This window comes from Sinohyriopsis cumingii, chromosome 9 (genome assembly GCF_028554795.1).
Source record: "Sinohyriopsis cumingii isolate HCF-2022 chromosome 9, ASM2855479v2, whole genome shotgun sequence".
NCBI classification, from domain to species: domain Eukaryota; kingdom Metazoa; phylum Mollusca; class Bivalvia; order Unionida; family Unionidae; genus Sinohyriopsis; species Sinohyriopsis cumingii.
In genome coordinates this window covers 74,458,584-74,602,762 of record NC_142969.1, presented here as the reverse complement: position 1 = coordinate 74,602,762, position 144,179 = coordinate 74,458,584, and the positions used below count along the sequence as shown (strand labels likewise).

The 144,179-nt window shown below is 35.1% G+C and overlaps 2 protein-coding genes across 5 annotated transcripts; both read right to left on the bottom strand.

Moving 5' to 3' along the window:
* Window positions 1–11,976: 11,976 nt before the first annotated feature.
* On the bottom strand, window positions 11,977–27,542 carry LOC149792037 (uncharacterized). The gene is made up of 3 exons (XM_089970530.1): window positions 27,386–27,542; window positions 24,384–24,493; window positions 11,977–13,579 (listed from the first exon to the last, which is right to left on the bottom strand). The coding sequence occupies exons 1-3, from the start codon at window positions 27,412–27,414 to the stop codon at window positions 12,813–12,815; spliced, it is 906 nt and encodes a 301-aa protein (XP_089826656.1). The 5' UTR covers window positions 27,415–27,542; the 3' UTR covers window positions 11,977–12,812.
* A 17,533-nt stretch (window positions 27,543–45,075) lies between these two features.
* LOC149792036 (deoxynucleoside triphosphate triphosphohydrolase SAMHD1-like) lies at window positions 45,076–107,742 on the bottom strand. Of its 4 annotated transcripts, none has more exons than XM_089970526.1 (16): window positions 107,556–107,742; window positions 102,490–102,624; window positions 101,072–101,232; window positions 93,392–93,516; window positions 92,426–92,508; window positions 90,533–90,658; window positions 77,211–77,267; window positions 75,327–75,494; window positions 74,687–74,778; window positions 70,812–70,868; window positions 58,327–58,528; window positions 57,513–57,551; window positions 52,181–52,255; window positions 50,628–50,732; window positions 50,117–50,234; window positions 45,076–45,916 (listed from the first exon to the last, which is right to left on the bottom strand). In XM_089970526.1, exons 2-16 carry the CDS (start codon window positions 102,511–102,513, stop codon window positions 45,879–45,881), a joined length of 1,470 nt encoding a protein of 489 aa, XP_089826652.1. In that variant the 5' UTR covers window positions 102,514–102,624; window positions 107,556–107,742; the 3' UTR covers window positions 45,076–45,878. The 4 variants fall into 4 exon arrangements, with proteins under 4 accessions (XP_089826652.1, XP_089826653.1, XP_089826654.1 ...); XM_089970527.1 differs by having other exon boundaries at window positions 52,187–52,255; XM_089970528.1 differs by lacking the exon at window positions 70,812–70,868.
* Window positions 107,743–144,179: the final 36,437 nt, after the last annotated feature.

Genomic DNA, 144,179 nt, shown 5'->3' with positions numbered 1-144,179 from the left:
GTTTTTTACACTCTCGATTGATTTCCTGAAAAAATCTAATAATATCACTCCGATCAAAAATCACATCATATCCCCCTTCCTCCGGATTTATAAAAGACCATGCCTCAATATCTTCGCGAAAGATAAACTTGTCAAGCATCGATTTACTTTTTAAAATAGGTATTTCCCCCCTGTATAATGGATTAATTTGATGATATGATTGTCTATCCGTGACATAATCAGACTTTTTCGGTTCTGGTGGTATCGGTGTTATCGGTGGTGATATTTCAGGCCATCCTAGCACGGATCTGATTGAAGATTGATAAATATCAACGGCATAATCAGGCGAGTTTATTTCAACCGTCGAGGACAACGTCGGCTCATGAACGTTTATTGATATTTTTGATTCTTTTCCTGTTATTGATTTTATTCTACGCGCAAATTCCTCACTGATTTGTTCGATCTCATAACTGCCAGTTGGTATTCCAACAACAACCCAGTCAGGTGTTTCATCGGGTTTGTTCTTGTTAGTAAATACGAGCGAATTATTTGCTGGTGTACCATTAAATGATTTTGATCTGATATTTGGCCAGCTGTAATATACTCGTAATTGTGCTAGTGCTATTTCTTTTACTGGAATTGCAGTAGGAAAATTAACACTAAGTTCAGGATTAGTTGAACTTACCGAGATCATCGTTATCTTTGGCGGAGTTGTGTTGGTCACGATCTGCTGGAGTAATTCTGTCATTATTGATACTTGTATCTTTAATACCTTCGTCGTATATTTTGGTTATCATTGAAAATTCGAAATCAGATATAATTCCATCACTGAGACTCGCTGATAACAACGAGGATAATTTCGAGTATGCTACCGTCGCTGTATGTAATTTTATTTTGTAATCGGATAATTTTTCATTCGTACAAGTACATATTTTTTTTGTGATGATACCAAGCACACCTGCAATAGTTGTTGCTGCTGAAATACAAATAGTTACAGCTACTGGTGCCATCGTTGTCAACGCTGATAATATTACACCGGTTCCAGCAACAACAGCGGATACTGAATAAACAATCACATCAACGATAACCAATCGTCGTCGATATTTTTTTACTTTTACTGTATATTGATCAACTTGATCTTTTAGCGCCGCCTGCCATTCACGCGCTTGATTGTATCTGTATTGTGCACCGTCCATATATTTTTATGCAGTAACCAATTGAGGTGTTTCAGCTACAAATTCCAAACACCACCAGAAGGATGTTGCGGTTAATTTCTTATCATCTGCTTCCAGAATAAATATTTCTTCGGTTCCGATATTTAATACAACAGATACAACCCCGGAAAACCTGTCGGTGGAATGACGCCATGGAAACGTTGTAAATATTTCAAATTTTGCAGCACTAAACACAGACAACCTGTACACGCCAGTGACTGTTGCGGTATATTTGATAGTATTATTTTGCTGCGACCATGTTGCAAATCCCGATGATACCGTGCATACGATGTTTGTGATATGCCCGGGAGTTATTGCAGCTGAAATTTTAATCAAATTTGTTTTGCTGACAATCTCAGGAATTCCCGCTACGACGTCTTGCTGTGTTTGTTTGATCGTGTCTAGGTTATTTTTGATATCAACGAGTTTCATGTCAATGGCGCGTGGAGTACCGAAGAATTTATCTATGGTATCATCGATTTTTTGAAAATTTCTTCGAAATCTTCCAAAAGCTCCTGCGTGAACGTCATACTCAGCCCGTAACGTGGATAATTTACCGTCTACGGTGCCATAGTTGACATCGACGTATTTTTTTGTTGCTGCGTCTTCGTCAGATGTTGGATCTTTTAAAACTACTATTTTGTTCCCGTTCATGCTAAGTTCACCTGTCATTGTGTCACCGGTGTTTCTCACGCGATTAGCAACACTTTTTGCAATTTCATCTCTGATGGTTTTAAGTGACGTACTTGAATCTCTGATTTTGCCACTCTCAGTAAACACGGGAATATTATCCGTAACTGCACCAAGTACTCGCCGGACTATATCATTCCATTTGATATTGCTGGTTTTTAGTTTACCATATCGATCTTGAAAAATAATAACCTCATCTGGATCAACTCCAGCAAGGTTCATAATATCAGCGAGGTCATCTTTAGTCGCATACTTTGACAGATCAACGTCGGATTTTATTTTCTTACTAGTAGAAGATCTTCCGTAAATATCAACCATTATAATAAGATCCGTTGTTTAAAATGCTTTACGCGCAACATATCGGTTGCTTGTATAATCGTGCACGACTTTATGTGGCGGCCTGGATGATTTTGATATAGCGTCGAGTACATTAATTACTTCACGGCCACATATTGGCGGATCTGTCATTGTTTGTGTGGGTAGCGTTGAATACCAAACTTTGGAACCTCTAGTTGTTGCGTGGAGTGGTGCGACATACTTGATAAATTCAACAGGTGGAGCTAACCCGTACGAATCAAAATAAACAATTCCACGCGGATCAACCGCGTATGATACCCAATGAGTACCAGGTCCGGAACGTTTGTCAAGATTAATAATACCTGTTTCAAGTTTGTTTGGTTGTTTCGGTAATTGATCTCGCATAAAAACACCTCTAAAGGCGAATATTTTTAATTTTTTAGCAGCATCAAGTAAATCAAAATTTGATGCTGGAACGTCTAACGAAATGATCCTGGAAGCCTTAGGCCTCTCCCCCAACGAGATCCCGGTAATCTTAGACCGCGTCCCTTTTTTTTGTATCCCTGCCCTGTTGCTTTCTTTAGTGCCATTCCAGCGGCTGTTCCAACAGCACCTAACGCGGCCGCTTTTGCTACGGCTGGAGCAGCTGCAGCTATTAATGCCGGAATGGCCGCGAGAAGTGGGAATATACCACCCGTTTTAACCATGTCTTTGATGGCGCTCGGGGAGAGATGGAATTGAACTCCAGTTTTTGATTCTAGGGCTTTATTGAAATGTTTAATCTGATTATTTGTCAGCGATAATTTGTTTGGACCACCACTAATATGATCTCGTTTTAGTGATATTTTAGTTCCGCATTTGTTGGCGGTTTTTGATTGAAGCTTTTTTACCTGACCCGGGGTCAGAGTAACATTAACATGACTATACGACATTTTTATATAAAATATGTTTTTCTAAATAGCACGATTAAAGATTTTCCACCGGTGCATCAACGACCCTCATTCGACCACTGCCACCTTCAAGTAACATGGCCTTGTCGCTAAGTATGACCGCGATCGCTTTGTAGGCGCCGCGAACAATTGGTGGACCAGCTATATCAGGAGGAGGGGCAGTAACACGAGCTCGAAAGTGTATATCAACAACAGATTGTTTGGATAAATCAAGATGTTCTAGTGAAAAATAATAAATCGGATATAGACCTGTAAAATCTAGTTGTGATATTTGCAAGCCGGTATCTATATTTTGATCACGTCCCATGAATGACATTAAACGATGATATGCGCGCGCTACATGATTTTGAACAAAATTTAGTTGTATATCCTCGGCTGGTTCTTGATGTCCATTTATCCGTAAGGATACTTCACTAACTCCAAGGTTATCAAATACCACATGTGATTGTTGTTGATTATTTATCCGGTTAATATTTTGTAGTGCAATAAAAATATGTCGTGGTGCAGAAACACCCTGTTGTGATGCTATATGCCATGTAAATAAACCATTAATATTGCTTTGAGCAGCATCTGTGGTTACTGTTAACCATGATAGCAATGATTTACCGCCTTGATCCATAAAAGATAGTAATTTTTGTTCCTCAGTAATAGATGGTGTCATTACTGGCATCCACAATGAAAGTTTTGATATATTTACTTTACCATCGGCAATACCAGCACCTCGCCAGATTGCATCATTATCATCACCTTTTCTTACGAGCACAATTGTGTGTTTAGCTCCAAAGATGACCTTTCTAACATTTCTGCAAAATCCAAAGATGTGAGATAATGGAATTGCACACGAAAAATTTCTATTATCTCCTGACAGCGCTGTTTGGCGTGTTGCAAATCCTAAGTTGAAAGTCGCGCTATCACCCTTTACAATATCAAAAGCAGCAGCTGGTCTGGTTGCGTGTTCAAAGTCAACTGGTTGTGGATCAACTGCAGTAGCTTGCGGTGTCCGTATTTTAGCATACCTGATATGATCAGCGTTGTCGGTGATATCCTTAGCAAACATCATTGTTGGACCAGCTGATCTTGTAAAGTCGTCAGAATATCTCGCCAGACCAATTATTGTTGTAGCAACGTCGACATCCTTCTGAATTGATTCAATATTTTTTCCATCAATCATGTATGTGGCGCTATCAAACAGTGCCATAATTCCGTTGTTGACAAAACCAACACGTAAATTGGCATCATATGCCGTATCAGCTGCAACATTCGTTACAAGTCTACCTTCTACTTCAATAAACGCCTCAGCGGGCAAGAAATATCTACTTGTATCAGGAACCTGTAATTCGATTCTCCCCCGCTGATTTGGTAGTCTTGCGTCATAAGAATAAAATTGATAATCACGTACTGACTCGTACTTAAGGACAGGTGCCTCCATATCAAATGCTGGGTCTGATTCGCGCCTGAACATTTTTATTATAGTTACCATTTTTCCAAATGATGATCATCGTCGACGAAGACCACTTCCTGCTATTAAATTTGATGTTATATTTTTTTCTGCTTCTTCAGATATCGCCGCTAGTTTTTGATTTGCAGCCTGATTTATTATTTTACTGACATCTGCGGGCATCACCTCAGTACTTGCCAGTTTCACCGGTGGTTGTTGTTTTCGTCGCAATAATCGTGCTAGTCTTTCTTTGATCGCCGAGAACGCCTTACCAGCAACATTGACAATTGCTCCAGGAGCTTTATCACGAACAATATCAATAGCCTTCATCGATAATTGTTTTGCAACAGGTGCTACTTTTGGAGCTATCCTCGTGAATAATCCCCGGATGACATCACCAAGTCCATTTCCGTAAATAACACTATAGATTGGTAATCGTGAGTTTACCGCTCTAACCTGTGTGGGTTTACGATGATTATCATGCACAATCATCTTATTTTATTTACCATTTATCTAACAACTAGTCATCAACGAGCTCATCAATAAGTTCTCGGTAAACACCAATATCCATGATACCACCTTGAAATAGTCGCCGACAAATATCAGCTGCTTCATTGGTTATTTCTGGTGAATTATTTCCAGCTCGTTTTCCTCCTATGAGAACTTCTAACCGTGATACGTCATTGATGATATTATCAGGACATAAACCAGATCCTGTTTTAGGTTCATCTTGAGGTGTTTTAAATACTGGTGGTTGCATTACCGGAGTAAGTACTTCAGTGGTGGCCGGGGGTGATCCAGGTGGTGAATCTGTCGGTGTAAATGTCATTTTCGGTGCAGAAATTTTACGTAAAGGTGAAGGAATTTTCTTCGAGGGGGTGATTTAAGTGACTCTTTAGCCTTTTTAATTTCCGACATCAACCTTTGCTGTGGCGAAGAAGATTGTTGTTGTTCTATTTGTTGCAGAGGTGGAGGAAGCTGATACTGGGAGGACTCTCCTTGTTCTAGTTGTTCCCGTCTCTCTCTATAAAGTCTTTTTACTTCTTCTTTAAGTCCTTCAAATTCTGGACCTCTAGCTTGTTTTTTGTTGTAATATACGCGATATATCCATTTAATGAAATTATCATCATTTGTTTTTTCATAACGGGGTTTTAAAATACTAGATTTATTAGATATACTATTTAATATTGCTTCAGGTAATCTCTCTCTTTCAGTTTTTCTAATTTCCTCAACAACTCCTTCGTTAAATTTTGCAATTAATTCTACGTTTTCTCCTGCTGGTTTGGATTTAGATGCAAGTTTTTTTCTCACATCGGCGACTTCAGTACGAAGTTCTTCAATACCTTCAAGTATTTCCTCATCAACAGGTGGAGGTTGAGCTGCGGCTATGCCAGTTGGAAGGCCTCGTAAAATCTCCATTGTCTGTTCAGTCAGCGCTGCAGTTTGTTTTGATACCGGAAGAAGATCTTCTTTGATGACAGTTCTAACTTTCTTAGTAGCTGCAGTGACGGGCTTAAACAGTTTTTTAGTGTCCTCTTCATACTCAACTTTTGCTTCTTGCTGCGCTTGTAGATTTTTTCTAAATGAGTCTTTGACAGGAAGAAATTTTTTAATTGCTTCTAATCGTTCTCGAGCTGTTCTTGCAGTATGAGATTCTGGATGTACCATTTTTATTATAACATGATAATTTAATTAATATCAGCAAAAGAGGAATACAGAAGTTTGATGATATATTATAAACACAGAAAAAACATAAATCCCAAAATAGAAAAACCACCATCAGAACTTGAATATTACTTGAAACATAGAACAAATTCCGAAGATTCAGATGAAGATGAAACAGATGAAGATTCCCATAATTCAGATGATGATTCCCAATATTGATAGCAGCAGAGAGGGCTCGTCTACAATTCTGTTTGGGACAAACAATAATCGTAGACGTGGTAATTGACCTCTATGAGTGGTCACTATTTTTTTTGGTAAAACACAAGGGTGACCATTCCCCTAAGTGGTCTGTTCACCCTCTCTGCTGCTTAAGTTCAAAATGTCTTTGAAACTCGCTCACCCCAATTTTTGTATTCCCATCATAGGATGGCAATTGACCTAGTTACAATATAAAATGTTGTTCTCTCTCTCTCTCTCCTGGGATTACATTTTTTTAAGTCGGCTTGTCCAGGTCAAGCTGACTGGAAAACTAAACTAGCCCATGGGAAATTTCACCTTGCCCCAAACATAATAACCCAGCATGAATAAATAAAATAAAATATGGGGTAAGTTAAGGAAATTGCATTATATTTAAATTTTGTTTTCTAGTTAAATTTGCTGGCAGATGAAAATCACCTGCATATACATACATACATACATACATCGGTACATACATAGATACATGCATACATACATACATACATGCAGAACATTATTTTTGTTATATGAAAAGAAATGTGCTGACACCATGGGTAGCCATTGCCTAAGATGTAAAGTATGAACTTGTCGATTAAACGCAATTGTGACAGTAGTCAATATGATCGTGTGATTCTGTACAGCTTATGTATTATGGGGCAATGTGAAGCAGCGAATGAAAGGAAAGTATGTGCTACTTAAATTGGAATTCATTGTTGATGGAATAAGTTGATTTGATGAAGAAAGGACTAAATTGGAATTATAAGGATTAAATGATCATGGTCGGATATTTATCAATGTGTAAATTTTACCTAATCACTCACAAAGTTAACAGTTGTGAGTGATTAGGTAAAATTTACACATCATTAAATACCCAACCATGATTATATAATCCTATACTGAGTGCAGTAAGGTGGATGTAATTGCACTTGGAATATAGTCGTGTGAGTGCAATATGTCAGAATCATTCAGTATTGTACAATATTGCACATCTTCCTATTGTACTAATGCGCTGGACACATGTGCCCAATAGTGTACTAGGAACTACTTTGTAAACAAATCATGTACTCTCGTGTTGCAGACGCTTTATCGTTTAGTTGATTAAATTTGTTTCTGAATAAACTAAAGCAGATGTTTCGTGGAATGTCACATACCAGCTGCTTTGGTACATTCTGTGTTAACATTTACGATACAATGTTTCGGTTTGTGGTGATAGATGCCAGATTTCATAAAATATCTTGGTACCTACAAATAACATGCAAGTTATATATGCATAAACTGTCTCCTTTAGCTGGTAATAAGAATGGCAAAAAATATACTTACAGTTTTACATTCTGAATTGGGGCCCCGAGTGGCCGAGTGGTCTAAAGCGCTCTTCGTTACGGATCACTGCCATCTCACCTATGTCTGCGGCGGTTCGAGTCTAAGATTCAGCCAATGTGGGCATGTGAGAAAGCTTGCCAGTAGCTTCTCGTGGGTCGGTGGTTCTTTCCGGGTTCTTCATCCACCATTAATACTGGCCGCCATGTATAGCCCTATCGTGCTGAAAAATGGCGTTAAACCCCACAACAACAACAACAACAACATTCTGAATTTCCTCAAAATGTACTTAGTCTGCAAATCTCATGAGTTCTCAAGCTTGATTACACTTTTCGAAATTGTACTTTAATTTTGACTATATTACAGACATGCATACTAATTATTAACTAGTTATTAAAATCTTGTCTCTATGGTAAAAATATTTTTAAAATAAAAATTTCTAAACGAAAAATTCCAGGCAGAGAAAATCTATTTACATGGAAAGACGCTGATTTAAAATAATGGTTTATATGCTTCCTTCAGAAGCCATAAAAGTACTGGAATTTGGCTTTTTAAATTCAAGGCCTTGACATTTTTGAAAGGTTTAGTCCTGAGGTTCTTTAAAGCCACTTTTGCTCGATCTAAATATGATTTTAGACCATCTTTTTGTCACAAGGTTCAAGGTGTATCGACATGATCAGACCATCCATCTTTATTGTGTTACAGATCTCTGGTGTTATATCATTCCATACATGACATTTTCACTTTTACTGTCCCTATTTAAGGTCTTTGATACTAATGAGGCACTGAAAAGTCCTGGGAAAATGTTTTTAAATTTTCACTTGTGTGGAAGCATATGAACAATTACATTCAAGGTTGAAACATACATGCCTGAATGGTAGCATTAAAATATACACTTAGGATACGACTTTACATGCATAAAAAATTTAAATTTACATCACACTAGAGTCTAGCGAGAGAGAGAGAGAGAGAGAAAGAGATTTAAAATAATGATAATGTTAAAAAATGGAGACCTGTGTTTAGAGTTTTAAATCTGTTGAAATGTCTCCTTCTTAATGTGCCAACTTTCTTTTGCTTTTGAAAGCCATCCAATAATAAAATGTACCTACAAAGTACATTTCACAATATACCTTTCGATCCATGGTCATTATTAAACATTCATCAGCTATAGACTAGTTTACAAATTTTTTAATTTCAGCAATCATAATCAGTCATGACTAATACAGTTATAGTGATATGTTTTGAGTTTATGCATGTTTTGTAATATTTCTCAAGATTTAAAGAATTCATTTTAACTGAAAAATGCAAAACACCAGATATACTCAAAGGTAAAAACTTTTGACATCATACACCTACATGGATGTCTATAGTAATGTGCAGTGTCCACTGAGCACTAAAAACCTGCATTCTCCTTACTTTTTGCTGTGGTCTAATTAGGTGACTTTTTGCTGTGGTCTAATTAGGTGACTTTTTGCTGTGGTCTAATTAGGTGACTTTTTCCTCTACTCTAATTAGGAGACTCTTTGATGTGGTCTAATTAGGTGACATTTTGCTGTGGTCTAATTAGGTGACCTTTTGCTGTGGTCTAATTAGGTGACTTTTTGTTGTGGTCTAACTAGGTGACTTTTTGCTGTGGTCTAATTAGGAGACTTTTTGCTGTGGTCTAATTAGGTGACTTTTTGCTGTGGTCTAATTAGGTGACTTTTTGCTGTGGTCTAATTAGGTGACTTTTTGCTGTGGTCTAATTAGGTGACTTACTTGTGCCTCAGTATCAATACTCTGTGTGGTTTATTATGTTATTTAATGCGCAGAAATTAAAAACCAAAAGCGAGAAACGTTTCTCCTCCTGGATCCATCAAAATCAGTTTGCAAGAAGATGTAATCAACTGAGCACAGTTGTAAAATACTATGTGTACTGTAGAGGATTGATCCGTCTCAGAAACTGAACTTGACCAGATGAACTAATCCTAGATGACATATGCTATATAGAAAGTAATGGAAATCCCTCCTGACTTGAAAGAGCACCCTTCTTAATGTTTTGTCGCAAGCAGTAGTGCTATAACTCTGTCGAAAAATCATTAAAGTTGCATGAAATAAAAATGAAATAAAACCTGTTCTTGGACGGCTGATTTTTTTTAAATTGAGCAAGGAAAGTGAATTTGCAGTTTCATTGAAATCAAGCAAATGGTGCAATTTCTGGTGATTAAGGTAAATATCCAACATCATGCATAGTTAGTCAATAATTGATTCTTAAATATTATATCGGTTGAACACTTTTACTGAAGTTTAAATACTCTGGCAGCTGAAACCATCCAATTTCCAACAAGGATGTTGCCCTGAATGAAAAAGAACCTGACACCCATTTTATGCAATACTGTACATGTACATTATTCCCTTTCCTACTAGAGGTTATATAATACATAAATCATATAATGTTTAGATAATATGTTTATACTGAAGGACTGCTGTTGTAATAAAGAGTCTAGGTTCCACTCTTAAATTTCATTCCTGCTGCTGGTGGAATCAACCGGTTTAACTGTCGAAAGTACAAGAAGCATTTTTTTTCTTCACTTTACTACAATGCATATCAGAAACAATTTTTCAAAAAGATTTCAGCCACCAAATGCCCAAGTCCTGCCCTAACATGAAGAAAACCAGAGAAAAGTAGGCCTATCTTTGTCACTTGTGTTCACAACAGTGCTGATAAAATTTACTTTTGTACTGCATTCTTACTGAGTAAAATATTCTTAATTCTGATTTTTATTAGATATATTTTTACTTCTTCAATTATAAATGCTATTGAAGCAGTTTTTTTTTAAAAGTCTGCCTCAAAAATGTTATTTGTATGAATGACACTTTAGTACAACATTGTTGTGGGAGAAAAGTTTACATTATATGGTTATAGTCTCATTTTCATATTTATATGAATTTGGCCAAAATTAATCTGAGTACATTTATAGTTGTGTTGTTCTGTCCCCAAGGCAACCTTTTTACGAAAAGGATACTCAGACAAACAAAGCCCATCCTCTTTACAATGTACAGCATATAAACCAGAGGATTCACTAAAGAAGCAAAACATCAGGATAACGCTGACAAACAATGTTTCACCCTATGGTACAGTTATTGCTTTACAATAAACAGTCTACCTTCTTTTATGTTAGTTATGTGTAAACACTCCATGGGGAAAGATCATTTCATGTCATTAGTGATGTGTAGACATTCTATGGATAAAGATCTTTTCTAGTTTATAATAGTGAAGTATATACTATCCTTGGAGAAAGATCATTTCCAAGTTCACACTAGTGAAGTGTAGACACCCTATGGGGAAATATCATTTTCCAGTTCATACTAGATATGTGTAGACACCCTATGGGAAAATATAATTTTCCAGTTCATACTAGTGATGTGTAGACACTCCCTTGGGAAAGATCATTTCCAGGTTTATACTAGTGATGTGTAGACACCCTATGGAGAAATATCATTTTCCAGTTCATACTAGTGATGTGTAGACACTCACTGGGGAAAGATCATTTCCAGGTTCATACTAGTGATGTGTAGACACCCTATGGAGAAATATCATTTACCAATTCATACTAGTGATGTGTAAACACTCCCTGGGGAAAGATCATTTCAAGTTCATACTAATTATGTGTAGACACTCTATGGAGAAAGACCATTTTCTAGTTTATACTAGTGAAGTGTAGACACTCACTAGGGAAATATCATTTCCAAGTTCATACTAGAGATGTGTAGACACCCTAAGGAGAAATATCATTTCCAAGTTCATACTAGAGATATGTAGCCACCCTATGGAGAAATATCATTTTGTAGTTCATACTAGAGATGCATAGATACCCTACGGCAATAAATCATTTTCTAGTTCATACTAGAGATGTGTAGACACCCTACGGAGATATATAATTTTCTAGTTCATACTAGAGATGTGTAGACACCCTACGGAGATAAATCATTTTCTAGTTCATACTAGAGATGTGTAGACACCCTATGGAGATATATCATTTTCTAGTTCATACTAGAGATGTGTAGACACCCTACAGAGATATATCATTTTCTAGTTCATACTAGAGATGTGTAGACACCCTACAGAGATATATCATTTTCTAGTTCATACTAATATACATGATCCATACATGTTCAGAACTAAGGAACATAACATAACTGTACAAAATTGTATTCAATACTTTAATTTGATCTTCATTTTAAATAAACAAATGTGAATATATCAACAAAAAACGGTTCAAAAACTATAACATTAAGAAAAATAAATTAAGTATATTAATTTATAATCTATGAACAATTCCAGCCATAAGCTATGAAATTACAATAACATATATGTATTTCTTAGCCCATAAAAATAAAATGTACATTTTGCGATTGCTAATACCTCTGGAATAATTGTTTCAATAAGTTGCTTTATTCTAAAAAGAAGAATCTTCATCAAAGTTTGTTATTGTACATGACAGCCAAAACTTCTACATACATACATCATCAGGAGGATCTTAACATTGATAATAATTCATGTATGGGTATTTTGATTCTACTTTAGAATTCTATATGAAAATGATTGTGTAAATGGTCAGCACTTCTATTTATAGCCAATTCTAATTCTGACCACTGATAAGTTAACAGTGTAGTCTATAAGATGTCCGATAACTGGTCTGCAATGTGTAAATTGCTGAACTTTTTAATTTAGGAAATAGGATCATAGAAAGGATTTGTTTGGACAAGTGTTGTATTTTCGGTTATGATTAGAAAGACTGTAAGAAACATTGCTGTCACATAATGATGATGGAATAAGTACATCAATAAGCGATCTGCTGAGAAATGGGAGAAGAGTCATGATTATTTATTAACCTTTGTGACACACAGTCTATAGTTAACATTACCTTTTCTGAATATTTTCCATTTATTTGCATTAATCTGGCACTGGTGGTACCAATTTCTAGTCAGAAGTCTACAAAATGACTAAATCTACACTCTTTTAAGATATTACACCAAATCATGTTAACTATTTACTTCATCTGGCAAAGGATTTTCAAAATAGTACATGCAGCATTGAAAAACAGTGCTGTCTCCCTTATCCATTTGTACTATGATTCTATTTTGTGTACTTTGTCTTGCCCACAAAAATATATGCAGGACGTCTCCTTCTGTGCTCTCACCTAAGTGGAGAATTTCAAGTTTTGAAATTCCATTGTTTAGCATATCCTTTATTTCATCAAATTCTCCTTGTTTGGAAATGAAATGGGCTGCATCGATGGCATAACGGATGTAGGAGGCATAATTTGTGTGGTTGTTGTTGTCTGTATCACTCCAGACAACACGGATCTGAAAAGAACTGGTCTTATCCGGTCTTACTTCTTTCTCAAATCTGACTGGCCTCTTGCCCTCAGCTGACTTGGAATATTTTGATTTCCACCAATCAGGAAGTGGCATTGGTCGACGGGTATCCTTGTCGATTAGGACTACTTGGTTGATATTACTGCAGAGAAATTTGTTATCTCTGGACAGCATGGTGGCAACAGAATTACAGGATGAATTTCCTATATGTCCGCCTTGTACTTTTATTATCAAGGGAGTCTTAGGGACATTATAATCATACAAATCAGGGGCAAATACCAGTTCTGACGCAACTAGAAATGTAAGCTGACCATCTGTAAGTTTTGCATAGTCCCTAAAAGTCCTTCCTGTATTGTCCAGCTGAACATGATGGGCAAAATACCTTGCTGCTCCTATTGCTTTCATAACCTTCCAAACACAAGGCCTTGTATCTGAAAATAAAAAATAACTTTGAAAATTGAAGTTTATTTTTAAACTAGCAACTGAGGTTAAGAAAAAAATAAAAGGGATAATATTAATTATTAGAAATATACTTTTGATTAAAAATAATATATGAAATATATGAGTCTAAATTACATAAATGCATTTTGGAACACAAAATTTAATTCCATCATTCAAGATTATTATAAAAGGGTCTGCATTTTACAAAGTGAAAGTGGGGAATCTGAAGAAGAAAGAAAAATCAATTTACAGTACCATGATAGCATGCAATGGAAAATGTCGCGCATTACTTTAAAGATATATGTTACTGTACTGTATGCTGACCATTTGGCTCATGTGTCACTCATCACTTTAAAGATGTATGTACCTGTACTGTATGCCAACCATTTGGTTATTGTGTCACACACTACATTGCAGATGTATGTACCTGTACTATTTGCTGACCATTTGGTTCTCATGTCACACATCACTTTCAAGATGTATGTACCTGTACTGTATGCCAACCATTTGGTTATTGTGTGACACACTACACTGCAGATGTATGTACCTGTACTGTTTGCTGACCATTTGGTTCTCATGTCACACATCACTTTCAAGATGTATGTACCTGTACTGTATGCCAACCATTTGGTTATTGTGTCACACACTACATTGCAGATGTATGTACCTGTACTGTTTACTGACCATTTGGTTCTCATGTCACACATCACTTTCAAGATGTATGTACCTGTACTGTATGCCGACCATTTGGTTCTTGTGTCACACACTACTTGTAAGATGTATGTACCTGTACTGTATGCTGACCATTAGGTTCTTGTGTCACAGTACTTTACAGATATATGTAACTGTACTGTACGCTGACCATTTGGTTCTTGTGTCACACACTACTTTAAAGATGTATGTACCTGTACTGTATACTGACCATTAGGTTCTTGTGTCACAGTACTTTACAGATATATGTAACTGTACTGTATGCTGACCATTTGGTTCTTGTGTCACACATCACTTTCAAGATGTATGTACCTGTACTGTATGCCAACCATTTGGTTCTCCTGTCACACATCACTTTACAAGATGTATGTAACTGTATTGTATGCTGACCATTTTGTTCTTGAATCAAGTGAAAGAAGAAAGTAATGAGTAAGCACCCTTCATTACGAACCAAAGTTAAAACTTCCACAAGGAAATCATTTTGCGGAGGATAAAATCTCAATGACTATTTCAAAATATATTTGATACCATCTGTCTTGAATTATAAATCATTTCTCTGTCACTACATGTACATCAATATTTGTCTTTGTATAAGGAGGTTCATTTTTCATCCTACTTACTATCCTGAATCTGTATGTGGCTATGCTTCAAAACTACTTGTTCATGTGGTTACTATTTATGTCTAAGAATTTTCGTTTTCATAATGGTTCTTGTGTCACATGTCACTTTAAAGATATATGTACCTGTACTGTATCTGGATAATCTGTATGTACACAGTGACACCTGGCTTTATTATACTTCACTGATAATCTATATGTAGACAGTGACACCTGGCTTTATTATACTTCACTGATAATCTATATGTACACAGTGACACCTGGCTTTATTATACTTCACTGATAATCTATATGTACACAGTGACACCTGGCTTTATTATACTTCACTGATAAACTGTATGTACACAGTGACACCTGGCTTTATTATTCTTCACTGATAATCTGTATGTGTACAGTGACACCTGGCTTTATTATACTTTACTGATAATCTGTATGTGTACAGTGACACCTGGCTTTATTATACTTCACTGATAATCTGTATGTGTACAGTGACACCTGGCTTTATTATACTTCATTGATAATCTATATGTACACAGTGACACCTGGCTTTTATTATACTTCACTGATAATCTGTATGTGTACAGTGACACCTGGCTTTATTATACTTCACTGATAATCTGTATGTACACAGTATCACCTGGCTTTATTATACTTCACTGATAATCTATATGTACACAGTGACACCTGGCTTTATTATACTTCACTGATAATCTATATGTACACAGTGACACCTGGCTTTATTATACTTCACTGATAATCTATATGTACACAGTGACACCTGGCTTTATTATACTTCACTGATAATCTGTATGTGTACAGTGACACCTGGCTTTATTACACTTCACTGATAATCTATATGTACTGAGTGACATCTGGTTTTTTATAATTCACTGATAATCTGTATGTATACAGTGACATCTGGCTTTATTACACTGCATTGACTGTCTATATGTACAGTGACATCTGGTCTTATTACACTTCATTGATTGTCTATATGTACACAGTGACATTTGGCTATATTACACTTCATTGATTGTCTATATGTCTACAGTGACATCTGGCTTCATTACACTTCATTGATTGTCTATATGTACACAGTGACATCTGGCTATATTACACTTCATTGATTGTCTATATGTCTACAGTGACATCTGGCTTTTATACACTTCATTATCTCTATGTATACAGTGACATCTGGCTTTTATACACTTCATTATCTCTATGTATACAGTGACATCTGGCTTTTATACACTTCATTATCTCTATGTACACAGTGACACCTGGCTTTCATACACTTCATTATCTCTGTATACAGTGACATCTGGCTTTTATACACTTCATTATCTCTATGTATACAGTGACATCTGGCTTTATTACAATTTGTTATATAAATCTAGATAAAACAGTCATGGCGTGGATCCCAAAATTTTACAATAATTGTGCCTATCTCTTGTTCAGTAAATGTATTAAACTTTTTGTGCCAAAACATACATGAGTTGGATTACATAATTTGGAAAGATGTTTTGCATTCCTGAAGAAAACAATCACATCAATGTTTCTTATTTATAGTGCTAGCTCTAAAAAACTGATATTTGCTAATCTAATTATTACTGAACAATCACTAATAATGCTACTATGTCTTATTGGTGTTCATCTTAAATGCCTCCTTTCTACTTTTCATTACTCTATCCAGGTCTTGGAGTTCATCTTCAGTGCATCCTTTCTACTAATCTTACTCTATCCAGGTCTTGGAGTTCATCTTCAGTGCATCCTTTCTATTAATCATTACTCTACCCAGGTCTTGGTGTTCATCTTCAGTGCATCCTTTCTACTAATCATTACTCTATCCAGGTCTTGGAGTTCATCTTTAATGCCACCTTTCTACTAATCATTACTCTATCCAGGTCTTGGAGTTCATCTTCAGTGCATCCTTTCTGCTAATCATTACTCTATCCAGGTCTTGGTGTTCATCTTCAATGCCTACTTTCTACTAACCATTACTCTATCCAGGACTTGGTGTTCATCTTCAGTGCATCCTTTCTACTAATCATTACTCTATCAAGGTCTTGGTGTTCATCTTCAGTGCATCCTTTCTACTAATCATTACTCTATCCAGGTCTTGGTGTTCATCTTCAATGCCTACTTTCTACTAACCATTACTCTATCCAGGACTTGGTGTTCATCTTCAGTGCATCCTTTCTACTAATCATTACTCTATCAAGGTCTTGGTGTTCATCTTCAGTGCATCCTTTCTACTAATCATTACTCTATCAAGGTCTTGGTGTTCATCTTCAGTGCATCCTTTCTACTAATCATTACTCTATCAAGGTCTTGGTGTTCATCTTCAGTGCATCCTTTCTACTAATCATTACTCTATCAAGGTCTTGGTGTTCATCTTCAGTGCATCCTTTCTACTAATCATCACTCTATCAAGGTCTTGGTGTTCATCTTCAGTGCATCCTTTCCATTAATCATTACTCTATCCAGGTCTTGGTGTTCATCTTCAATGCATCCTTTCTACTAATCTTACTCTATCCAGGTCTTGGAGTTCATCTTCAGTGCCTACTTTCTACTTATCATTACTCTATCCAGGTCTTGGAGTTCATCTTCAGTGCATCCTTTCTACTTATCATTACTCTACCCAGGTCTTGGTGTTCATCTTCAGTGCATCCTTTCTGCTAATCATTACTCTATCCAGGTCTTGGAGTTCATCTTTAATGCCACCTTTCTACTAATCATTACTCTATCAAGGTCTTGGAGTTCATCTTCAGTGCATCCTTTCTATTAATCATTACTCAACCCAGGTCTTGGTGTTCATCTTCAATGCCTACTTTCTACTAACCATTACTCTATCCAGGACTTGGTGTTCATCTTCAATGTCTACTTTCTACTAACCATTACTCTATCCAGGACTTGGTGTTCATCTTCATTGCATCCTTTCTACTAATCATTACTCTATCAAGGTCTTGGTGTTCATCTTCAGTGCATCCTTTCTACTAATCATTACTCTATCAAGGTCTTGGTGTTCATCTTCAGTGCATCCTTTCTACTAATCATTACTCTATCCAGGTCTTGGTGTTCATCTTTAATGCCACCTTTCTACTAATCATTACTCTATCAAGGTCTTGAAGTTCATCTTCAGTGCATCCTTTCTATTAATCATTACTCTATCCAGGTCTTGGTGTTCATCTTCAATGCCTACTTTCTACTAACCATTACTCTATCCAGGACTTGGTGTTCATCTTCAGTGCATCCTTTCTACTAATCATTACTCTATCAAGGTATTGGTGTTCATCTTCAGTGCATCCTTTCTACTAATCATTACTCTATCAAGGTCTTGGTGTTCATCTTCAGTGCATCCTTTCTGCTAATCATTACTCTATCCAGGTCTTGGAGTTCATCTTTAATGCCACCTTTCTACTAATCATTACTCTATCAAGGTCTTCGAGTTCATCTTCAGTGCATCCTTTCTACTAATCATTACTCTATCCAGGTCTTGGAGTTCATCTTTAATGCCACCTTTCTACTAATCATTACTCTATCCAGGTCTTGGAGTTCTTCTTCAGTGCATCCTTTCTGCTAATCATTACTCTATCCAGGTCTTGGAGTTCATCTTTAATGCCACCTTTCTACTAATCATTACTCTATCAAGGTCTTGGAGTTCATCTTCAGTGCATCCTTTCTATTAATCATTACTCTATCCAGGTCTTGGTGTTCATCTTCAATGCCTACTTTCTACTAACCATTACTCTATCCAGGACTTGGTGTTCATCTTCAGTTCATCCTTTCTACTAATCATTACTCTATCAAGGTATTGGTGTTCATCTTCAGTGCATCCTTTCTACTAATCATTACTCTATCAAGGTCTTGGTGTTCATCTTAAGTGCATCCTTTCTACTAATCATTACTCTATCCAGGTCTTGGTGTTCATCTTCAATGCATACTTTCTACTAACCATTACTCTATCCAGGACTTGGTGTTCATCTTCAGTGCATCCTTTCTACTAATCATTACTCTATCAAGGTCTTGGTGTTCATCTTCAATGCATACTTTCTACTAACCATTACTCTATCCAGGTCTTGGTGTTCATCTTCAATGCCTACTTTCTACTAACCATTACTCTATCCAGGACTTGGTGTTCATCTTCAGTGCATCCTTTCTACTAATCATTACTCTATCAAGGTATTGGTGTTCATCTTCAGTGCATCCTTTCTACTAATCATTACTCTATCAAGGTCTTGGTGTTCATCTTTAATGCCACCTTTCTACTAATCATTACTCTATCCAGGTCTTGGAGTTCTTCTTCAGTGCATCCTTTCTGCTAATCATTACTCTATCCAGGTCTTGGAGTTCATCTTTAATGCCACCTTTCTACTAATCATTACTCTATCCAGGTCTTGGAGTTCTTCTTCAGTGCATCCTTTCTGCTAATCATTACTCTATCCAGGTCTTGGAGTTCATCTTTAATGCAACCTTTCTACTAATCATTACTCTATCAAGGTCTTGGAGTTCATCTTCAGTGCATCCTTTCTATTAATCATTACTCTATCCAGGTCTTGGTGTTCATCTTCAATGCCTACTTTCTACTAACCATTACTCTATCCAGGACTTGGTGTTCATCTTCAGTGCATCCTTTCTACTAATCATTACTCTATCAAGGTATTGGTGTTCATCTTCAGTGCATCCTTTCTACTAATCATTACTCTATCAAGGTCTTGGTGTTCATCTTAAGTGCATCCTTTCTACTTATCATTACTCTATCCAGGTCTTGGTGTTCATCTTCAATGCATACTTTCTACTAACCATTACTCTATCCAGGACTTGGTGTTCATCTTCAGTGCATCCTTTCTACTAATCATTACTCTATCAAGGTCTTGGTGTTCATCTTCAATGCATACTTTCTACTAACCATTACTCTATCCAGGTCTTGGTGTTCATCTTCAATGCCTACTTTCTACTAACCATTACTCTATCCAGGACTTGGTGTTCATCTTCAGTGCATCCTTTCTACTAATCATTACTCTATCAAGGTATTGGTGTTCATCTTCAGTGCATCCTTTCTACTAATCATTACTCTATCAAGGTCTTGGTGTTCATCTTAAGTGCATCCTTTCTACTAATCATTACTCTATCCAGGTCTTGGTGTTCATCTTCAATGCATACTTTCTACTAACCATTACTCTATCCAGGACTTGGTGTTCATCTTCAGTGCATCCTTTCTACTAATCATTACTCTATCAAGGTCTTGGTGTTCATCTTCAGTGCATCCTTTCTACTAATCATTACTCTATCAAGGTCTTGGTGTTCATCTTCAGTGCATCCTTTCTACTAATCATTACTCTATCCAGGTCTTGGAGTTCATCTTTAATGCCACCTTTCTACTAATCATTACTCTATCCAGGTCTTGGAGTTCATCTTCAGTGCATCCTTTCTACTAATCTTACTCTATCCAGGTCTTGGAGTTCATCTTCAGTGCATCCTTTCTACTTATCATTACTCTACCCAGGTCTTGGAGTTCATCTTCAGTGCATCCTTTCTACTAAACATTACTCTATCCAGGTCTTGGTGTTCATCTTCAGTGCATCCTATCTACTTATCATTACTCTATACTGGTCTTGGTGTTCATCTTTAATGCATCCTTTCTACTAATCATTACTCTATCCAGGTCTTGGAGTTCATCTTTAATGCCACCTTTCTACTAATCATTACTCTATCCAGGTCTTGGAGTTCATCTTCAGTGCACCCTTTCTACTAATCATTACTCTATCAAGGTCTTGGTGTTCATCTTCAGTGCATCCTTTCTACTTATCATTACTCTACCCAGGTCTTGGAGTTCATCTTCAGTGCATCCTTTCTACTTATCATTACTCTATCCAGGTCCTGGTGCTCATCTTTAATGCCTACTTTCTACTTATCATTACTCTATCAAGGTCTTGGTGTTCATCTTCAGTGCATCCTTTCTACTAATCATTACTCTATCCAGGTCTTGGTGTTCATCTTCAGTGCCTCCTTTCTACTAATCATTACTCTATCTATACATGTAAACCTCCCCCTTCACAATGTCACATTCATGAAAACCTCCCCCATCACAATACCACATACATGAAAACCTCTCCTTCACATTGCCACATTCATGAAAACCTCCCCTTCACAATACCACATACATGTAAACCTCCCCCTTCGCAATGCCACATACACATAAAACTCCCCCTTCTCAATGCCACATGCATATAAACCTTCACATTCACAATGCCACATACACATAAAACTCCCCCTTCTCAATGCCACATGCATATAAACCTCCCCATTCACAATGCCACATACATATAAACCTGCCCCCTCACAAAGCCACATACACATAAACCTTGCCCTTCTTTAAATCATACCTCAGATAACTCCATTAATATAAATGCCATTTTATATCTTTCATGTAAGTTCTGATGTCATCATATTACCATACCCATACGCTTTTCTAAAATCTGTCATAATTTGTTTTATTCCCAGTAAGAAATGAAAACAGCTCATTCAGACACCTCAGATATACGCTTGTCATGGTCATGTTCAATTTACATACTCAGATGAACTGTTGTGGAACACTTACTGAAGCAGAAAGAAAGATTAGTTGTACAGTTGGAGAGGTCTGATGGTATAATAAAACAAAGCTTTCCCTTGGATAGGTTTGATGGTATAATAAAACACACTGCTCCACTGGAGAGGTCTGATGGTATAATAAAACACACCACTCCTTATTTTTTGGCTTTACATTAGAGCAAAGGATAAGTTTCAGTGACTATAGGAATTATTTTAGTTTTCTCTTTCAAATTATAAAACTGATAAAACAAAAATCAGATGATTTACTCCCAAAATGGGTTGAGCAGTGTTACACTTGCTGAATTGTTCATCTCAAAATTTTGTATGTGGTCAATACAAATTTCAGTTAAAATATTATTCATGCATTAAAGAGAATAATTTTGCATTTTATATTCCATCTATTTGGACATGGCCAGATTACAAGAATGTTCCAAAAATACAATCCTTCATAAATTAGTGTGTGCATACTCGCAAGGAATGAAGTATTTGACTTTGAATGGAACTTGCAGAAAAAGTCTGGAAATATTGTTCATACATATTTTTGATGGAATTACTATTATGGGTACAATTATATAAGTTTACAAGTACATAAGTTTTATTTACAGTATTAGGTTTTAAAAAAAAATACACGTCTTTCTGGCTGTCTGACCATCCTTATTTTTCATTGCATACCATAGCATTTTTTTCTTCAAAGTTAAAAAACAAATGAAAAAACAAAACAACAACAAAATTCCCAAAATTATATATAAATTCCTGAAATTGCTTTGATCTGCCGAAGTGACAAATAATTCTGAAACCAATAAGAGTGGGTAATGTATATGACATGTATAGTTGATAGTGAAGAGAGATTGTTACTGAAATGGTGGGAAAAAAATGCATTAAAACACCTATGACAATGAATTAATACTTGCCTTTCATACAGCCAAGTACTTTAAGTCATAATAGTAATATATATATTTTTTAAAAACACACGCTTACCTACCCTACTTTTAAAACCAGTGCAACAGGAAACACATATTTGTAGGGCCTTATCTGTTAATTTGTCCAGACATATATATCTACATGTATATGTATGTACCAAGGCAGGGTTCTCTGCCCCCCCCCCCCAACCAAACATTAAATATATATTTGGTCTTAAGTATTTCTCATTTAATATGCACTAACTTAAGTTGGGAACTAGGTTAATGAAGCATGTACTTTTGTGTCACCCCCACCCCAACTGTCCTGGATATAGGAGAATACACATGCAACATTTTTCTATGTTAACTGGTTTGTTCAGACATTGCAGGGGCCCCGAGTGGCCGAGTGGTCTAAAGCGCTCTCCATTACGGATCACTGCCATCTCACCTCTGTCTGCGTGGGTTTGAGTCTTGGATTCGGCTAATGTGGGTATGTGAGAAAGCTTGCCAGTAGCTTCTCGTGGGTCGGTGGTTCTTTCCCGGGTTCTTCCTCCACCATTAATACTGGCTGCCATGTATAGCCTATCATGTGCTGAAAATGGTGTTAAACCCTACCATAGCTGCCAACCTTCCTGGCTCACAATTAGTGAAAATAGGGATAAAAAGTCGTGAATTTGGACATGAATTCGTGAAAAATACCATGACAATAACTCCATCCACTCTGACCACTCCGACCGTCAATACTATACTATGTCAAGTTCACAAAATAAAAATAAAACACGACATATATGCAGAGATATTTATTTATCAAGACATGATACTGTGGCAGACTTGAACTTCCTCAACTGCTTGATCGTAAATTTGTTTTCTAAACAGTTCCGACTTCTTGCCTGCGGGTTGATCTTGGGGACTAAAATTGCTGACAAATTTTCTGCAGCTAAGGAGGCCCTAAAGTCTGTCTTATTTTTCCTCACTAAAGAAAATACTCTTTCGCTGTCACTGTTGCTGTGAGGAATGCACAGGAGCTGCAGCATTTTTTGTTCTTCCATGGGAAAATATGGAAATGATTTTCGAGTCTGGGAACGTTTGTCAGAACAAATGTTTAGCATGGTCTCCAGCTGATAAAGGTTGATTGTGTTTGACAAGAAAACTCACAAATAATGCTTCAGCATTGGTAGCCTGCAGGTCTTCCGCCAATGGTTTAAAATATTCCAGAGCTGAAATCTGCAAATTCCTAATTTTCCCAACTTCTATGTGTATTTTGCAACCGACATTCTTCCTCACATCGTCTCTGCGATGGCACACTCAGTGCAAAAAGCATGAAGGAATATCAATGTTTAATGACAGAATGCACAGCCAAGTTTTGATATATTCCAAATTAAACTTCACTTTTTAAGTAATACAATTCTTTTTCCTTGGTGGTGAAGACATTTTCAAGATCTTACATGCGATGCTGAACGGTAATTCAAATCAGTGTTTTGACACATGCGCGGAGCAAATTTCCGGTTAGGTCCCAGTTTCTCTCTGAAGTATTTGTAAAACTACTCTGATACATAATGATTAAAATAGGCTAAAATCCTTGCTACAGGGCCAAATGTACTAACAGGCTGTAGATCTACTAATATCATGACCAGCAGTACCAGACCATTTCGGCAACTGCGAATATCACGACTAGTGCTTAACGGGAAATCAGTTATTTTATTAAAGATTTAAAATAATTGACGATTGGAAAATTCGTGAATTTTTAGCTTACAGCGTGAATCCGTGAATCGCTGAAAAAGTCATGAAATTCACACCAAATTAGTGAGGGTTGGCAGCTATGCCCTACTACAACAACAACAAAAACAACAACAACAGACAGTGCACAACACATAGCACATAGGTACCTTACAGACCCCAACTATTTATCTAAATGGTAGACTATTTTAAACTTTCCCAAACTGTAACATCTCGAGATACATAACCCATGAACTTACTTCTCATATCAAAGTCATCAGCACTCAATCCAGGATGTGAAACTGTTGCTTCACATTTCTCTTCATCAACTGCTAACTGGTAATTGATCTGCCGGAAGTGACAAAAAATCCTGAAACCAGTAAGAGTGGGTAATGTACATGGTATGTATAGCTGCTGATAAAGAGAAATTGTTACTGAAATGGTGGAAAACAATGCATTATAACACCTGTCTATGACAATGAATTAATACTTGCCTTTCATACTGCTTTGCATTATTCTGCTTTCTTTACACTCCATCATTTTACAGGTACATATTTCCAATAAGACTGTTATGACTGTATGAGTTAGTTAATACCACTTGAAAAACTACTAAAATAACAACAAAAACTATAGCTCGTGTCTGTTAAAACACACCTCCTATTAGGGAGCTTGCTTTGTGTGGTTCCAAGGATTATTTTTAAAGTTTTTATGCTAATTGAAAATAAAGTACCCAATGAACTTTTCTGTGTGATATACTCATTGTTGCTGAGCACTTTCATGATTCTTGGAACACTAAGTGCAGATTCCTGGGCCATATTTCAGCTATAAGTATTCATTTACCCAGCGTTTCTAGAACTTCCTTAGTCTATTTTCATATGTACAACTCTGCTCTATCATCATCATCTAGTTTGTGCCATTCGAGTTCAGCTATGCACCTTGTAAATACTTCCACATTTCTACAACTATCACTGCACAATCCACTATTTATGAACAACAATACAAACAATTAAAATATATTGTTTATATAATTCTGGATTATTCACTGACTTGTCAAATTTTCAGATTGTTCAACAGTGGCTTGATACTCTATATCTTTTTGTTACCAGCAGTAATGAAATCAGTGTGTGGTGTCAGTACACGAGTCTACTGCCACATGTATTAACAATAACCACACTAATTTACTTGATGAATTGAGGAGTTGTTTAACCTGCACCACAAGCACTAACTTATTGTAATTTGTCAAGTGCAGGGCGGTTCTCAACTTACACATTGAGCAGATTAATTAATCAATAAACCAAATGCACACTAATGTTTTATTTGACTGAAAGGGTAGGATTTTTTTTTAATGAACAGAGACTTCAGTGCAAGCCTTTCATCTTGTATGTTAGTGTTCTAAATTTTGACCTACAAGATACAGTACATTGACAGTAGTGCTGACCATCCCAATTTCACGTACCATGTTTCACACGACCTCACTCATCTACCCACCCTTATTTCATGTACCATGTTTCACATGACCTCACTAATTTTGAGATCCTGGTATCAAATGGGTAACCTGCTAAACCAACAAACAAATTTTCACCTTTTTCTTCTTTTATTTTTTTGACATTACTGGTCCTAGTAATGTCAGCCAAAAAAAAAAAAAAGGCAGAGATCTATTTGCCGGTCTAGATAACCATCATTCATTGCATGTAAAAGCAAACGTCGATTCAGAAATACATGTGTATTCCACAAAATGAGATTTGAATATGTTCTACGGTTCAAAGAAAAGAAAATGTAATAAAAATGTAGAATTTAACTAATGCCAAATCTGCCTCAACGTCATCAAGTGGCTATTTTGTGAACCTTAGTTGCTAAACCTGAGTCTGTTGCTCGGTTTATTTATCTTCTTATTAATAATAAATCTTCCTCAAGAATTTTAAGATCACTATAAGGCAATCAAAACTAGTGGTTATTAACATGTACTTAAAAAATTTGTGAGAATAAAAATACAATGGAAAACAATACTGTATAAAATTTTTTACTGCAGTCGATCAAAAAACTATACTGTAGAAACTTCTTTACTGTAGTCGATTCAAAACCTATACTGTATAAAAAGTTCTTTATTGTAGTCAATTAAAAAACTATACTGTATAAAATTCTTTATGGTAGTCAATTAAAAACTATACTGTATAAAATTCTTTATTCTAGTCGATTAAAAAACTATACTGTATAAAATTCTTTATGGTAGTCGATTGAAAAACTATACTGCATAAAATTCTTTATTCTAGTCGATTAAAAAACTATACTGTATAAAATTCTTTATTCTATTCGATTAAAATACTATACTGTATAAAATCCTGAAAAAAAATAAGTTAAGCATATGTTTAAATCTGACATTTCTTTCCTAAATAAACTTTTTAATTAAATGCACCATCATTTTGTTTATTTTCACATTTTTATGATATCCTCATTATTTATAAATCTATTATTGCAGTCATTTTGAAATGAATAAAATGTATGGTACTGATGGAAATCATCATACAATTTAAACACTTTAGCCTTATTACGAAACGTAGCCTTTACATTAGCGGCACTAACTTCAGGAAATGAGCACATATCGCCACACCTGAAAAGAAGATAACTTGCAAATAATTTAAGAAGTTTATAAACGTTTTTCAATGATGAATACATTAGGCCTATGTAGATATGATTGAACAATTGATACAGGGATCTTCTATTTTCTCACAAGATTAAAATGTAGAAACTGCTGTTAAGGGTTTGAACCATCTCATATCACAGATGCTCGACGCAAGCTTGATGTTAAGAAAAAAAAACAATAATCTGATGGAAAAAACGTGCGATTTTCGAAGCCCGTAACTTCAGTTTGGTACAACGCAGAAAAGTCAATGATGGCTTGATGAGTAGAAAAAATATCTCAGGAGTAAAACAGGCCACATAGTATGGTCGTGTGCCTTTAAAGAAGGAAATAGCAGAAGGAAATCGAGGGTCATGGGTGGAAAGAAGTATTTGGAAGTTACGTACCTTCTCTCTTATGTAGTATGATAGGAGGGTCCTATGCCAGAATGGATCAAGGGGGTAATCTAAGGTAATTTTCACTCTGTATGATATTTTTCCCTTCAGATTATTGTCTTTTTCTCAACATCAAGCTCGCGTCGAGCACCTGTGTTTCATATCGACGATACAACAAATGGTTTCACATGTGTACCGAGTTGGCGTTTTGAATTTTAAACAAAACATAAAAAGCTGGGTAGATATTTACCTTTCACGTCGCTTGTCTTGTGTCGCCATAACCCGAAAGTATAAATTGTGATTTACAATCTGGTCGTGTGGTGTCTCTTATCCAATAGTTAACGTGCGTTCCAACTTTTACCCTTACCACATGGCGAATGGGACCATCGGATAATACAGGATGCATGTCATTGTCAAGGGAGAATACTTTGTTATACAATTAAAAATTATAGAAATAACCAACTTAAGTCAAACCTCTATCGCTCTTATTTTTCAAGCCGCTTGGATGTGGATATATTACACTTGTCAAAGCTTCGACGTTTCTTTATGAAACTGTAACAGCAAATTGCATCCATATTAATTCCACTTGGACACCTATATAGCAAAATTTAATTTCTAGTTTGCAGGCCAGAATATCCCTTTTATCTTTGAAGTAAGTTAATTTCTTTAAAAATGTTGTGTATAAATTGATTGCACTTGTGCTTTGTTTTGCACAGTAACAGTCCTAAAGTCGTTTTAGTCTGTGTTGCATCGCTTACAGTCGTAAATTCGTCCATTATTCATCATTGTCAGTATTTCTTTCATTCATTCATTCAGTCTGTCAGTCTGAGCGCGCACCTCTATAGACTTAGTTCAAGTAATCTAAACCTTGCAAAATTATGTTGCCGTCGTTCAAATCACTCGTGCATGTTTTACCTGCATGGCAGTTTGCCATTTACTGTCAAGATGGAAGTGCGATCTTCCTCTCTTATGTGCTTTGAAATGAAAATAAAATACATTATCAAATACTCCTTTTTTCTCCGTGCCTAAAAATAGTGTAGTGTTTTAGGAACTACTTTGTAAGCAAACGTATACACTCAAATAGTATACGTTTTAGGGTTTAGTTTATTAGATTTGTTTGTGGACGAACTAAAGCAGCTGTTTCGTCTATTTGAACGTATAGGTGATAAAGTTATGGAACTTTCAAACAACCAAACGAATGAACGTGATATTCGCAATATGAACAACAAACGTGAGAGACGCAGTAACTGAAAGTACCGTTCTGAACACTGAAAAGGAGAATATTCGTATCTGTTCGCAAATAGAATGGTTCAGACTAGGACCAGTGCTCTCTAGTGTCTATACAAATATAACATAAAAAAAGCATATTTAGGCCAAGTTCAATTGCATATTTATCAAAGACGTACCATTTTACAAGTCTGTCAAAATACTAGATTCGAGAAAAAAATGTAAATGAAGGATTTGGTAGGAAACTAAAAGAATCAGAGCCAGTAAGCCAAGACGACGAAATAGTTATTATTTCCGCTGGCTTAAATGGAATGTCACACAACATCTGTTTTGTAATTTTCCACGTGTAACTATTTTGTTACAATGTTAGGCTAGCGATAGAAGACGCACACTGTATGATACAGGTCATAGATGGGGGCCCTTCAACAGCGAGATGCAAGTGATAGGGCATAAATATTTTTTCTTTATCTGCTAATAAGAACGGTAATAAATATATTTACATTTATGCATCTTAAATTTCCTCGAAATGTACTTTCTTAGTTCTTCAGATCCGACCGATATGTTCTGTAAAACATGATACACACCGAAACTGTACTGGAATTTCGAGTACATTTCCAGCTGAAATACATTCTCCGTACTGCATTGAATTGACCCAATAATCCCGTTCATCATAATCAGAAAAGCGGAATTGAGTTGGATCAGCATTGAAACTAAATCCATGCATGCATATATTCATTCCCAACATGGCTCTAACTTTCAATTTTAAGTAGACCAAAACGACAATTCTTTTGAAACTGATGTCGAGCACGCGACAAAACTCAAAGGTCGATGGGCGGTGCTATGTATATCGGTATTGTATATTGATGAATCTACGATTTTGTATTTATTATGGAATACATCAATTAGTTTGTTCCTTGTATTTTTTAAAAAAAATTAAGCCTTAGCTAGAATATGAAAATGAGTATGTCATTAAAAGGCTACTGCATTTGTAAGTGAAAATATGAACTCGTTTTCTCGGAGGGATACTTCACTTCCATAGGTCGTGCAGTATCCATCCGGAAAAAAACACGTTTATATTTTCCCGAACAAATGCAGTAAATAATAATTGTTAAATTTTGTACAAATTGCAATATTATTGTGAGTAGTGGTGAAAGGCCGGGTTGGATAAGATGGTGGTGGGGACTCGTATTGATATTAGCTACATAAAGCTTCTGGTGACTAGCATTTTGCGAATAATAAAGCTTGAGAGACCTTAGTTAATTTAAGTCGCGGGGGCCCCGAGTGGCGGAGTGATCTAAAGCGCTCTCCGTTACGGATCACTGCCATCTCACCTCTGTCTGCGTGGGTTCGAGTCTTGGATTCGGCTAATGTGGGTATGTGAGAAAGCTTTCCAGTAGCTTCTCGTGGGTCGGTGGTTCTTTTCGGGGTTTTCCCGGGTATTAGCCTATCGTGTGCTGAAAAATGGCGTTAAACCCTACAACAACAACAACAACAACAAAAACTTATGTCGCGTATAACGTTTGACGATTAATATTAGTATTAGTCGCAAATATCGTTTGGTGACTAATATAGCAGAGAGTATAAAAAGGTGGGTAAGTGCTTGTCAAGCGTTAACACAAAATAACGTTTAGCGACTAGTCCTAGGACTAACCCTAGATAACGCTTAACAGCTAGTGATGCAGGAGGGGATGATAATCTTTCGTAGGGTATCTTTTGCCTACTACATAGGGGCCGGGCGATAGCGTTCGCAGGCGACACCCCTATCAAAGAAATGTTCGTGCTACGATAAACCCCAGTAAAAAGAGGGAGTAAAAGTAGTATGGTAATTGCAGTTTTGGAGTTTTGTTATTGATCTAGGACAAAGCTTCCTACTCTCTATGACTTAGTCCTCGCGTCAAATGCGATTGCACTAGAGCCCGTGCGCTAACCCACTAAGCAAGGTTAAAATGAGACGCGAGTAAAGACATGGGATGGAAGGATTTAACATAGATCAGCAATCAAACAAACCACTGTTATCATACACCTTACACTTCTCTTGAGCTGAGACATAATTATCGTTGATGTGACAAAGATACACAAATACAACATCAAGTACATAATAAATATATACAATGTTATATGCACAATTAGTATGATAATGATTTGCGTAACGCTTGCGTGGTGAACAAACCAACCACTAACGATATATCACACACACACACACACACACACACACGCACACACACGCATACACACAAGTGAAGTTTTCAGTCAGTCGAATATTATTTATTTTGACAATACCTCATATGTGGACAGGACTTTTCTGTGCGACTAAAATACTACAACAGGAATAGCATCTTTGGTCGCTACTATACTGTATTTAATACATTCTACTGATACTGTTTTCGTTGTGTAAGAATAATTTCTCCAATTTCAGTTTCTGTCCCATAGCATGGCATATCTGCAGCGAAATGAACACTACTAGACTTGACAAAATACAAGAGCATATTCTGTGATTTGTTTGACGATTTTACAAGCAGCTATAATAAACTTTTTCTTACGGCAAAAATGCCAATTCTAATGCTGCACAGACTTCGTGTTATGTATCTAGAGACTTGCAACATAACCAACAAGCGTACTGCGAAATGTTCGGACGATTTAATAAGTTATCAACATAATAAATATAATTTTGATTATTCAAATTGTTTAGATGTCCAAGAATAAAACCTCAACATTTGGCAAAATATATTTCAGATATGCAGCTGCCACTGTATGGAATGAGGTACAAAACCACTTTAGAGAGCAATCTAACTTAACTTCATTTAGAGCTTTAACTTTTATCCTGGAATGGTAAAAACTGTAAACGCAATATCTGTAAATACTACTCCCCCTCCCAGCCCAAGATGACAGCTAATGTTTGTGCTAGCGTTTGTTGTTTGTCTGTTCTTGTTGTATGTACTAATCAAGTGCCATACTGTTAGCTACTTTCTTTTAAGTTAAGGTGTAAGCTACCTCGCAGCATGCTTTTTAAGTCCTAGTTAGGTGCGTCTGTATTTATTTTAAATTTCAATTCTGACTAAAAAATAATTCTAAATTGTGTCTTTTTATTTGTCCTAATACTAAATTCACTTTTGCTCACCCACTTAAAAAAGAAATGTTTGCTAGCTCATGTCTTAAGGCCTGTGTTGTGTGTTTCGTAAACAGCTGTATTTATTTGCTATGATGTGTTTGGATATCTTGCCAATCATGTTGGATGTAATATCTTATTTGCTTGATGTAATGTTGATTTAAAAAAGCTCATTAGAGCTCATGTCGACCATACTGACGTTAAGTAGTCTTACTCAAGGATTTATCTTGACGAAGACAAGAGTTTTTCATTGAACTGGAAGCAAATAATTGATGTGTTGCTTGCTCGTTGGAGAGTAAAATTAATCTGGAGATGGAATTTACAATGTAAAAGAAACACGTAATTACTATCTATGTACATTAAATATATAATTCTGAATTAGCAGAGAAAATGCAAGACATTCAGCACGTTAAGTCAAAAATATTATTGCATTACACAAATCCATAGCAACATTAAACTCGAGCAAACTCTGTATGCTTATATACACCAAAGTTAAGTCCAGATATCATGATGTTCTCTCATATGATATGAAGGTGAAAGGAGATGAAGACAATGCAGTGGTGTATGTGTGTGTGTGTGTGTGTGATTTGGATTTTTAACGTAGCTTTAGCAATTTTTCAGTCATACTGCTACGATGTCTGCAGTGTGGCAGTTTATAGTGATGTCTAGCACTGGAGCATCATGCCGCAGACATGTAGCATGATGTCCCACCCAGTCACATTATCCTGACACCAGGCCGACCAGTCCTAAAACTAACCTCTTAATGCTGAACGCCAAGCGAGGCAGCTGTTAGTACCATTTTTGTAAGTCTTTGTTATGACTCGGCCGGGGATCGAACCCACGACCTCCCGCATCCAAGGCAGATGCTCTAACCACTAGGCCACCGGCGTCCAGTGGTAATAAATTAGTAGAATTATAATGAATAATAGCACCATATCCATTTGAAGAGATGCAATTAACAACTACAACATTTTCTTGACAAAACACAATTTAATACCAATTATTGATAGAGCAAACATGATTCTGCAAGGTATCTTGACTAATTCAGTTAAACAAACGTCAGATCAGGAGCTTATAATTATAATGCTGCGTACTTAGTGATGTACTGAATGAAGTTTAAAACACCATTCGACTTCCAAAACCTAAGGATCTTTGATTTGAGTCATAACAGATGAAAATTATGATTGCATCCTCAATATTTGCAGATTCCTCATAACGACAGAATTACACGTGAATCAGTCATGTAATCAGTAGAGGACAAATACATAAATGGTGTTGCTTTAATGTCTATAAAGGTTTGGCTTTTGTGAGTTTGATGACATTTTCAGCACTTGATACGCTACATGTGGTGGCCGCTATAACCGGTAGAGGAGGAACCTGGGAAAACACAGGGCAGAACCATCGACCCATAGGCAGCTACTGGCAAGATTTCTCACATACCGTGAGAAAGAGACTCAAACTCACGCTGACAGAAGTGCGAAGGCAGTGATTGGTAAAGGCAAGGGCCTAAGACCACTTGGATACCAGGTACCCACTGATTGCAGAATTGCAACTGATGCAACAATTTCGAAAAACCACTAAGTACTTCTTTCGTGAACAACAAAAGCACACTGAAACATTAAGTGTTAACAATTTATTTTGCTGTAATACACTGCATATTTTTTTTATTTGAGAAGTTCACACTATAACATATTACATGTTAATGGTCTTAAATTAGCCAACAAGTATCAAAATACTCTCAAATATCAAAGACCATATAATACGATTTTTTATGTTTAACAGTCCGGTAAAATATACAAAACAATTCAGTTCACTTAGTTGTGTATAAATGTAGTTGAAAACAAAACCCCAGTGCATAGTAGTTTGAACAGTGGCCAATTGTGGAAAACTGTTGGTACAAAAGCCTTTTTTAAATTAAATTATAGTCATCTGTAAAGGTTTAATTGCAAACGTTCTTGTGATATAAAGCGGTTTTTCAAATCAGAAAATGTGGTTTTTATTGATCCAAAAGATAAAACAGACAAGTACTTAGTGTCCTAAATTAACATGTACCAAGGCAGAAACACCTTATTTCTAACAGATGATTGTGTGAAGTTCTGATGTCAATAAAAAAAAAAAGAAAAAAAGAAAATAGCTACTCAAACCAAAACGATATTTTGGCTACAGACGTTTCGAAATAACACTATTGATTATTCTTCATAAGTACTACACTGAAATCAAACATTTATGATCAAAATCCTTTTTTGGGTAGTCTTATGCAGCAGGGATAAAAATGAAATGGAAACCAGCAAAAAATAATCTCATAAGAAATAATGTAAAAGAGAATATGTTGATACCCTAAAACAGAACCAATAAAACAAACAATTGAGTTTCCTTTTCAATACAAGACTCTGGTGTGTCCCTATCTCTTCATTATATGACCTCAGTAAAATTCATAATCATTTAGTTAAGTTTATCTGTGTTTGACGTCACGATTTGGAATATTGTGAAATTTAAAGTCTTTCTGATCACATTTTTCTAGATCTTTCAAAAATTAATTCCATTGATATCAGTCGTAAATTAATAAGGTTTCTCCTTTAACCATACTATTATATTTTTCATACAATGGCTAGCGGATCACCAAATACTTCCTGATTTGTACTTTGCCCCGTTATTTAATAAATCGGATCATTTAGTTTAGCTCTACATTTACTGAACCAAATTGTCTAAATGTTTCAAATGACAACTTCGTGCAATAAAGAGTCATTGCCACAGAAAAACATCATAAAGTTGTCATTGTCAGTTCTGAATTCAAATTTTTCTTAAGTTTCTTCAGCATGAAGTTGTTAAAGTTTGCTTATTCCTATGTCTTCTTTTCAAGTTTTCAAACCTATTTAAGGAGCTATCACTTTTGTTTTCACTTGCATTGGATTTGATGAATCAAGTAATAAAGATTTATTATTGATTTAGTTATACGGCAATATTTCGATAAAAAAATTCACCAGTATGCATATTATTGGAAACATTTCAAATTATGTTTGTTGTTCGTTAAAGTCACAATTATTTTTGCGGTCCAGTAAAGTCACAATCAAGCTAATGCCTAATTGTGGAGTCTCTACAATGTCGATATATGCTATTTCACTTCATCTTTTTTGTTTTGTTTTGATTAATGCATTTGAAAAATATTGTCATTTCCAGTTACTGAAGCTCCAGAATGAGCATCAAGATCGAACGGACCTATAACAGGTAGTGATGTCTAATCTGGGAATCATGAACTTAACATTGCATTAATTTATTATTGTTGAGTAAGCCTGGATGGCACTTACTATAATACTTTATTGTGTGAAAGAGTTTTGATTCTTGTCCATTTCAATCATAAATATCTGCTTCCACTGCTGTAAATTAGTAAATTTGATAATCTCTTCTACATTAAGACTCATTCTAACTTTCATCCTTTTTAAGCAAATGACCAAATATGGAGCTACTTATATCTTCTTAATATTTAATAGTTTGTCTCTCCTCAGGAAACATCTACAATGAAATACTTTTCATTTACCTCAAAATTAATTAGTATGAGAATGGCACGAATTTCTTGTTTGATATCCTGCTGTTTATAAAATCAATTTAGATGGGTGATGAGACAGAACAAGCAATTATTTTTTTTCCCACACGTTATATTTCCATGGAAAATGATGATAAAGTTTTCCAGGATAAGGAAACAATTGAATCTCAGTATCACTAGTAACAATGTTGTGATTAATAGCTGTACAATTCATATCAGTATCAATAATCTTCAAATTAGCTGAAATATTAGTAGTATTAATAGTAGGAGCACCAATAATAGCAAAAGCAGTAGCAGCAGCAAAAGTAGAAGCAGGAACGGCCTAAGCAAAGGCAGGGCTTGCTTTGAATCATTTTGGCGGGGTCCCTGGATTTACGCGTGGGGCTTCCTTTGAGCACTGCAGTTGCAAATAAACTTTTAAATAAGTTTTATATGATATTGAACTTAATATTTTCTTCCATCGCATTAAAATTACTTTTTCTCTTCATATATATTACTAACGCGTGGGGCCCCTGCGAGCTCTGGGCCATGTTGGGCCAAATCGGTCCAATCGGCCAAAGGCCGGCCCTGACTACTAGCAGTAACAGTAGAAGTAGTAGTCCACATAATAATAGTTAACAGTAGCGGTACTTGCAGCAATAGGTACATTAATGATGGTGATGTTTGTGCTGATAATAATAATAATAATAATATCGCTTTATTTACTCAAAATGGAAAATTTAAAACATTTTCCATTAATGTAATGTCAGAAACACGAGTTAAGAAAACTGCCCACAAAATGCACTAATAATAGACCTGCCAACCCTAACAAGACTTCAGTAAGACAGTCAATTTTTTCAATAAGTTGGACCAGTTTTCAGTAACGTAAAACAAAATATCGCATACTGCTATTGTCAAGGTGGAAAACATGCATTGAAAATTCCAGAAGTGTGATTCAAGACTGATGCAGCAACGGTGCTAAACGTTGTCTTCAACTCAACAGTTTTTAAAGTTTACTTGGATTTTAATTATCCAAAGAACAGTACACTTTCACAAGCTGCAGTGCCAAACCCTACAGAGCTCAATGGCGTCTAGATATCTCTCAACCTGATGTAATCCTTATAAAAAAAGAAAAAAAAAAAAAAAAAAGAAAAACCATTCCCGTCGGCCAAGCAATCATCTTACTCACAATGTGACATACTCAAACCAAACATGGTATCCACTACACGTAATGTTTGCCCTTTCTGACTTTTTACCCCAGGAATCTGAATATTCCCTTGTATTCTTGTGTACTATCAAAACTTTTTTAAAAGCGTATTTACCCTTTTGCCCTCACCTGTCTCATCACAAAATATGCAGTTTAACATGTCTGAGGTACTCCAGTAAAGTTGGTATGGTTTCCTAACAATTACACTTAATATAATATGAAACCCGGATCATAATTAAACACGGACAACCCAGTATCCAGATTTTACTGCAAACAATCATATTTCCGTAATGTGTGCTTTAATTTATTCCATAAGTCTGTATTGTAAGGGTAATTTTCGTAAGACTTATGGCAAAATAGTAAGGGTTGGTCAGTGTGTAATAAGTAAGAAAAGCGATAATCAAGAAAGGTTTATAGTAGAAATAAAATCAAGTTGAATTAGATGATCCGTAATCATTAAAAATGACGAATGATTAATAATCATTAAAAAAGCACATTACACTGATGATGAATTTAAAGATCGCGAGGTTAAACTGACATCCCTACGAAACCTGAAAGAAAATATGTTCATATTCTCTGCTTATTTACATAGTCACACAAATCTTTTTACAGTCAAACTTTCTTTTGTACAACCTTTTACCCTGAAAGTAGAAGTGAGTCTTTAGATCACTGGACCAGAATCTTTCATTATGTCATTACTTTTAGATATGTTAACAATTTCTTGCTAAAGCAGGGACATAGTGGATTTCAGATTAGTGAAGAGACAAAGATCGATGCATTATGTGCATTGTAATGAATTTGGCCCAACTTAATGTATGCATATCTGACACCACTTAACTAAACAATCTAATTTCCATCTAGTTCTCAATTTATATTATACAAGTACTCTATGCAAATAGTCCACATACGCAATAAATATCAGCCAAATACAATGCTGAATCAAAATGAAGTATTGTGAAATCTTCCAATACTTGTGCAGTTCACAAATTAGATTGTGTATATAATACATGTTGATTAAAAGACTTCGTAATGATGCAAAATTTTGTAGAATAATCAGTCCATAGTATAATGTCGAAGTGCTTTCTTTCATGGTCATTATGACACACAAACATTAAAATTGATGTATTGGCTAAGATCACTACAGTTTGGCAACTTTTAATAATCGTTATTTTTTTGGGACATGTACCAAGTTTTAATCAGAAGCCACTGATTAATGGTTAGAGCCAGAGAGATCGAGTATGACTTTAATTTGAGGTCATATTGGTAAAGTGTCTAAGTGACAATTGCACTAGGAGAGATTATTTCAGGAAATTGTGGTCCAATTAAAGCAGGTGTCATAAAGTGATATTTTCCAGACTAGTTATTAATAAAGGCAGACTGTGAAGAATTTTCTGACTTCTATGGGACTTAGAATTATGGTGGGTAAAGAAGTAATCCTGATTGGCAAAGCTAAAGGAGGGTGTGTGTTCCCAGATGGAATTCAGTGGGTTTAGAATAGCTCTCTCCACATAATTAAGAAGTCAATGTTTTTTGGCCGAAGGAGAAATCTTAACTGTCGGGTACAGAAAATGTCGAATGTAAACAGTCCACATGATATGGGGGTCTGGAAATTTGTGTCACCCATATCCAGAGAAAAATGAAGGGAATTCTCTGATGGCATCGGGCCAGAGCTCAGAAAGGCACAAAAGTATTGTCTCAACAATGCAATGTATGTTCTTTTATGTAAGCTTTTAATTATTTTTGAATTTATTTATTCTAAATTTTACTTCAAGTTTACCTCGAGTTAGAAATAATGGATGTTTATTATTCATGTTGCAAGAAAGTCTTATAATATTACGTTATAGGAAGGAGTTTAGATTCAGAGGTTTGGTATGTAATAGAAATCATAAAGTGTAAATTTTGTGCATTTCTTTTTTATGCAAATTGTGAGAATATGTAAATTATCTGTCTTAAATGATTTGTATAATTTATGCTGAGTATTAAGTATCCTATATCTGTCAGTGAATGTCAACCAATCACTATCTAAATGAGTAACTTGGTTAGGACAAGGAGAGAAGTCCATTAATTCATGTGTAATTAAGTTGTGAATTCTCTTCAACCAAGAATCGACTTAACGTGTTGCTAATTCAGCCAGTAAATTTGTAGCAATAGCAGGGTGTGATGGTTTATCTGAAGAGGGCTAAAATGTCACATCCTCTGCGGGGTCCCTGGATTTACGCGCAGAGCTTCCTTTCAGCACTGCATTTACAAATAAACTAGAATAGGCATAATTCACGATCAAGAGGGTTGTGTGTCAATAGCGGGTTGTTTGTTTATTAGTCAAATAAATTAACTAGCTGTGTTGATTTTCAGTAGACGATATTTGATGCAGGGAGAAACAGTGGGAATATTTGTCGATACCAGAACAAAATTCTAACATATATTTAGGTTGGATACAATATTTGTATTTGAAAAAAAAAAAAAAAATAGTTCCAAACCTGACTGTACATTGGGAAAGAGACCACAGTCTGCAACTAAGAGGGCAATGACTCAAAAAAAGGTTAGAAGTAGATGAGAGGGAGAAATATACAAAAAATGTCACCTGATCACCAGCAGTGTTTTGAAAAGGACTGGAAAACACCAGGTGATACTGTCATGCCAGTAATCTGTCACTCAATCATACGATGAAATTTGTTCTATCAGTAAAAGAATGGCTAAATGAATATCATATAATTTTGTAACTATTTTCCGAGAGAAAGTGGATAATTCATGTCATTTTATTAAATTGCTGTATTTTACATACAGGGGCTCATGGTATTCTATTCAATGTCTCTGTTCAGTTGTCTGGTATTCGATTCCTTAATTTCATATTTTATGTTATTAATTACTCCATCCAGGCAATAAAAACCATGGTCGTTCATCTCCTCAATAACGGTATCAAACATTCTTATGGAAATGTGAAGATCTTTCCCATCATCCACCACACAACCCACCACATTGTTAATATAACATATATGAAACTGTTTTGCTTATTTGATGAAATTCCAAGTCAATGTTCGACATACTGAAATTATAATACTATGATATTTGCATATCGAATAAACATATATTAAACTGTAATGTTCACAAAATATTAAACAAATATATGAGAATATATGATTCATCAACTGGTATAAAGTTGCAGTGTCATATCATTCATACATCAAGCACATTATGACAACACACTGTCCACCAATGGATACAGCATTGCCCTATTTCCCATCATAGCGCTACACAAGGAATCTTCCCATATCTAACATTCTTTGCTCTCAGCCAAAAAGGACCACCAGGAACCTTATTTCTACACAGATGCATGTTGCAGCCAGAACCCTTGACCCCTCAAATGTTGTGCCATGCCAGCAACAACAATTCCACCACAGGATTATGAAAATCAACTAATGAATACTCAACTGAACCATAAAATACATGAGCCACATGTTCCAGTGATTTACTATAAACACCACAATGCATTTTTAGTATGTGTACACAAGGCCTAGTTAAACAGTAAAACTGTGTTGTATTAAATGACTGTGGAGTTCAATGACAATCTAGTTTGTGCATGAATCTATCTACATTAATAATCACACTGAATTGTAAACACTTAGAACACTTCTCATTGTGTACTTTATAATACAACATATATAAATCAACTCAACTTCCAATAAAAATACTGTTGTAATATAAACAAACTATGCTAAATTTGATAGCATTGTCCTACATGAATTTGCAAGGCATAATACAACTCTAGGACAAATTCGGGAACATTTAAAGTAGCAAAGTACCCCATCAAAAATAGATAAATGGAGAACATTGACAGTTATTTCATATTTTTACAATAGAAAGAGCACTATCTTGAAGATGTAAATTTCATGACAAAGCCTCTGTGTGGTGGTGATGTTGTTTTGGGTTTAATGCCATTTTTCAGTGCAAGATAGGCTATACATGTCATGTATAACTGGTCGAAGAAGGACCAAGGACAATCCTGGTAGGAAACACCAACCCACAGGAAGCTATGCCACAGTAAGCAGATTTCCCATATGAGTAAAACTGTGTCACAATTGTTAGACAGACCTAAAGAATACACTATCAGTAATTATGTCCATGGCATGGAAACGTGCTTCATGAAAATATATAGCAACTTCTTGCAGTATTTCATTTACATGTGTGCAGTGTTAGACTTAGGCATCTGCTAAGTTCATGTCATTCCACTTTCCTCTTGTAGCAGACTTGGCCATAGTGAACAAAACTGATTCTGAGGACACTAAAATTTGTGCACTGTAGCTCTTTTTCTCCGAATGAAAGGATATATATTTTATACTTAATGAATTAATGTACCTGTCCTGTAATAAGTATTTCTGTATTGTGAACATCAACAGTGCCATCATACAATTTTTTAACAGACTTAAATGGATATGTATGCTTATGCTGATGTCCAATTCCCTAAACACTGATTAAGGATTGTCCATATATTTACAATAATTCTAAAAAAATCATTTCTCGGGACTAGGCACTTCCTAAATATTAAGAAATAAAATCATAGCTGCCTGTTTCCTACATTGCTGTTCCCTTTTATCAGTAATAATAATGCAAAGAACATAAAATCTCAGCCCCAATGAATTCAGATTAAATATTACAGTTAGGATCCAGTGATGTTTTTATTATTATATCTGAACACAGGTATCAGTAACTTAAAATCTAAACAGATCACAAACCTATTGCTGACATGAATAATAAATACAGAAGGTAACAAATAGGAAAATGAGGATTTATTCAATAATTCACAGAAAGAACATGATATAGCACTGCACATACACTGGCAGCAAAATTAATAATAAATTAAGATTCAATTTTTAACAGGCAATGTCACCTACCAAACTCATTTCAATTTTTGTGTGTTGCTTTCTTCAAATATTAGGACTAGTATCAAATTTGTACTTATTTTCTAAATTTCTGTCATTTCTCCCCCAAAACTAAGATTTTAAACAATAGGACTAGTATCAAATCTGTACTTATTTATTAAAACTTTTGTCATTATAGGATTACACAATTCATCTTTTATTAGATTTGGTTGTTGGCATCCATGTGTTTTTAGACTTTTATATTCTTTAAATTGAAGAGTACCTTCTTTGGTGGACTGTCTTTCTATTTACACAAAAAAATACAATGTAACAATTCAATATTGCATCCTGTCAGGCACCCAGTCAACTGAATTGCATAACTGACAAATACAGAAATAGCTCATCTCCCAGGGTGTGAAACAACCAGATTCCCTTCAACACTGTTGCTGAATGTTAGCTTCAGATTATTTCCATTGGGGCGTTTACATACTGCAGTAAAACTATACCCATCAATAGAAGTGGCGTAGGTAGATACTAGTTCTTCTGATGTGTTGGTAGAATAACAAATAACAAGAAACTGAGACCAACAGTTTTACTTCTCTTTAAATATGTACAAATGATTATAAATCATCATTAAAACTTTTCTGATATGTCTGACAGATGGTGAACCCAGATATTTACTTTAACAGACATTACATTCAGACAATATTGAATAATGCCCCTTTTGTACAATTACTGTACAATGTTACGACTGTACAATTTTATAACATCAAATCTTAAAATTGAGAATACTGAAATTATTTTAATAAATGAATAGTTTAAAAGAAGCAACATGGAAGGGATGGTACATTTTTAAATTGTAAAATACTTTGTTTATTGATATTTTTACATGATCTAATGAATCAGATGCAAAGAAGTTATTTGCTTGTATTGAGATAACAAATGAATTATTGTTCAGTGAGTAAGCGGAAATAATAAAGTTTATCACCAACAAAATAAATTATATCCATTATTCACACCCCATAAGATAATGTTCTTTTGTTTATGCTCAAACATATTGGACAAATTGAAGCACAGTATTTGCCAGCCTATAAGTTGATGCAGCATATAAGTCGAATTCACTAATTTTGTGAATTTTCCATCTTACATCCATATATAAGCCGATCTGGAGTATAATATGAGGCCAGGTCATTACCTTGGCTTCGTTTTTTACACTCTAGTAACTTCCGGTTTCATGAATATTAATTGCATTACTGTATTACTGGCAATAGTGAAACATGATTGTTCCAGTTTTGAGTGAGTGAGTGAGTGAGGGAGTGAAGGATGGAAGGACAATTATAATCTGTACAGTACAGTTATCTGACAGTTGTGATTTTACTCCAGTACAAGGCACTGCTATATTCCATAATCAACTGACACAGCTGAATAAACAGTCCATGCTTGTTTTAATTCTGATATCCATTGCAACAACAGCCACATGGCTGTGCATGCTATGTACATGTTATTTTAAGGTATAAAGCTTTAACCTGATCTTTCCAGTTGAAACCAGTGTTGAGTGCAAGATTCAACAGATGAGATACACTAAGTGAGGCTAACAATAGGGAAATGAGGCTATCCACAGGGAAATCAGAAATGTGAAGAAAATTAAGAGAAAGAAAACAGAAAAGTTACAAATGAAAAATAATAAAATACTTTTTACTATAGTTTAACACATCTATGAAATGCAGTATAAAATTTAGACAAATGAACAGTTTTATAGTACATGTTATTTAACATGTCAATTATAACTCACATTGATGGTGTAATTCATTATATTACCTGTGGTAGAACTGTTCCACGTTTTAATTAAGAAAATAACGTTTAAGAGTTTACATAACCATCTCCAATATCCGAAAATCACTCGAAGTCTTCATCTTCCATATTGGAATGGAAAATGGTGGTTATCTCAGGGCTCATGTCATTGGAAATGTTCTCATTATCTATCTCCATCTCATCATCCTCATCTGACTTCTCTATCCCACTGACAATTTCTGCTTTAGCAAATCCATTCACAACAGCTGATTCAGGAACCCTGTCCCATGCATCCGTAATCCAATGTGCAACTGGGAATATGTAGCATGCCACAAACATCCCGTGTTTGTGAAGCTGTGCTCGCCTGACATCATCCAATGTTCCCACTACTTCCGAAGCTCGGCTTTGAAACAGCAATTAACGGAAATGTCTAGTGGCTGTAATAACTTTGTCATACCACCTGGGATGATGTCTAACGATGTTTTCATGGTTTCACTCTTCACCTTCATCTCGGCACTGATGTGAGCACACATAGAATCCATAATGAGGAGAGACTTCTTAGTGAGGAAAAACAATATCTAACCACTTCCCCATCATGTTATTGTCCATCCATCCTGCTAGATTTACTTCAATCATTATTCCAATGGGAATTTCTCCTTCAGCATTGTTTTTCTTTTAAAAATCAACACTGGTGACAACTTTCCACCATCAGCAGAACACAAGAGAACTACAGTGAAGTTTGCCTTCTCATGACCTGTTGTCATAATAGTAACACTGTTGGATCCTTTAAGCTCAACTGTTCTGTTCATTAGAATGTCAAATGTTAATGGCAATTCGTCTATGTTTATCATATTAGTCATTTCCAAACTGTCAGTCTTAATCTTGTCTTGGACATACTCACAGAATTTTTCAATTTTTCCAGATCTACTAGTAGTGTCAGTGCCATTGTAGTGCATTTTCTTATATTACGGCCCCTTCTTTGCATGAACCTAAAACACCATGACATACTGCCACTGAAACTTTCAATTCCTAATTCAGTTGCAATTTCCTTTGCCTTGAGTCTGAGTTCAACAGAGTTCATTCCACGACACACAGCATGTTGCGTCAGGACATAGTCTTCTAATTTATCCTCAATATTAATCCATCTTGCCTTGCAGCCAAGATTTGCTTTCTTTGACTTTTTTGTAGCGCATAATGCAACCATAGCTTTACGTCAATCCTCGGTACATTTTTCACTTACAACATATCTCCTGTGAGCAACCATATTCCCACCTTTCTCTTCTGTGAACTTTTTACAACTTCCAGCTTAAAAGCTGCAGTGTAAGACTTGCGTGATTTGATGGGAGGCATTGTGAGATAAGTTTTGTATGAGGACATTTATATGACTGATTATGACTGAAAAATAATGCCCACGGCTAAATTCATTATTTTTTCATCAAGAGAAGGGAGTGGGTATCATTTCCTGTGGATTAACCGGTAGCGTAACTGATGCAGATTAATGAAAAAGTACAATGGGGAATCGGCAATATAGTAAGGAGTCAAAGCCAATATCAGGGTTTAAACAACTGCAGTAACTGGCTTTCATTGTTGTTGGAAACCAAAGACCAATTTATGAACTGCCGGAATAATCAAAGAGAGACACCAAAATGACAGCTGGTTAAGAATGAATATAGGTGATGTGTTGACATTATAGTTTGCTTTAAAGTGAAATGCAAAACGAAAAATGGACCTTTGATGAACTATGAGAAATCCATCGTAAGTTTAGTTAAACCATATTTATTTGAGAAACTTTGTCAAATGCAATTACAAACATATGATTTGGGGGATTCAGTAGAAAGCATAATCTACGGTATTTTATAAATAATCATAGAATGCTCAAGTTAACATGGATTGCATCCCTTTGTAGGATCAATTATATCAATAAAAAAAGCTATACCAGTATTCTCTCGTGGGTGTCAAACAGTATACTGGAAAAATCAAATATCTAAATGTGATCAGGAAGAGTGAGGTATGGTTGAAAAGGATGAATAGAACAAAATTAATTCCTATCTTTTTTAGGAACAAACAAAAATGAATTTATATATACTGTATAGACCATAAATGTGATATGTGGCCAGTATATTTTTCTTTAAATCGGTAATTGTTTCCTTTTATTCCATGTTTTAGAAATAAGAAAATACACACAAAATGCAAACTAAATAATGACAAAACTTAAAATTTAAAAGCAGTCATATAAGTTTATAATAATTTATTGGTATAGTAACTGAACAAGAATTGGTACTTCTATGTGACCTGTTTTCAATTATGTCGATTACAGAGCAATTTTAATTACATACTGGGTACCATAATCCATATATAAATCGATCTGGAGTATAAGATGAAGAACTGACTTTCAAGTCAAAAAGTATCAACTTATAGGCCGTAAAATACAGTAATTGATTTCTTACAATAATGTTAACATTGCTGTTTTTCTTGTATGTTCTGCTGTGTTTTGTGCAATATTTACATTGAAAATAATTAGTAACACATTTCTCTTTCCTAATTCCAAATAAAAAGCACATTAAAAATGATTGAAGAAGAAAAAACCTGTACAATATAGGATTCATACTCAGATCTCCTGCCTTATAATATGCTATCTGTACTGTAGACCAAGTGATTGATGCTACAATGTATAGGATTCTTTCATCACGGTTATAAAAGGCTATCAACTGGAGTGAAAATGTTCTATTGGCAATTCACTCCAGTGGATTATGAAAATTATTTCTCTTGGAAAGTCCACTAATTCAGACTTGCATAAATAAATATTTAATATTTACAGACTAGCATAAAATAAATATTAATTATTTACAGACTAGCATAAAATAAATATTTGATATTATTTTTCAACTGCAGTGCTGCATTTAATGTAATCAAAAGACAAACAAATAAATAAATAAAGAATACTGTAATAAAAAGGTTTCCATTTTAAAATACTGAAAGAGCTGGATTTAAATCCTATCTCACTTTCTTACAATGTAAATTTCTGGACGTATCATTTCACAGCTTCTTCAATGCTGACCTGCATATTGCTTCCTCTGAAAAATATAAGTGACACACTGAGATGACATACAGCAAAACACTAATACACTGTAATTATCTGAAAATTGTTCATTCCTTTATCGAAATCTATCTATCTATATGTATATAGACTGCTCCAGTGGACTAGTGGTTAGAGCATTCGCATCAAATGCTGGAGGTCGTGGGGTCGATCCACGGCCGAGTCATACCAAAGACATACAAAAATGGTACTAACAGCTGCCTCGCTTGGCGTTCAGCATTAAAAGGTTAGTGTTAGGACTGGTCTGACTGGTGTCAGGATAATGTGACTGGGTGTGACATCATACTACATGTCTGTGGCATGATGCCCCAGTGCTAGACATGACTATAAACTACCACAGTGCAGATATTGCAACAATGTGACTGAAAAATTATTAAAGCTACTTTAAAAAATCCTAATTACACATTATATATATATATATATATATATATATATATATATATATATATATATATATATATATATATATCACATTAATAGTTTCCATGAGTTTAACTTACACAATAAATCATAAAATCATTGCATTATCTGAAAGAGTTTGCAAACTGTTCAACAGCTGTATGGCTTTTTCTCATATTAGATAATATTTGGTAATGTGCCATATTCTTTGCTTAGAGGCAGCAACTAAATTTGCAGTCATCAGCTTGCAAAACATATGAAAAACATAATACTGTTTATTGCTCTGATTAATTGCTGAAAGCAAAAGGAGTACACATGTATTATTCCCACAAAAGGTCACAACTTATATCAAAAGATATATGTGAAAGCTAATGTTAGAGCAGGAAAACATTAAAACCAATAAAAACAAAATATTTCACTTCCTTGGGCTTGATACAAGGTTTTGTTTCAAAATAAATTTGTATTGCCAATACAGTCTCCTTGTTAACTTAATCATGTTGGAAAAAAACAACAACAGAAAAACATGACAGTATCGCTGAATGATTTACCAGCATGTTCTAAAATGAATCTGGTATATGAATTCCAATCTTATACTAACGATAGAAATCTCATCTCGTGAATGATAAAGTCTTTTTTCTCGCAGAAATTGTAAGGCATTATGGACATCTGCAAACATTGACATATTAAAACGTTACAATTTTTTTGCATCTGCAAAATTATGTGTTACAGCTGACAAAAGATGCAAAATAGAATGTAATGAAGCCAATTTTACAATCACTTACATATTTGTTTGTTCCTTTCTGTTGTTCTCAGTTTGTTTGTTTTTTGTTTTTTTGTTCTTTTATTATAAACTACGCAGACTTGAGAATATTGTTCTTCCAAAGGAAAACAAAAAAATGTCATTGAAAATATTTCATTGGAAATATGTTTGCCAATCGTTGCTTGTTTATTTTTATGAATTTCGGTACACACATTAAGGAGTGTTATAATCAGGGTACAGCATGAAACTGAGACAACAGTGACCTATATACAAGACATGGTTATAGAAACAATATTTTGTTTATAATCCGATGAGGCATGCACATCACGCTTTAAGTGCAGACATCTGTTTTAAAAAAAATTGCCAGCTTAGCTGTATTTGTCATGTAATCAGGACAACGATTATCATCTCAGAAAGGTTTTGTAAACTGAGCCAATAATACGCATGATCTTCCTCTAATCAAGCAAAGGAAAAACATTTATAAGGCTCCAACTTCACACCTGCCTTTTCTTCTTGCTTTAAAACTAGTAAGAGTTAGCAAAAATAGTTCCCAGTTTTATATATGTATCTAGCGCAACACACCACAGAACAGTCCCCAAGCACCTAAGACAGATAATTATTGCAAAATCTACTTGCCAATGCATGTAGGTGAGAATGTCCCATAAAATATTTATAGAACAAATTTGACCAAAGCCATTTACAAAACTACTACAAGCTCTGTGAATATGGACCAGTCTCATGCCTATAACTAAAAGGGTAATTATTCAGTTTTGAAAAATATCTTCAGAGACCAATACCCCATTATCTAATAAATAATCACTAAAATGTATCAAAACTATAAAAAAGAAATGTAATTACAAATGCTCTAATCTTTGATGATACATAATATATTATACAATGGAAATGATACATAATATATTATACAATGGAAATGATACATAATATATTATACAATGGAAATGATACATAACATATTATACAATGGAAATGATACATACTATATTATACAATGGAAATGATACATAATATTCAGGTTCCTACACAAGTTCCCTTCAATTGTAATTGATAAAATGAGCTGCAGGGAATAATTTCTATCCTTTGGAAGGCATGACAGCCAAATGTTTGACATTAATATATCCTAATATATCCAGTTCATAAATTAGTTTGGAAATGAGCACAGTTTTATGATCTTATAATAAAGGAAATGACTTTATTCGATAAAAGGAAATGACTTTATTCAACAAAAGGAAATGACTCTATTCAATAAAAGGAAATCACTTTATTCAATAAAAGAAAATGACTTTATTCAATAAAAGGAAATGAGTCTATTCAACAAAAGGAAATGACTTTATTCAATAAAAGGAAATGACTTTATTCGATAAAAGGAAATGACTTTATTCAATAAAAGGAATAGACTTTATTCAATAAAAAGAAATGACTTTATTCAATAAAATTGCAGAATACTGTAGTGAAATAACACTGAAATGAACTTTGATATTATGCTTTTTCATTTACATCAAGTAATAACATTATTTGTGACAAAATGATGTGTTATCACATAATATCGAAAAATTATAATATGGCTTTATCAGTCTAAATGATGTCAGTCTGTAATAACAATATTTAAGACTGAAAAAAATACCCCGACCATCTTTAACTCATCAAAAGGACAAAAATTTCCATATTTACGGCAAAATAATTACCCCTCTTCTACATTTAATTAACAATTCTCAATTCAACATGTCTATTAATGACAACTCTGAATGTTCTATATTTAGACAAAATGGGCACCATTATGCTGACCCTGGCCTATTCCGATTGGGCAAATGGGCACTGTTATGCTGACCTTGGCCTATTCTGATTGGACAAATGGGCACCATTATGCTGACCATGGCCTATTCTGATTGGACAAATGGGCATTGTTATGCTGACCCTGGCCTATCCTGACTGGGCAAATGGGCATGTTATGCTGACCCTGGCCTATTCTGATTGGACAAATGGGCATTGTTATGCTGACCCTGGCCTATTCTGACTGGGCAAATGGGCATTGTTATGCTGACCCTGGCCTATTCTCATTAGACAAATGGGCATTGTTATGCTGACCTTGGCCTATTCTGACTGGGCAAAATGGGCATTATTATGATAAGCCTGGCCTATTCTTAAATGTGTCTTTAGCTTCATGAATAAATGCATTAGTTCCAAATACTGTTTTTGGTAAACTGCAAGATTTCCTGCTGAAGTTGATGTAACAACTTGATTTTTATTGTACGCATGTAAGTCTAATTTTGCCTGTGTTTGCAAAAATGTTGATGATGCTAAACCATCATGATTTACATTAGGGCTGTTCCAGTAAAATATACTTGGGACATAGGGAAGGCACCTTTAATGTGTGGTAGTCACCAAAGATGCAATTTAGAACTTTGTATTATTTTCATATGAACTCTGAATAATCAGAGTACCCTTGCATACAATTTCTTAAAAATGCCTTCCCTAGGTACCATGTCAGTTTAAATAGTACAGACTTACTTTAGTAAAGCTAAAGACAAATTTTACTATGATTTTGCCAAATGGTTTGCTTTTCTTATGCCTTCAGTGCCCTGTTATTAAACAAAAGTATTGTTTAACTTAGATGCACTACTATGGTACATCAGAAAATATTCACAGCTTAATAATTAAATTAAACAACAATAAATGAGATATGCATATTTACATACATACATGTACATACATACACATGCACGTACATAAACAATGCTATATAGAGGGAATAAAAAAGACACAAACTAACAGAGGTGCATGTGTGAATAATTAATTAGCAGGTGCTATTAAGACATGGAAAGATGGACAGACAAAAATATTCCTATTTTGTTATCATACAATGAATACTTTAACTGTGGATACTTTAAACCTCTTACATTTTTTTTATATTGTCCATACCCTGAAACATATATGTTACTTACCTGAATGTATTGGAAAAATCTGACACAAACATTTGAAATGAACGTGAAACATCATTACCTGTTAACATTTTCTTTAATTCATCCAGCTTTGTAAGCTTTTCCTTGTCAGTGGACTTTAGTTTCTGATAAAGTCGAAGATGAAATTCTTGAAAAATACCGGGTAAGACAGGAGATACCTGGAAAAAGGAATCTCATTCTATATGTGAAATTCTTTAAATAAATCCAAATATTAAATACATACTTAAATATAATAAATCTATATCTATATATATATATATATATATATATATATATATATATATATATATATATATATAAACACACATACATGTACAGATATATATAGACCCTGAGAGCATCCACTAGCCTATGAAAAAAATCTTTTCTCTTCATATTTGGTACATTTCATTTACTAGTCAAGCCTTTTGATAGGTGAACAACATATTTCTATCAAATCTGGGTTTACTTTCTGACCATTTTAATTCATCTTTTGAAAAATACTTATTAATAGATATGATGTTGCTGATGACCTTCCATGGTAAATAAATGAAATAAGAAAAGATACTTACAGAATCTTTCTCCAGTATAACACCTGTGTCCTCCTGTCCTTTACGGTAAAAGTACAATTTCATTATGGGGTCTTCTGACATCTGACCATAGTCAAATCTGAGCTCCTGAAAGCATGTTTAATTTCATTATGTAAGTATAAAAATCAACCATATTATAATGTAAGGCATGAATTTTAGTATCTACAGCAAAAGGCCTTTGTGACTTGTCGACAAAAAAAGTACCTTGTAAAATAAAACATCCCATAAAACATTTAAAGCAGTACAGGAAGAAGTGTCAGACACATATATGGAAAGATGGACCAACTGGATAAACTTGTTTCTTAAGGTAGTGGTTAATCAAAATAAAATACTTATAACAGGTCTCTACTCAAACCTACAACAATGCAGATTCAGTGGGACTCGGACTAACAACAATGCCAATTTAGTGTTCAGAAGCAAATGCTCTAACTTCAAATGAATCAGACATATTACACATTTCAAAAAGAACAATTCCAGCAACAATGAACCTAGTTGATGATAATTTCTGAGGATGGACAAATGCATATTTGCAAATCAATAATGAGCAAAAATAAACAACTGCAGAAAATATACAGTTTAAACACTGTCTTCATGAAGGATATCCAAAGCATAAATGCCTACTGTAATGTTCTGGCTGCAAAGTACTTGATGTTTCAAATATTAATATTTGTTAAAAAAAGGAGAACATAGGTCTTTAATTCAAATTTTCTCCCCTGCGATTCCCTTTAAACATTGTTGTGTAATCAACCAGTGGTTACTCTAGTGTTAATACGCCAAAAGCAAAATTACAGAGCACTGAATAGCAATCCTCATTTTAAACTGTAATGATCATTTTATGCATTTGCTTACTGTTCATGGGGTGCTGGGTGACCAAGTGGTCTAAAATGCTTGCATTTACCAATCACTGCCATCTCACCTCTGACAGTGTGGGTTCACATCTCAGGTTTGGCCTATGTGGGTGTGTGAAAGAGTTTGCTAGTGGCTTCCCGAGGGTCAGTGGTTCTTACATGGGTTTGCCCAGGTTCTTCCTCCACCAATTACACTGGCCACAATGTATAGCCTATCTTGCTCTGAGAAATGGTATTAAACCCAAAGTAATATCAACAACTTACTCTTCATTACACGAATTTCTGCCAATGGACTATCTGTATTTTAAAAATGTGTATGCAGTATGTGTAAAGAAATATGCACCATTTGTATTTTGTATTCTTTGATATTTCTACAAAACCAACTGGCTAAAACTTGATGAAAGACTGGTAGTCTTTATGCCATTTTGAGTAAACTGTTTCAAAACATGTACATGAAAAAATGAGAAAATCATCAAAAATGGAGTTGAAACTGTAAACTGATATAAAAATGAACAGTGTCTACTTATAGATGGAGACGTTAATTTTTTGGTAATTTAAAAACTACTTAGATGCCACTGGTATATTTTGAACAGGCTGTAAAAATGAACATGAATGAGATCAGGATCTACTGTGTTGATAACTAACACTGTTCATAAAAACTGGATCAAATGATAAAATAAATAGTACCCAAACCTCTATTTCTACATCCTCTGGAATTTTTAGCTCCATCTCCTTCACTGTATTCTCTATGTGTACCCTGATCTGGAATAAAATTTGAGGAATGAAAAATACAACTTTAATTTTGACTGATATGTCGATATTTAAAATCACATGATGGTAATAAATATAATACCTAAATGCCAATAATGTCTGAGCACATCATCTAAGTTTAACAATTAAATCGACAATTTTTAAATAACTGTCTCTGAAATACCTGTGTACCTCACCTGTTATAAAGCTCAGTACCATTCATATTTTCATTTTATTATACGTTTCATAATAAGATGTGTGTGTGTGATTTGGATTTTTAACATAGCTTTAACAATTTTTCAGTCACATCGCTACAATGTCTGCTGTGTGGCATTTTATAGTGATATCTAGCACTGGGGCATCATGTTGCAGACATGTAGCATGATGTCCCAACCAGTCACATTATCCTGACACCAGGCCGACCAGTCCTAACACTAACCTCTTAATGCTGAGCACCTAGTGAGGCTGCTATCAGTACCATTTTTATAAATCTTTGGTATGACTTGTATGGGATTTGAACCCATGGCCTTCCACATCCGTGGCAGAAAAAAAGGTATATTGCCACCATCCATGGAAACATCTTTTTTATTGGCGATAACATTTTTGGAATCATTTTCTTTATTCCCTTACAAGTATATATGTTGTTATGTTGATTATTCAGAGTTCTTTCCATATTTAGGCCTATTTTATTTTTTTCTTCTTTATTCCTCTCTCTCTCTCCAACCTTTCTTCTCTCTCCCACTATCAGAATGAACAGAAATCTGAAGACTGTTGATCCAGCAATGTTCACTGTATCAATCCATGGTTGTAGATTGTAATGAGCCATTGTAAAACAGCATATTAAATACCGAATTTTATTTCATGCATTATATTTAAAAATAATAATCATTTGTAAGCTATAATTAGGTTGTTTGCTTGGGTTTGAGTTCTAGTCCAATCCCTATGATCTTAGAAGGTTCTAGTAATGAACCTGCTTACAGTTTGGGGTAACTTTCTCTTGGCATGATTGGGTTATTGTGACACTGAACAGATGGGGTTGTATTGCGACGTAATTCAAGTAGGGATGAATTGTGACATAGAATCAAAGAAAAGAAGTAAACAGGTATTCATTCCTATTCCTATTTTAATATCAGCCGTTTAGTTGTGTTCAGTTAAAATATGAGAAAATTTACATACATGGTTCCCATGCTTTTCTAAATAAAAATTTCCAGATCTTTTCTATGTTTTCTTCAGGATGAAATTAACTTTTTCAAGGTTAACATATGACCATTACTGAATGGAATGAAAGAACATTTTGGATTATAAAACATGCATTTTCCAAATCTGAAGATGTTTCTCTTTCAAGACTCTCCAAAACATGTATGTCAGAAAAGATAATCATGTACAAAACCACAAAATGAGTCACACGAAACAAATTTGACTATATTCCTCTAAATCGGCATTTAAAGCCATTTCAATGTATAGAACACAAATTCTAACATTATTTTGCTGACCTGCATTATGTTGCCAAGTGGTAAAAAAATAATGAACATAAATTAGTTTTGTTTCCTTTCAAACCTTTAAATCTAATGAATTATATAGCAATATATATATATATATATATATATATATATATATATATATATATATATATATATATATATATATATAAGTCTTATAAAAAGTAAACATTTCAAATTACAGTATATAAAAAACAACGCAAATAATTAAAGCCTTGACTTGTAATGAAGAGAGTTCAACCCTGTATTTATCTGTGCCAATAAAATCCCAAACAAGATTTGTCAAACAACCTAATCTCCTTAAGAGGATCAGGTTAGAAAATCCATAATTTAAAAAACATTTTAAAATGGATTGATTTACTAGTACAATAGTATCAATACAGTGGTTTTCTTCTTTTGGTATTAATCAATTCAGTAATTCATGAGAGAATTTTCCTTTTAAAGAATCATTTTTTTTCGGCAATGAATATAACTGATGCTTGTGCCAAAGCATGATATCTATGTGCAAGTCTGAAGAAGCTTGCTTATTCCCATTATCACAGCCAATGAGTCATTGCATAATGGTGTAGCTATTAATTAAACCTTGCTTACAATTAGTCCGAATTTCCTCTCACCTGCATTATGTTGTTATGTGGAAACAACATAATGGCCGTAACTTATTTTGTTTCTTTACAAACCTTTAATTCCAAAGAATTCTAGAGCAATATATGTCCATGTTATACAAAGTAAACATTTCCTATCAGAGTATGAAAAAAAACCCCCAACAAATGCAAAGTATTATAATCTTATCTTATAACAAAAAAAGTTTAACTCTGAATTTATGTGTGCCCAAAAAAAATATCAAGATTTTTCAACCAAGCTAAACTCCTTAAGATGATCTGATTAAAAGTTCCATCACTTAATGACATTTACAAAAGGATTCACACCAACACTTTAGCTTCCTGATGGGATTCACACCAACACTTATTCAAGTGGATTTAGCTTCCTGATGGGATTCACACCAACACTCTATTCAAGTGGATTTAGCTTCCTGATGGGATTCACACCAACACTCTATTCAAGTGGATTTAGCTTCCTGATGGGATTCACACCAACACTCTATTCAAGTGGATTTAGCTTCCTGATGGGATTCATACCAACACTCTATTCAAGTGGATTTAGCTTCCTGATGGGATTCACACCAACACTATTCAAGTGGATTTAGCTTCCTGATGGGATTCACAACAACACTATTCAAGTGGATTTAGCTTCCTGATGGGATTCACAACAACACTCTATTCAAGTGGATTTAGCTTCCTGATGGGATTCACACCAACACTCTATTCAAGTGGATTTAGCTTCCTGATGGGATTCACACCAACACTCTATTCAAGTGGATTTAGCTTCCTGATGGGATTCACACCAACACTCTATTCAAGTGGATTTAGCTTCCTGATGGGATTCATACCAACACTCTATTCAAGTGGATTTAGCTTCCTGATGGGATTCACACCAACACTATTCAAGTGGATTTAGCTTCCTGATGGGATTCACAACAAAACTATTCAAGTGGATTTAGCTTCCTGATGGGATTCACACCAACACTCTATTCAAGTGGATTTAGCTTCCTGATGGGATTCACACCAACACCCTATTCAAGTGGATTTAGCTTCCTGATGGGATTCACACCAACACTATTCAAGTGGATTTAGCTTCCTGATGGGATTCACAACAACACTATTCAAGTGGATTTAGCTTCCTGATGGGATTCACAACAACACTCTATTCAAGTGGATTTAGCTTCCTGATGGGATTCACAACAACACTATTCAAGTGGATTTAGCTTCCTGATGGGATTCACACCAACACTCTATTCAAGTGGATTTAGCTTCCTGATGCGATTCACACCAACACTCTATTCAAGTGGATTTAGCTTCCTGATGGGATTCACACCAACACTCTATTCAAGTGGATTTAGCTTCCTGATGGGATTCATATCAACACTCTATTCAAGTGGATTTAGCTTCCTGATGGGATTCACAACAACACTATTCAAGTGGATTTAGCTTCCTGATGGGATTCACAACAACACTCTATTCAAGTGGATTTAGCTTCCTGATGGGATTCACAACAACACTATTCAAGTGGATTTAGCTTCCTGATGGGATTCACACCAACACTCTATTCAAGTGGATTTAGCTTCCTGATGGGATTCACAACAACACTCTATTCAAGTGGATTTAGCTTCCTGATGGGATTCACACCAACACTATTCAAGTGGATTTAGCTTCCTGATGGGATTCACACCAACACTCTATTCAAGTGGATTTAGCTTCCTGATGCGATTCACACCAACACTCTATTCAAGTGGATTTAGCTTCCTGATGGGATTCACACCAACACTCTATTCAAGTGGATTTAGCTTCCTGATGGGATTCATATCAACACTCTATTCAAGTGGATTTAGCTTCCTGATGGGATTCACAACAACACTATTCAAGTGGATTTAGCTTCCTGATGGGATTCACAACAACACTCTATTCAAGTGGATTTAGCTTCCTGATGGGATTCACAACAACACTATTCAAGTGGATTTAGCTTCCTGATGGGATTCACACCAACACTCTATTCAAGTGGATTTAGCTTCCTGATGGGATTCACACCAACACTCTATTCAAGTGGATTTAGCTTCCTGATGCAATTCACACCAACACTCTGTTCAAGTGGATTTAGCTTCCTGATGAGATTCATGCCAACACTCTATTCAAGTGGATTTAGCTTCCTGATGGGATTCACACCAACACTCTATTCAAGACTGATGAATTGTAGCATGTTACCATTTCCATTTTTTGCCATTCATTTATAATTACTTACACTCCAAACCATCTACACCAGCTTTCCCCCATTTCCCATTTTAGTTTATCTGGACCAATTTGCATGATGAATATTTTACAAAAGATTGTACCCTTCCACTTTCCTAAACAATGTTAATAAACTAAACAATAACCCCAAGCTATACAAAGTTTATTCCATGTTGATATATTTTTGCAGGAGAAAATCACAAAGTCCTCAGCTGATGCTCATGACTACAGTTTGTCTATTACAAAGATTTGGGTGTTATTTACTGTACAAATCAGCAAATGACAGTTTATGTCTATTACCATGATAGACCCAGAAAAAAACGTTAAACTCTTAAACAAAAGATTATAGTAAAACTCAAACAGGTCATGAATACATTCGACACGGAATATTTCACTAATGGGTGTAATTTTTTAGAATTTGATTCTATATACCTTTACGTGGCAAGTATTCACTTCATTTGGAATCTTATACATTCATATTCCTTGTTAGGTCATTAATTATATGCTATGAGATGTGCATTGGACAAAATTACCCTAAAGGTGTGAACCAGTACAATCCGGATTGAATGTCGTGTGCTGTGAAAGCTACACATAATGATATGCAAATTTTATAGTATGCTATACTGTAACAATTTTACACTCAACATGCTCTTTCTCTGCTCTAATTTAGTACATGGCCACCTTTGTAAAAGAATATAGTGATCAATAATTTTCATCTGGAAGTTTCTTGCTGACAGAGAATTCAATAATCAGGACTGAATAGACTCTGGTTAAAGAAAACTAGTTTTAAATTTTAAACAAACAATTTAAAATGAGTAAATCTGCATACATGATCCATGTGACTTTTACTATGAATCAATTCAACATGTGTTTGCTTTGCTGACGAACAAAATTTCTTTTAATTGTCAAATGCAGAAATTATTACTATACCTCTGCCATCTTCTTCTCCAGGTCCTCACCTTTAACAACCTGAAAGATAAATGACTTGGACACGAGATTGGTTTCATGCAAGTATTATTCTCTATACTCTTTGAATGGTTATGTTGTAAACAGAGCAGAAATTAATACCAAGCTGGAAGAAACAATTTGCAGGACAAAGTGTCCAGTCAAGAAAAATATATAATATTCTTTGATGAAACAAACCTTAAATGCTTCTATGCAATCAAACTGGCTAACATGGTGGTATCTTCCATTAAAATATGCTTTCAAATGAAATAACAATTTCCTTTTCAAATGCATATGTCTTAAGACATTCTTTAACTGGTTAACCTTGATGATGAAAAGGTAAATTTGTTACATTTACACTTGGCATTAAAGTATAGTATTATCTGGAGGAAACTAATTTGGTTAATTTTAGATCATAAGCTATTTCTATTACACGAGGAAGGTCAGCTATGCTAGAATATTCAGTCTTATATTGAGACAGTAACCAGAAAATATTCAATCTTTATTTGAGCCAATACTGTGAGAATATTCAATTATATATAGACACAGTAACCTGAGAAAATTCTGTCTTATATTGCAACAGTAATCAGAGAATATTCAATTTTATATTAAAACAGTAATCTGAAATTAATCTGTCACGAAAACAAATTTAGTCAAGTTATCTAACTATGCAAAACTGACATCATCACGTAAATTATGGCAAGAAAATAATAAGTCAAAGTAAAGAAAAGATAAAAACTACGTAGTAAAATTATTGTTACACATTCTGACAAAAGAAAAGAACCCAGAGACATGATACCCCTACTGGAATATCCATGACTAATTTGTACAATTGTCTTTCATGGATCCTCTCTATCAAATCCTGAGCATCTCTGTATAACTCCTCAGAGCTATCTCGTATCTTAAACAACAAGTCATCAGTCATTTTTAGAAATCTGTTAAGTTTATCTTGGTCTTTTAGATCATCCTGCTTTCTGAGTGGAAATAAATCTATTCTTTCTCTGAAATAAAAAAGTCATATAATCAGTAAGTACAATACAGTGTGCTTTGCCAAATAAAATCAGTTCCAGTTTAAGAATAGTGGGAAGGGAGTTAACTGACTTTTCTTCACATGCATTTTTAAATGATAGCAGGACAGAAACTGACTTTTTCTTCACATGCATTTTTAAATGATAGCAGGACAGAAACCGACTTTTTCGTCACATGCATTTTAAAATTACAGCAGGACAGAAACTGACTTTTCCATCACATGCCAGAGAAGGACCTTGTTGTAAAGAGTTGCACTTCTGAACTGTCCTCAGACTTGGAGCTCTTATTGCTTCACAATAGTTAAAATGACATCACATTAACTTGATGACGTGGATTACTATTAGAAATACCGTATTTACCAAATATACTGGGACAAGATAAAATAACTTTTTTTCCTGTCCCAGAACTTATGCTGAAATTTTTTTCACCTAGGTCATGTGATCCAAGACTTAAGAAACGAAATAAATCTGAATTTCATTTGTGCTCCCCCAATGCTCATTGCAATAAAAAAAAAGATCATTTGATAACAAAAAGAAAGAAACTAACCTCGTATTGTTATCATTTATTCCCTTTCTTTCAACATAAGCATTATAGAATAAAATATATCCATGAAATCCATATACGTAGCGTAGACTTCCATGCTATAGCAGATATCGATTATGTCTGATAACACACACAACATTGTTCACTGACATGAACATTGAGAAACAAATTGCGTTTGGTTGTGCTGAAAGGTTTGAATATGTTATGTTACAAAAGTATCATTACTATTTACCCGCAGACATCAATGCTCCTTTGTGTTAATTATTACTACAGATGCCAAGCACAAAGAAGCCCAGGTGGTGAATAAACACAACTTGCAGTGAGCAGTAAACTCCTTCTTTGAACTTACCGACACGACATCAAAGACAAAGATTATTTTTATTACAAAGCAAGCTGACCTCAGAAGCTGACTTTGGTTACCTTCTTTTTTGTAAGGATATCAATACAAGGTTAATTTATTGCAAAGCAAGCTGACATCGGAGGCCGACTATGCATTCTTTTAAGTGTGCCATTTTTATTTTTAATATACAAAGATGTCTGAGATATGGAAACAAACTTTGGTTCCTTTTTCTGGTATTCATGGGAATTTTGAAAGTAAATTGAAACAATAGAGCAAATTTTAATGTGACACAGACATGCATGACCCAGCGTTGCCCAGGATATTTGGAGAAAATAAAATCATGTGTTGAATTTGTGCAGGCCAGAAGAGAAGCAGACAATTTCGCAAACAAGAGGGAAATAATCGACTGATATATTGAAGACAATTGCCACTCACGGATGATACAGTGTTAGGTGCAAAATAATCAACATTGAATTATATCCAGGTCTACTTTATGACAGTATCTTGCAAATAAAAATCATTTGAAAACACATTTACTTGAGTGCAGGTGACAATCTTTATGCCAGCATGGGTTACAAAAGTATCATTACTATTTACCCGCAGACAGCAATGCTCCTTTGTATTAATTATAACTATAAATGCCAAGCACATAGAAGCCCAGGTGCAGTAAACTCCTTCTTTGAACTTAATGACAAGACAACAAAGACAAAGGTTATTTTTATTACAAAGTGAGCCGACCTCGGAAGCTGACTTTGGATACTCTGAAGTGTTTTGCTTTAAAAAGGATATCAATACAAAGGTTATTTTATTGTAAAGCAAGCTGACCTCAGAAGCCAACAATAGATTCTTTTAATGTGCTGATTTTTTTTGTTGAATATATAAAGATGGCTGAAATATGGAAGTTAACACTGCTATTCATGGTAATTTGGTAAATAAATTGAAACAATGAAACAATTTGTAAAGCGACACAATATAGTGCTTCATGTAAAGACATCGATGGCCCAGTGTCGCCCAGAAGATTTGGAGAAAATAAAATCATGATGAGTTCGTGAAGGCCAGAAGAGAAGCAGATGATTTTGCCGACAATATGATCACTAACATGGATGAAATTCTAGTGTACTTTAATCGCATTCCTGGATGGACTGATAAGATGGGGGTCAAAAGTGTGAGAATTAGACTGGTGCAAATTTTAAAATATCTGACTTTAGTCCTTGCAGTTTCTGCTTCAGGTGATGTGTTGCCTCTAACAATTTTTCACAGTATGAGAAAGTTAAAAAAAATAATAATTCACCAAAACAATGGATCCTTCGTGTGCTGGAGAAGGGTTGTGTTGATGAGATGCTGATGCAATGGATTAAAGAGTTTTATCTCAAATACAGTTTTATATTTTTCAAAATAAAATTTCAGTAGGAGTGCATTTTCCAACATGTAATTTTTGAATGATTTAAAAGGTGTCCCACAACTTATGACTCAAAAAGAATTATGTGTTCCAGAACATAGAGTGCACAAAAAAAATTACTTTAAAAATGAATTTATGGTGTCCCAACATATACAGTAAATACAGTATGCTATTTAAACCAAATGATTCTTCATTTTCTTCTAATCTATTTAATGTAAATATTACAGAAAAAACATTAAAAATCACACGGAAAGTATTTCATTGCTTGTTGAAAGATAAGTTTAATATTATTTCCAACACCTATCATTTTACAAGTATCTATTCTTTACACATCTAGCCGTCACTTGTGGATGATATTATTGTGAAAAAATACAGCCACTGTATAATAGTGCATAACAGTGGCATTAGTAATATCCATAATATGGTTTTCACAATGTCCCAAAAAAAAGTACCAATAGCAACTTGAGATAAATTACTTAAGCAAATTTTAGGGATTTAAATCAAGAAATATAAATAAAATCTCTTTGTTTTAAACCTTTTCATGTTGCTTACATATATGATGACTGGTGAAGTTTACTGCATTTGCCAGCCTATAGGACAATACTTTTCGACCAAAATATCTAACTTCATCTTATACTCTGAATTGGCTAATATATGGATTATGTCATCTGAATTGCTTTATCGTATGTCAGGTAATTTTTTGTATGGAAAAAGATTCTCTGAAGTTATTCTTCCTCAAACTTGTCAATTCTAATGCACATATATGTAATCAAATTTAAACAACGTATATTACAAACAATGTGTATTACTAGAGCAGGCTTCATTTGCATAATCACATCTGATTTATGTGAATTTTTAATACTGACAATCATGTAATTGTTCAAAATCCTTCTCAGTGTGGGGTATTTTTTTCATACACAATCTCTTCCCTAAAATGAATATGTTTTACTTAAAGTATTATAAACAGTGTAAAACATATTCATTTTGGGGATGAGATTGTGTATGAAAAAAATACCCCACACTGAGAAGGATTTTAAACAATTACATGATTGTCAGTATTAAAAATTCACATAAATCAGAAGTGATTATGCAAATGAAGCCTGCACCAGTAATATACATTGTTTGTAATATACGTTGCTTGTAATATACATTGTTTGTAATACATGTTGTTTAAATTTGATTATATATATGTGCATTAGAATTGACAAGTTTGAGGATGAATAACATGACAAAGTCAAATATTCATCAAAATTATCTTCTTGCACCTCACGATCAAATAAAAATTATGCCACATAATGAGAGAGAGAGATGGCTTGACAATAGTAATCTGTACTGTTCACTTACCTGATTACAGTGATCTTACTCATGTACAAGTGCAGTACTATATTTCATTATCAATTAACAGGTAAGCAGTTCCTTCTAATTTTAGTCACCACTTCCACCGTCCAAGAATCACATGGCTTTGTAGTGCTATTTACATGTTAATTAAAATATGCTTCAACCGCAGTCAGGCTTTCCAAGCTAATACCTGTTTGAGGTCAAGATTTGGCTGACCAGATCAAATTAGTGTGGCTACCAATAGGGAAATAAGGCTAACATAGGTATTATAAATATGGTACTATATAATGAAAGGAAATGCCAGTTATTCATGTAAATTTCTCAAAGAGTGACATTTTTGAACTTGCTGATTGAACTGACAGTTTAAAGTAACATTTAGCAGGAGCAAAGACAAAAAACAATTGCCACTTAAGTATAGGAACAGTACATGCACTTTAAAAAAAAATTATATGTTGGGAAGCAGTGTATCCCCCAGGGGTGTAAAACTGAGGGTATAAAAAACCCCTAGGTGTCAAAACTGGGGGTCAAATAAAAAATGTGGGGTCAAAAATGTACTGACAAATTTTCATACAACTCATACTTTTTCAGCTTGAAATAAGATATTGCACAACATACTCTCACTCTCTCTCTTTCTCTAAACATACAAATACACCAACATGCACAATTAACAAACAAATGCATTGTCCATTCAAAGAATACTTTTATTAGTTCATTTTTCTTTTAAAGTCGTACTTTTAACAGTCTCCTCAACAATATTATAGCCCAACACATTACATATAAGCCAATACAAAAAGCCAAATAAATCTTTTTAACCAAATGGGAGTTAATTGACTGCCTTTCATCAAATGTATACTATCATAGGTTTCATTCTACTTCGTCCTAGAACACATTTATCCAAATATCAAGGAGGATACTGATTCATCTTCTTTCTAGTAAGTTACACTTGAACTTTAAGATCTTTCTTTTATTGCAGTAAAAGTTAAAAACCAACAAAATCTGCAATGACCCGCTGACTTTGTAATCCAAATAACGCATTTGTCTCTGCAAGTTTACTGATTTCTATGTTGTGAAATAATATCTTAGGTTATAATGTGTTCTCCAGATATCTTATGGCGAATGAGGGCCTATTTTTAAAAATTCTAAAATCCTGTCATGAAAGGATTATTCACTTTTGCAGTCTTTGCAATCACGCGATCAGAAGTCACACCGGTAATCATAATAAATATTCCAGTCAAGGGAATAATTTTCTCCATTTTTCATTAAAGTTAGATCCACAGTTGCTCTTTTGTGTTCTGCTTCTTTCACTTTCTTCGCTAATTTTTTAGTGCATGACATTTTAATCTGGCGATCACTTTCTAGTGCAAAGAGGCTTGATGTTAAATATCTAGAACAGCTTGCTGAGCTCGATGGAAATCGCAAGAAGCTCACGAGATTAGGGGAAGATACTCCGTCATAACATTGCCTATGCTAGTCTGGTTCATTGTTTTATATGTTCCCTGAGTTGCACTGTGCTATACGAATACAGAAGCGCAAGGCAAGGAGCAAACAAAGCGGGGAACCAGTCAAAGCCTATACACAAAGTATTTATGATGCCATCCATCGTCCAATGCATTGGGTATTAAATAAATCAAGATCATATTATGAAAATCCTTTGCGTCAAAAAAACGCATGGTAACAAAATGTGTGCATCAATTTTCTCCAGCGTGCATCCCTGATGCACAAATGTGCATAAAGGGAAACACTGGTTGGGAAGGAAGAGGTTATTATGCTTGCAAAGAAAATTAGACAGCATGTGAAATGGTCATTCTTGGATCTTAACTTAAATGGATATCACTACTGTGTGAATATTTAAATTCTGAAAGAGTATGGTATGTATTTTCATAGTTTACATTTACTATTTAATTTATTAATGTTTTTTTCTCTTTGACAAAAGCTTCAGCTAAACAGGGGCAATAAAGTATTAAAAGAAAACATGAAAGCTGAAATCCATCTCTCTCTCTCATACATATCAAGCCATATTTTATTTTGAGCATGAGGTACAAGAATGTGCATCTCTCTCTATACCTCTCTTTTATAAAAACTGTGGAAAATGCATTTTAGCATTAATGATGCAATTTTCTATTGCTGGTAATCTGATTTAGCAAACAATGATACTTTTAATATTTATGAAACCGAAAGTTGTTATAGTTTGATTCCTCACAGCATCACAAACTTGATACTATCTGTAAATTTTCAGGTCAATGTCACTATATGCAGCTAAAAGTATATAATACTTTTAAAATACTTTGTGTGAATCAAATTAGGTACTTTTAGTTACATTTTACAATCCTGACTGGAAAGGTTGCCAAGTTACAGATAGGTTAAAATTCACAATGCTGTGTGGAATGAAGTGAAAAAGATGAAGCTGAGGAATTGATCTGGGCTCATCTTATAATCAGCATAAAACTTATATATGGATGAAAGATGGAAAATTTACCAAATTTGCTCATTCAACTTATACTCCGCATTGACTTATTGGAAGGTAAATACGTTACTTGAACACTGAGACATTACTAACTGGACAATTCTTCTATTAACAAAAATACCAAAGAAAGCAGTTAACTCCTTTTATCAATGGCAAAGTATGAATATATAACAATGAAAACTCAACTACTTCAAAAAAAACAGATATAGGATGTCTATAAACTGGAACAAATAAAGAAGAAAAAAAAATTGATGACAAGATTCAGATATGAAGCCAAAAATTAAACTTCTTTCAAGCAATGTTTACTCAGAAGAAGATTTTTGGCAACAATAAACCCAGTCTGTTCAATAATGGTGTTTTTTCATAAAACTCATTTATTTCACAACATGCTGATCAGATTATTTCAGATAATGTCTTTCACAGCAGAGATCTTTTATGATTTATTCATAATTGTTGCTTAAGGTAAAATCCACCTATCTAACAATGTACATCATGGCATACAGGATTTCAAAGAGAACAATGTACATCACGGCATACTGGACATCAAAGAGATCAAATGTACATCATGGCATACAGGACATCAATGAGAACAATGTACATCATGGCATACAGGAAATCAAAGAGTTCAAATGTACATCATGGCATACAGGACATCAAACAGATCAAATGTACATCATGGCATACATGATATCAAAGAGATCAAATGTACATCATGGCATACAGGATACCAAACAGAAAAATGTACACCATGGCATACAGGACATCAAAGAGAACAAAGTACATCATGGCATAGAGGACATCAAAGAGAACAATGGACCTCATGGTATACAGGAGATCAAAGAGATCAAATGTACATCATGGCATACAGGATACCAAACAGAAAAATATACATCATGGCATACAGGACATCAAAGATAACCATGTACATCATGGCAGGGTTTCAAAGAGATCAACTGTACATCATGGCATACAGGATTTCAAAGAGAACAATGTACATAATGGCATACAGGATTTCAAAGAGAACAATGTACATGATGGCATACAAGATATCGAAGAGAACAATGTATATCATGGCATACAGGACATCAAAGAGAACAATGTACATCATGGCATACAGGATTTCAAAGAGATCAATGTACATCATGGCATACAGGATATCAAAGAGAACAATGTACATCATGGCATACTGAATTTCAAAGAGATCAAATGTACATCATGGCATACTGGATTTCAAAGAGGTCAAATGTATATCATGGCATACAGGATTTCAAAGAGAACATTATACATCATGGCATACAAGCTATCAAACAGAACAATGTACATCATAGCATCCTATAACTAAACGTGGCAGTCAACCACTAACTGGTCCGATAACCAAACCTGGCAGTCAGCCTCTGACTGGTCTTATAACCAAATTTTGCAGTCAGCCACCAACTGGTCCTAAATCCAAACTTGGCAGTTAATCCAATAACCAAACACATATTACTGTTTGAACTGGATAATTTTCAAAAACCAGACTCAGGAAGTCCAAATTCTTCTAATATACAAAAATGCATTGTCCAGTTAGTTTTTTCCAACTATACCAAAAATCTTTGAACAAGCTATTAATGCCAGATTTCTAATTACATTTACAATATCTCACACTCATATTTTTCTGTTCTGAGAAATGGTTTCAACTCTAAAACTACCCATATCAGACATTAGAAAACCTGTGCACAGTTCTAGACAAACAAATTGTATGCTGTAACTAAATGACTGATTTGTGATTACAATGTGACTGTTATCACCACAAACATATCCTTTGGAAATCTTCAGATCTGGTAATAAAGAGGGTAACCTCTCAAATGTAAGATACTGTATCAAAGTAAGAAACTCAACTAGCTCACTGGGAAGTATCTACAAAGAGGTATCTATGTAGTGAATTCACAAACCAATACTTTTTAAAAGTTTTAAGTAATAATATCTTTCTCATAAATGATTATATAATTATGCTGATTGATGAAAACAGACTAACTTATGCTGACCATGATACCAGTGTATAATTTACAATTTAAACACCGAATGCACTAAAAAGTTTATGCGATAGATTATGCGATTGTCAGAGAATGGCTCAACAGACAGATTCTCCAAATATACAGACATACATATATGCAGACATACGGGGTCAAACCTTTCAGTACAAACATATATAGACATACAAGGTGTAACCTTTCAGTACATATGTATATACAGACATACAAGGTGAAACCTTTCAGTACATACATATATACAAACATAAAGGGTGAAACCTTTCAGTACATACGTATATACAAACATAAAAGGTGAAACCTTTCAGTACATATGTATATTCAGACATACTAGGTGTAAACTTTCAGTACATATGTATATACAGACATACTAGGTGTAAACTTTCGGTACACATGTATATACAGACATACAGGGTGAAACCTTTCAGTACATACATATATACAGACATACAAGGTGAAACCTTTCAGTACATATGTATATACAGACATACTAGGTGTAAACTTTCAGTACATATGTATATACAGACATACAGGGTGAAACCTTTCAGTACATACATATATACAGACATAAAAGGTGAAACTTTTCAGTACATATGTATATACAGACATACAAGGTGAAAACTTTCACTACATACATATATACAGACATATTGGGTGAAATGTTTTAGGACATACGTATACATAGACATACAGGGTGAAACCTTTCAGTACATACATATATACAGACATACAAGGTGAAACCTTTCAGTACATACATATATACAGACATACAGGGTGAAACCTTTCAGTACATACATATATACATACATAAAAGGTGAAACCTTTCAGTACATATGTATATGCAGTCATACAAGGTGAAACCTTTCACTACATACATATATACAGACATATAGGGTGAAATGTTTTAGGACATACGTATATATAGACATACAGGGTGAAACCTTTCAGTACATACATATATACAGACATACAAGGTGAAACCTTTCACTTCATACATATATACAGACATATAGGGTGAAATGTTTTAGGACATACGTATACATAGACATACAGGGTGAAACCTTTCAGTACATATGTATATGCAGTCATACAAGGTGAAACCTTTCACTACATACATATATACAGACATATAGAGTGAAATGTTTTAGGACATATGTATATATAGACATACAGGGTGAAACCTTTCAGTACATACATATATACAGATATACAAGGTGAAACCTTTCACTACATACATATATACAGACATATAGGGTGAAATGTTTTAGGACATACGTATATATAGACATACAGGGTGAAACCTTTCACTACATACATATATACAGACATATAGGGTGAAATGTTTTAGGACATACGTATACACAGACATACAGGGTGAAACCTTTCAGTACATATGTATATGCAGTCATACAAGGTGAAACCTTTCACTACATACATATATACAGACATATAGGGTGAAATGTTTTAGGACATACGTATATATAGACATACAGGGTGAAACCTTTCAGTACATACATATATACAGACATATAGGATGAAATGTTTTAGGACATACGTATACATAGACATACAGGGTGAAACCTTTCAGTACATATGTATATGCAGTCATACAAGGTGAACCCTTTCACTACATACATATATACAGACATATAGGGTGAAATGTTTTAGGACATACGTATATATAGACATACAGGGTGAAACCTTTCAGTAAGTATCAGACCTGGCAACCCTGATGAGTCCGTCTCAGTAAGGCAGTTGATTTTTTTCCTTAAGTTTGACCAGTTTTCAGTAAGGTGTAACAAAATACCATAAACTGTTATAATAGTAAAGCTGGAAAATGTATTATTAAAAGTTCGGTATTAGGAACGTGCAGCGACGATAAACATTAGATTCAAGTGAAAAGTTTGTAAAGTACGCATAGACTTTATTTACCACTAGTACAGTTGCACAAATTTTAGTTCCAAACCCTACTGAGTTTAATGGCTTGTTGCTATCTCTCAGCTTGATGTAATTCTTGGAAATTCTTTTTTCCATTTCACATGACGATGGCAATCATATTTCCTGCCATGAATCATACTCAAATTGGCATGTTGTCCAATGAACATAATTGTGTCCCTTCCAGCTTATATTTACAAGAATCTGAATATTCCTTTTTATTTGTCTGTGTTGATTATTAACACTTTTCAAGAGGCTTATTTCCCCTTTTTTTAAGTCTTAAACATGCAACGCTTGCTGGACGCCATTAAAAAAAGTGTCTGATGTGCTGCTGTGAAGTTAGTCTGGTTTCCTGACCAATTTCACTATGTCTAATATGAAACCCGGATCCAAATCAGACACGGATGAACAAATTTTCCCGATTTTTCAGCAATGATCATTTTTCATAGCTTCTGCTTGCATGCCGTAAGTCCGTATTTTAAGGGTAAATTTTGTAAGGCTTACAGCAAAATCGTAAGAGTTGGCAGGTCTGAAGTATGTATATACAGACATAGAGGGTGAAACCTCTCAGTACAAACATATATACAGACGTAACATACGTATATTGAGACATACAAGGTGAAACCTTTCAGTACATACATATATAAAGATATACAAGGTGAAACCTTTACAGACATACATATATACAGACACACAGGGTGAAACCTTTCAGTACATACATATATGCAAACACAAAGGTGAAACCTTTCAGTACATACATATATACAAACATAAAAGGTGAAACCTTTCAGTACATATGTATATACAGACATACTAGGTGTAAACTTTCAGTACATACGTATATAGAGACATACAAGGTGAAACCTTTCAGTACATACTTATATACAGATATACAAGGTGAAACCTTTCAGTACATACATATGTACAGACATACAAGGTGAAATCTTTCAGTACATATGTATATACTGACATACAAGGTGAAACCTTTCAGTACATATGTATATACAGACATACAAGGTGAAACCTTTCAGTACATACATATATACAGACATACAGGGTGAAACCTTTCAGTACAACTAGCCAATGAATATTTGGAGATGTAAGAACACCTTTATGACATTTCAATTTAATCAAAGACTTCTACATATGAACATTACGCCATAAATCTTGCATACAAATAAATCAAGAAACTTCTCATATGGTCTCAGAGTTCTACAATATTGTCAATTCTACTATATATATATATATATATATATATATATATATATATATATATATATATATATATATATATATATATATAGTGATTGAAGCTAAAGTGTTCATTTATAAAGCAGTTAATACTAAACAATAAGTCGTTCAAGAGTACAATTTATGCGAATCTCAATCTATTCCTTTAAAGAGCATGTACGTCTCTTAATTACTGGGCAATTTTAAAATAAAGTCCTCAACACTATCAAGATTCCTTTTCATGATCTTCATTTTGCATTAGATTATCTATTATCTGTTGGCACTGATACATGTCACAAGTGCTTTTAGTGCAGTTAGATGTGAAATTTATAAGGGTTCACTAAATCAAAAAGTATTTTTGTGTATTCAAAAGATTTAGCTTGATACTTTTAATCCAGATGCCCTTTCTATGAAACGAAACTGAAGATCTCATGCGAGCTTCAAGGGATGTTATGTTAAAGTTCTGTATTTCATATTTATCTTGCATCTTTTTATTATTAAGTAATATGTTTATATGTATATTTTTTCATTGCTGAATGCCATCTTTGAAGATCTTGTAAATTTTTCAAGATTACATATAAGAAACAAATGCAGATATTGTGCATGTCCATACATGAAAAAGCAGTTGAATTCCTTTCTTCCCACTTGGTCTATATTAAATCAAATATCTGAAAAAGCTGACTTCATTACAAGAGATTTCATCATCAACAGTTTTAATTTCCTTAGGAAAAAATAATTTTTGAATGTCTGTCACTGATGTTTCTTATTGAAAATAAACTTAAATAGTGATAGTTTGTAAACCTGTGAAAAAGCTTTTTAAATTTTGTTGGATTATTTCCCTAAGAAAAACAAATTCTCTTTGAGAAATTTATACTGTCGGTGTACAAAATCTGAACTGAAAATTCTGCTGAGAAAAAAAAACCTAACTTAAATTTCTGAGAACTCATTCAAATTAAAAGGATTGTATGCCTTTAATTACCTTTTGTCATTCTTTATTTTATTTCCCCTTTGGACAGACCGAAATACATCTCTCATCCTGCAAACAAATAACTGTGAAATCTGAATTGTTAAAAATCTGAGACCATATCTACAAAACATTTTGCTGAAAATTTATGAAATAGTTAATGTATGCAAATATTATAATAATTTAAACTATTCACATATTGATAATAAAATAATATGTACGGTACTAACTACATGTATATTACTTCAAGCTCTCTAAAGGTCATTCAAGAACAGTAAAAGGTAGTGGGACTTTCTTGGTTTTTCAAGAACAATTTAAGATCATCGTGCTTTTTAAGATACAAGACCATGCAATAAAAGTTCTTATGAAAGCCATAGAAAAAAATAATAAAAAAATTCTGATTGTAATGTAATGGTTTCTTAATATTGGGTAAAATATTTTATGTATTCGAGGGTTTGACATGCACTTATTTATGTCAGTAAACAATGGAAACTATTGGGAACACCTGCTTCCCTTCTATTAATTAAAACGATGTGCCTAACATTAATGGGATGAAACATGACCATCACTAATTCCAGCTATAAAAAAAAAAAACAACAGGAAAACATGTCTATTGTTCTTTTAAAATCGAGTTTATTGTGCAGGATGTTTGTAACAATTCATTTTATATCTCTTTTTGTTTTCTATCCTTATCATATGGGACAAAGGTCACATTTCTAATAGCTCCTTTAAACGAAATCACCAAATACTCATCTCAATGCAGTTCATGCCTCCAAATATCAGCCAAAATCCAGCGACCAGCACGATGCAGAAAGGATCTATTGGACTGACTGATTTGTGTGATTAAAATACATATTACACTATATTGTTTATGTTAATTTTTTTCGTAAACTGACCAATAGGAAAGTTACTTATAGCATTTCCTCTCACTGGAACAAAGCAGCATGAACAGTAATCAAGGTAGTCTAATTGACCAAAGTTAAATAAAACAACTTAAACAGGTAATCTTGATTCAAGATTGCCTAACTGGACTAAATGTGGACAAAGCATGTATAACAAAAATTGTGACTGGTGATTTTATTTAAACTAACAATGAATATTATATAAAATGATAAAAAATATATAAGTCTACCTAACCAAAATACGGCTATTATACAAAATGCTAAATTATATGAACCTGCTATACATCTACATAAAGAGACAACTCATATAGAAAATTCATAAATGACACATCACAAACTTGTCTCCATTACTTAATCACCACTTTTACATGTGCCTCCCTTATTTCATATTTAGTCTATCTGAACACAGATCTAAGATATGTACTTCCAGTCTACTTGCATCCAAAATTCAGATTCATAGTTATTGTTTACACTGGACTGGAGAAAACAAAAACAACCAATCAAAATTAAATTTATTCTATTCATTGCAAAGTAGATGAAAACATGTTTACAACAGTGATCAAATGGACCAGAAATTAGGCAACAAAGAAACTTAGAATAAAAGTTATCATTCAATTATTAGTAAGGTACTTAGGACTAAATGTACAACTATTAAACTTTAGAAACATCATGATATTAAGAGAGAAAACCATATGAGCTATGGCAGTGATTTGCTGTATATGAAATGTGTTAATCATTCTGCATGAAAAGAATCTGGCACTACTTTCTGCACCTAGTGTTTCTAAGAGTAAAAAAAACATTATCAGCAAAATATTATGTTTTTATTAGTGGCAAATATGACAAACTCCCCACTATAATTTTACTTTTTATTGTCAAACAATCAATGACCCATAAACTAAAATACACTCAAAATTCCATCTACCCACTTCTAGACCTGTTCCCTATAATTAATACTAAGAGTACTATGTCCAGCCAGCCACAAGCACTGCAACTTTTGCTTGAGATTCTTTTGTAGATTAGTTGAGTGCATAAGAAAATAGGTCAAAGAATGCATTAGTGAATATTAAATGATATCGGAAGTACCACTATAACAACACCAGCAATAATGCATTTCAATCAACATTTAAGCATGTAACCTTCATTTCAGAAAACCATATAATTTTAAAATAACTATTGAAATAGGAGTTACCTTGTTTGCTATCCCCATTTATTTCTCTTCAAAGCATAATGTTTCGAGCAAAGCCAGGAAATATTAAATTGGTGACCATAATTACCTTTGTAGATGATAAAATGTCAAAGATTGATACATTTTATTGCAGATATATTAGCTAGAATGAGGCACAACCTACCCAACAGAGTCTGGCTATTTAAAAAAGACCTTGTATATTTCAAATATAGTTAAAGGAACTTTTAAATTCCTTTATTTTAGTGTATGGTTGATGGGTGTAATATGGGTTATAGAACATACAGCTTGGCCTTACATCAGATGTGCACCTATCAAAAAATTGCTAGTTCCATTTGGTCATTTTCACTTCCTGGACTGCAAAAGTAAATTGTAAAAAAAATTATCAAATAACTTTTTCTGCATTTTATATATTTGGTAATTCATTCACTGCACTTTCAGAAGTTGGTATTGGCTAGTGTGGCAAATTTTATTTTCCCTATTTTAATAATTGCTAAAGATAGTGCACCTTAGAATAATTCAGGCTGATCTTTTGAGCACAAGGGAGCAGTCAATTTGGTTAGCTGTGTGCTTAAAGCAGGGACAGTTTCCACAGGTACAATATCCAAAGAAATTTCAACCACAGTACACGAAAGTAAGATAAAGGTATGCCAACATTCTCTCCACTGTGCATGTTGCAAATGCAAACAACTTCACCTTACACCGGTCACTCTCTCAGAAGGTCATAATATTTGTAGATTGCCCCCTAAATGGTCTTTGAGATGCTTGGATATTAACTAAATGGTCTTTGAGATGCTTGGATATTAGTTAAATAGTCTTTGAGATGATTGAATATTAGTTAAGGGGGCGCTCACCAGATAATATGTACTTTTGAGAGAGTGACGTATGTAAGGTGAAGTAGTTCGCATTTAAAACATGCACAATGGAGAGAATGTTGGCATACCTCTATGCTACATTAATGTAATGTGGATAATATTTCTTTGGATATTGTACTTTTGGAAATTTTACATGATTTAGCACACTGCTAACTAAAATGACTGCTCCCTTGTGTTAAAAAATCAGCTTGAATTAGTCTAAAGTACACCATACATAGCAGCTATTAAAATAGGGAAACTGAATTTTGCCGGACTAGACAATACCAGCTTCTGATAGTGCAATGAATGAATTACCAAATATATAAAATGTAAAAAAAAGTTATCAGCTCTTTTTTATAAAATTTACCTCTGAAGTTCAGGAAGTGAAAATGAACAAGTAAAGCTAGCACTTTTTTGAAAGGTGCACATCTGAAGTAAGGCCAAGCTGTATACTCCATAACCCACAGTACACCCATCAATCATACACCAAAATAAAGGGAATTAAAGGTTCTTTTCCATTATACCTAATACATACAAGGTCTTTTTTAAACAGTCAGTATAACCAGTGAGGAAAGCCGGGAAAATTCTTTTTCTTTAAAAGCCTAACCCTATGCAAAATACGAAACTGTAGAGTGCCACCTAAATGGTCTTTGAGATGCTTGGATATTAGTTAAATGGTCTTTGAGATGCTTGAATATTAGTTAAATGGTCTTTGAGATGGTTCGACATTAACTAAATGGTCTTAAGATGCTTGGATATTAGTTAAGTGGTCTTTGAGATGCTTGAATATTAGTTAAATGGTCTTTGAGATGGTTCAGTATTAACTAAATGGTCTTTGAGATGGTTCGATATTAACTAAATGGTCTTAAGGTGCTTGGATATTAGTTAAGTGGTCTTTGAGATGCTTGGATATTAGTTAAATTGTCTTTGAGATGCTAAATAATACCCTACATCAAATCCACAGCAGCTACAACTTTGTGCTTGTAGATCTTTCGATACAGCGTGAATCTTGTATTGAACATGCTGTACAGATTGAACGCATCCTAGAAAAGAAAGAACAGTCAAATTAATGTTTGTATTTTTCTTAACGAAAGAAGGTAGGTAATAACATGCAATGTACAAAAAATAAAATTAACCAAAGAAATGAAAAAGACATTCACACACAACACACAAATACATAAGTTCATCAGCATATATATATATATATATATATATATATATATATATATATATATATATATATATAGAGAGAGAGAGAGAGATCTATTTATCCTACCAAGTAGCTATCTAACTAACTAATCAAGAGTATATACATATGTATGCATAGAACATGCATAAATATACTTGCATAGACATAAACCTGCACACATTTATAAACAGATTCATATACATATTATAAACATACATACATATGTACATACACACACATATACACACATACATACATGCATGCGTACAATGCATGGATATTAGTTAAATGGTGCATATTTGTGCATGTGTGCACGTGCGACACACACACATGCACACACACACACAAGTGAAAGAAGACCTCAGAGCTAAACAAGGAAACTTTGGAAGGGGGCAGACTTACATAATCGCGGTACCCCAGCTCGAACACACCATCCCTTGTTCTGACCACTCGGGCAACACTCAAAGCTCTGTCATACTGGAATCTCTCTGAAATACCACAAGCCATGGCATCCCTGTTGAAATAGTCCCATTTATCCACATCTACCCCACTGTCCACATTAGAAACAATCTTTAAAATGAAGAAAATTAAATCTTGTATTACAATGCATAATTTTCAATACATTCCAATCAAAATGCATACAGTCATACCTACTTATATCGGCAAGCCACCTAAGTCCTGGCCAATGGCCTATTAATTTAGAAATAACCTCCAAAATGCATTTCCTACCCTCACTTCAGTCGAAAATGACAAAAATCTCCAGGGCTGAATGAGTTAATACTATCAAATTTGTTGTACTTATGTCAACATCAATGATAACAAATAAATATATATGTCAACAGAAGTTCTAGGTACCAAACTGAACAAATCCTTTGTTTTTTAATTGTTTATGTAGAAAAGGTGCCAGATACTTCAACAATTATTTCATGTTGCCACCAGGGTCTAATATTCCTGTGGCATTAACAAGCACACATTTGCTTGGTCGTCCAAAGCTGGCCTTTTTGCAAAGACTTAAAAATCCATGCACCCTTCATCTGACGAAGTCAGAACCAAATCTGAATAAAATCCATGAAACCTGATTGATTGTTGTAATTTCCAAAGCAATCGGTAATTGGAACATGTTGTGTTGTTAAAGTTTCCATTTTGCAGGAAAAAGGAACTTTAACCTTACAACGGCTAGTACAGGCGACGTAAAATGCAAATTAAATTTACAATCTCTTGAAACTAGACTTATGTCCATCAGTGAATCTGAAGATCTTGCAAAGATGTCAGTGAAGTTTTTTACCTGTTGACAGGTTTTCATTTACCAATATATACTAGCTTCTTATCCTTGGTAGTCTCAGCAAGATGATTATTTATTTTGCGTCAAACAGACTACATTCTGGGCCAGTTTAAGTAAATGTAGCATGTAAATAACAACTAGACCTCCATGTGCTACTGGCAATGATGAATATCATAGTGAACTGTTTGTGAGACATGTTTGTTGACATTGGGATACAGTTCAAATGAGGCTAAAACTTCATATATATAATATATATTTTGATTTATGTGTTTTCTAACATGTGACCTATTCATGGATTTTTTCATTTGCATGTAGAGTACTTAATGCAATATGGATTGTATTACACAAAGGTAACACAAATGTAAGTCATAAATATTTATACAAGTGTATTTCAAACTAGTTTTGTTGTCACGTAATAAAAATATAAATTGCTTATTTTCTCTCAGTGTCAATGCTGCTTACTGTTAACAGGTCACCCATTACAGATAAATTTCACTTTCATGCAAAATTTTATTTTTTTCAGTGGTCCCACCCTCCAACACTTATATCAATACCAGCTAATGTCGATAACATTACCTCAGGACTGAGGATGTCAAGGTAAACAGGCAGTACTGTATACAAGAGAAATATCTACACAAGATAATCAATGAAGAAGCGCACAAACTCTACACCCATGTTGTTGTGGATCGACCATTATATAAAGAGGCCCTGATCTCTTGAGTCTAGAAAAATAATTTATACAATTAATCTTGTATGCAAGATGTTTTACTTAGCTATGAGACTGATATAAGGGAAACCGATACACAGTGTATACAAATGTCAGGTATCAAGGAAATTACAACTGCTCATCTTTTTATTCCACATCCAAACAAGATATTTTCTTTCTGTGATAATCATTTGTAACATCTTTATGCAAAAGTTCATTTATTTATCTAAAGCTTATCTCTTAACAATATCCAACATAAGTTAATTTTACAGATAAAAATTTGACATTGTTATCTTGCCTGGAACATGTATTTCTTCCTCTTCTCTGTGGGTAACATTTCAGCCTCGCACTTTCCCTATTTAATTATAACAGATAAAAGTGAAAGGTATCTTGATAAACTTATTCAAACAATGAATTTATAAGGCAGGAAAAATCATACTTCTCACTCATACAAGATATATCCCCCTTAGAGTGTGTTAATTTTGGCAAGTGGATTTAAAATTCAATAAATACAATGACTAAAATGAAAAGATTTATTAAATATGAAGGTGTTTGAAAGGACATGCATGCATAAAAGAACCAAATCATCTGAAAAATTAAGTTTGAGCTTTCAAAAATGTAAATATATCCCACAACTCCAAGTAGTGACAGAAGAGATAAGTAGAAAAATGACAGCTAAAAGGAAAGGAGTCTTTTAATCACATAGTTCCCTGCTTGCATTTGCTTTTCCAATCTTTTAACATGTTAAATAATAAATATTCGCCATTCCAAGGATAATATTATTATCACTACATTTGGAAAAAAAGCTCTTAAACTGAAATGTCTTAGATGAGGTAAACAAAGGACTGTCTTTGTGTAAATTAAAGTTAGCACACTGTCGCAGCCACCATGGTTTCATAAATTTGCAAATTTTAAGATAAAAACATTTGGAAAAACTTCCTTTGAAAAAAGGATAATCTTTTAGTAGGTTACATTACTCTGATAATACCTATCTAATGACATCAACTTAGGATACCTTTCTCTGCCACTTCCAAATCCAGCCCTAAACAAAAGATTAAAAAGGTCTTTCTGTGTATATGTTAGATTGAAAAAGGGAAGCAACTCTTGAAAGTTAAATCCCCTTTCTATCTCTCTGTGATTTCTATTATAATCATACATATCAGTGTTTACTTGAATGCAATCATAAGTGTTCATCGCATTGTGGAGATGGGTGGGAAGGATTTTGGCAGGATTTTTTGTAATTTGATCAGTCAAGCACTCTCTCAGAAACATAATTTACGTAATATTTTTATTTTACCATCAAATACATCACATGATCATCTTATATTAGGAGAATAGGTAAGAGCAGGAGGAAATGCTGAACATCCAACCTCTACCAGTGAATGTGGCAAATTGATGTCTTGGTCTAATGTCTGTACAGCTTCCACTAACCCAATGAGATTCATATCTCTGCTCAGTGTTGCCATATCAAGCAAATGGAAGCTAGTGAAGGCAGACTGGGCATGCCAGTCAGCTGACTCCAATGTCTCCAAAATTTAAACATTGTCTTCATGACATTAAATCTTCATTAGAGTAACTGATTCTGAGCAACTTCAGAGTACACTGATTAATGCCTTTAGCCACACTGTTTGGGGGGGGGGGGGAGTACGTCTTGCATTCAAGCCTTCAATGGAATGATTAGTCTTTTACAGTTGATGTGGATATTGTCCATGCCTCTCGGGTAACATCTAAGGGTACATACGAGGTTATGCAGCTTTGCTTCTCTTGACAGATTGATCAAGGAGACGAGTGAATTGTTATTTTCATTTGATTAGTTATGAAGTACTTAACTGTCAGAATGGAAATTGGATCTATAATATTGTATGTAACTCCCTCACTCGTTATGTTTAAGTTTGTGCTATCATGAATTACATGTCATATATGACAGCTGCTTCAGTGGGTGTGGGAGGGTAGAGACTGACTCAAACTTAGACAAATTTGGCCACGTCAAAATCCTGGTGAGATTCCACTTGGGACCAATGTAAATGAGTGTGGTCTGGAAATGTCAAATTTGGTACACATGTCAGAGATTGTTGCAGTCCAAATAGTCTCTTCTGTGAAGTCTGAACACATCTGAGATCATGGAACAGAACCCTTTGTTTGTGATAGGGGCTAACTTCTTGTATTCAAAGAGAAAAATACAGATTTATGCAGTCAGGTAATGAATGCAGAGTGGTGTAATATGAGCCACGAACAACACGATTTCACACTCATTTGTCCTGAAAAAGGAGGACCTTTGTTGTTGCAATTCTCTCCAAAATTGAAACTCCAAACAAATTTTTTATCAGGATGCCCCTGAAAAGAGCCTGGAGTGAAGGAGTCTTTCTGGCAATTGAAGTAATAGTGGAGATGTTGACAGTCTGAGTGGAATGAAGGTCACTATGACTTGGTCTAGGTATGTCTATAAGGAAACTGAGTACATCATTGATCCATTTTATTCAGGCGATCAGAACCTTTGCAGTCTGTTCACCTCATTTCTCAATTTTCTTCATAATTAAAACCGATGAAGGGAAATTGTTTGCCACATTGTCTCCCAGATGATTTAAAAAGGATCTAAATGCATATGAAAGGAAAGGATATCAGTTGTGGAAACCCTCTAGGACATGTGTTTCGGTTATAAATAATTAGCAGCATTTTAAAGTATCTTTTCATACTAAAGTACATCTGCAGACTTTGGAATGGAAGAGGTATGGTTAAAAAAAATATATCTCCTTACTTTTGAATCTAAATTTAAATTTTTTTTCTTCAAAATAACATAAAAGAAATAAAATCTGCATACTGCTGTGCAGAGTACATTTTTATATGCATGACGTTGGACTAATTTGCATGACTTCTTGTCCATCACGGCTTTCCAAGTGCATGAATTAAAAGTTAATGAGCCACTCTTGTGCCTCTTGTTTTCTCACCTCTTCAATTCAACATCCTTCTCAACTTTTCAATTCCATATCCTAAAGGAAGTGGAGAAATGAAAAGGAGGGGGCACATACAAAAACAATAATGATCATTAGCGACCTCTTCTGCTAGAAGACAAAGTCATCAGATGCATAGAGTGAATTGGGGACAAATCTGACAAAGTGTTCCTGACTAACTTTGACATGGCATTCAAGACTTGTCTGTGCACTTTATCAACATTTAGATGAGGAACATGTGGAAACTTCTTCATCATAAAGAAGCTATTGTGCTACTGGTATTGCAAATACTCCAAGAAATGCCAGGTAACTTTTTAAACAAATTGCAGCAAGATTTTGAATGATGAACTGTCATCTTTATCTACATTTACCAAGGCATTGACCCTCTAAGTAGAAATGATTGAAGGTGGTGGACGGCATTCCGACAGAATATAAACTCCTATCGATTTCTTTTTTTTAGCTGCAGTGAACTCAATTCCATCCATTTCATTGTCAGATTGGCATGTTCTGGCATTTCCATTTCATCCCCATCATCACCAGGGATACAGCCTTCCATATGGAAATGATGATGAAGTATCATCAACGTGTATCATAATTTGCAAATCTGATATGCTATCTATAGTGATCATATTATAAAATGCCAGCCCAATGCTGTTGGTCTGGCTTGGTTGGAGAACTCCATAGGTAATGCCATTTGCTGTGAATTTCATGGTCAGTCACCCATCCAACAAGATATGCAGTCTGTCTAGGCAGCTGACGCACTAGTCATAGATAATATAAAATTTACAACTGTAAAAGCACATAACTATGGTATATGCCTCACTGTTTGATTGGTTGGTGAAGTATAGTATATGCCTCACTGTTTGGATGGCTGGTGTAGTATGCCTCACAGGTAGGGTGATACTCCTTGCAAGCCCTCATGCCTCAATAGTGGGGTGATACTGCTTGTAAGCCCTCATGCCTCAATGGTGGGGTGATACTCCTTGCAAGAAATCATGCCTCAATAGTGGGGTGATACTCCTTGCAAGCCCTCATGCCTCAATAGTGGGGTGATACTGCTTGTAAGCCTTCATGTCTCAATAGTGGGGTGGTACTCTTTGCAAGCCCTCATGCCTCAATGGTGGGGTGATACTCCTTGCAAGCCCTCATGACTCAATAGTGGGGTGAAATGGTGGGGTGATACTGCTTGTAAGCCCTCATGCCTCAATGGTGGGGTGCTACTGCTTGTGAGCCCTCATGCCTCAATGGTGGGTTGCTACTGCTTGTAAGACATCATGCCTCAATGGTGGGGTGATACTGCTTGTAAGCCCTCATGCCTCAATGGTTGGGTGATACTCCTTGCAAGCCCTCATGCCTCAATGGTGGGTTGCAACTGCTTGTAAGACCTCATGCCTCAATGGTGGGGTGATACTCCTTGCAAGCCCTCATACCTCAATGGTGGGGTGATACTGCTTGTAAGCCCTCATGCCTCAATGGTGGGGTGATACTCCTTGCAAGCCCTCATACCTCAATGGTGGGGTGATACTGCTTGTAAGCCCTCATGCCTCAATGGTGGGGTGATACTGCTTGTAAGCCCTCATACCTCAATGATGGGGTGATACTGCTTGTAAGCCCTCATGCTTCAATGGTGGGGTGACAGATGTCTATTAGGTATCCTTTCTCTTAATTCCCCATCTTGTATGTCTCTGATTTTTATTTCCAACTGCATCTTATCTTTGTTGTCCCTTTTTCTTTCTCTGCCATTTTTCTGCTTTTCTTTCTGCTTTCTGCCTTCTGCTTTCTCTACTGCACGCCTTATCCTGTACCTATCCATACATGCATATCGTAATCCCACACCCTTTCCATACAGTCATACAGAATATGATTGGCTGACCCTTACTAAATGAATGACAGCTCCCTTTCCCCAGAACTTACCATAACTAAATGGTGCTGAAACAGCAGAAATATGACCCAGTTATCTTGATATTTTACGATCCTGACCTATTTGTCAAAGCCTTCCTGAAATCCCAAAACTTTACTTGCTAGTGATGTTCTCACACCCAATGTTTGTTAGTTTCTATGATGCTGAACTAGTTACCCATATTTATCATTGCTTCCCTCACATCTGTCTCTGAAATGCCCATATTCACACACTATTACTAGTTAGAAACCTTATATTGGTACTGCTATATATTTTACTTTTTCCCCACACTAAAATCCCACTTGTCATATGTCCTAAAAATACCTTTGGTCATGATACTTTTAAATTGTCTGTATTTTAACTAGGCTCAGTATTCTGCCCTTTGTACATTTAATTTCGAAATGCCACTGAAAGGGTCATGCCATCTATTTTTTTGTCCATCCAGCATGTACATCTGACTCGTATTTTAACACCATTTTGGGCTGAAAATCACTCACTGGTGCTTCCATTTCCACTTTCCCAGTTCCAATAATCTGATATATTTAATAACTTTAAAGAGTATTTTCATCATCACTATCATCAGCAAGTATTTGCAAACAAAATCATAATGAACCATGCAAAGAATCAGACATTTTGGGTTTTCATGGTAAATACTTTTTTAAACAAGCATTTGTAAATTTTTCTTCATGAATGGTTCAAATAACGCCATAATTTTTATTCCTGGGCACGTTTTTCTAATCAAATTTAGTTAAACAACCATTCATGTTGTGCTTGAAGAACCCAGATGTGGAACAGTTGCTACCCAAAAAACAGATTTCGCGACAAGAGCAGTTAAATAAAAATTGTATACTTCGCTGAGCACATTTTCATATGTGGGACTGCGGAAGCTCCAGCATTTCACTGTTCTCCGTGCACACAAATTCAGACAAATTTTGCACAATTTGTGCAATGGCACACACAGACAGCATCTCTGCTTAAGTACTTGACATATCTAATGACTTTCCTGTGAAGTCTCTCTGTTGCTCTGCCACTACTTCTGTTTTTCATGCAAAGAATAAGCTACATTGATTTCTGATTGGTGGTTACTGTTTAACCAGGAGCAGAACAAGCAATAACCACAAATGAAAATTCAATGTAACATATTTCAATGTGCAACCCACTGATAGCATAGCAAATCAACCAAAGGAGTCAAGGTACAATTCAAAGCAGAAATTTTGCGTGAATATGGTTATTAAATGACGAGCATAAGTATTTCATTAAACACGTGGAACACATTTGGAATATATAGTATATGCTGAACATACTTCTGGGTTAAGATAATTAGTATGGAATGGGGAGGGACAGGCAGATTATGTACCATCTCAATTTGTGTTAACTTGTAGATGGCGAGTGGGTATTCTCAAATATTCTTTTTCATTTTTACTAATACTCGCAAGTGTCTGTGACTGTAAGTGTTATTTCAGATGGATTATAATTGTACAGAATAAAAAGGTAACTAAAAGAAATTATTCAAGACTGCTGAAGACTAATATAACTTACATAGGGTAAGTATCCTTTTGTATCAATTTTCCATATATTGTATAGATAGGTGTATCATTTTGTATCGATTTTCCATCTCTTGTATAGATATGTGTATCGTTTTGTATCGGTTTTCCATCTCTTATATAGATATGTGTATCATTTTGTATCAATTTTCCATTTCTTGTATAGATATGTGTATCATTTTGTATCGGTTTTCCATCTCTTGTATAGATATGTGTATCGTTTTGTATCGATTTTCCATCTCTTGTATAGATATGTGTATCGTTTTGTATCAGTTTTCCATCTCTTGTATAGATATGTGTATCATTTTGTATCGATTTTCCATCTCTTGTATAGATATGTGTATCGTTTTGTATCGGTTTTCAATCTCTTGTACAGATATGTGTATCATTTTGTATCGATTTTCCATCTCTTGTATAGATATGTGTATCATTTTGTATCGATTTTCCATCTCTTGTATAGATATGTGTATCGTTTTGTATCGTTTTTCCATCTCTTGTATAGATATGTGTATCATTTTGTATCGTTTTTCCATCTCTTGTATAGATATGTGTATCATTTTGTATCAATTTTCCATCTCTTGTATAGATATGTGTATCGTTTTGTATCGATTTTCCATCTTTTGTACAGATATGTGTATTGTTTTGTATCAATTTTCCATCTCTTGTATAGATATGTGTATCATTTTGTATCAATTTTCCATCTCTTGTACAGATATGTGCATATTGTTTTGTATCGATTTTCCGTCTCTTGTATAGATATGTGTATCATTTTGTATCAATTTTCCATCTCTTGTATAGATATGTGCATCATTTTTTCCATCTCTTGTACAGATATGTATATCATTTTGTATCAATTTTCCATCTCTTATATAGATATGTGTATCGTTTTTCCATCTCTTGTACAGAATATTTGTATCGTTTCAGTGAAAGTTTCGATGTATCAATATAATGATGAATCATATCACCCTATATCTGCATACTGGGTGTTGTTGTTGTTGTAGGATTTAACGCCATTTTTCAGCACATGATAGGCTATACATGGCGGCCAGTATTAATGGTGGAGGAAGAACACAGGAAAACCCCAGAAAGAACCACCGACCCACGAGAAGCTACTGGCAAGTTTTCTCACATACCCACATTGGCTGAATCCGAGACTCAAACCCATGCAGACATAGGTGAGATGGCAGTGATCCGTAACGGAGAGCACTTTTGACCACTCGGCCACTCACATATTGGGTGGAGAGGGCATCTCCAATGAGACTAAACAACAATTCAGCCATGAGGTGTGTGTTAAAAGTCTAACCATGCAGAGTGCTCAATATGTCAACCTGAGCTGCTGTAAATGTTTGACAAAGTATTTCTGACCAAAGTGCACACACATTACTGGGATTGTGAATACTCCAGGAGATGCCTGGTAATGTTTGCAATCTCTAAACAACTGTGGTAAGGTTCACAATGATGAACTGTTATTACATCATATACATCCACCAAGGGATTTACCTTGTAGGTATAATTGATCGAAGGTGATTGTTAGATTGGCATGTTCTGACATTTTCATCATTTCAACACCTTCATCAAAATGAGGACTGTCCTCTTCTTCTGGGCCCCAAGTCCTGGAATACAGCCTTCCATATGGAAATAATGCATCATCAGCTTGTATCATCATTTATCCTAATTGATGTGTCATCTGCAGTGATCATATTCTAGAGCCATGTTATGGAAATGATTTAAGTGTAATACTTGATAAGTATGGCTCCCAAAAGTTTTTTTGATGAAACTGAATTTACTGAAACAAAATTTTGACTTACTATAACACTGAAAATATAAGATGGATCATGAAATTTAAGTATAAGAGTAAATGGATTGTAAGGAGGACATCTTCACTGCAAGAAAGTGAAAATAAAAAAAGTGAAACTAAAATCGGGTACATCTGGGTTTCAGGTAACCACCCAGTTGGTAGAAAGGGGAGTTAACCTGTAAGAGTTTCTTCCTTCTGTCTAAATAATACATACACTTAAAGACATTCTTCATCTTTCCAAGAGGGTTGGATTTGGAGGTAACAGAAATTTGACCTGTGTAATGTGATCAGGTAGTATATTTGATAGAGAAATTAACATTCAAACAGCGAACATCTTTGTTTAATTTTTCGTAACTGTATTTCATATATTAGACATATCATTCAAAATAGTGTGATAAAATCAAAATAACAAACTGTATGCCAATCATAAATACTGTAAAGAGAATGTTGTAATTACATGGCACATATATTTTATCACTTTGATAAAAATTATTGCAATGATCAGGCTTGACACGTCTTAAACTCAACAAAGAATATAGTATGTCATATAATCATCAGACCTGACATGTCTAAAACTCAACAAAGAATAGTATGTCATGCAATGATCAGACCTGACATGTCTTAAACTCAACAAAGAATAGTATGTCATACAATGATCAGACCTGACATGTCTAAAACTCAACAAAGTATAGTATATCATGCAATGATCAGACCTGACATGTCTTAATCTCAACAAAGAATAGTATGTCATACAATGATCAGACCTGACATGTCTAAAACTCAACAAAGTATAGTATATCATGCAATGATCAGACCTGACATGTCTAAAACTCAACAAAGTATAGTATATCATGCAATGATCAGACCTGACATGTCTTAATCTCAACAAAGAATAGTATGTCATGCAATGATCAGACCTGACATGTCTTAAACTCAACAAAGAATAGTATGTCATACAATGATCAGACCTGACATGTCTTAATCTCAACAAAGAATAGTACGTCATGCAATGATCAGACCTGACATGTCTTAAACTCAACAAAGAATAGTATGTCATACAATGATCAGACCTGACATGTCTTAAAGGAGACTAGAAATCAAAATTTTCCTTTTACGTATGTAATTCTCTACAGATTTTAATTCGACTGCAATGTTTATAAATGAAATATCGTAAGCGGGTAGTGATTATATTGCGTGGAAGATACCACGATTCCGTAAATTGCCGAGTTTTTCCGAGTTTTAATGAGACGACAGATCACGTGGTACCGTGACGCTATACCAGCGAGTCCTCGAATACAAACATAAACATTGGCGAGCGAGGCAGACAGGAGACCACATTTGGGTTGCACATTCAAAAGTTGAATCTGCAGTCTGATATAATAGTTTATGTACTGTACTGGTAAGTATTAAAAGAAATTTGTTAGGCACAGTCCCCGGGCTGGTGACTTAAATAAACTAAAGTCCTGAATGAAATTCCACAAGCCCGGACAGTTCATACCTGTCAACTCTCAAGCCGGGAGAAAAACCTCCCGATTTTGGGGGTATTTCCTCATCTACATCCCGATCTCGTAATATCTCTCAATTTTGCGCAGCGAAGTCCCGATTATTACATTATGTCTGTCAATTTTCATTTGTCAGAAGAAAAAACCCAACCCCAAACCATTTTTAAATATCACGTATGCAATCCACAGTCTAAACTGCCACACTGCTGACATCGTAGCGATATGACTGAAAAATTGTTAAAGCTACGTTAAAAATTCAAATCACACGCGCACACGTCTAAACCCGGCACTGGACGAAATAATTAATATCATACAACAGTTTTTTTCTTCTTTTTTTCTTCTTCAGTAAATAGAACGTGAAGATTAAACATTATTCAAGTAAATTTCAGATTTTTTAAACAACTACAACAGTACTATAGTAAAAAAAAATAATTAAAAGAATAAAATTGTCACCAATTAGCTTAAATGAATGATCACGTTGAAATTTTCTCTGCAAACAAAATCGCATCTCCAGTTAAGACCTGACATTCCTCTACCGTATATGGAAAGTTTAATTACCATGATTAAATTACAAGGAATAAAACAAAATATACCATGCAGTATATGTGGCCCTAAAGAACTAATTCTGAATAAATATTTTAATCAGCAAACAGTGTTACATGCATTAAGACTTAAACCTAAGAAAATAAGGTGGGGCATAAGACTTGAGAAAAACAGTTGCCAGATGTACGGTAACTTGTGACTGCAGATTTGAACTGTTAAAATGAAGTCCATGGCATCGTAAGTAACAACAAAATAGGCATCGTTTATTTGGTAATCAATTGCTGGTGCTTATACATACACACACTGTCGAACATGGTTTCTTGGAAGTATGTCCGAAGGGCAGTCCTTTTCACAAGATCAATGTAAGGATAAGGATTCTGTTCATTAGTCACACAGGCTTTATTGTTTGCGTACTTAAATCAAAACTTTAGCTATTTTGCAATTTAGCCAGAACTGACCAGAATATGCAAAAGGGGCTTGTCATGGGGGAATAATAAGGCGTATCACAGCGAGAAGAGGCACGTCAAATAGACGGTCGCACATTGGGGCAAGGGGGGGGGGGGTCAATAGTCCCTCCCCCGTTCTATTGTCAGACAGTTAATGTGAAACTTTGACCTTTTTTTTAATCGCTCCTTTTTAAACTGCCCAAGGAATAGTTTTATATCAGTTCCAATTAATACAGATTACCGTTTATGCATACTACATGTATACAATGCATTTTTTTTAAATTTAATTTTTATAAGATTACTGAAAATTGTGTTTTCTTGAAACACGACAGGTTCAGAATCTTATTCTTAGCAAAGCTTCGATTTGATTAAAATCAAATCTAAATTTCACCTACGACAGTGGTGATTTGATTTAGATTGTGCCGTGTTAAGGCATGTATGTCAACATCTTGAAAATACATTTACTCATTTCACCAGCGCGATCAAAGTTTCCTCAGGCAAACACTTTTTGTTTCGACAAGCCTGACGGGCACCTCACTTTGAATACAGGATGGGCCGGAACTAAAACCAGAAGGGGCACAGGGTGTCGGGCTATCAGATTTGTTTTTAGCACTGCTGTTTTAGATAAAAGATATGTGGATTGATTGTTGCATTTTGTGGTCACTTACTCGTCCTTCTGCCCATTTTCGTAACTCACACGTTTAACTCTTTTCCCAGGATTTAAAATGTTCAAAGGTATGTCTGGAACAGCGCCAACTTTTAGTCTAGGCCTAGCATTTGCGTATCTTTGAACTGCTATTTTTTCATGATCCCTCTCGTAACATTCCTTTCAGAAATGTAACGAGCACATAGTGCTGTATGGTGTTGCTTTGAAATCGACTCGTTTGTAATAATGTACCCATTCTTTCATGATGCCTTTATCTTTCGGAAAAGAAAAAAAAATATGTTCACAGGCTTTTCTTAATGTTCTATTACACCCGTAAGCAACGCAAAACGGTATTGTCTTTTACTCTGGCAACTCCCACTTGGGTTGCTGGAGTCGCTACTATGACGTCACATCCCGAAAGTAACCGAATAGGCGCGGAAATTTTGCATACGAGGTCACGGAAATTCAGCTCCTAGAAGATAGGCCAATATTTAAATATTGGCATTACAGTCGCAGATGATACTTCAGAATAAGGTTTTCTGCTATAGTACTTTTATTATTATTCTATATTTCCATTGGTTTCTGGTCTCCTTTAATCTCAACAAAGTATAGTATATCATGCAATGATCAGACCTGACATGTCTAAAACTCAACAAAGTATAGTATATCATGCAATGATCAGACCTGACATGTCTTAATCTCAACAAAGAATAGTATGTCATACAATGATCAGACCTGACATGTCTAAAACTCAACAAAGAATAGAATGTCATGCAATGATCAGACCTGACATGTCTTAATCTCAACAAAGAATAGTATGTCATACAATGATCAGACCTGACATGTCTAAAACTCAACAAAGAATAGTATGTCATACAATGATCAGACCTGACATGTCTAAAACTCAACAAAGTATAGTATATCATGCAATGATCAGACCTGACATGTCTAAAACTCAACAAAGTATAGTATATCATGCAATGATCAGACCTGACATGTCTTAATCTCAACAAAGAATAGTATGTCATACAATGATCAGACCTGACATGTCTAAAACTCAACAAAGAATAGTGTGTCACGCAATGATCAGACCTGACATGTCTTAATCTCAACAAAGAATAGTATGTCATACAATGATCAGACCTGACATGTCTAAAACTCAACAAAGAATAGTATGTCATGCAATGATCAGACCTGACATGTCTTAAACTCAACAAAGAATAGTATGTCATACAATGATCAGGCTTGACACGTCTTAAACTCAACAAAGAATATAGTATGTCATATAATCATCAGACCTGACATGTCTAAAACTCAACAAAGAATAGTATGTCATGCAATGATCAGACCTGACATGTCTTAAACTCAACAAAGAATAGTATGTCATACAATGATCAGACCTGACATGTCTAAAACTCAACAAAGTATAGTATATCATGCAATGATCAGACCTGACATGTCTTAATCTCAACAAAGAATAGTATGTCATACAATGATCAGACCTGACATGTCTAAAACTCAACAAAGAATAGTATGTCATGCAATGAGCAGACCTGACATGTCTTAAACTCAACAAAGAATAGTATGTCATGCAATGATCAGACCTGACATGTCTAAAACTCAACAAAGCATAGTATGTCATGCAATGATCAGACCTGACATGTCTTAATCTCAACAAAGAATAGTATGTCATACAATGATTAGACCTGACATGTCTAAAACTCAACAAAGAATAGAATGTCATGCAATGATCAGACCTGACATGTCTAAAACTCAACAAAGAATAGTATGTCATGCAATGATCAGACCTGACATGTCTAAAACTCAACAAAGAATATTATGTCATACAATGATTAGACCTGACATGTCTAAAACTCAACAAAGAATAGAATGTCATGCAATGATCAGACCTGACATGTCTAAAACTCAACAAAGAATAGTATGTCATACAATGATTAGACCTGACATGTCTAAAACTCAACAAAGAATAGTATGTCATGCAATGATCAGACCTGACATGTCTTAATCTCAACAAAGAATATTATGTCATACAATGATTAGACCTGACATGTCTAAAACTCAACAAAGAATAGTATGTCATACAATGATCAGACCTGACATGTCTAAAACTCAACAAAGAATATATGGTATGTCATACAATGATTAGACATGACATGTCTATAACTCAACAAATATAGAATATAGTATCTAATACAATAATGACAGGTATTATTCTAACTGCTTAATAACTTTATACCTAAAATAACACTTTCTAGTAAAATAAATACTATACCCTAATGAGTTCTTTAATTAGCTTTAGAAGTTCTTCAGCTTTCCCATCTGGTCCCAGGTCTTTCTTGAGATGGTAACGGTCATCCTTAAACATTTTGTCTACCAATGCAAGAGTAACGTCTTCATGCTGCAAAAGGTTCAAAATTCATACACAATCATTCTTACATCATATATATATATGTATGTATATATTAGTGTATGTGTGTGTGTGTGATGAAACATGTACACATCTGCATCATCTATCTAATAGATTCTAATGACTGGGAGACTTTACTTATTTTGGAAATGGCTTAATGCACATGATTGTTCCTGGAATATAACTTGTGTTATAAATCATCAAAACTATTTTCTTCCAACTACTTTATTATGCATATTTTTAATAAAAAAGCCAAGGACTATAATTCTGGCTCACAACATTTAATGCATTTAGAATTCTATCAACGCAAATGTATTTCTGAAAGAAAGTAATGATCATGTTATTTTTTTTTTAAGAGCTTTTCTTTCTGTCCTGAGATTACTGTTTATCTATTCACTCTTGATAAAGATAACTATTGATTACTGTTATTTCCATTTATCCTCTCCCATCCAACCTTTCACATAATATTTAACGTTTTTCTCACACTAAAATCCCTTTGGTCATGCGTGCCTCTCCTTCATTTATGTTGGCTCCACGAACTTTATATTAATTAAGGAACAGTATAGATATGTGTCATACAGTATTATTAATACATTGGGAATTCTCAAATGTAGTATGAACTTTATTTTCCATGTTCCCTGGAAGTACTGCTTTAGCAACTAATTAAATTTACTTCATTTTGCTACTCTATTAAATAAACTTAAGCATCTGTAAAAAGATGCATCATCTCAATTTATGGAAAACAGAAGTATAATGAAAAGATGAAGGTGGAGAGGAACACTTAATTCACATCAATGCAGCAATAATATCACTACCAGTGCCAGTCATTAATTTTGTCCGTCATAAATCGTGTCGAAATTCCTTCTGAATTACTTAGCCACCATATAGACGTACATGACTATACATGTCAAAGATTTCTAATGCTGATTTTCCCAGTTCCATCCCCTTTGGTTTTACCTTCTTCAGATAGAACAGCACTGAGTCACTTACCTGCAGGGTTAGGGTACCTCAGTGGTATATAGGATATACTAATTTCCTGTCCACCTCTCCAATTTTTCTATACTACAATTTAAGCTACTGGTACATGGCTTTCAAATATGTCTCACCACTTCACTTAGTTTCTCTTATTTCACCTCTTCCATCCTTTGTATTCTGTCTATTTATATATACTATATGGCATAAGAAGTCCCCCACTTGCATAATATGGCTGGCTTTCCCTTTCTAAATGAAGGATGGGCCCAAAAGACCACCCAGTAACTGGATGATACTGACCCAGCATATTAGAAGAATATGACCATTTTCCAAAGTTTGTCATTGATTTCCTGACTCCCACAACCTTATATTTTTCAACTGTCCCTGACGCTGATATGTTTTCCAAATTCCATCTCCCCACTTGTCACTAATTTTAAACCTGACAATGGTAACTGTTGATTCTTTCATTTCCATTCATCCTGCCCTACCTAACCTTACAAAATACCTTTAACTTTTCTAACAGTACTTTTATCGAATACACTGTATAGGTCACAATACAAACATTTGGTATTCTGCAAATTTGTGTACCTGGTCAGGGATAGAATGAGGTCAAAATTTACTTAATTGCTAAAATACTTCAAATAAAGTATTTTTTAAAAATTTAGTGACTTGATAAATTAATGACAGATACAGGAAAATTGGAAAAAATAAAAAAAATTCTGGGATAATAACTCTGAACTGAATAATTTATAAATTAAATGTGCAACACAATTTAAAAAAGAATACCTTTAATTGCAGTTCTGATCCGTCATCTTCCTTTAGTACTTTGCTACCTATCTGCGTGTAGATGTGAGAAAATGGGCCATGCCCTTAAGGAAATAAGTAAAACTTTTTATGTCAACTTCTGTTACAGCTGGTTTTTAGGAAGCTTGCTTTCCATGCATAATTATCACTACATCAATCAATATTTATTTTATAAATATAATTATCAATCATGTAATATACCTTACAGAAACCCATATTACAATAAGAAAAGATGTAATATGCTATATGCCATTACAAATAAAAGAATGGATTCCATTTAAGAAGAACACAAATAAATATTTTTATTCTAATAGAATCTTATATACAAAGCCTCTTTTAATAAATGACTTGCTACTTTTTACAAATTCTAACCACTGATGTGTAAAATTAAAATATTTCAACTACACAAGAATTCTAATTTGTGTTGAAATTATTATTAATTTTTCCAATAAAGGTTAAATGAGTTTGCCTACAAAGAAAATATTTTTAAATGATGATTTAACAAAATAAAAGATCATGAAGTTCAGCTTAATAAAATGTGTCCTTTTATAAACCATTTATTTTATATAAATATGCATCATATTTTCAATATGTATCAATAACACAAATTATCAGGCAATATACTTTCAATATGTATCAATAACACATATTATCAGGCAATATACTTTCAATATGTATCAATAACATATTATCAGGCAACATACTTTCAATATGTATCAATAACAAATCTTATCAGGCAAAATACTTTCAATATGTATCAATAGCACATATTATCAGGCAACATACTTTCAATATGTATCAATAACACATATTATCAGGCAACATACTTTCAATATGTATCAATAACAAATCTTATCAGGCATCCAAAGAAGCTGATGTGCCAGCATAATTTGGAAAACTATCTGAAAATATTTTGTCCAAGCATTAAATGGTCACTGTGAGTTTTACCTAGGTCATGACACAAAGCTGCGACACGAATACACCTTTTATCCTCAGGAGACATTTCTACAGCGCCATCTGGGAGCTTATGAGCTTCAATAGCATTGATCATCTGACATGCTAAATGGTAGACTCTGAAACAATGATTAAATGGCATGCTAAATTGTAGACTCTGGAACAATGATTAAATGGCATGCTAAATGGTAGACTCTGAAACAATGATTAAATGGCATGCTAAATGGTAGACTCTGAAACAATGATTAAATGGCATGCTAAATGGTAGACTCTGGAACAATGATTAAATGGCATGCTAAATGGTAGACTCTGAAACAATGATTAAACGGCATGCTAAATGGTAGACTCTGAAACAATGATTAAATGGCATGCTAAATGGTAGACTCTGGAACAATGATTAAATGGCATGCTAAATGGTAGACTCTGAAACAATGATTAAATGGCATGCTAAATGGTAGACTCTGAAACAATGATTAAATGGCATACTCTGAAACAATGATTAAATGGCATGCTAAATGGTAGACTCTGGAACAATGATTAAATGGCATGCTAAATTGTAGACTCTGGAACAATGATTAAATGGCATGCTAAATGGTAGACTCTGAAACAATGATTAAATGGCATGCTAAATGGTAGACTCTGGAACAATGATTAAATGGCATGCTAAATGGTAGACTCTGGAACAATGATTAAATGGCATGCTAAATGGTAGACTCTGAAACAATGATTAAATGGCATGCTAAATGGTAGACTCTGGAACAATGATCAAATGGCATGCTAAATGGTAGACTGAAACAATGATTAAATGGCATGCTAAATGGTAGACTGAAACAATGATTAAATGGCATGCTAAATGGTAGACTCTGGAACAATGATTAAATGGCATGCTAAATGGTAGACTCTGGAACAATGATTACATGACATGCTAAACGGTAGACTCTGAAACAATGATTAAATGGCATGCTAAATGGCAGACTCTGAAACAATGATTAAATGGCATGCTAAATGGTAGATTCTGAAACAATGATTAAATGGCATGCTAAATTGTAGACTCTGGAACAATGATTAAATGGCATGCTAAATGGTAGACTGAAACAATGATTAAATGGCATGCTAAATGGTTGACTCTGAAACAATGATTAAATGGCATGCTAAATGGTAGACTCTGAAACAATGATTAAATGGCATGCTAAATGGTAGACTCTGGAACAATGATTACATGACATGCTAAATGGTAGACTCTGAAACAATGATTAAATGGCATGCTAAATGGTAGACTTTGAAACAATGATTAAATGGCATGCTAAATTGTAGACTCTGGAACAATGATTAAATGGCATGCTAAATGGTAGACTCTGAAACAATGATTAACACTACAATAAATAACATGATACATCACTGCAGCAGAACATACCAATTGTCTTTTCAAAGTAAAATAATTCAGTTGATAGGAGTCATCATGTTATTAGGAATTATGATAATACATGCTTGGACATTTTGGGTTTGAATTAAGACCTTCTGTTGTTCTAGTTGTTGAGGTTGCTATTTTAAATTTTGCTGGGTAGAATACCAAAACTTCATGCAGGTGATAGTTACTGTGCTCATTTCTTTTGCAAATAAGAATGTTTTGATATAGGTCAAAATGTATTTGTATTTAGAAAGTGTTTATATATTATAATATAATTGGTTAAATGTAGTTTAAGTAATACAAAGTGCATCCTCCTCTAGCTCCTTGCTGGGCCCCTCTTTGTCTACTATGGTTCTCTGCCCAGACATGTCATTGCAGCCAATATATGTTAATAAGCTAGTAACTAAACTTAGATATATAGTCATGTTGAACCAATCAGATGACTGAGTTGAAGCATGTGATGAAACATTGTCAGTTAGATGTCATTTATATAACTGATACACCTGTACAGATGCATTCCTTTTCGTGCAGATGCTGCATTTAATTTTTAACATTATTTGCAGAAAGAAAAAGTATTTCTTCTGTCTGCTTATACCACATGTTACTTTCCGTCTTTTGGGAATATGTTTATTCAACTCACAATGGCTTCTCGTATATCAAGACGAACTTAATTGTTTGACCAGCATTCGCAATGCAGAACTTAACCAGGGCACCATCACTGCAACAAATTCAACTTGTACGTACATTCCAGAAAATTGGACTGCATAAAAAAATTGGTTAAACAGTTCGCTGAGAAAAACATCAAGGTCTTAGTTTCAATTGGAAAGAAGCATCTTCTACAACTGTACTGAGATAATGTGCAGCAGATGATTGATTCAGTTTACTATAAAGTGTCCATTCCATGTTCGATGGAGGCTTACAGCGCAGTCAGAATACACTGCAGCATTGATTTAACCTCGTTAAAACTCCAAAGCAGGTTCCCTTTTTAAAAAATTTGGTACTTTTCATTTGTATCTTTCACAAAACACTATGCACTATCTACCTATTCTTGGCTGTTGGTTAGGCACACAAACTGAACAATATCCCTGATCCAACAAATTCTTTTCTTACTCCAAACTAATGCAATTGCTTTGTAAGCTTTTACTGCACACAGATGCCAGACTTCTAACTGACAATGTATTCTAAAAAAAATAAAAAAAAATTAAAAGTCCTGCCATGATTCACTCACAATGCCTTCTGTGTAGCTCTATTTAAATCCATTTTTCAACTTGCATTTTGGGCATTCCTGTGAATTGGGGAATAACAGTAAGACAAACTGGTTGCAGAAACCCAAACTTAACTTCAGTTCTCTTAGGTTCAGATCAAATACAATGGATTAGTTGTCAAGTTTAAGTGTTAAAACACTCCGAGGGTACCCTTTATTGCCTTAAGTGTCATACCCCCCAATTTACAAGACCAGAGCCCTGGCCATGCGCTGCTTCAATATTTACAAATGCTGGGTTGTCATTTGGACCCACTCTTCCTTACCTGTGAAAGGATTGCCCATAACTATGCAGGAGTTCAACTAATCCTTGCCCACGTTGCTCTTGCTGTGTGGTTTTAATCCTCAATCATTCAAGACTCATAGTTTTAGGATTGGGGCAGCAACAGAGGGTCCTAAGCAGCGTCTATCTGTCAGTCCTATTCGGGTCTTTGATAGGTGGCAGTCTGATGTCTTTAGAAATACATCCGCCTGAGTGATATAATTTCTAGTTTGTAATTCAGTGGTGATTTCTTTTTTTTCTTTCTTTCTATACATTACTAAAGCACTTTCTACTGCCTGGTTCTGTTTTCCAACTTGTCGGTGCACACTTGTGTCAATCAATGCACTATTCCGCTTCTTTACTTAGAGATACCATCATACAAATTTGGAACACTTCAGAGATGTTGTATAGCTGTTCATGCCAGTCATTCATTTTAACATTCCTCTGCTACACTGTCATTTCAGCTGTATCTTCTATTAGAGGATGTGAATTCCTAACTGGTTATAAATACATATATCTAATATTGATACGTTTAGGCACATCTGGATTGTTATGCAGTTTGAAATCTAGTTCATGCATTTTCCATGTTATTGCATTATCAATCATTATTATCTTTATCCTTACATTTCTTTTAATTGGGAGCCTTCGTTACAGTCGCACTGTTCCATAGTCACAGAGCTCTCTTCTCTTCGTTTGGGCCAATGCCAAGTTTCATGCATTCACAACTTTGCTTTTGACCCCCAATTTGTGTCAGTACTTAAATGTACTCAACTATTATGCCCATATTATTCATACTCGCTTTCTACAGTGCATGTATTGAGTATCGGCTGATGTTTGTTATCATAGCAATCCTCAGGATCAGACTTATCGAGTTTTGGTTATCAGTGTCCCTATACCCGCTATCAGCCCCTTGTGGCTCCACATACAGGTGTCAGACACTCTTCACAACCCTACAAACTCCCCCAAGTCTCTCTTCCTGAGGTATTCCTATAGAAACAATTCAGAACTCGGCTGGTGCAGTGGGCTGTGACAGGATTTGCCCCCATTATGCCAAAGATTATTTATATTTACAATAAAGTTTATACTGAACCTATGTATTGTGTGTTATTTAAAAATATTTCAAATGATTCTATTATTGGATCTAATATGAAATATGCGACCTGTAATTTGTTTAAATATTAAAGAACTAGAAAGTTGCTAGGAACAAAAACAAAATTATTATCTGCATTACATGCAATTATGTACAATTATGTGCAGACCTTCCTTTACTTAAACGAGATATATAAAACAAATAATCCTTGTAATAAAAAACATTATTCTGCAACGGAATAAACAGCATACAGTAAAGATTGTTTACTACACTCTTGGATAAACTGTTTTCTTTGAATGAGTTTCCTGTCCCCTACCAAATTTCTGATTATTAAATTTTCCAAAGACTATGTTATAACATTTTCATTTTTATACCATTTAACTGGTTATAGTATTTGATTTGTGAGATCTGTATGATATTTAATTACACATTTCTGTTTAATGTGATTGTCTTTCTACTCCTGTGAAGTTGATACATGGTAATTCATCCCACTAGCAAGTGCAAATGTTAAGAGACTCATCAATTGAACATGTCAATAGTTCTAAGGTAGAATACCTGTTTCATGGAAGGTACACATGATCACGAGCTTTATAAATAATCAAAATATGGTACTTGGTTCAGCCCACAGATGTGCAAATAAAGGATTTGCATAAAAACTTAAATGTGCAGTTTCGTCTGCAAAAGTTCATGTATCGTAACTACTGTAAAGCCATGTCTCCAACTTGAAACATGGATCATAATGGCCAATATTCATGTATAGGTGACTCAGTTTGTCTGGCTAATGTCTGTCAAGTATGTAGTTACTTGGTTTATTGCATAACTCTAAGAAAGCTCAATCATTTATTTGTCCCACTGTAAATGCTGTAGTAAATTTGTATGTTCTCCTGTCTACCTTTACATTTCTCTCTGGTTTCTAGCCATGCTTATGCAACAACCACTGTACCTAGAGAAATTAACACAGCAGGCTGATTTAAATGCCTTTCTTTATACCCTCACTGAATTTTCAAAATATATATATATATATATTTAAGAGACCGCCGTAAAGCTGAGAGGCTCTGGCTTTCCACCAGACTCACTATTCATAAGCAAATCTATGAAGTCGCTAAGAAGAATGTCACAGATATAGTCCATGCAGCGAAATCAGCCCACTACACTACTAAGATCATGGAAAGTTCCAGCTGCAAAGAGCTCTTCGAGATTACTAACAAGCTAATGTCAAGGAACAAATCAACACCACTTCCAACTACCTTCTCTCCAGTCGACCTTCCGGACATGTCTGCAAATTTCTTCTGTGACAAAGTACAAACCATTAGAGATAAGCTTGACACCACAATTTCAACTGACTCGTCGTCACCATACAGTTGGGATACAGAATTTGAGCAGCAACCATTAGCAGCATTTGAACCTGTCTCTATGGATTTCGTATGTACAATCGTGATGAAGACTGCACCAAAGTCATCTGAACTTGATCCAATTCCAACATCACTGCTGCTTCAGTGCTTAGATCCAGTATTGCCTTCACTAACTGATGTTATTAATACCTCTCTCTCATCTGGGGAATTCCCATCATTTTTCAAAACTGCCATTGTAAAGCCTCTGCTGAAGAAACCAACACTAGACCATAACGATTTAAAAAACTACCGCCCAGTTTCTAATCAAACATTTATTTCAAAAATCTTAGAAAAGGTTGTTCTATCCCAGCTTGTATCTCACCTAAATTTAAATAGTCTTTTTAGCAATGTACAATCTGCATATCGCCCTTGCCACAATACAGAAACTACTCTTCTAAAAGTAGTTAATGACATTCTCTCTGCGCTGGATAGCAGAAAGATTACAGTCCTCACCCTCCTTGATTTGTCTGCAGCATTTGACACAATAGACCATGATATATTACTTCACCGTCTCCAGCATGTATTTGGCATTCATGATACAGCCTTACTGTGGTTCAAGTCCTACTTGGTCAACAGGACACAAATTGTATCTGCAAATGGAATACACTCCAGCCCAGTTGATCTATGTTGTGATGTTCCACATGGGTCTGTTCTTGGACCTGTTCTCTACATTCTGTACACTCAGTCGCTCTCAAGTGTCATTGATCATCATCCAGTGTCTCACCAATTGTACACCGATGACACCCAAATATACAAATCTAGCCACCCAACTGAAGTTGATGCTACCATCCAAGGTGTAGGGAGGTGCATTTCTAATTTGAAATCATGGATGACTTGTAACAAGTTGCAGATGAATGATGATAAAACTGAGGCCATTCTGATCACAACACAAAGACTTTCTCATTCACATCCTTTACCTCAAACAATAAATATCAGCAACGCCAACATTAAATTCACACAATCAGTATGAAACCTAAGTGTTACTCTGGACAGTACTCTCACATTGTACCAACATGTCATGAACATATGCAAGGCTGCATATCTTGAGCTGAGACACATCAGCTCAATTTGCAAATATCTTTCAGTTGATGCCACTAAAACACTTGTGTGTTCATTAGTACTTTCAAGACTGGACTATTGTAACTCAATTCTGTCTGGTTCATCTCAATATCTACTCCAGAAACTTCATAAAGTTCAAAACACAGCTGCTCGGATCATACTTAGAGTACCACGATCAGAGCACACCTCCCCGCTGTTCTATACCCTACACTGGCTATCCATTCAATCCAGAATCAAACACAAAATTTGTTCTCTGTGCTACATTTCACTGTCAGACTCTAGTCCAACATACCTATCTGACCTCACCCATGTGTACACACCAGCAAGATACTTATGCTCCTCTTCTGACAATCGTATACTCATTATTCCCACTATGAAAACAAAGTCATATGGACAGCGTTCTTTTGCATACCAGGGCCCAGGAACATGGAATGAATTGCCCACTGAACTTAGACACAAAGACACAGTGATCACATTCAAGAGGCCTCTCAAAACTCACTTATTTCGACTGCAAGAACAAACTTAAAGACCTAATAATGTTTCCTACCTGAAATATTCTCAGCATGATTTTTATTTTTTTTAATGTTTTTCTAATTTCGTGTTTGTTTTTGTAATAATATTATTATATTTCTTATCTTATAGGTGTTGTCTAATGTTGTAAAGCACTTAGAGCATCTAAAGATTAGGCGCTATTCAAAGTCCTCATCATTATATATATATATATATATATATATATATATATATATATATATATATATATATATTCATTTGAATAGGTTAATTCTGAAAAAAGCATGCCTCATGTAGCCATCCATTAGCAACTCAACACCCATTAGCGACTCAACACGCATTAGCAACTCAACACCCATTAGCAACTCAACACCCATTAGCAACTCAAAGCAAAGTCTTTCCACCAGAAGCTACAAATCAACAGAGTCCACCACAGAAGGTCACATTCTGCAACTTAGAAAATCAGTCATAAAGACACACATGGCCATTTGTGATTCTAAATTCTATAATGAAAGCTCTTTGTGCTCAAATTTTGCAATGTTTAAAATGAAGAACAGATTGACAATTGTTTAATAAATCACTGCATATAATTGTTTAATAAATCACTGCATATAAAGCTGCAACAAATTCCAAGACTGTCTTTTAAGAGTAACAGATTTTGGGACAAAGGGCAATATGAAGAATTATACATACCCGATACTATGGGCAAAACGTGTGTGTGTAGCCCCAGGGTAGACAAAGTCTGCAAAGGCCAGTTGTTTAATATATCTCAGGCGCTGAAAGTATAGTGTGTCAATAATCTTCACAGCCAACGCATCAAGGTGTATTATTCCGTGAACAGGGTCAAGTACAATCTGCAGATATATGAAAGAAAAAATGTAAACATGGCAGCTCACTTTCCTTACAAACTGTGTATTCCCTGTCCCCAGTTCCTCTCAACAGCATACCTGTGAACATACATACATACAAACATACATACATACATACATACATACAAACATACATACATACGTATGCACGTGCATGCATGCATACATACATACATACATACATATAAGCATACATACATACATACATACATACATACATACATGCATCAACACACACACACACACACACATACATACATATGCAGATGGATAGAAAGATGAGCATAGTGAAGGAAAAGAAAACTATTTGTTTCATTGACAACAATACCGACAATAGCATGGCATTTTCCTGCATTTGTCTGTCAGTTGTTGTGTATGTGTTTGCAAGTTACTGTGTAGGCATGTCTGTAGGTTGCTGTTTTGTGTATGTGGGTTGCTTTGTAGATATGTCTGTATGTTCTTGTGTTGGCATATGTACACACTTGAACAGGTATGTCTGTAGTTGTTTTCTAGGTGATGGCTATTGTGTAGTTGTATATGTAGGGTTTTGTTTAGACATGTCAAATGTTGTGTATGCATGTCTAGCTGTTTTGCATGTGTGCATGCAAGTTGGTACATCAGTAGTTGTATTTTTTTTATAAGTCTGTAAGTTGCTATGTCTATTGGTTTTGTCAGTGTGCATGCAAGCTATTGTGCAAGTATGTCTTTATACCTTTTTTGTAGGTGTGTTTACAATTTGTTATGTAGGTATGTATTTAGTTGTTTTGTAGGTGTGTTTGCAATTTGGTATGTAGGTATGTATTTAGTTGTTTTGTAGGTATGTATTTAGTTGTTGTGTAGGTGTAGGTGTGTATTTAGTTGTTGTGTAGGTGTAGGTGTGTATTTAGTTGTTGTGTAGGTGTAGGTGCATATTTAGTTGTTGTGTAGGTGTACATGTGTATTTAGTTGTTGTGTAGGTGTAGGTGTGTATGTAAGTTGTTGTGTAGGTGTAGGTGTGTATTTAGTTGTTGTGTAGGTGTAGGTGTGTATGCAAGTTGTTGTGTAGGTGTAGGTGTGTATTTAGTTGTTGTGTAGGTGTAGGTGTGTATGTAAGTTGTTGTGTAGGTGTAGGTGTGTATTTAGTTGTTGTGTAGGTGTAGGTGTGTATGCAAGTTGTTGTGTAGGTGCTCTGCAGAATACTGCCTTGTTGCAGAATCAAAACCATGTGGACTAAATGAATTTTTACTCATGATATTTTTTTACTTTATAGGTTTCTTCACTGGCCATTTAAGATGAGTAAGGACTTGTTGCTAACCCAGCTGGATATGCACACACAAATTAAGTGTCTTTCCAGAGTATCTGTTTCACTGTACTTTCTATATTTTTCATTTTATCAACCTGAAACATAAAGTTAAATTCATCAAAAATAAGGTAGAATTTCATATTTTATGTATTTAACATAGATCATAATAATGAATATATATAACATATATAAAATGAAACGTATATAAAATAAGGAATTTCATTTCTATTGCTGACTGCTCCGGTGGCCTAGTGATTCGAACCCTGGCTGAGTCATACCAAAGACTTACAAAAATGGTACTAACAGCTGCCTCACCTGGTGTTCATCATTATGAGGTTAGTGTTAGGGCTGGTCAGCCTGATGTCAGGATAATGTGACTGAGTGGAACATGATGCTACATGTCTGCAGCATAATGCCCCAGTGCTATACATTTTATAAACTGACAGCTTGCAGGCATCGTAGCAATATGACTGAAAAATTGTTAAAGCCAAGTTAAAAATCCGAAACACACACACACACACATTTCTGCTGCACTATGGTATACTTTGATTATTTTAGAACAGTCAATATATTGCCAAAGAAGTCAACAAGGTTTGCAGAACAGGGTACTTTACACCAAGCTTTATGAACAATCTTAAACAGGTCCAAGTCTATCTATCTATCTATCTATCTATCTATCTATCTATCTATCTGTCTGTCTGTCTATCTGTCTATCTATCTATCTACATGTATCATATTTACATACATTTATACTTAAATTACATGAATATCTATATATTAAAGTCATTATAATAGTTGCATTTCTAAACAAAGAAAATCAAAAGTTGAGAGATAATTACTGAATTTAAATATATATTTGATTAATATGAGACATAATATTTTTGATTAATATGGGACATAATATTTTGATTACTATGGGACATAATATTTTTGATTAATATGGGACATAATATATTTGATTAATATGGGACATAATATTTTTGGTTAATATGGGACATAATATATTTTATTAATATGGGACATAATATTTTTGATTAATATGGGACATAATATTTTTGATCAATATGGGACAATATTTTTGATTAATATGGGACATATTTTTTATTAATATGGGACATAATATTTTTGATTAACACAGGACATAATATTTTTGATTAATATGGGACATAATATATTTAATTAATATGGGACATAATATATTTAATTAATATGGGACAAAATATATTTAATTAATATGGGACACATCCATTTTCAATTCAAACTATTCTGTCAACAATTTGCTATTTACCTGACAGCCATCATTTTGTTTTTTACTTGTTTAAAAGCAGAGAGGCAGCAATACTGGACATCAGAAAGACGCTATTTTTTATTTACAAATGACGAACCAGACGTCTTAAGAGGTCTTTCATTGAAAGTCCCATATTATGACCAGCAATTACACGAGTTTAAAGATGGCTGATGTGCAGGCCACATTGGGTACCATTTTCATTTAGGACTATCTAAACCTTATCAAAAACTCTTCCAACATAATTCCCATGCTGACATAATCATTCATTCAAGAGAAGCAACTGTAGTAAAGCATCTAACATAGTGAATCTTCTTGTACATACATGTATCACACAGTATGCCACATGTATGTTTTCTATCAGTTTAATATGCTGCATGCTTCCCACTCTGCCCCTATCCCCTCCATCACTGCAAATAACACCCAAATATAGTGAAGGCTGGATCTAGAAATATTGTTTATTGGAATGTAATGAAGTGAGCAAGGGGGCTATGGGATGGAGCACATGGTAGGTGTGTTGGGGGGGGAGGTGGCAGTCATCCAGAAGCCCCTATAGTTTAAACAATGTCAGTTCATAATTTTAACCGTTTAACTGTAAAGGAAAACTAACTCTATGAAACATACCAGTAGTTTCATTTTGAAGGGGGAGGGGGTAAAATATTTCATCACATTATAAGTCTTACTTCTGATCCAAGCCACTTTTTTCATTTGAAAATAATTTATACAATGGCCAGAAAATACAGAATATTGATATAAAAACCATACAGATTAAGTGGCATTTTATCTATTATCATCACACTAAGTATGCAAAATAAACTATATTTATTACCAAATATCATTATTCTTCCTTATGATGCAGGCTAAAATCTTTGCACACAGGGCACAATATATGCAGAGAGGATTCTAATTCAAAGCCTCTTTCGATATCAAAATGATTGGAGACTTGACCATTAATAATTACACAAAATTTCATATTCTGATCAACAGAAAATTATTTTCCCAATTTTTTTTATCAGTAGGAAAATTGAAAAAAAATTTGGCCATGCAAAAGGAAAAGAAATCAAAACTTTGTCCATAAATATTTGTAAGTATAAATCTACATTATACAATGATTAGCTTATTGCTTGTCTTATCCGTTTTTCCTGGAAGGTAACTTGAAAACACTATTCAACAATATAGGTACACCTCACGAATTTGCAGAAAATCGACTATAAAAAAAAATTGATATCCCCAAATCTCCTAGATAGAATGTTTCAATTACTAATCTTGAAAGGGGGCCCCGAGTGGCTGAGTGGTCTAAAGCGCTCTCCATTATGGATCAATGCCATCTCACCTCTGTCTGCGTAGGTTCGAGTCTCGGATTCAGCCAATGTGGGTATGTGAGAAAGCTTGCCAGTAGCTTCTTGAGGGTCGGTGGTTCTTTCCAGGGATTTCCTGGGTTCCTCCTCCACCATTAATACTGGCCGTCATGTATAGCCTATCATGTGCTGAAAAATGGCGTTCAACCCTACAACAACAAACAACAACTAATCTTGAAGAAAATATACTGAAAACTAATCTCTTCTTTTCTTGCAATCCCCAACCCCTGACAATTCATTGCAGCAATATTTACTGACCAGACATAAACTTTATATGTCACTAAGTATGACTCAGCTGGGGTTTGAACCTGGGACTCCTCCATTCTAGGCAGATGCTTTAAGCACTATGCCACTAGGTATGACTCAGCTGGGGGTTTGAACCTGTGACTCCTCCATTCGAGGCAGATGCTTTAAGCACTATGCCACTAGGTCTGGTAAGTTTGTAATGCTTTTATTATACATTTATTTTGGTGCAGAAACCATAAAGAACTCGTATATGACTGATTTATAAACAAACCATGCCCATTGAGAGCACTTAACAATAATGCCCTATATTGTAAAACCTCAAGAACAATGCTAAAAGTTGATGATGTATTAAAAAAATTAAGTGTTTTATATCAGAGTAAAAAAAAAAAACATGGAAAATGACATGAATTGTTTGGAGCAAAATTAAATGTAACAGAAAGCAGAGTAAAACTAGAAAGAAAAGAAGAGAAAAACATATGAAATTGGGCTTGCAGAAGCAAACTGAAGAAAATGACCAAGATTAAGAAAAAAAAGGTGCAGCAATAGCTAAAACAAAGAAATTTTATTCATATATATATATATATATATATATATATATATATATATATATATATGTATATGCATATATATATATATATATATATATATATATATATATATATATATATATATATATATATATATATATAAAGATATGAACAATGACATGAAATACAATCAAATGATGAGACCACCTTTGGTACACCTACGAAATAATGTAAGGTATTATCAGGTGTGTAAACATCAAAATACAAGAATAAAAGGAGTTCATGCATTCACTACAGTATCATGTACTAGACTAATGAATACATATTTGCAGCTCATATATAATAAAAATAAGAACTTGATTTTTAAGATGCACACCATGTGTAGAGGTAAGGAAACATTGCAACCAGACACAAGGTATCATAAATTCTTAAAGATATGTCATTTACACTCAAGTACATTATTAATAACAGTTGTTAGAAATACCAAACTACACTCAAAAATTGGAATCAACACTAAAATACTGATGTATTTTTTCAGAATATATTATACACCCTAATATTACCATTTGTAATTAATTTAATAATAATAAACACCAAAACAAACTTTATTTAACTTTACTTTTTCCCAACTGAAGCAATTTTGACACAAATTATTTCCTTTCTCCCAATTTCTAACACAAATTTTAATTTTTAGCGACATCACACTATAGCACTTCTTTTTACTTGACTGGACAGGTATGATCAATTGGTCAGAGCATAACATAAAAGAGTCATTTATAACTGTATGAAACCAGAATGTGTACTTAAATATTTAAGTGTACATATCATATACTTATTTGCTTTAAATTAATAATGACACAAAATTTGTAAAAGACAAAACATCACAAGGAAGACTACTTAGACCAGGATAACTCCACTGACACAGGAAAAGTGGAGTAATTGTTGTTGAAATCAGAGTCATGCATTAAATGCATTCCATGTGGCTTAAAAAGGTTGTCTTCATTTTGAATATGAAGGAAAATCTTCGAATAAAGGGAATAATTCTTTTTAACGAGACTGTGATGGGCTGGATACACCTGCTCGTGCATCCCTACATATTACTTTCTATCGGATCATGGGATCTGGACATGATTTTTTTAATAACTTTTAAAACCGGAAGTTGGCCTGACCAACATGTACTACAGTCTCCTGAATAAAAACTATATGTACAGGAAAAGGATCACATGCATGCTATGAGATAGCTAAGAATTTTTGTTTTTAGTCTGACAAAAGCGATATTTTTAAAAGTTAAATTAAATACATAATATCGGCAAATACTTTTGGCACTTTCAGATCTGAAGCTTTCATTATAAAATCGTGTAGATAGATAGATAGATAGACAGACAGACAGACAGATAGATAGATAGATAGATAGATAGATAGATAGATATGACTCGCTTTTAATTGGGCATGTCTTTTAAAAACAAAACACATCAAACTGCACTAATGAGGTCTAATAAAATTATTTTAAGTTGTTTTGGGTGTAAAAGGCTGAAAATAGTTAATTTTATCACAGGAGTCTGACATTTTATCAATAAAGTACGACGAAATCTCTGTCAACACGAAATTACCTATAATTAATCACAACGAGTACACTCAGTAGACTTTCGTGATAAGTTAACTGACCGTTAGTCTGACTTAACACCTTCAGACTTATTTAAAACACGCGACTCCAAAGAACGCTAAAAAATATATTACACTAATCACCCTTCTTAGCATATACTCCAGTATTTATATTATGGGTAAGTTAACGCCCGGAAGAGCTACCATGGGAAGTAACTCTTCCATTTGCAATGTACTTTGTTTTCTACACCACAAAAAAAACTTCTAAACATGACAGCCCTTAAAAAAATATTATTTTTTTTTGCATTAGCAAAGATATTAATTATACATTTTCAAACAGAGCCAATAAAAAATATTTACACAGTGCGAAGCAGTGGACTCCATATTGTAATCTAAGTTGTTTATGAAAACGGTAAGAAATTATTATTATTATTATTATTATTATTACTTACTTACTATATACTCCTTTTTTTCTCCCTTAACATTACATTATCAGAATTGTGCAGTATTCTACGATAATGGACACCTTGATATTGCACGCACGTGGACGAAACGTGTGTCTAAGAACAGTATATTTGTAATTGGATCTACTTTGTATCAACAATCCATGCACACTCATGTAGTACACTTTAGGTTTCAGTTTATTAGATTTGTTTCTATATGAACTAAAACAGTTATTTCGTCTATCCGAAAGTAAAGAATATAAAGTGAACAATGTGGAGGAGTTTACTGATTCACTAATGAAACTTAAAACAAGCAAACGAATGAACTTGATATCAACAAGGTCCACAACCCAAAGCAGGTAGTTCCGTACCCAAAACAATGTTCGTTTCGTACCCAACGATATGGTCATTTTGTACCCAAAACTAGAATCATTTATTGCACACATTTAAGTACAATAATAATAATAATAATAATAATGAGGACTTTGTATAGCGCCTAATCTTCAGAAGCTCTAAGCGCTTTACAACATTAAACAACACCTGTAAGATAAAAAAACATATAATAATATTATTGCAAAAAACAAACACAATGAAATTAGAAAAACATTTATAAAAAAAAAAAAAAAAAAAAAAAAAACATGCTGAGAATATTTCAGGTAGGAAACATTATTACGTCTTTAAGTTTGTACTTGCAGTCGAAATAAGTGAGTTTTAAGAGCCCTCTTGAATGTGATCGCTGTGTCTTTGTGTCTATGTTCAGTGGGCAATTCATTCCACGTTGCTCGGCCCTGGTATGCAGAAGAACGCTGTCCATATGACTTTGTTTTCATAGTGGGAATAATGAGTATACGATTGTCAGAAGAGGAGGGTAAGTATCTTGCTGGTGTGTACACATGGGTGAGGTCAGATAGGTATGTTGGACTAGAGTCTGACAGTGAAATGTAGCACAGAGAACAAATTTTGTGTTTGATTCTGGATCGAATGGATAGCCTGTGTAGGGTATAGAGCAGCGGGGAGGTGTGCTCTGATCGTGGTACTCTAAGTATGATCCAAGCAGCTGTGTTTTGAACTTTTTCAAGTTTCTGGAGTAGATATTGAGATGAACCAGACACAATTGAGTTACATTAGTCCGGTCTTGAAAGTACTAATGAACACACAAGTGTTTTAGTGACATCAACTGAAAGATATGTGCGAATTGAGCTGATGCGTCTCAGCTCAAGATATGCAGCCTTGCATATGTTCATGACATGTTGGTACAATGTGAGAGCACTGTCCAGAGTAACACCTAGGTTTCGTACTGATTGTGTGAATTTAATGTTGGCATTGCTGATATTTATTGTTTGAGGTAAAGGATGTGAATGAGAAAGTCTTTGTGTTGTGATCGGAATGGCCTCAGTTTTATCATCATTCATCTGCAGCTTGTTACATGTCATCCATGATTTCACATCAGGAATGCACCTCTCTACACCTTGGATGGTAGCATCAGCTTCAGTTGGGTGGTAGATTTGTATATTTGGGTGTCATCAACGTACAGTTGGTGAGACACTGGATGATGATCTATGACACTTGAGAGCGACTGAGTGTACAGAATGTAGAGAACAGGTCCAACAACAGACCCCTGTGGAACACCACAACATAGATCAACTGGGCTGGAGTGTATTCCATTTGCAGATACAATTTGTGTCCTGTTGACCAAGTAGGACTTGAACCACAGTAAGGCTGTATCATGAATGCCAAATACATGCTGAAGACGGTGAAGATTACATAAACAGTACATTTTCTACATCTTTCAAACTGTTACATATTCGATTTCCGGCATTGCCTTGGTAACAGATGTATGTCGTATTACCTGGGGCGCATTATATATGTTTTAATCCTGGAGAATCCAAAATATTCATAAGTTTATTCAGTTTTTTTTTAAGACATTAAACCACTAGCTTTAAAATAAAGAAGTAAATATATGTAAAATGCAGAGACAAGTTAAATTTACACCTACACCACCCCACCCCACCCCACCCCAACTATTTATCGGTGCTTGGACAATTTCGCCCGGCTATGCTTTACTCATGCAATTTTGATGGTAGGAACAGTTTGTTAGATAAAATATAGGTTCGTAATTAGAGAGGGAGCGGTAAATGTGACAATACGGTGTATTTGACCCATATATAATGTGTACGAATTGACCATCACCTTGAGTACGAAACGGCCATCACCTTTGGTACGAAACGACCAATTTATACTGGGTACGAACTGACTTTGGTACAGATTGACCATAAGCCACACAACCAACGTGAGTGACGCAGATTGGAAAATGCCATTCTGATAATTTTATACAGTTACTTAGGATAAATATTCGTATCTTTTCGTTAATGTAATTGTGCAGAATTGTTCTAGGGTATTTAAAAATAGCATAGAAAAGCATACTGAGGGCAAGGGCTATAGAATATCTATCAGATACGTACAACTTTATACGTTAAAGTCCGAAATTAGTGGGGGGAAAATGCAACTGAAGGTTTTGGAAGAAAAGCAAAGGCCTCAGAACCAAAAAGCCAAGACGGCGAAGAGTTCGCATTTCCGCTAGGTGAATGGCGTGTGACAAACAAGCTGCTTTGCAGTTTTTCGAGTTAACTTTGTTGATACAATGTTTCGGATTTAGGTTAGAGATATACGCCATACAGGTCATAACCTAGCTGGGGGAGCATGTAAAGATACCACGCACAAACATGTCTTCTTTAGCTGGTAGTAAGAATGGCAACAAAAATACATACATATTGCATCTTGAATTTCCTCAAAATGTACATTCTTAGTTCTGCAAATCCGAATTACAAGAACTATGTCATTGTTTCTAAAGCTTGATTACACATGTCGAAATTGTACTGTAATTTCAACTCTGTTCCAAGTGCAACACCATTCTATTTACTGTGTTCAAAATTAAATGAAGGCGATATTCCATAGTGTCTTTTTAATAATTAGAACTGAAACAGTTCTTATATTTCCCACATGATGATTACAAGTATTGAGTGACAGAAAAGAAACACACATGCAGACTAGTATAGACACACCTCTCTTTGTTCGAATCAGACACGTGTATTTTATGTGGAGTTGAATAAATCGTCTAGTGGAACTGAGTAGCTTCGACACAAAAGAAAACATTCCAGTCATTTCAGGCCAACTGGAAAAGCTGTTGCTATTGGCATTCATTTACAACATGTTTAAATTTCAGTTTTATATAGATGTCGAGCGCGCGACTAAATTCAAATTTCGTTGGGCGGAGTTATGTGTGCATTAATATTGATTGTATACTGATGAATCTGCGCGTGTGTATTTATTTTGGAATACAGCATCAATTCAGTTACCTTGTTTCTTGTAGTGTATTTGTATCTCATTAAGCCTTGGATATAATAATGTAATGAGTATATAATAAAAGGATTAGTTTAATTGTTTGGAAAATATGAACTCGTTTTGTCGGATGGATACTGTACTCCACAAGGTCGTGCAGTATCCATCCGAAAAAAACTCCATCATATTTTACCATACAAATGCTGTAACTTATTATTATTATATTATTATTATTATTATTAAAAAAAAACTGTATAGCCAACACTATTTTATGCTCATATGTTTGTCTCTGCTGATTTAACACCTTCAATATCGTGCAGTATTTTACGATACTGAACACCTTGATATTGCACTCATGTGCACGAAATGTGTGCTTAAAAATATTATCGTGTATTAGGAACTACTTTATAAACAAGCCATGTACATTCTTGTATTGGACGCTTTACATGTTGGTTGATTAGAGTTGTTCGTGAAAGAAAGAAACAAAACTGTTTCATCCATTTGAAAGTATAGTTTGGGATTCTTCATCTGATAAACTTTCACATATTTATTAACACACTAGATTACATTTTTCAAGATGAAAGTAGTTGCTGTTAGGTTGGTTTGCTTTATTTCCTTCATAGGTATAATTTAGTAACTCGCACAAAGAAAGAGATACAGTAAATCGACAAATTACACATAAATGCTTCTGGACAAATCAAGTACAGAATATCATATAGACAGAAATATTATATAAAACAAAACCTAAAAGAGAATTACATATTCCAAATCATATACCTATATGGAACAGAAATCTAATATAGATATAATCAAGAATATAAATTCAAATCAGCTAAATCTATAATCTATTTTATTATAGTAATGACGCATTTTCAAGTTTTAAAGCATTATTTCATACACCAAACTCCTGTAAATAATTTCGTTGGACGTTATTGGTGAAACGTTATGTATCTTATGATGAAAAGAAGCACCCCTTGTTATCCTGTCTATACAATGTAGTATGACCGGACGACTTTAGCATGTGAACAGTAAATAATTCATTGAAAGCCATTTAAATCAATTTTTGTTGTTGTTTTTTATCATTATTCAAACATGTGCAAATCATAGTATATTATTCGTCATGGATACTATGGTAATTGCTTTTTTTTAAATTTTATTTCGGCATTTACCAGTAACCCAGTGAATAAATCTATGCAGTTATCAAATATTGGAAGACATTCACTGCAGTAATAATAATAATAATAATAATAATAAAGAACGGAAAAAACCTATAAAAAAACAAAATAAAAAAATTCTTAACATGCAGCTAAAACTGGCCTCTCTGCTTATCCTGGATGACCTTCTGTTTTATGCACACACAACATAAAATTTCCTGGCAGTAGGTCCAAATTATTGCTTACTAGATGCTATAACATGATTAAAAAATTTGGCCTGAAGCAACTAACGGAGTTTTACAGTCTGCCCTAACTGAACAAATGAATTAAGACACTTATCTTCAAAATATATTAATTGCATCCTTTTTGTTCTTTATTCTTTATTAAACTGCATTTAATTTCCAACATAAATCAGATCATTACGGAAACATTCGATAAACGGACGTCGTGGGGTCCTGGTAAACACTGTTAAGAAGCACTAAGAGGCTGTACGTTTTAGAAATTGGGCACTAAGATCACAGTAAAGCATTGCAATATCCAAGACAAAAACATCGATGGTACTAAAATAAATCGTAAATATTTTTAACATGGCTTTTACCAGGTACAAAAGTATTTTGAATATCAAGAAAGATAACTCTTTCGAGGCTATGATCTAGGAGTAAACGTACACCTATTATTCTGTAAGCATAAAAGAATTAATCACCATAATCATCATCATTATCATCATCATCATCATCACAATAAGAAGTAGCATGAACAAAGAAAATGAGTTTTGTTAAAATATTATAAATGACTGTCTCGTAAGAGCCTACTTTACGTTTATTACCATCCATCATTACCCATGTACAAGCTTATTCATCAACAACAATTCTTCTATTTAACAACGCCTACAACAAGAAATTGAAGCCTGCATAGTTGTATATTTATTAAAAAAAATATATAAATATAAATTTTTGAATGGATGTTGTAAGAGACACCAAGACGCATTAATGGTAGAATTTGTTACCATGAACTTTTTAAAATACTCTAGTGAATTTAAACGCTTAAGCAGTATTAGCAATTAATGATTAACTATTGTTGTCAAATTATGGAATGTAACAATATATGGGCTTCACGATATACAGTGATATTAATTTTAGCAGTTGTAAAACCTCGAGTGTTTTTCCCGTGCTTTGAAAACCGAATTCTCCTTGCTTCATCGTATTCATGTATTTGTACATAAATATTTTGCTTCCGTATAAATAGTTTTACATTTTGAAGACTAATTAATCGTTTTGTAGCCACTGTATACAGTCATAAATATTGCACTGTCTCTAGAGTGAAAGAGAAATGGCCTATTGGAATACTGCTTTATCACTAGAGTATTTTTCTTATATATACCATCAATGTCTTGATTTTGTTTTTAAATACATGTTACTACTGCCAGTTAAAATAATTGAGAAAGGATATGTTTGACATTGAAATAATTAAATAACTGCCTGCTTTTGATAACGCTGAAATTGAAATCACTTGTCATCTTCTCATGCCTATAACAATCAACACGTTTACTCAAAACATCTAGAATGTTTGTCAAAAGGTCGGGGTTCTTTTATGGGCAAGAGTGAACATACGATACTTTTGCTAAGCCAAAGGACTAACCTCCGTTTGAATTCAAAGTTTTGTCGGCAGTTTCAAAGGTATGTATCTACTTAAAACAATTCAGCTGGCTTAAGTCGATTAAGTCCACATTTGAGAGAACTTATAAAAGGAGCAATAAAAATTGCTATAAAAGGTTTTAAAGTTATATGAACTACTGGATTCTTTGTTAGTTTGTTAACCACTCCACTGGACTACAGTGCTCAAGGGCCCCGAGTGGCCGAGTGGTCTAAAGCGCTCTTCGTTACGGATCACTGCCATCTCACCTCTGTCTGCGTGGGTTTGAGTCTCGAATTCAGCCAATGTGGGTATGTGAGAAAGCTTGCCAGTAGCTTCTCGTGGGTCGGTGGTTCTTTCCGAGATTTTCCCGGGTTCTTCCTCCACCATTAATACTGGCCCCCATGTATAGCCTATCGTGTGCTGAAAAATGGCGTTAAACCACACAACAAGAACAACAACAACAGTGCTCAAATTCATTACAAAATGATTACCAAATTACTGAATAAATTCACATTAAACATCATTTTAAACTTTTCACGTTTAAAGCTTCCCAAAAATCCAAATCACACATAAACATATTGTTTGTTTGGTTGGTTGGATCTTGCGTCCTTTTTGAGCAATCTATCAGCTATACAGGTCGACCAGTCCATTGTGGGTGGAGGAAGCTTACAGATATTATGGAAGAAACCATTGGCTCACAATAAGCCTAAAGGCTAGCTTTTCTCGCATGCAGGTCTAGGATTCGAACCTACAGCCGTGAAAGGCCAGTGATCGTTGGCGATAAGCCTTAAGCATAACATATTTGTGGTCCCTTGACAAGATACTCAATGTTTGAAAAGGAATATTTTGGACAAATTTAATAAACACCTGATAAAAGCATTAAAAAAGTTTTACAAGTTATAAATGCAACATTTTTATCAAAGCACTAGTACGAAATAATATAGATAAGAAATATCAAGCTTCAAAGAATTGTTGTATAACACTATGACATTAAAATATTCTGAATCACCATCATTTCATGATAACAGCCGTATGTTTTTAGAAGGCTAACATACCGTCAGAATTTCATAATGTTTCATATCTACTTAGATGCATGTTAGAGTTTGCTGTTGATACTAAAAGTTGCCATTTTGGCTTATTTCCAACATTAAAATTATTTATCACGAATAGACACAATGTTTGAAAAATTGCAAACACTACTTCATATTAAATAATCTCTGAATAAATACATTAATAGTATCTAGTTAATTTCATAAATTATATTGTACGAATTTTCATTCATATCAATGAGACGTGCATCCAGCAATATACATGGACAAGTATCTGTACTTGTGCTGAAGTACACATCTGCTACCTGAAACAACAATGTTTTGTAGCAGGTACAGGTGTTACAAGTGGGTGTTTCTCTGTCTGAGTCGGGTATACAAGAGTATTGCAAGGCTATAATCAGGTTTTGACTTATCACAAAATAAAAAACAAACATCTTGTGATTACTGAAATAGAGAGCTTTAAAAACGTGGATATAAACAACAGTGTATAAAGTTTGATGTTGTGTTTATTGCGATCAGTTGGTAAAAATTCACTTCCATTGCTACATGCTTCCTAAAAGAGACAAATATGAACCGCAAAGCTGCATTTTAACCATGCCGTTCATGTCATATAAATTGATCATAAGCCTGCACTCTTTGTGACAAATATATGTCAGAACAATAAAATGAAGAATGTATCTTAGCAGTTCCTAATGCTGTCCAACAGTAAATACATGGTTTATTTATAATGACTATAACATATTGCAGAGATAGGATGAAAGGAAACAGAGTGTTCTAGAAAAAAATGAAACTGTCCTAATACATATCTTTTTATACAGAATTTATATAAAAAAAATACTTTAAAATAACTGTTTCACTTTTTTCTTTTCCTTTGCTTTCATTTAAAGTGATCATTTCAACAAAACCCCGACAGAGTTGACTTTCCTGATGCTCAAAATAGTTTTGTATCTGTTACGGTCCGTGCTAAAAATGTTTATCGATTTATTTTAGTAAATTTATGCTGTTTCTTGGGTAATTTAATGTTTTACAATGTTCTTTGTCAGAAACATCGTTAACAAACGTGGGGCCCGATCTGGTTCTATTTTTAAACAATTTCCATGTAAACACACGTGCCTTTACCTGTTTTGACCCCCTCCATTAAATTCATAACTGAATCAGCTGCATCCAGTCCTTTTCGATTTCACAAAATATGACACTCCCCGAACAGACTGCCCGTTTCTTTAACAAAAGTATTCCCCTCAGCAAGGCATTTACAGCTGATGCATGATTCAACTGTTACAAAATATGGATTGTCATGGAGTACTTTATTTCAATAGCACCGTAAAACTGATCAATAAATAGATTGCAAATGGTGCAGTCTCAACGTGCAATAATTTGGGAAAATACAGTCACCTTATCGGGATAATCCACTCTACGCCCCTACCCCATCTGCCTGCCTTCATATGAGAGATTGTATTTTGTATCAAACCTTGGCAAACGAAGATAGTCAACTGTCGCCTTAAATCAATTCTGACGTAATAGGTATCAAGGGATTAATTGCAAAAGGGACCTTTTATAAATTACATGATGTCGTCGGAATGTATAGTATTGAATATTGGAATAGGGTTGTTATTTCGATCCTAATATTTGGCATAATCTGAGATGTCATGTACAATTATATATGATGTTATGTATATTTAATGTAATTGTTTGTCTGTTAGTTTTAATTTTTTTTTTTATTTCATTACATGTTATAGTAATGTAACATTTGTTTGCTGGTCTTGACCTTGTCCAACATTGAGTTCAGTTCTGCTTGATCTGATGGACTTTTTTTTAAAACAATTTCATTTATGTAAACAACTAGTAATAGCTTCATTATTCTCTATGTGTATGAGCCTATTATCAGGACTATTATTCAGGTAAACAAAGGAGTAAATATGTTGATCAGGGTCATGGTCTTAGAGATTCCTAAGTGAATTTTACAGGTTATTGTGTTGTAAATAAATAAGGCACATCAGATCATTCTAGAAGGTTGTTTTCCATTAGGTAATGGTTGTTTTTAATAGAAAATGCTAATGTGACCTGATGTCAAGCACGGAACTATGTTATCTTGTAACTGTAAGGATTTTACCAGGTGTGCTTTAACATCTAGCACTTTAAGTTGTATTATGATGTGACCATTTTGGGCTGAATTTTGTTTTCTTCAAATTTTTTAATTCAAGTGCATATTTTTCTGGAAATACAAAAGTGCTATAATAAAAATCTTGGATAAAGACTTTTATTGGAATTATACTGAATTCAAACCTGGAATAATGTGTATGTGATTCAACAAGAGACTACGACACATCAGCAGTTCGCAGACCATACAAGTCACGTCATCGCCTTCAATTTTGGATCTCTTCGGGACTTGAACTGAGTTTTATTCAGGACTTTTATTTACTAGTACTTGTGTCTTTAATTCTTGGATTATGTTTGGATTTAATTCGTAATACCATAAGTTCTTTTTATCTCATTTTTCACTTTGTATTCTAGGGAAACAAATTAATTGTTTAATTTTAAAAAGCTTGTTGCCTTCACTCTGTTCTGTTACTGATTTTAAGAGCATATACTCGTAACAGAAAATTGGACGCTCGTCCTGGGGATACAAATTTTGCTAAAATATTTTAGAATTCTTTGTTTTTGAAATTTAAATTCCACTAGTTTTGGTATTTTGAAATATCATGTATTGTTTAAGATTTTAGAAATATTTAGTGAAATCAGCAAGCTTTTTACAATGTCGTCCAAAGTGGAGATCTTTATTGCAATTCCCACCCGGGAACAGTTACATTCCTTGATAAAAGATGAATTGATTCTGCTTGCCAGAAAATATGATCTTTATGAGATAAAGGCTTCTTTAACGAAGCAAGAAATAAAAACATATTTTTGTCCAATATTTGGATAAAGTGCTTTGGTTTTAATTAGTAAGTCTGTATTAGACTCTAACATAAAAGTAAAGGTATTAAATTAAAATAAAAGATGCAATTAGAATTAAGAAAACTTGAGCTTCAGAAAGACAAAGAGGAAAAGCAAATGCAAGTGGAGAAAGAGGAGAAAGAAATGCAATTAGATAAAGATGAGAGAGAGACAGGAGAATGCAACTGGAGAATGAAGAGAAACAAATGCAATTAGATAGGGAGGAAAGAGAGAGGAAAATGATATTGGCAAAAGAGAAGATAGAGAAAATAAAATAAAAATGCCCTTGGAGAGAGAGAGAGAGAGAGAGAGAGAGAGAGAGAGAGAGAGAGAGAAATGCAAATGCAAAAGGAAAATAAGTGAATTTCAATTTAGATTTAAAGAATCAGAGCTGGCAAGTGAAAAGGACATCCACACTTTACATACCAATTCAAGTTTTGGTATTACTAAGAATATTAGGCGAATGCCCCCTTTTAGAGAAAAAGAAGTAGGTAAATATTTTCCTCATTTTGAAAACAATTGCTGAAAATTCGAAATGGCCAAAAGAGCATTGGACTCTAGTTTTAAAGGGTGCACTTTTCGGCAAAGCCAGAGACATTTATGCTTCCGTGTCAGTACAGCAAAGTGCTGATTATGATCTGGTTAAGGAATGTTTCTTAAAGGGTTATGAGTTAGTCCTTGAGGCTGATCGACAAAACTTCAGGAAATATAAAAAAGAAGCGGGACAAACTTATGTCGAATTTGCAAGAGAACAGAGCAGTTATTTGATAGGTGGTACTTAGCCAAGAAAGTTAATCAAGATTACGAAAATCTATGACAACTCGCATTACTTGAAGAGTTCAAGAATTGCGTCCATAGTGACGTTAAGACTGATCTTGATGAGCATAAGGTCGAAAATGCTGCTCGTACTGTTGACAAGTATTCCTTAGCTCATAAAATTTCTTTTGCAAGTAATTCTTTCACTAAACATTTTGCTGGTAAAATAAGATATTTCAGCCTAATACGAGCCCTTCCAAATCTCAATCTGGCAAAACTTTAGAAATCAAGTTTCTGATAAGATTGATCAGAAGTCATTATCTATTCCTACGTATAACTATTGCAAGAAGAATGAACACATTATTCTGATTGCTACAAATTAAAAAAATATGCATCAGAATCAAGACAGACCTATTACCAAATGATCTTATTTCTACGATGTCAAGGTCACGGTCATGTATTGAATGCAATACATTTGTTGGGTGTAATACAACCAAGGCTGATTTTATTATTGAGAATTATGAACCAGTCCTATCGAAGGGTTCCATATCACTCATGGGTGATTCGGCCAGTCATATTCCTATCAAAATGTTATGGGACACAGGAGCTTCTCAGAGTCTTTAATTATCAGGTACTTTGCCTTTTTCTGAGAACATTTCTTCTAATGAGAGTGTTTTTATTCAGGGAGTAGAGTGTGGATTTGTTAATGTTCCTCTCAATTGTGTAAATATGTCGTCAGACTTAGTCTCACGACCCGTGACAGTCGGAACAGTGTTATCTTTACCCATTGAGAGCATTCATTTATTACTAGGCAATGTCCTAGCTGGAGATAAGGTTGTGGTTAATCCACTTGTAACTGACAAGCTTTATTTGGGCCAGAACGTCGATCCTATTGAAAAATAATTCCCTGATTTATATCCAGCTTGTGCAGTTGCCAGAGCGATGGCAAAGGAAGCTCTTGAGAATGTTGTTGATCAGGAAAGTATTCCTTTATCTGACACATGTATTATTCAGGCTTTTTATGAGGTCACTTTTGCTTCTTGTTTGGATCAATCAGAAGGTGTTGATCACAGAGATCTTCTTGGAACTACTAATTCTCTGTATTCTAATCAGTGTGACAAACGACATTCACTTATCGTCGAACAGGGGGAAGATCCTGAGATCTCCTGTTTGTGTCAGATGGCCATTAGTGAAAGTGAAGCCACATAAGTACCGGTTTGTTATTTCATTAAAAATGGGATTCTGTTGACAAAATGGAGACCACCTGAGGTACCTGCTGGTGACGAGTGATCAGTGAACTATCAAATTGTAGTTCCAAAATCGTACAGACAGGAAATTCTAAGTCTGGCCCTTGAAACTCATTTGGCTGGTCATTTAGGTATTAATAAGACATATCACGAGATCTTGAGTCTCTTCTATTGGCCAAAAATTAAAGGTGATGTTTGTAAATACTAGCACTGCAGATCTTGTCATTCTTGTCAAATGGTAGGAAAACCCAATTAGAAGATACCAAAGGCTCATCTACAACCTATTTCTGCATTTGAGGAACCATTTAGCAGAATAATGGTTGATTGTGCTGGTCCTTTACCTAAGACAAAGTCAGGTAACCAATATTTGTTGACCATAATGTGTGGGTCAACAAGATTCCCAGAGACATTTCCTTTGAGCAATAGTAAAACTAAAACCATAGTAAAAACTTTGATGACAGTTTTTACTAAATTTGGTCTTCCCAAATCTGTTCAATCTGTTCAAGGGTCAAATTTTATGTTTGGAATTTTTCAGCTTAGTATGCTTGAATTTGCCATCTGGTAATTTATGTCAAATGTGAAATTATGGTTCGACAGAACATCAGTGGGGAAAACATTTGAGACTGGTGATAGAGTTCTGTCTCTCTTACTCATTCTTCAACATTTGCTTCATTTTAGGTATTACGGCGCCTACAAAGTTAAGAAGAAAATTAATGAATTCAATTATAATAATAGTACTCCTGGGATGTAAATAAATTAAAGGAGTACCAGTATGTTGAGAAAGATAGCCAGGTTAATCATGTAATTAATTCAATTGTTATCTGTCCCATTCAGTGAGGATTTAAGCAAATGAATGCAATCGGACTCTACTGATTTTTGAGTAACAAATCTTCGGAATTCAGAAATTATTAATAATCTGGACCAGAGCATTTCACGTTTGCAACAACAAGAACAATATGAACTAAATAAGCTATTACTTGAATATAAGCACTTATTTTCAGATGTTCCTACAAGACGAAATACAATATATCATGACGTTAAAATTGTAAATTCTACACGTGTGAAACAACATCCGAACAGAACGAACCCTCTCAAACAGGAATGTTTATTTTTTTTTTTAAAAATCAGTATTTGCTGGAGAATGATTTCATAGAGCTGAGTAAAAGTAACTGGAGTTCACAAAGTATACTTGTTTCGAAACCAGATGCACTGATTATAGAAAGGTGAACAGTGTGGCTAAAACAGTTTTGTTTCCATCACCAAGAATCGATGACTGTATTGATAAAATTGGAAATGCAATATGTGTCACCAAATGTGACCTTCTGAAAGGATTTTGGCAAATTCCACTGACGGAAAGGGCAAAGAAAATTTAAGCGTTTGTGATTCCAGATTGACTTTATCAATATAAAGTGATGCCGTATGGGATGAAAGGTTCGCCAAGTATTTAATGAACATGATTACATCTGGTCAAGATAATTGTGATGCTTGCATCGATGATGTCATCATCTACAACGACACCTGGAAAGAACATTTAGTGACAATTCGGAAATTCTTTGACAGACTCACTGATGCAAGTTTAACAATTAATTTATCCAAACGCGAGTTTGCCGTGCTTATGTAACATTTTTAGGACATATCGTGGGACATGAACAAGTTAAACCTATAAATGCTAAGGTCAAGGTTAACTAAAACTATGTTCACCAGGCTGATGTTTTATTTCTTCCATATCAAAGGATACACTGACACACATATAAGTACGCGTCAACTGGCAGCAGATACAAAGAAGTTAGAGAAATTCAGCAAGTGTTGCAGATGCATTCAAACGCATCTATACACGTTGGCCACTAACATGCCGCAGCCGAGTCATTTTGATCCAGGCAAAGAATTTCTCTGAGCAGTTGGTGCATTGTGGGCGAAACATCATGTGCTTGTGGGTCGTGAACATGTCAGCAAACACCGTGATGAAGCTGTTGTGAAATGATTAAACCGTACACTTTCAGAATGATTATTCGGCCGTTAGGAATTGTTGATTCATAAAAAGTGTCTTCATGCATTAATAATGAGACCCATTAACCTGATTTGACAGAAAACCATAACCGTTACCTACTAAACGGTTCCACATCCACCCTCGTCAGACCCACTGAAAACATTTTATTTCGGTCTATGTAATCGCCGAGGGAGCTAGAAGATGGACAAAGTGGCGTTACTGACCAGGTAATGTCTGTCAAAATATTAATGATCTCGGAACAGATTGAAATTGGGGGTGGGGTGGGGGAACCAACAGGCCACCATCTGATATAGGAACATTCGGTTGCTAATGGTGCACAAGCGGTGAAGCATCCAAGTCGGAAATTTGTGCGAGAAGAATTTTAAGTCATTCCCAAGGATACACATTCACATTCAAGATTTATGTTGGGAGCTGCCTGTACCGGTACAGATATGTAGGGATTCTTTCAGGGAAACCACATTGTTTGGTATCCTTAGGGGACAAACTTAATTAGGCACATCGATACACACCTAAACGATGTTTTTTTATATTAAAAAAATTCTTTTAAGCCTAATAATATTTGCCGCTTGTGCACTCCATGCTGACGTTATGAGCAGAAGAAACTCTATCAGGAGTAGCCCGGAACGCTGTATTATCGCGGTACTTACTATTTTTTTTTTTTTTTGGTACATATTAAAACTGTTATGCTATTTCTGCTAACTTGAAATTTGTAAAGTTTCTATGACTTTCCCTCAATACAATTCCTATGAAAATCTTTGTCAATCGATGCGCATAAATGTAAATAAAACAGCATATGGTGGTTAACCCAAATGAATGTACCATGGGTAGACAACTCTATATTATTGCGGTGCAGGCCTAACTTAACGTTTGGCAGGTAGTACGCATGTATTATAATAAACATAAATTTCAACTTAATTTATGAGAGGAAATGTCCATTCTTGCACTGGCAGAATATTTCCACAAAAACGAAAGGATCCAATGATCAAATCGAACAGACAAATGTAATTAAAGTGGAAGTCCATTACAAATTACAAAGATTATTTAACTTGATAGGAATTTTAAATATAACGTTGGCAAATAAAAATAAAAGTAAAGAAAATCATTATTATTGTTATTATTATTATTATTACTGATTTCAAGAACCTTTATCAGTTATTGTATTTTGATTTACGTACGAGAAGTAAAATCATAAGCGACCTTTTGTCAAATTTCGCTACATATGTTCTACCATGGAATTAAATGCCATGCTTAACCTTGTATGGACATATACGCCATCAATCAATACAAGATCTATAATTATCAAACATCAGAGGATGCAATGAGTTTATTTCGTAACCAATGCCAATTCAGGTATAGCAAGTTAGACCGGAATTTTGTATATGATGATCAATTGAATAGTATGGACTTTGCAAAAGGGTGATGTTCATTGCTTTCCAAAGTAAACTTATCAAAAATATTGACTTTTTTTTTAGGAATTTGTGTTATGAGATAGTTGCGTCCTAACTGGCTACAAATTTACATGTGTATGTGTGTGCGCGCGCGTGTGCGTGCGTGTGTGTGTGTGTGATTTGGATTTTAAACGTAGCTTTAACAATTTTTCAATCTGCATTGTGGCAGGTTTGAGTGATGTCTAGCACAGAGGCATCATGCCGCAGACATGTAGCATGATTGTCCCACCCATTCACATTATTCTGATACCAGGCTGACCAGACCCAACACTAACCTCTTAATGCTGAGCGCAAAGCGAGGCAGCTGTTAGTACCATTTATTTCAGTCTTTGAATCTGCCGGGGATCGAACCCACGACCTCCCGCATCCGAGGCCGACGCTCTAACCACTAGGCCACCGGGGTGGTAATTTGGGTAGAAAGAAGAGTATCTGCGTAACAGTAACGCATGTCCAGTTTATTCTTTGAATTATACGGTTCTTTCTTTATTTTCATTCATTTTAGAAGTTGTTGATGTTATTATTATTATTATTATAGATACACCATTGACAACAATTACCAACAAGCATATTTGAGACGCATATTATCTCTGTTTTGTTATGCATATCTATACATTTTGTAAATTTTAGTTGTGGCTGTATATTAAAATGATTATCTACAGCTGGTGTACGTGCATTGGTCTATTTTAAGGTATTAGGAACATACAATTGCAAACGATCTATAAATAGATGCTTACGTACGCACTCATAGTTACTAACAATAAACCTATTAGTTAATGTGTTGACAAGTTTCGAGCTTTTTCCCATTGGACAGGTCGGTTGGTTGGTATCTTAGACGAATTATGTTCATTCTCATTAGATGGGTTAAATCATGTTCTTATAGATTTGCGATTTGTCATGTATTATTAGTGACAATATGAGTGTTTTACCCTTTTCGCCTGTATGTAAGTACCAGTCGTTGGATAATTTTCACATTCTTATTTCTGTTTTTTTTTTTTTTTTTTTTTTTGCAGACATATTTTATGTTGTATTTAGATATTATTTGAGAGGAAAAATCCTTTTGTTTTGATTATTCATTTTAAATATAAGTTCTCATGGGACTGTAATATTATTCTGGAACTATTGTGAATTATTATAAGGAGTTTTGGATAACGCTATTTTGATACATCAGGACTGCTGGTGGACCCTTATATTCGTGGATCTGAAATACTATGGAACGTTTCATTCTTTTGGACTTTGATAGAACTTTTTCGGGATTATTTTGGTTTGGTATATAATCATGTATTCATAATACTTCAAGTTTCTCTTAAATTGTAACTATATAATATTGATAATTGCCTATACCGCCCTCCTCCTAGTAGAAAAAACAAGCTGCCTGACTCTATCTTTTTGGTGCAGTTTCCGAATCTCCTGGACTATGGAAATTCGATAGGTGGCAACCTGATTATTCTTGGAGATTTCAACTTTCACTTTGACTGTCCAGGAAACTCAAATACACCAAAATTCATAGATTCCATTAATGTTTTCAACCTCAAACAGTCAGTTAACCAACCCACCCAAAAACATGATCACATTTTAGACTGGATTCTTCATAGGTCCTCCCTGGTATCCCGTGACCTTGTATCAGATCACCTCTGCATTATATGCCATCTTGACGTATCAGTCCCTAACCTTCCACCTTTATCTGCAACTAAGAGAAACCACTGTGTGATAAATAGAACCAAATTAATGCACGACATCCAAGCTAACCTAACAACTTGCTTACCTCCTACCGCAGAACAACTCGATAACTGGCTGCGTTCTTTGCTTGATAAACATGCCCCAGCTACCAAGTGCAGAGTATCCATTCAAAAGTGTTATCCATGGTATAGCAGTGTTAGGGACCAGCTTCGCACTGCTAAAAGAGACCGCCGTAAAGCTGACAGGCTCTGGCTTTCCACCAGACTCACTATTCATAAGCAAATCTATGAAGTCACTAAGAAGAATGTCACAACTATAGCCCATGCAGCGAAATCAGCCCACTACACTACTAAGATCATGGAAAGTTCCAGCTGCAAAGAGCTCTTAGAGATTACTAACAAGCTAATGTCAAGGAACAAATCAACACCACTTCCAACTACCTTTTCTCCAGTCGACCTTCAGGACATGTTTGCAAATTTCTTCCGTGACAAAGTACAAACCATTAGAGATAAGCTTGACACCACAATTTCAACTGACTCGTTGTCATTGTCACCATACAGTTGGGATACAGAATTTGAGCGGCAACCATTAGCAGCATTTGAACCTGTCTCTATGGATTTTGTACGTACAATCGTGATGAAGAGTGCACCAAAGTCATGTGAACTTGATCCAATTCCAATATCACTACTGCTTGAGTGCTTAGATCCAGTATTGCCTTCACTAACTGATGTTATTAATATCTCTCTCTCATCCGGGGAATTCCCATCATTTTTCAAAACTGCCATTGTAAAGCCTCTGCTGAAGAAACCAACTCTAGACCATAACGATTTAAAGAACTACCGCCCAGTTTCTAATATCCCATTCATACAAAAAAATCTTAGAAAAGGTTGTTCTATCCCAGCTTGTATAAAAATCTAAATTGAAACAGTCATTTTAGCAATGTACAATCGCCCTTGCCACAGTACTGAGACTACTTTTCTAAAAGTAGTTAATGACATTCTCTCTGCGTTGGATAGCGGAAAGATTACAGTCCTCACCCTCCTTGATTTGTCTGCAGCATTTGACACAATAGACCATGATATATTACTTCACCGTCTCCAGCATGTATTTGGCATTCATGATACAGCCTTACTGTGGTTCAAGTCCTACTTGGTCAACAGGACACAAATTGTATCTGCAAACGGAATACACTCCAGCCCATTTGATATATGTTGCGGTGTTGCACAGGGGTCTGTTCTTGGACCTGTTCTCTTCATTCTGTACACTCAGTCGCTCTCAAGTGTCATAGATCATCAGCCAGTGTCTCACCAATTGTACGCTGATGACACCCAAATATACAAATCTAGCCACCCAACTGAAGTTGATGCTACCATCCAAGGTGTAGAGAGGTGCATTTCGGATGTGAAATAATGGATGACATGTAACAAGCTGCAGATGAATGATGATAAAACTGAGGCCATTCTGATCACAACACAAAGACTTTCTTATTCACATCTTTTACCTCAAACAACAAATATCAGCAATGCCAACATTAAATTCACACAATCAGTACGAACCCTAGGTGTTACTCTGGACAGTACTCTCACACTGCACCAACATGTCATGAACATATGCAATGATGCATATCTTGAGCTGAGACGCATCAGCTCAATTCGCAAATATCTTTCAGTTGATGTCACTAAAACACTTGTGTGTTCATTAGTACTTTCAAGACTGGACTATTGTAACTCAATTCTGTCTGGTTCATCTCAATATCTACTCCAGAAACTTGAAAAAGTTCAAAACACAGTTGCTCGGATCATACTTAGAGTACCACGATCAGAGCACACCTCCCCGCTGCTCTGTACCCTACACTGGCTATCCATTCGATCCAGAATCAAACACAAAATTTGTTCTCTGTGCTACGTTTCACTGTCGGACTCTAGTCAAACATACTAACCGATCTCACCCATGTGAGTAGTATAGGGGGACGATTCAGCGACAATGGGAATTAGCATTACAGACCCCCCTGGGACTGTTTAGCGACTATGTAAATTTAACATGGAGAAAAATCGTGGGACTGTTTAGCGACAAGGGAAATTAACATGGAGAAAAAATCGTGGGACTGTTGAGCGACAAGGGAAATTAACATGGAAAAAAATCGTGGGACTGTTGAGCGACAAGGGAAATTAACATGGAGAAAAATCGTGGGACTGTTGAGCGACAAGGGGAATTGAACATGGGAATAGGGGACTGTATAGCGTCAAAGGAATTTAAACAGGGTGGGACTATATAGCGTCAAGGGAAATTTAACATGGGATTTGTTTAAAAAAAAAATAAAAAAGATAAAAAAAAGAGGGTTGGCAATTGAAAGTCAATCTCTTTTCGAGACCTATGAGTGGCCCTGAAAAGGGCCTTTGGGTTTCTTCTTCTAATTTCTTCTATTTCTCCACCAACTTCTTATTTTCTGTCCTACACTCTTTCTCTTCTTTTCTTCCTTCTTTTTCTCTTCTTTCTTCTTCTCCTCCTCTTCTTTCTTCCTCTTCTCATTTCTTCTTCTTTTTCAATTTTTTCATTCCATGCTCTTATCCTTATCCTTTCCTCTTCATCCTCCTTCTCCTCCTTTATTTCTTTCATCACAGCACTGATCATTTCCTTTACTTTTCTTAAGTTGTTAATCTCCATCTTCACTCGATGGGGGCTATAAGAATAGTGATCCTCGTTTAACCTCACTAACATTTACTCCATCATACCCAAATTGTCCAGGACGTCTTGCAATGTTTTCATTTTATTAAGCTGGTTCGAAGGCATCTTCGTTTTTATTCTTTGTAGAATGGTTTAAACGACGAATACTGTGGGTTCTTATAGTGAAAGCGCGGACGTGATGGAAAACATCCCCCAAGACATAAAATTGGTATTACCTAGATCATCACCAAACAAACGCGCGACGTGAAGGAAAACATCCCCTACTTTTCTCATTTCATATGATCTACTATTCACATACGTGAAGCAGCAATAAACAAACCCCTAATCTACTATTTACACACGCAAACATTAAAATGAAACCCTGATCTACTATTCACATGAACCAACTTAAGCTCTTACATAACCCAATAATCTACTATCCACACAAACGTACGTGAGCGCTTACAAACACACACACACACACATAAAAAACACACACTCACACAAATATAAAGAGTCAGTGTTTATATTCTCACTACTCTACATACACACATTGGGAAATCGATTGTTATTTCTTTTCTAAAGGTTTGGGTAGCCCTGAAAAGGGCTGTTTGTTTTTAACTCCAGATGCACCTATCTAATGCTGGCACCTTCCTGGCCTGGCACCACACACACATCTTCTTCCCCAGTATCTTTTCACTCGTTTTCGGGGGAGAGCAGAGGCGGGATAAGTGGCTTCAGAATCCCAATTTTCTGTCTCTGGGATTCTGAAATTTCCTCTCTCCTTTTCCTCCTCTTCTTTTTTTCTTCTTTCCTCCTCCTCTTTCATCCTTCCCTCTTCGACAATGGCCTCCGCGCCCAGTTCATTTAGTATGCGCCTGGCATATTCCAGGTGCATCTGGAGTTCTAGAAGCTTTACAGTTCTGGTATTCATTGTCTTGTTAACGAATGAACAGGGTAGCTAGACTGCCGAGCGATCTTCAATTTATACTTTCGTTTCCATTTTATCATGCAAATAACTTTTATACTTAAGGTCGAGAGGAGCAGCAGGGAGGGCGAATCCTACAACTTTTAGAAGGTTCCAAATGTCGAAATAAGCCCTTTATGGAGGGCGAATCCTAAAGGTTCCAAATGCCGAAATGGCGCTTCGTTGTAAACGCAACTGTCGCCGTCGTCGCTGCCCTTTGTTGTCGTTGCCCTCCCAGCTGCTCCCTGTGTTCCTTTTTGAAAACCAAGGCACGAAAAATTATCCAAAAATCGTATCTAACCCGACTCGATACCGTGTTCGAGGATCATGTAAATGTATTGTTATAAATCCGTGCGGGGTTGACTGGGCCTGACTAAATAAATTTTTAAATTGACTATAATCCATGTCACCGTTGCACCAAGTCTGGTGTATATTTCGTAACGTGTGTGTATCAACTCCGTTAAACACTGCAAGAATATTACAGTTATCTCTGATCACTTTAGGAATCTGTGTATATCGCTGGGTTACATAAATCACATCAGTGTTTTTGTGTCTGCCTCTGGAAAATATCCTGGCAGGATTTAATTGTTTATCCAACATCACATCGTCATACACGACTAAATTGTTAATAAATCTATGAATATCATCAATACTTGCCGCTTCATCAATGTCAGTGATAAATTCAACAACATTGTCTCCGTTCTCATTTAACGATCTTGCGTTTTCATTAAAATCTTTTAACACTCGTAACACCGCTGGTCATCTACAGCCGGAGCTACCAAATACAACTTATCCCACTTGAGCCATCTCATTATTAAATTAAGTAACAACTGTGTCTTACCACTTCCAAATGGTCCAATTATGATCATACGAACAGAATTTGGTAACATCGGATGGTGCTTAACCGGTTCTCGTTTCTTTGTAGCAGAAAAGTCAATTACATTCATGATATATATAAAAAGAATATGGATTTATATTGTGTGAAATGTAGAGCACGTACCCCAACAAGTGATCTAACAACTGTTACAACAAAAAATAACAGATCTGCGGTTTCGGGCAAGTGTGAACGATGCGGTACAAAAAAGTTCAAATTTTTCTCCCTGACTCCGTCGGATGGTAAGTCAGCGCAAAACCAAAGCCAAAACCAAAGTCAAGTAAAAAAAAAAAGGAGGTGATATTGCCGCCAAGTTAGGAAAATTACCAAGAGCTCCGTGGGCTAAATACCCAGGAGAAAAACATCTCCCAGGATATAATTATTGTGGTCCTGGAACCAGACTTGATATCAGACTTGATGACCAAGATCGACCAAAACCCGGAGAAGAACCAATAAATGCTATCGATAAAGCGTGTCATGCGCATGATGTGGCTTATAAAAGTAAAAATCTACAAGATAGGCATCTCGCGGATGTGAAATTAATTCACGCGTTAAATGCTATAATTGATAAATTTCTCAAAGAAAGGTTAGCCAGTTGGTTAATAAAGTCCTCGTTGAAATCTAAGCTTGTATTAGGCGCTGGTAATTAATTATAATGGAGTCGATTTATTATTCCCCAAGAGGATACTGGAGGGGTAGCGCAGCAATTAGTAAACTTGCCAGTGCAGCAAAAGTCACACGTGATACTGCAGCAGATTGGTTATCCAAACAGACAATATGACAAATTTATCTACCGCGTCCTAGAAAAATTAATTTTGCACATTTCAGTGTTAGTGTTCCTAATGAAGTTCATCAAGCTGATATATTATTTCTGCCACATGATAGAGTTCGTCGTCGAACATATAAATACGCGTTAACTGTAGTTGATGTTGCAAGTAGATATAAAGATGTAGAGCCGTTAACGACTAAAACAGCATCTGAGGTTGCTTCTGCTTTTGAACGAATTTATCAACGAGGACCTCTACGATGGCCAACTCTATTACAAGTTGATCCTGGCAAAGAATTTCAGGGTGCAGTATCATCAAAGATGAAGCAACATAATGTTACCATCAGACGAGGACATACTGAGATTCACCGTGATCAGGCAATTGTTGAACGATTTAATCGAACATTTGCTGAGCGGTTATTTGGATATCAGTACGGGAAGGAGTTCATTCAGGACAAGAGACCTCTTGAATGGGTTGCAAGATTACCAAGCGTGATAACTGCATTCAATAATGAAATTACTCGAACAACCAACATGAAACCTATTAACGCAATTACCGAAAAGAATATATGACAACGACGTGATCTTTCAGCGCAACCAGTACTGGGTATTGTCACTGTAAGATATTTATATGAACCAGGTGAACTTGAAGGTGGTAAAAAAAGAGCAACTGATCCTATCTGGAGCATCACCACACACAAGATATCTAACATAACTAGATCTACTGGTAGACCAGCAATCTACAGGCTGGATTCGACTGCTCCTCAACGCGGATTCACACGTGAACAATTACAAGTAATTCCCGAAGACACACAATTACCGCCCAAATCACTTAACTCGCGCCTCTGTGTCGGTTGCACTCGAGACAGGTCAGCATCACATTTTGTCGTGTATGACCGCGACTATTATCTTTTCTGTCTACGGTAAATTGTTTTCGATTATTACTCGAATACTGCCACAACATTATACAATTACAGCTCGCACAGTGATTATTCTGATGTTGCTTCAGTGTCATGATAAATTCAACATCGAAGTCAAAATCGCGATTATTTTTTTTGTCACTCTGTTTCTAACCGGTTAATTTTTATTATTATATCATTGTCGATATCATCATTATCGATCACTGACTCATCCAAAATAATTCTTCGTAACTGAGATATTCTTCTGACTCTGGACACAGCTAAGTAAACTAAGTTTGACCACTCGATTCGATCATCAACGATCCAAACAACTGTATCAGCGATAGTCAGTGCTTGAGATGAATGAATTGTCATCGCGTATCCTAGCGTCCACGGGGATTTGTTCATTTTTAGTGCATCTTCAACAACATTGACATCAACTGTGACAACATCATTTGATACTAAATTCTGTTTCTCTGTTTTCCCAGGAATATCAACATGAATATTTTGTAGTCGTGTATTAGCTGGTCTATAGCACAACGGCACTGGCAACATTGGAAATGTCTCCCGTTGTAATTGAAACAACCGCTGTTGAAGTGTATCTCTGACTATCTTTCTACTTGCCACTATCAAATCGTTTGGTTTCCACGTTTTCCAGAAGTCGCTCATTGAAGTCTCTGAAATTATTTTACGCATAATTTCACATTGAATTTTATTCGGTTGTAGTCTGATTAATGTTTTAAATTCCTTCAACGTTGCATCAAGAGATCTATAATCATCACACACTTCTTCATAATAATCTACAAAATCTTTTAACCACAAATGCGGAGATGGACCAACAAAAGGTGGTGGCTGACCGTGATCACCACACATCATCACAGGAGTATTTTTTGTTAATAGCCAATCAAGGAATATTTTTAATATATCTAACGGTACTGTACATATTTCATCCCAAATTATAACTTTTGGAATATATTCTGTTCCCATTCGATCTGGAGTCCATACACCACCGCTGTATTTGAAAAAGCTGTGATAAGTACAAGAATTAACTCCTCGTTGTTTCATCTCCCTGGCAAATCTGTGTGTAGGTGTTAATACAAACATATCTGAATTTCGAAATAATTCAATCGCTCGAGTTGTCTTACCAGAACCTTCCGGTCCGTTCAAATAAACGGTTTTGTGTCTAGTGATTGGATCATTCACAGACGGCGACGACGACATTTCTGATAATTCTGATTTGCAATAACTGTCTTTAATCGCAACATCAGCGAATTCACAATAACAATGTAACATTTCTTTTTTTATTCTCCACGAACTCCATGATTCATCGTTGCTTACAGCCAGTAATTCTAAATATCTTTTATCGATATAAAATTAATCCATTGCAACTCTAACTGCAGTGTCGGGGAATCTATTTACTTGCGATAGCAAATTTATAGAAACATAAGCCAGCATCGAAGGTCTTAAATGTGTGTATTGAGGTGATTCTCCATTAATGTAACTAATAATTGTACCCAGCCGTGCTCCGTCGGACAAGAAAGCGTCCTCCCGATTACAAAATATATTTCTCGCAGCGGCATCAGCAATTATAAAATTTAATTCAGCATCATCCATAATCAATCGTGAGTGATGTCGTTTATGATCATATGTACCACGTTGAGTAAATTTACCGATTATTCTTCTATCGAGATCTTTTGCTGTTTTTTCACTATTGCTGAGTTTAATCTTAAGAATATTAGGAGCGTTATTGTTAATGACATCCATGGTCTGATGGGGACACTCTCGTGCATATTCTTCAATGACTTCATCGAGACTGATACGCTTCGGTGTTGGCAACCAAACCGAAGTCTGCGGTCGATATGATATAATTGCTTCACTGACCGTCAACGATACCAGTATTCGGATGTCAAGCATATATCGCAATAATACTATCGGTGTCCACCGTTTCTCTGAGAAATGTTTGCCAAACCAAACATAAGAAATTGGATTAAGCTCTTCAGCTAGCGCAAACGACGTTGCACGAGCAAATCCTGTCAGGTCAAAATCGGATAAAGGACCGTTTATAGCAACTCGCGTCATCGAGTTCGTGGGATGTCCAAATCTTTTAAAATATCCACTAAACTCGCCCATCCCAAGAAAGCTTCCCGGATAACACGCAACCATGTCTACGGAAATGATATCCTTGTGGTCATACTTGGTATTCCACAAACCGCCATGTCCATACTCGACACAACTCAATTGTATATCCTCGAGAAACTCACTTCGGGTTGGCTTCCATGAATTTCTTTCTCTGGTGGCGTGAGCGGCAACACTCGGAACTGTAAAACAATTAGTTAATAACTGGTCAGTGCTTTCTGAATATCTCTGTGCGAGTTTTTTCATTTCGTGTTGCAGAGATTCCATCCGGTATAATTCACCGTTAGATCTTACAAACTGATCATACTCGCCATCATCGGAACTTTAAAACAACCACACTGATACTGGATCGGTTTTACTTATTTGATAAATAAAATCAAACATATTTTACCGGGGTAATATTTCACAACACGATCCCCCGGAAATATCGTAACTGCGTTAGTCCAAGCATGAGCGTTATGATCAATGATATTTATTGGAGCTCAGTTCCGATTATATTTCGATTTGTATAATACTTATTCTGTTATCGTTGTTACGGTTATGGGAAATCTAAGTGCTTTTTCTAGCTCGGCAACATCGTTTATTGACGCTTCTGTATCCTTGACTTTTTCCGCCCACGCTGCTATCTTGGAACGTTTTAGATCAGTTAGACCGTTTCCGCACATTGCATTTTTGAAATGCTCCATTACTCGCTCGGCTACACAATTCAGCTTTGAGAATCTCATTGGGGCAAGTTTATTGATTTTTGATGTTTTTATCGGATAGATTCCATAAATGACCGCGGTCACAGGATACGCTCGAGCGTAATATGGTTTATCAATCCCAGTCAACATTCATGGCTTGGAATCTTTACTTAACAGAACGGTTTTTCCATTAGCAAGGACAGGGTCATTTTTATCACGGATAATCCATGTATCGGAATCTGCTTGCACAATAAATGTTATTCTGAAAATATATTTCTGATTGAGGTAATCGATAATTGTTTTCGCTCGTGCATCATTCATTGTAGCGTCCTTGACAGAGTCAACATTGACAGAGTCAGTGTCGCGTATAATTTTAAATGTAGACCATACGTGATATGCTCCATCATTACGAAATTCTTTTTTGGCATTCCTGATAATATCAAACAGATCAGTCAGGGCTCCTCTCCGCGAGTCAGGGGTTTGTCTGTCAAGATCGAATCTAGAAGCTTTCCAGGGCTTGATTGCAGATAATCTTTCGAACTCCTCCATATTATATTCAAGACAAACATTTAAATAAGAAATATTATATATATAATGAATCAGTGCAAGTGGTTTAAAGTTAGATCTGTAACTGTTTGTAACAAATCCTGCAGGAAAGAATTCTGCGGGGAACATTCCCAAAGCATCCGAAGGGGGAGTTCAGGGCCAATACCGTGTCTGCGATGTGGTGTTGGGGTCAGGGGTAAAACACAGTTATGTGCAAGTTGCGGGAGAAAAAGATACCGTGAACTTAAGATATAACAAAAAAATAACGATGTTGCGCTAAAATGTGAGCGCGATTATTTAACTAAGTTTTCAGACAAATTATAAATTAGACAAATGCATCATTATATAAATGAGCAAAGAAGTTGTCCCACATCCTATGATCAAGAATTACGAAGCGAATCGTGAGGGAATAGTCAGAAATTGCAGGTTGAAAAAACCAACTGGTTTCGTTACTAATGCTGGTTATTTAATGTTTACTGTTGGAAAGAAAGAAACATTATCTCAATCATCGCTTCGTGTTCGAGGTATTTAACGGAGTGATCCAAGACGGTCTTGTGATCGATCACATCAACAACAACAAACTCGATAATTTTTTATCCAATCTGAGAATTTTAACACAAAGCAAATATTGTAAGTCTGGTAATACTGGCTGTAGTAATAAGAGTGCCAAGAGAGTTGCATCCATAAATTTAGATACGAATGAAGAAATAATTTTTCAATCGATGAACTCAGCTGGCAAGTATTTTGATATTTGTATACCCTCAGTACAAAGAGTCGCAGAAAATATATACAAATCTGCCATCTCAAACAATATAATAAACAAAGGATTGTTTTTCATTATTTACTTCACTAAAATTGAAGTTTTTTAATGTAAATGGGAGATAACTCCGTTAAATATATCTCATGCAATTAGTTCCCTCCCCTTGAGCAACACTCCTTGAGATGTCAATTTATCCAGCACGGCAGAGCGGTATTTCTTTTACAGCCAATTGCGTCACAGTCTATAACACTTCCGCGTTTGTCAGTACAGGTAAGTGTTATTTTTCATAAGCTGTGTTAAAATTTAAATTCAGTTCAGAACTTGTTAACTGTAACGATATACACTACAAACGGTCAACAGTTCTCCGTTTCACCTATACGATCACAACAGGGTCTTCAATTACTTCCCCTTGACTCCGTCAAGGTGACCTTATCAAAAACTGTCAACACGGGCGGGCGTACAAAAAATAATATTTTTTTTTCACATAAAAAATCCTTGTTTTACTGAATTCGTTTGGTTTTCTGGTTCGTCTGTATTTTTTTGCGATTATATTTAAGAAAAAAGTACGAAAGTGAGCTATTTTTGAATTTCCAAGTATCAGTCAGTTTATATACTATAGCGTCCGTATTATGTACGGGGTTTCGAAACCCAACAAAGTTGCACAACTTCCGCGTTATCACCCTGACGGGGTGACATTTTACACCTCACAGGATTGATTTTGGGGAGGGTGTGCAACTTTGTTGAGCGTAGAACATAACCCCGTATCTGTCTGTAATGTCCTTAGTTAAAAAATGCATGTTGTGCTGTACCTGTAAACTTGCTCAGATGCGATGGCACGTTAGAAGCTTACAAAGGTAAATGATATGTGTAATAGTGTAAATACTATATGTTGTACTGTCCCTGTAAACTTGCTAAGATGCGGTGGCACCTTAGAAGCTTACAAATGTAAATACTATATGTGTGCTGTCCTTGTAAATTTGCTAAGATGCGGTGGTACCTCAGAAGCTTACAAATGTAAATAGTGTATGCATATATCTGTCCTTATATGAACCCGCTAGCATATCATTTGGGTAAGCTAGGGGTTCAACATGGGGAATGTTTCATCTTTCGCAAACACACCCTCTGGGCCTTCTAGACTGTTATTTGAAAGGTTAGGGGCTCACATGGGGGTTGTGTTTCCGCTCCTGAGTTTGGTAGGATGTCATAAGACACCCTTGAGACTCAAAGGAGATGTTGTGTGCAATTTTCTTCTTTTAAATATATAATATTTATATATATATGAATTACGAAAATATCAATGATGTGATTGTTGCTATTAAAAAATTAGAAGAGCGCGGATTTAATTTATCCGATGAACTAAATCCTGAAACAATCGTGTCTGATTTTTAAACACTACATGAAGCTAAATGCGCAGGGCGTTATATTCTGCCTGCTCAGTACCGATTTATAAAAAAGATCCACTCGAATTTATATAAATCGCAGGCTACAGTAGAAGAAGCACAAATAAATGAATTTGTTTCATTGTCTCGTGCAATTGAAAAAATTAGGTTTGAATTGGCTCAAGAATATGAAACAAAGAAGATAATAAATACTCGTGTAAGAAAGCTATAAAAGTGTATGTCCCTTCCTTGACTTTGTCAAGGGGAAGTAAATACCTAGAAATGAAGTCAAGTACTTGGAAATGAAATTGAAAGTAAAAAAGTGATATATTTTTTTACTTCCTTGATACTTGTATCAGTCATATAATATTTCCCTTAGTCGATTGGATTTAATGCAACAGTGCGCATAATTGAGAATTTGATCTCGGTCACATACAATTGAAATAATATGCTTGCGTCTGAGACTATCTAACTGTTGCTGTGTTAGTAAGAAATCTTCGTAACCGTATTCGTCAATAATGAATTTAACGTTAATTTCTTCTTGGGAAAATGCAGCCTTAACTGCTTGCTCGAGCGCTTGTTTGTCATACACGAAAACATTTATGTGGTGGTACATATAGATTTATAAATCTAAGATCTAAATACGCGTATATACTCTAAAAATTGAGGTATACTGTAATGCGCGATCACAATATGATTTTTTTAAATACTTGTAGTTGCGTATCAGTCAGCATAAAATCGTCAGTGCCGTATTCGTCAACAATTATTTTTTCCGGGGTAACTTTTCCGGTTTCGACAGCTTCTTCAAGAAGTTCTTTGTTATGTATGAAACATTTTACGCGGTGGTACATTATATAATACTCGCTTGATTAATTGTGAAACGTAAACGATTTTTCAGTAAAAAATAAATTTTCCTGCTTTTTACTAAATTTGCAAGTAAATACCCTATCAAAATTAGCAAATCGGACGATGTGTATAAAATATTTTTACTGAGCTACGATTGAAAAGTCTTTAAGACTGAAAATCGTTTCAAGATTTCACAAGTAAATTAATATGTAGTTTTTCATTTCGCAAATCAAGAAGGTGGCCGGACTGGTCTGTTAGTTTGAAATTTATTCTGGTCAGCCACGGATTATGACATCGTAGATAGACTGGATTGATCGGCTCTTGCACGATTAGAAATCCAGGTGGTTCTTTCGGGGTGAAAGAATGAAGAATAAATCCTTGCTGGACTTGATTTGATACTGTCGTGTCTGTGCTGTAGCTGCCATCAATGACATCACACACAAGATTGACCGCGAACACTTCAGTTATATTTACGATGCCCGGAGATACATGTCGACCTTCTCCTTGTGGGCTATTATTGTATTTGAGAATAGTTGGCTCGGGTAGTGATCGCCTGTACCGTGCAAGTATGTCATCAAAGTGCTCATTGATTAGATCGTTGACTGATTTCTTTAGCTCGGGAACATTATACCACGGAAATTTAAAATTCGGCAGCGTAGTTTCTGTCAGTGAATATGCATTCAAAAATCGTTGTTTGCTTTTACCCACAACGTCAACATCATTAATTATTTCCTGAATTATTCGCTGGTTGATATATTCCATGTCGGATACAAGTTGATTTAATATTTCTACGTGTTTGATGATTTCGCTGCGTGAACTTGACACATCAAAAAGATGTTCTTGGAAACTTTGTCGTAGTCGCTGCAGTTGAGTTTTGTGTTCTTGATTAATGGTTTCAAAAAATTCAATAATTTGATCTAATTGAATGGGTTTAGTTGAATCTCCAATAGAAGTTTTTTTAGTAAAGAGCCAATCAATATCGTCCTTGTTGGAGAAATGAAATAAAACTTGAACATCACTCGAGTACTCTTCTCTTAAATGTAGTAGACAGTGTTTGTTAACTCCGTGGTATAATTTATTCTCCGTGACATAATCAGACTTTCTAGGCTCTGGTGGTATTGCTGGTGCCAGTGGTGGATTTTCAGGCCATCCCAACACTGTTCTGATCGAACTATGATATATATCCACAGCGTAGTCTGGGGTGCTTATTTCGATGGCAGAAGACAGTGTTGGCTCGTGAACAGTTATTGTTATCTTAGATTCTTTTCCTGTGATATTTTTTATTCGACATTGCAATTCTTCATTGATTTCTTCGATTTGAGAAGACCCGGTTGGTAACCCAATGACGTTCCAGTTTGGTGTACCATCTTCTTTATTTTTATGTGCAAACACAAACGAATTATTTGCTGGTAATCCACCAAATGATTTTGATCTGATATTGGGCCAACTGTGATATACTCGTAACTGTGCTAATGCGATCTCGTTTACTGGAATCGCAGTTGGAAAATTAATACTGAATTCTGGTTTAGTCGAGTTTACTGTTATTGAATAAGTTCGTTTTGGGCTTGTATTTTCGACTATCTGTTGAAGTAATTCCGTCATTGTTATTTATCTTTTGTCGCTTCATATGACCGGTGTAGTCTTCATACATCTTTGCCATTAGTGTAAATTTGAAATCTGATATTACTGTATCGTCGAGACTTGAAGATATCAGCGACGACAATTTCGAGTAGGAGCTCGTGGCCGCATTGTTTAACTTTTCATATTCGCGCAATTTTGTTAACGCGCATGAGGATATTTTTTTCGCGATTATATTAGCAACGCCTGCAATTGTCGTTGATGTTGAAACTGTAATTGTGACCGCGATTGCAGTTGTCACTGGTGTTAGCGCTGATAATAATACCCCCGTAGATGCAACTATCGCGGATACTGAATACACTGTTGTGTCTAGGACGATTACACGCCGCTTGTATTTTTTACTTTCATTGTGCATTCGTTAATGGTATTTGTTTAACTCTGATTGCCATTCGCGTACTTGATCGTACCTATATTGTTGCGCATGCCATTTTATTTTTCCGCAGCAACCAATTGAGGCGTTTCGGCTACAAATTCCAAACACCACCAGCAAGATGTTGCGGTTAATTTCTTGTCGGCGGATTCCAGTATAAATGTTTCTTCGGTTCCGCTATTTAATATGATAGTTACAATCCCCGAAAACTTTTCGGTGGAATGTCTCCAGGGATATGTTGTGAAAATTTCAAATTTATCAGCACTGAAAACAGACAGTCTGTATACGCCAGTAACTGTTGCTGTATATTTGATAGTATTATTTTGTTTAGACCATGTTGCAAATCCAGATGATACCGTGTATACTATGTTGGTAATATGCCCGGGAGTAACTCCAGATGGGATTTTAATCAAACATGTTTTATTAACGATCTCAGGAATCCCACTTACGATATCTTGTTGTGTTTGTTTGATGGTGTCAATGTTAGTTTTGATATCAACAAGTTTCATGTCAACGGTGAGTGGATCACTAAAGAATTCGCTCGCGGTTTCATTAGTTTTTTTAAAGTTTCTTCGAAGTCTTGCAAACGCTTTTACATGAACGTCATACTCGGCCCGCAACGTGGATAATTTACCGTCAACGATGTCAACATAATTTTTCGTCGCGGCATCTTCAGGGGATGTTGGATCCGCTAACACGGTTATTTTATTTTTGTTCATGTTGAGTTCACCTGTCATTGTGTCGCCGGTATTTCTTAAACGAGTATTAAGTATGGTTCCGACGGTTGTAAATAACGCGACAACATATTGTTTGTTTGCGGCATCTTCCGGGGATGTTGGATCTCTTAACACAGTTATTTTGTTACCGTTCATGCTGAGTTCACCTGTCATTGTGTCGCCGGTCTTTTTTACGCGTTCCCTTGTAGCTTTCTGTGTATCATCTCGCAGCGCAGCGATTGATATGAGCGAATCTCTGATTTTTCCGCTGTCAGTGAACACAGGGATGTTACCCGGAGTAGCTCCAATAACCCTACGAATTATTTCATACTATTTGATATCGCTGGTTTTTAGTTTTCTGTGTCGGTCCTGAAAAATAACAACCTCATCTGGGTCTATCCCGGTCAGACTTAAAAGATTATCGATTTCATCTTTGGTCGCATATTTTGATAAATCTATATCGGTGCGCTTCACTTTTCTGTTAAGAAGAGATCTTCCGTAAATATCAACCATTATCTGATAAGAAACTGTTTAAATTTATCCGCGGTATACTCATGCACGACTTTGTGAGATGGTTTGATTGATTTTGATATCGCATTGAGGACATTTATTACTTCACGACCACATATCGGAGGATCGGTCAGTGTTTGTGTTGGTAGCGTTGAGTACCAAACTTTTGATGGAATGTCTTTTGTATATTAGAGGAATTCATACGAATCGAAATAGATAATTCCACGTGGATGTATCGCGTAAGCAACCAAGTGAGTTCCTGGACCATCGCTGTTATCGAGATTAATAATTCCGGTTTCTGGATTGTTTGGTTGTGCTGGTAGCTGATCTCGCATAAAGACGCCTCTGAATTATTTTATATTTAATTGTTTAACAGCATCGAGTAAATCAAAATTTGACATCGGGGTAAAACCTTGTGTGATGTCTAGAACCGTTTTGGGTACCATGAGGGCGGAGTTCCTGGAAGTCTTAACCCGCGTCCTTTTTTTGTATCCTTTTCCAGTCGCCTTTTTTAATGCCATTCCAGCAGCTGTTCCAACAGCTCCTAACGCGGCGGCCTCAGCGACTGTGGAAGCGGCGGCGGCAATCAGTGCTGCTATCGCGGCGAGAAGAGGAAATATACCACCGGTTTTAACCATATTTTTGATGGTTTTTGGAGCGAAATCAAGTTGAGTTCCAGTTTTTGCTTGCTTCGCTTTATTGAAATGTTTTAGTTGGGTTTTAGTCAGCGATAACTTGTTTGGACCACCATTAGCGATTTGATCATTTTTTAGTGTTATCGTTGCCCGACATGCTCTCGCGTTTTTCGATTGTAATTTTTTCGCCTGACCAGGAGTCAGAGTGACATTAACGTGACTGTATGACATTTTGTTTAATACGAGATTGATCTAATTGTTACATGTTTTTGAAAACATTACATGTTTTCCACTGGTGCATCAACGAATCTCATTCGGCCGCCAGCACCTTCAAGTAACATTGTTCTATCAGAAAGTATAACAGCGATTGCTCTGTAATTAGCACTAGCTCCTCTTGTCACATTAGCCCGAAAGTGTATATCAACGACAGACTGTCTAGTTAAATCAAGATGCTCTAGTGAGAAGTAATAGATTGGATAATAATTTATAAAATCCAATTGTGCTATTTGCAAACCAGTATCAATATTTACATCACGTGCTAGATATTTCGTCAAGCGTTGATATGCACGTGCAACATGATTATTACCAAAATCTAACAGTATGTTCTCAGATGGTTCTTGATGCCCGTTTATTCTTAAAGAAATTTCTGAGACACCGAGTTTGTCAAATATCATATGACTATGTGTTTGTGAGTTTACTCGTGCAGCATCCTGAAGAGCAATAAAAATATGTCGCGGCGCGGAAACTCCCTGCTGTGATGCTATATGCTATGTGAATAAACCATTATTATTACTCTGAATACTATCTGTGGTTGTTTTAAGCCACGATAACAACAATTTACCAGCTTGATCCATAAAAGAAAGTAATCGCTGTTCTTCAGTAATTGCCGGAGTCATTACCGGCATCCACAGTGATAGTTTTGTTATTAATACTTTACCAGCGTCACCAGCAGGTCGCCATAAAGCATCATTGTCATTGTCTTTTCTAATAAGCACAACCGTATGTTTTGCTCCGAAAACTACCTTTCTGACATCTCTGCAATATCCAAAGATATGCGACAGCGGAATCGCACAAGAAAATTTTCTACTATCCCCCCCAACATTAGTTTACCTAAATTAAATTGCGTATTAGCGCTAATAATCATGTCTTCCACGTCAATATCAACAGGATTAGGAGCAGCGCGTTTTTTGGGTCGTCTAATAATAAACTGATTGTTGGTAGGATGATCAGAAGTGTCCTTGGCAAACATCATTGATGGACCAGCTGATCTTGTATAATCTTCAGAATATCTTGCTAGACCAATTATTGTTGTAGCAACATCGACATCATTCTGAATTGATTCGATATTTTTTCCATCAATCAAAAATATGGCGCTACTAAACAAGGCCATAATTCCGTTATTGACAAAACCGATTGTATCCCCCGGGAGATATTCTGTGTTATCTATTTTTTTAATTTCACCTTCTACTTCAATAAATCCTTCAGCGGGCAGGAAATATCTACTTGTATCTTGAACCTGTAATTCAATTCGTCCTCGTTGATCTGGGTTTCGTGCGTCATAAGAATAGTACTGAAAATCACGCATTGATTCATTTTTAAGAACCGGTTCGTTTATGTCGAATGCTGGGTCGGATTCCCGTTTAAACATTTTATTATAAAAGTTATCGTCTAAAACGAAGACCACTTCCCGCCACCAGACTTGTGTTTATTTGTTCAGCCCCTTGATTTATCAGCGCTGCTAGTTTTTGATTTGCGGCTTCGTTTATTACTTTACTAACATTTGCAGGCATGTCTGCGGTGGCTGATAATTTTACCGGTGGAGGTCGGACCACTTGTGGTCTGCGTAATAATCGTGCTAGTCTGCCCTTGATTGCCAAGAATGCTTTACCGGCAGCGCTACCAACAGCGCCATTAGCTTTATCTTTAATAACGTCAATAGCTTTCATTGATAATTGTTTTGCAATCGGTATTGCTTTAGGAGACATCCTCGCGAATAAACCCCGAACAACATCACCGAATCCATTTCCATAAGTCATCCTGTATACGGGTACTCGTGAGTTTACAACCCTGACCATGACTGGTCTACGATGAGAATTGTGAACGATCATTGTATTTAATTAGTTATTTATTTAACTAGTCGCTGTCCGCGAGTTCATCAATAATTTCCCGATAGATGTGAGTATCCATAATATTATTTTGAAATAATCGCTGACAGATATCAGCTGCTTCATTAATTATTTCTGGCGAGCTATTTCCAGCTCACTTTCCTCCTATGAGAACTTCTAACCGCGAAACGTCATTGACGATATTGTTAGGGCAAATAAGACCACCTCCCAAACCACTGCCAGTAGCTCCTTCTTCTGTTGTTTTCTTAAATAGTCTTAAGGGTGATCTTTCTCCTTTTGCTTTTTTTAAGTAGCTCCTCAGACGTTTTAAGTTCCGAAATCAACTTTTGTTGCGGTGAAGAAGACTGTTGTTGTTCTATCTGTTGCAGAGGTGGAGGAAGTTCCTGCTGAGAGGGTTGTTGTTCTAGTTGTTTCAGCATTTCTTTATAAA

What these genes read in the sequence shown, in the direction of transcription:
- LOC149792037 (XM_089970530.1), bottom strand. Translation starts at nt 27,414, where the DNA reads ATGGCGACACAAGACAAGCGACGTGAAAG. An exon ending in CAAGACAAGCGACGTGAAAG is followed by an intron (nt 24,494 to 27,385) that starts GTAAATATCTAC and finishes TACTGGTTTCAG; the next exon opens with GATTTTTTGTCACTTCCGGC. An exon ending in TGATGACTTTGATATGAGAA is followed by an intron (nt 13,580 to 24,383) that starts GTAAGTTCATGG and finishes TTTTATTTTCAG; the next exon opens with ATACAAGGCCTTGTGTTTGG.
- LOC149792036 (XM_089970526.1), bottom strand. Translation starts at nt 102,513, where the DNA reads ATGGCCAGTGAAGAAACCTATAAA. An exon ending in CGTTTTGCCCATAGTATCGG is followed by an intron (nt 93,517 to 101,071) that starts GTATGTATAATT and finishes TCATTGTTTCAG; the next exon opens with AGTCTACCATTTAGCATGTC. An exon ending in TTATACTGGAGAAAGATTCT is followed by an intron (nt 50,235 to 50,627) that starts GTAAGTATCTTT and finishes TCCTTTTTCCAG; the next exon opens with GTATCTCCTGTCTTACCCGG.